Below are 117,716 nucleotides of genomic sequence, written 5' to 3' on the forward strand. Positions count from 1 at the left end.
TTTTAGTATTTTCCAGCCTTCTGTTTGTTTGGTTGTTTCAGATTTTGTAGAATAGTACATCGTTTGAAAGTGAGAGAAAATATTAGTCGCTTAGTCGTGTTGGACTCTTTGCGACCCCACGGACTCTAGCCTGCCAGCCTCCTCTGTCCATGGAATTCTCCAGGCAAGAAAACTGGAATGGGTAGCTATTCCCTTCTCCACGGGATCTTCCTGACTCAGGGATCAAACCCAGGCCTCCTACATGGCAGGTGGATTCTTTACCATCTGAGCACCAGGGAAGCCCAGCACATTGTTTATGAATAAGTTAGTAAAGCAAATGCATCTCTGTAATACTTCATTTACTTATATCCAAGTTAATAACAAACTCTGAGTTATTAACATTGCTATATGACACACAAACTAATTAAAGGAAGCCAAAGATATAAACTATTGCAGAGAGGTACGATTTACATAAGAACAAGTGACGAGGCCTAAATCTGTCTCGAATGCTGACTGTTGGAAGGAGAAATTTCCCTCTACAGTTCTGTCATTTGCTTAGTCTCTATTGCGTGATGTTCAAGAATATGAATTTTGGAGTAAGATAGTTTGAAGTCCTGACTCAGCCACATTAAGTTGCCACTAGGGATAAATTACTCAATTTCTCTGAGACTTTGCTTCCAATCCGGTAAAGCAGGAAAAAAAATTATGACTTTTAAATGAGATAAATATATGTAAAACATAACTTACAGTGTGTCTGAAACATTGTTTTAAGTGCTTAATATCTGTTATGGTAAGGTAAGTGGCTGATTGGCAGCTTTGAAGAAACACAAGGAAATAAAACAGATGGAAATAAAAGGCATTAACTTCTGATAAAATCTTTGGGGACAAACTTCTCCCAATATTTAGGTGCATTTTGGAGACACAGAAGACTACAGTTACACATAGGAAGGGAAGTAATGGAGGGGAGTTCAACAGAGAAAGGATGATAGCAAGGGAGGCTGATGCATCATGGAGTCAGTATCTATTATAAATGCTGGAGCTAGCCCATCTATAAACTCACAAACTGATGTGGGACAAATTGTGATAAATCATGATGGCTGGGGTTCTGGAACTTTATATGCCTTTTGCATGTTAGTTGGGAAGCCCTATTGCTATGGATAACAATAACGGCAGCTAACATTTTTCCAAATGTTTTCTGTGGACGAGGCACAGTATTAGCAAGTTAGTTATAATGGTTTGCATAACCGGGACAGGTGGTTGAGGAAGTGAGTATGGTAACCAGGTGAAGGTTATCTGGCTGGGCCCTAATCACCAGCATTGATTCAGGAGTGAGTCACTTGATTCACCTTGATTTAATTAAGATGAATTCTGTTTTCTATCTTTTTGCCTCCTGAGACTTCATCAGTTCAGTTCAGTTCAGTCGCTCAGTCATGTCCGACTCTGCAACCCCATGAACCCAGCATGCCAGGCCTCCCTGTCCATCACCAACTCCTGGAGTTTACCCAAACTCATGTCCATTGAGTCAGTGATGCCATCTAACCATCTCATCCTCTGTTATCCCTTTCTCCTCCTGCCTTCAATCCTTCCCAACATCAGGGCCTTTTCAAATGAGTTAGCTCTCCGCATCAGGTGGCCAAAGTATTGGAGTTTCAGCTTCAACATCAGTCCTTCCATGAACACCCAGGACTGATTTCCTTTAGGATGGACTGGTTTGATCTCCTTGCAGTCCAAGGGACTCTCAAGAGTCTTCTCCAACACCACAGTTCAAAAGCATCAATTCTTCTGTGCTCAGCTTTCTTTATAGTCCAACTCTCACATCCATACATGACTACTGGAAAAACCATAGCCTTGACTAGACAGACCTTTGTTGACGAAGTAATGGCTCTGCTTTTTAATATGCAGTCTAGGTTGATCATAACTTTCCTTCCAAGGAGTAAGCGTCTTTTAATTTCATGGCTGCAATCACCATCTGCAGTGATTTTGGAACCCCCAAAAATAAAGTCAGCCACTGTTTCCCCATCCATTTGCCATGAAGTGATGAGACCGAATGCCATGATCTTAGTTTTCTGAATGTTGAGCTTTAAGCCAACTTTTTCACTCTCCTCTTTCACTTTCATCAAGAGGCTCTATAGTTGTTCTTCACTTTGTGCCATTAGGGGACAAATAAAGTGACTTTCTAGGGTAGATGAAAATTGTTCAAGAGTATACAAAGATTAGAACTGCTCTTCTGGATCAGCCCAAGAAGACTCACAGATTTCAGTGGTGGTGATGGAGGAGGAGATAATTTCATGCTGCTTGCTGAATGAAATGAGCAATTATATGAAAGGTAAAGGTGTGGGCAGAGTATATTCAGTGACCTGTGAATAGTTTGGGGTAGAGGTGTCTGGTGGGGCTAAGGTGGGAGAGTAAGCTAGGCAGGTAGATTGGGCTACCATGAAAGATCTTGCAATCTGGATTTTACTGTGTTGGTTATGAGAAACCAAATAAGATTTCAAATAGGGGTGTGCCATGACTAGACTTTTCCAACCAGTTGGCTGTTTGTATCAGGTGGCCAAAGTAGTGGAGCTTCAGCATCAGACTTTCCAATGAGTATTCAGGGTTGCTTTCTTTTAAGACCAGTTTGATTTCCTTGCTATCTAAGGGACTCTCAAGAGTCTTCTCCAGCACCACAGTTTGAAAGCTGGAAAGACCCTTGTGCTGGGAAAGATTGAAGGCAAAAGGAGAAGAGGGCAGTAGAGGATGAGATGGTTGGAAAGCAACACCGACTCAATGGACTTGAACTTGAGCAAACTTCGGGAGACAGTGATAGACAGTGAGGCTGTAGTCCATGGGGTCACAAAGAGTTGGATGTGACTTAGTACTGAACAATAACAACAACATGACTAGACCTTAGTTCAGTGAGATAATTTTTTGTAGCTGTGTGAAGGATGCTTCAGAGTCTGGAAGTCATGTATGGAGGCTATTAACAATAGCCCAGAAAGTGACAGAGTTTTAATATATTTTCCTTTTTTTCAAAGTTACATAAACTTTTTGTAGAAAAAATACTATACAGAAAAAACAAGAGGGTATAATAAGCAAATGCCAGAAGTAACAACAACATTTTGATGTTTTTCATTCCAATCTCTTTTGCTCATAGAGCTGACGTTTTACTGTATAATTAACATTCTGATTTCAACATGTATTTTCCTGTATCAATTTTTCAAAAATGCATAATAAACACAGCTTTGATGGCTGCATAAGCTTCCACTATATAGAGTTTTAATAATTAAGCACTCTCCTAATATGAGTGTTTAAAGTTAAACATGAGTTGAGCTAATCAGAATCCTTCTCTGGAATTTTTCAAACAAGCATTAAGAAAATCAAGTCATTCCCTCTCTGAGGGAAACTGGCAATATTTCCTGCTAAATGAAGTACTCTGTAGCAGTAAAATCCCTTTCTTCCTTTAGGGAAAAGAGAATAGGGGGAAATGTGAGGGGAGATGAGGTCCCTGCATGAACCAGTTAGCGGAAAAGCTGCTTCACCTTGTTAGTCTAGCTCCTCATTTTCGCTTCCTCAGTCCCCACATTCCCAAAGCCTTTGGTCCACAGGAATCAGCCCAGAGACTCAGTATTGAGAAGTCCAAATTCCATGACAGCTGGGGGTGGGAGCGGGGTGGGTGAAATGTGTTCTTGGCATCCCAGAACACTTAAAGCCTTTTTCTAGAAAAATATGATTATCCGTGGTGGCTAATTCTTCAGGATTATACTTCAGTACAATTACGGGCTACAAGTATTGTTCCAGGAACCTGACTACCATGTATTTTTTTCTGTGGAAAAAAATGTCCAAATAACCACTAACAAACACTTTTTTCAAGCCAAGATTTGTAAATTTTCTTGTACATTGAGAGTTAAATTCATTTCTAAGCTATGGTGGTATGTGACTTCAAGGACACACACAGACACAAATCTAGAACATTTAAAATAAAATTTTAGACACAGTTCAATCAACTTACCTATAAGGAACTTATTATGAAATCATGGGAGATCATGATTTATACATATTGTATATATGTCAATAAGCACATATATATATATGATAATTACAATTTGTCCAAACAGCTTCTTTTTATATGGATAAAGCAAAGCAACACAGAAGACAAAGCATGAGTGCAGAAGGAGGTAATAACTACCATTTTCACTAGTAGTACACTTCAGCTTTGACAATGAAAACATTAGGTATTTCTTGAAGATTATTCAAAAGATAATGCTTGAAATGGGTTTTGTAAATCATTTATTATGATTGAAAGGGAGGAAAATGATAGGAGACAAATATTACAATTAAACATGTAACATTATTCTCTTGTAACCAATCATAATAACACACTTTGAATTTTTAAATGGCTATATAAAAGTAATTTCCCAGAAAATAAAATTTTCACATCATCAGTTACAGAAAATTGATTTCTTTCCATCAAAATATTTTATCTCTGCTCTATCAAAACTAAATGCCAAGTCTACAGTACTACCATTTAAGCTGAGCCTTCACTATTCATTTAAATTAGAAGATTTTAGGGGGGAGCTTACCACATGATGAACTAACTACTGCCTGAGAATAAAGTCCTCATACATATGTAACAGCTCTGCCAAGCCTCTGGCTCACCGACTAACGATTATTAAATGGTTTTCTGGGAACTCAGAAACTCTACCGTATCCCAGCCAAAAGGTGCCTGAGAGTCATCCCAAACTGGTAACCAGTTTATTCTCAAAAATTAATTTGCTTACACAGTGAGTGGCTGTGGCTCAAAAGATTAGGAGAACTAGTAAATGGCCATGTATTTCTATGGGTGGTTTCGACCTTTGTCATTATCGGTAAAGCGCAATCTTACTTGATCAGTGTATTTCTTGGCTCTGATCTTTCTAAGGATACTAACGTAGGATGGAACGTTTTTAAAAGGCTTAGTGTGAGAACAGTACATTGCCACAGGGAGAAAGCAGCAAAAAAGAAAACAAGAAGGCTCGCCAACAGATTAATTCAGCAGCTAACTTTTTTCCCCCAACTGGTTAAAAAAATACCATACACAAAGTGATAAATATATGTCCAAAATATAAATAAAAAATATTCTACACATAAATAAAATTAAGTATACTCATGATTATTTCAATTAAACATTTTTACAATATAATTTTCATGTCTTATCACAGTTTCATTTTCATCATGAATAATAATAAGTACTTTATTTTGACACAAACGAATGTACTGACCATTTATGTAACCTAGTAAAGCAATAGGTTTCTATACTCAACTAAAATTTATCTCCTTTGAAGAAGAGTTACTTTCTCTTTTCTTTAAAAAAAAATATTTTGGGGAATTTACTTTCAAACTATAATTTAAAAGACTGTGTGAAGCAAAGCTTTAAAATTTCTTTGTTTTCAAAGATATCATTATTTAACAAAGCAAGGTCAAGATGACCCAGCACCAATGGAATGAAATGTGGGCAATATTCCAGTGAACTTGGGTTATGTAGATAGCCAAGGAATGTCAGGAATCAATGTTTCATTTTAAGTTTTACACTCCAGTGATCTGAAAAGGTGACAGGGTATACTTTCTAAAACCACACTGGAGGTTCTGGTTACCTGCTGCTGCTGCTGCTAAGTCGCTTCAGTCGTGTCCGACTCTGTGCAACCCCATAGAGGGCAGCCCACTAGGCTCCGCCGTCCCTGGGATTCAGCGCCTGCTTTTTCACACAGCGATTCACAGAACTAAAAACTTACCCTTCAACACCACCCAGCAGCTGTTTCTTAAATTGGATACTCTACTTCTTTCTAAATACCGTATCATTAATTAAAAGCACATTTAATTATAGTACATAATTTTTTGGCAGTAAGCATGTCCAAATAATCAACTGGTTTGCCAAATGAGAGTTTGGCAAAACTCCCTTGAATCTCCCTTTCTAAAGATTGCTAGAATATTTTTTCTAAGAGAAAAAAAGCCTTGATGTGTCTGATGGGAAAGGTGATGGAAAAAAAAGGCAAATTCTAACCCAATTAAGCTAAAAGGAAATCAGCATGTGGGAAAATTTGTTTAGGTTTTATGTGTGTGTGTGTTTAAGTTTTATTACAAGCATTTATTTGAATATTTATGAATCAAATGGAAGAGAGTAACTCCCATTATTTTTAAAGAATGGACTACTACTGTGTGGGTGTCATGCTGCCAGGATGTAAATGAACTTATTTGGAGCTGATGCAGCCACTGCTTAGAAGACAGGGGGAGATGTTTAGGCCCCTGAGCCTCAGAGCAAAGTGGGGCCTTTGGTTGGTCTGCTGTTTGCCAGAAGGGGCTGGCTTCCCATCACCCTGGCTTGGCAACCCTGGGTCTGAGCTGAGAGCAGCGCTGGAGCAGAGAGGTGGTGAACTGCCTTTTGCTGGTAGAAGTTGTTTATGTAGCTGGCGATCAAAAGCGTGATTTCAAGAATCTAAAACAAGAAAAGTGGAATTGTTATCCTCTTGAGAAGTTCTCATCATTTTCCAAAGAGAGTGAAGGGTTGGCCATGAGTGGCCTCCATCTGCAAGTGCCCAGGCCACCAGAGTTCTCTTTCAACCAGATCAAACAGTGGAGTACAGCTGATCCTTGAACAACACAGGGCTTAGGGACCCTGATACTCTGCCGCCGCTGCTGCTAAGTCACTTCAGTCGTGTCTGACTCTGTGCGACCCCCGAAGTCAGAAATCTGTGTGTAACTCTGCAGCACCCTTCTGTGGCCACAATTCCTCTGTATCCATAGTTCCACATCCATGGATTCAACTAACCACGGATCGTGTAGTAATGTAGTATTTACAACTGAAAAACAATCTATGTATAAGTGGACTTGTGCAGTTCATACCTGTGTTGTTCAAGAGTCAACTGTACTTACATGTTCAGCACCATCTATTTTTCCGTTACTTAAACCAGCAGAAAGTGGTACTTTTTTTTTTTTTTTAGAAAGTGGTACTTAAGAAAAAAAGTCAAATTTAGTGGCAATATTAGAAAATGTGACAACAGTACAATTCTGTCAGTTATCTTAAAGCCACACTTGTGGATACATGAATAAGAAATTCAGTGTAGTATATTAACTTTTTATTTATTTATTTATTTTAGCTTTTACTTCTTTTTTTTTTAACTTTTTATTTAAACTGAAGTGTGCCATGATCTTCTGCACTTACTATCTGCCTTCACTTAAGTATAGATTTAATTAAGAAACATACATGCCATTTTTTAAAGCTTCAGATTCTAAAAAAAGTAGTCTCTTTTAGTTGATAATTTTAAGACAAAGTTTTAGAAAAATTAGTTTCTCATTCTTTTCCCTAAAATTGGAATCACATGTTAGAATGCAGCCCTTTTATTTATTGCTTTTACTTAGAGACATTAAAACTACATAGCTTGTTAAAATTGTAAAGAAACAATGTCTTAATTTTAAAACCTCACTCTTCTCACTAATGAGTCCATTAAGTGAATTATTCCAAGTAAATAAGATAATGCATATAAAATACCTGACGATAACAACGTATGCCAGGACCACTTATTTTGATCTTTCTGTATACCAGGCACTGAGCTAAACATTTTATGTTTTAAAATTAATTAGTTAATTAATTTTTGGCTGTGCTGGATCTTTATTGCTGTGTGGGTTTTGTCTAGCAGGGGCAAGTGAGGGCTAATCTCTGGGTGGGGTTCGTGGGCTTCTCGTTGCCATGGCTTCTCTTTTTGCGGAGCACGGGCTCTAGCTCAGTAGTCATGGAGCACAGGCTGAGCTGCCCCACAGCATGTGGAATCTTCCCAGACCAGGGACTGAACCAATGTCCCCTGCATTGGCAGGCAGACTCCCAACTACTGGACTACCAGGAAAGTCTGGGCTAAACACTTCATGATTGCCTCACTTAATTCTTAATTCAGAAAAAAAAAAAAAGGAACATTATACCATTTTTTAGATGAGGAAACCAAGGCTTAGGGAGAAGATGTAAGACTGGACCTAAGATTGTATGATTATAAGCAGTTTGTTTTCCCATCAAGAACTTAAGTCTTCGCACAATAAATATTTTAGTGTGAGAAAAACTAGCATTAAAAAGTTAGCATAAAGGCTTCTACTTACCTTGGGTTTTGCCATAGCAAAAATCAATTTCTCTGTTGGTTTGTCCTTTGAATGTGCATTGTTAATGACTACCATAAAATCATCTTGATAACCTCCAAAGGTCATTAGACTCTTGTATACATAGCTGACTATTAACCTCTTCAAAGAGAAGAAAAAAGTACATATGTTATACACTATTTTCAAAGAAAGATGAGAGATGACTAATAATATGTATCTCCATTAAGATGCTGATACAGATGGAAAACTGTAGATGGAAAATATCTGTAATTCCATACAGTTTCAAAAAGCAAAACTTGAATTTGCTGTGTACCAGTAACTATTTACGTAGCATTTACACTGTATTTGTCCTTAAAGATTTCTATCTGTCTGTCTATCTACCTGCCTACCTACCTATTTGGTTGAATCATATGAACCTGATACTTTTTTAAGGTAAAAAATGGTCAAATATTGGCAAATCCATATAGTTCACCCTGATAGACAGATCTTGATATATGAAAACATAACCAGTATCAAGCACACTACTTCTTTTTTAACTTTCTGCTTCTTTTAACTTAACAGCATGTTATGAACATCTTTCCATGACACGAACATACTTGCTATTGTATAAAATCATTTTAAATGATTTTATAGACATTTGTTTAGATTTTATAGACACAGACATTATTTAACTAATCTATTGAAGAATATTTAAATTTTTTTGTTACTATCTTATTCCAGTGAATATTTTGGGACATATTTCATAATACACATAGAATAATTACTTCTATGGTTATAAACCTCAACAGGTAAAATTGCTATCTCAAAAAAGTAAACCTTTCGAAACTCAGAAACATTATACCCATTTACATTTCCAGCATTTTGCGGTTTTGATAACACAGGATACCATCATTTGTTTGAAGCTCTGCCAGTCTGATTGGTGACAAGTAGAATCTCACTGTATTAAACAATTTACTTGATGGTGAGATTAACATTTAAAAGTACATTTACTGAATATTAGTATTTCTTCTGTGAACTGCCTTGTCCCATTTGTCTATTGCTGTGTTCATCATTTCTTTACTATCTGGAAAAACAGTTCCTAAAGGATAACAACCCTTTGTCATACATGCAGCAAATACTTTTTCCCAATGTGTTACTAAAACAATTTTTAAAATATAATTCAAAGATGTACAGCCTAAAAGGAAAGGAATCTGTGTATTTAATGATTAGCTTGCAAGACCTGGAGCAGATCATCCCAGTACTGGACACCTCCTCTGCTGCAGGCCAGCAGTGTCAATCTCCTGGTCTGTACATCCATCTCTCAGAATCAACAAACTGGTTTACTTGGCCAAGGGAACTCAATACTGGTGTATAATTTTTGTTGACTTTAAGTCACTGGTTTTATAATCTATCTTCAGATTATTTATTCAAGAACTAAAAGGCATTCAAGAAACATGCCATACCGTGCTAAGTCGCTTCAGTCATGTCCAACTCTTTGTAACCCTATGGACTGTAGCCTACCAGGCTCCTCTATCCGTGGGACCCTCCAGGCAAGAACACTGGAGCAGGTTGCCAATGCCCTCTTCTAGGGGATCTTCTCGACCCAGAGATCGAACAGATGTCTCCTGTGGTTCCTGCACTGTAGGCAAATTCTTTACCGCTGAACCATGGGGAAGCCCACTCAAGAAATATAAATGCCTTCGAAAGAGTTTTCAACAGTTATAAGGAGAAACAGTAACTAAAACACTAAAGGATAGTCTCATTTCCAAGAAATTCTCAGTGATTCTGACTATAGCCACAAGTAGGAGAGCCCACGACATCTACCAGGTGAACTGAGCGATCCCTGTCCACCAGGTTAAAAAAGATTTTTTTTAAAGTAATCTGATATATATAAAATATGATAGAAAATAAAGTGAATTTCAGATAAATGAATAAATAGAAATCACAGTTTGACTTTATAGTTAATCATGTAATAACTATAAAGATACTGTATATGTACAAGTGAATGGGTAAGTGATATTTTGGGAAAGTAAAAAAAATTTTCACAGAAACTTTAGTGAAACTGAACTTAAAATTCTGCTAACTAAAGTTTCTACCTTAATGTTATCTTCAAGAGGTATCTTAATGTTATATCTTAATGTTATACCTTAATGTTATCTTCAAGAGATATGTTATCTTAATGTTATTTTGCACAGGAAGCCACCTTCTGAACTCTATAAATGAGTGATCTTTTTACAAATACAACCGTGACTGCAATTTAGCCATGGTATCTTAATATTTTTCTCATACACAATACATAGCCTGTCTAATCTTGTTTTAAAAAATGAAATTGTAAAAAAAAAAAAAAAAAGAAATTGTAATCATGGTTGTATTCATAAAATGACTTCATGATATAGTATTAGGAAGGATATTTTTCTGTGTATAAGAAAAATAAGATTAAGGTATCATTACCTTCTGTTTATGGAACACTGAGCATGGATGTGAGTCTGAGTGAACCCCGGGAGTTGGTGATGGACAGGGAGGCCTGGCATGCTGCGATTCATGGGGTCGCAAAGAGTCAGACACGACTGAGCGACTGAACTGAACTGAACTGAGCAATGGAAATAGTTGACTCAATGCAAAACTTAAGGATTTAATCTTACCATGGAGTTGTATTCTAAGATGCTTAAACCATCCTCATGTACAGCCAGCCACATGAATGTACTTCCAAGGGACGATGGGGTTATGGGCTATGAAGAGATGAAAATATACTATATAATAGATGCTAAACAAAATTACAGAAATGTTTTAGTCTAAATGCAGTACGACATTTCTAACAACAACAGCAACAACATCTTATTATTAAAAATCTCACTTGAGGAGTAGACAGTGTGGTATAATGGAAAGAATAGTGAATTAGCAGACCCAAATTGGGGTCTTGAATTTGGGTTCGAGACCCAAATCTGTTATTTATTAACGTGTATTTGGATAGGCCACTTAATCTAAGCCCTAGCAGGGTTTGTCTCTCCTTCCTCAATGTCATGTCACTCCTAACCATTAGTGGTTTCCAGACCTATTGCAACACTGGTTGCGAGTTCCTGAAAGTGTGAGAATAACTTATCTGAAACTATGGGCTTCTGTATCCCTAGAGCTCAGCTCTCTTTGTTTGGCAAACAAAATTCATAATTACTAAATAATACAAATGAGTGCAAGAGTAAATGAGTGGATGGATGAAGGAATAAAGGGAAGAAAGCAGAGCTAAGGGGCTGTCTTCAGTCTACTGATTAAGCCTTCTGAGTGTAAGAAATGATTTTGGCAGGGTAAACTGGAGCAGAAGGGAAAAGACAGAGATGCCGATGGCTCTCCTGCTCTCTCCTCAGTGTCCTTTCATGGTTTTCCTTATATTGTTAGAAATTCCCTTATTTTCTTTTAAAAAGCTGAATATACTAAACCTGGGGTTACGGTTATCACTTTATATTCTACTGAACTGGATAGCCTCCCCCTACCATTTCTTACTTTTGCAAGAAACAGCTTGGCACCAAAGAATGGCCACTTCCTGGCTACTGTCAAATAGATTCGCACACAATCAGCAGCACTGTGTCCTCGGAGGGCCATCCACCTGGTTGACAGTCGCTGGCAAAGCTGCCTAAAAAAAAAGAAAAGAACAAAAACACAAACAGTGTATCATCCTCCCAAGATAACGCTCTCCTTGAGCCAATCCTAGACACCACTGGGAGACCTACCCAGGGCAAGCTGTGGTTTGGTGGTGCCCATCTTACCACTGTCCACCCCTTGTCCTTCGTGTAGCATTCCTTTCACCAAATCCCCCTATTTGTTAGTGCTCTCGGTATGACCTGGGTTCCCTGCTCCCCACTCCCTTCAGGTAAAAATTTAAAATCTGATAAGCTAACATCAAACCTTTGCGTAATTAGCCTAGAATCTCATGGGAATTACTTTCACTTTTAAAGAAGTACAAGAATTGGAGACTGAAGAATGAATCCCCAACGGTGGAATTTAGGTGCTACCACTCCTGGCTCGGAGAGATGCTGGGTACAGGGGAAACCTCTTAAATCACGAAGGCAACCACTTATTCTACAGAGACAACAGACTAATCACAAATGTTTCTATTTTAAAAAATGTCATGGTGAATTGGATTTGCCTCTATTTTTGAATCTATGCCTTTTCTTTATAAATAGTTTTCAAAAATCAAAACTCTGAATTAATAGAGTAGAATTAAAAATTTTTATTAAAAAACTTTGTGTAAGAAGATACTTTATTTTTATTCCAATTTGTTTATAATGGAATACCCTAAGAGGTAAAAAAATTTTGGTAAACATTTCATAAAATTAAACCTATTAGCCAATTTTTTCCTTTTATTTATTAGCAACATTAATTTGGAGAAGAATGAATAAGATTAAATAAAAAGATCTTAAGGCAGATTTTTTTCATATTGAAAAAGTTTAAATCTAGCTATTAAAGTTTCCAGACACATCTCAAATAAAAACAATTATAACCTCTTTGTATTCAACAGTATTTTAAAAATCTTGAGCAAATCGTTACATATAATTTTTTTCATCTTTAAAATTTGTACAGAAAAATATCACTGAAAAACTAGTGCACATCTGCCCTGTAAATAGTTCTTTACCTTAGCTGTTCTTCAGAAGAGTCATCTCTATACCTTTTAGGATAAAATTTCTCTATGACTTGTTTTAGAGTTTGATTCGCTTTGCACTGATTAGTAACATGACCTGCTGGAGTGGAAAAAGGTCTTTCAAAATCTCCAATCTCCACCTAATTGGAAACCCAAAAAAGAGAAAATAGAGGATATTTTAAAAGAATTTTTAGAAAGAAAATTAGTTTTATTTTTTTCTAAACACTGTAACATACAACATATAAATCTATTTGTCATGATCGTGTGATTATGGAATTTGTAATCATATAAAAATACAATTATTTAAATCTAAACTTCATTTGAAGTTTAATTATGAAACAAGTCTATAATTTAAGTATTCCATGTGGGCTTCCCTGGTGGCTCAGCTGGTAAAGAATCTGCCTGCAAAGCAGGAAACCCAGGTTTGATTCCTGGGTTGGGAAGACCCCCTGCAGAAGGAAATGACAACTCACTTTAGTATTCTTGCCTGGGAAATCCCTTGAACAGAGGAGCCTGAAGGGCTATAGTCCATACAGTTGCAAAAGAGTTGGGCACGACTGAGTGACTAACATGATACAATATAGTTTCATTTCTACATTAATCATCCTAGGTCAAAATCTGACAGTACCATATTTGCTCAAGGTCACTTAACTCTACTATTGCCTGTAACAACACTAGATAATTTTTCATTTTAAAGGTACAATTTTGGTTGGTGAAAATAAGGCAAAAATAGAAGTTAGAAATAAAAAATAGATATAAAGCTATGAAAAATCTTTTTAAAGTATTACTTGCACTTTTTAAGGGTCTCTACTGAATATAATGGGAGCAAGTACTACATTCTCATCACTTCCTAGATTTTCTCCATAAATGTGGCTGTATGCATGCCCTTAAACTATTGTTCAGTTTTTTTTTGGAAACAAAGCCCTTCATTACCTTTTTTCCCTGAATGAAAGAATGTTCAATCCTTATTTCTATTAACAGACTATACAGATGCCACCCCTCTACCAACCCATCAAACCATCCATCCATCCATCCTTCCCTCTCTCCAACCACTCTCCCACCCATTCATTCATCCAAACCTGTACTGAGTTCTCATTGTATGTCAGGCACTGTGCTAATTTATATGAGAAAGAAAAAGGTTGAGCACAGTTCCTGTCCTCAAAGAGTTTACAGTCTAGTAGAGGAGACTGAAGAATAAATATATACTTGTGATAAACTGTGTTAAGTGCTTTCTTTGTACATGGTACCAAAGAGGGTTCAATGAGCGAGATGGGGTGGGAGACACATACAAAGGACCTCAGATCAGATCAGATCAGACTCTTTGTGACCCCATGAATCACAGCACGCCAGACCTCCCTGTCCATCACCAACTCCCGGAGTTCACTCAGACTCACGTCCATCGAGTCAGTGATGCCATCCAGCCATCTCATCCTCTGTTGTCCCCTTCTCCTCCTGCCCCCAATCCCTCCCAGCATCAGAGTCTTTTCCAATGAGTCAACTCTTTGCATGAGGTGGCCAAAGTACTGGAGTTTCAGCTTTAGCATCATCCCCTCCAAAGAAATCCCAGGGCTGATCTCCTTCAGAATGGACTGGTTGGATCTCCTTGCAGTCCAAGGGACTCTCAAGAGTCTTTGCCAACACCACAGTTCAAAAGCATCAATTCTTCGGCGCTCAGCCTTCTTCACAGTCCAACTCTCACATCCATACATGACCACAGGAAAAACCACAGCCTTGACTAGATGGACTTTGTCGGCAAAGTAATGTCTCTGCTTTTGAATATGCTATCTAGGTTGGTCATAACTTTCCTTCCAAGGAATAAGCGTCTTTTAATTTCATGGCTGCAGTCACCATCTGTAGTGATTTTGGAGCCCAGAAAAATAAAGGCTGACACTGTTTCCACTGTTTCCCCGTCTATTTCCCATGAAGTGATGGGACCAGATGCCATGATCTTCGTTTTCTGAATGTTGAGCTTTAAGCCAACTTTTTCACTCTCCACTTTCACTTTCATCAAGAGGCTTTTGAGTTCCTCTTCACTTTCTGCCATAAGGGTGGTCTCATCTGCATATCTGAGGTTATTGATATTTCTCCCAGCAATCTTGACTCCAGCTTGTGTTTCCTCCTGTCCAGCGTTTCTCATGATGTACTCTGCATGTAAGTTAAATAAGCAGGGTGACAATACACAGCCTTGATGTACTCCTTTTCCTATGTGGAACCAGTCTGTTGTTCCATGTCCAGTTCTAACTGTTGCTTCCTGACCTGCATACAAATTTCTCAAGAGGCAGATCAGGTGGTCTGGTATTCCCATATCTTTCAGAATTTTCCACAGTTTACTGTGATCCACACAGTCAAAGGCTTTGGCATAGTCAATAAAGCAGAAATAGATGCTTTTCTGGAACTCTCTTGCTTTTTCCATGATCCAGCAGATGTTGGCAATTTGATCTCTGGTTCCTCTGCCTTTTCTAAAACCAGCTTGAACATCAGGAAGTTCATGGTTCACATATTGCTGAATCCTGGCTTGGAGAATTTTGAGCATTAGTTTACTAGCATGTGAGATGAGTGCAGTTGTGTGGTACTTCTTTGGCATTGTCTTTCTCTGGGATTGGAATGAAAACTGACCTTTTCCAGACCTGTGGCCACTGCTGAATTTTCCAAATTTGCTGGCATATTGAGTGCAACACTTTCACAGCATCATCTTTCAGGATTTGGAATAGCTCAACTGGAATTCCATCACCTCCACTAGCTTTGTTCGTAGTGATGCTTTCTAAGGCCCACTTGACTTCACATTCCAGGATGTCTGGCTCTAGGTCAGTGATCACACCACCGTGATTATCCGGGTCATGAAGATCTTCTTTGTACAGTTCTTCTATGTATTCTTGCCATCTCTTCTTAATATCTTTTGCTTCTGTTAGGTCCATACCATTTCTGTCCTTTATCGAGCCCATCTTTGCATGAAATGTTCCTTTGGTATCTCTGATTTTCTTGAAGAGATTCCTAGTCTTTCCCATTCTGTTGTTTTCCTCTATTTCTTTGCATTGATCGCTGAAGAAGGCTTTCTTATCTCTTCTTGCTATTCTTTGGAACTCTGCATTCAGATGCTTATATCTTTCCTTTTCTCCTTTGTTTTTCACTTCTCTTCTTTTCACAGCTATTTGTAAGGCCTCCCCAGACAGCCATTTTGCTTTTTTGCATTTCTTTTCCATGGGGATGGTCTTGATCCCTGTCTCCTGTACAATGTCACAAACCTCAGTCCATAGTTCATCAGGCACTCTATCTATCAGATCTAGGCCCTTAAATCTATTTCTCACTTCCACTGTATAATCATAAGGGATTTGATTTAGGTCATACCTGAATGGTCTAGTGGTTTTCCCTACTTTCTTCAATTTCAGTCTGAATTTGGCAATAAGGAGTTCATGGTCTGAGCCACAGTCAGCTCCTGGTCTTGTTTTTGCTGACTGTATAGAGCTTCTCCATCTTTGGCTGCGAAGAATATAATCAATCTGATTTCGGTGTTGACCATCTGGTAATGTCCATGTATAGAGGCTTCTCTTGTCAAATTACAACAGAATCTTCTACAGAGCTCAGATTTCCTTAGTGTATTTCATTTATCTCTGCAAAAACTACTCTGAGGAAGTGATCAGAGGTATTATTTACTTTTCCTTTTATAGATGGAGAAATTATACTTTTTAGTTAGTAAAGCACTCAGAATTTTCTAGATGTATTGTTTTACCTTTCTACTCCTTTTAAAAATTCACCTAAAACATTAGAAGTATGTATCTCCAAAGAATGTGATAATTTTTCCTCGAGATAATTTTTTCTTTCTCCACTAAATTAAAAGTTAAGAAAACAAACTTAAATTTTAGCAAAAATGAGAGTGATTTTAACAGAGCATCTGTGATGTTAGAGAATCAAAGCCTAGATAAGCAGATAATCAAAGCCTAGATAATCAAAGCCCAGCACATGATAAGAAATTACTCTTAATCCTATCACCAAGACAATATGTGACTTAGTTCTTTCCTCAGCTTTTTATCACTGCAAAAAGGGAATACTTAGTGCAGTATGAACACTTTAGAGTCTGAAGATCATAAAGTTACTATGAAAGTAAACTAAATTATCAACTATTCATGCATCCAAGGACATGATGGAGAATGGACTGTGTGTAAAGCACTGTGCTAGACACAAAGATGAATAAGGAGAGCCCTTGCTTTCAGGAAGCCCCCTGGGATCAGAACAGTAATAGATACGTGCAAGGTATTACCGAAGCCTTAAGAGGAACATTTAACCCATCCAGGAAGAATTCAAGAAGGGTTTCTGGTATGAGTGACACCTAAGATAAAAATGAAAGGATCAGCTGAAGTAAACAGGTAAAGGCATGGGAGTAGAGATGTCTAAACAGAGGAGACAAACAAGTAAAGCATAAGAGGAAAGAATAAGTGAATCATATACAACTCAGGACCATAAAGTTCAAGGTAGAGAGTATTAAGAGATCAGGTTGGTGAGGCAAGAAGAGTTCAGATCATGACAGTCCTTCCATATAAACAAGGGAATGACACAGTGATTCACATTTTTTTCTGTATCTCCATTCCAGTTCCAGTTATCAGTGCTGCCTGACAAACCACCATGGCACGGTTTCTAGGCCCAACCTTAGGAAAATGGCAGCTTCCACATACTGTCTCTTCTGGGACATTGCTCTTGTCACCCTGCCACCGTTCTGTGAGGAAGCACAAGCAGACACTTGAAGAGGGGACAAGCAGGTGTTCCAATTGACATAAGTTCCAAATAACCGCCGGCATCAGCCACCAGATGTGCGAGTGAACAAACCTTTCAGATGATTCCAGCCCTAAGCTAGAGAGTCACAACCAGTCTACAAGTTATGCCTACTGATCCCATATGAAGCAGAGACAAGCTGCCGTTACATATGCCTGCCCTAATTGTTATCTAGGGCCAAGTCTTGGAGTCATTTATTATGCAGCAACAGGCAACTGGAACTCTCTCTCTAGATTCTGCTTGGAGAATAAAAGTATGTGGGGGACCAGACCAGAGAAAAATACATTAGTTAGAAGCCTGATGCAGAAGAGTAGGCAGGATATGATGATGGTCTGAACCACAGCAATGGCAGTCAGCATGGAGAGGAGGGGACAGGGTCCCGGAGACTCGGGGGGAGGGAGAGGGAGGGCAGAGGCAGAGGTGATTCCTGGATTTGAAGCTTGCTTGGCAGATTGTGGAAAATTCTTAAAGAGATGGGAATACCAGACCACCTTATCTGCCTCCTGAGAAATCTGTATGTAGGTCAAGAAGCAACAGTTAGAACTGGACATGGAACAACACACTGGTTCCAAATTGGGAAAGGAGTGTGTCAAGGTTGTATATTGTCACCCTGCTTATTTAATGTATATGCAGAGTACATCATGTGAAATGCCAGGCTGGATAAAGCACAAGCTGGAATCAAGACTGCCAGGAGAAATATCAATAACCTCAGATACACAGATGACACCACCCTTATGGCAGAAAGCAAAGAATAACTAAAGAGCCTCTTGATGAAAGTGAAAGAGCAGAGTGAAAAAGTTGGCTTAAAACTCAACATTCAGAAAACTAAGATCATGGCATCCAGTCCCATCACTTCATGGCAAACAGATGGGGAAACAATGGAAACAGTGAGACACTTTATTTTTCTGGGCTCCAAAATCACTGCAGATGGTGACTGCAGTCATGAAATTAAAAGACGCTTGCTCCTTGGAAGAAAAGTTATGACCAAGCTAGACAGCATATCAAAAAGTTGAGACATTACTTTGCGGACAAAAGTCCATTTAGTCAAAGCTATGGTTTTTCCAGTAGTCATGTATGGATGTGAGAGTTGGACTATAAAGAAAGCTGAGCACCAAAGAATTGATGCTTTTGAACTGTGGTGTTGGCAAAGACTCTTGAGAGTCCCTTGGACTGCAAGGAGATCAAACCAGTCCATCCTAAAGGAAATAAGTCCTAAATATTCATTGGAAGGACTGATGCTGAAGCTGAAAACTCCAATACTTTGGCCACCTGATGTGAAGAACTGACTCACTGGAAAAGACCCTGATGCTGGGAAAGACTGAAGGCAGGAGGAGATGCAGGTGACACAGGATGAGATGGTTGGATGGCATCACCAACTTGATGGACATGAGTTTAAGCAAGTTCAGGGAGTCGGTGATGGACAGGGAAGCCTGGTGTGCTGTAGTACATGGGGTTGCAAAGAGCTGGACATGACTGAACTGAACTGAACTGGCAGATTGAACAGAGGCAGTGTCACGGTGAAGATGCGAATGTGAAGAAAGAAAAAGGAAGATGATTAGCTCCTGATATGCTGAACTTAAGGAGCCCATGAAAGCAACATGAGCTGAAGAAAAGATTTGAGAATCACGGGCATAGGTGGTAGATAAAATGAAGAGAATGACTAAGATGTCCTGAGATGGTAGGAGTGAGAAGGCCAAAAACCCTGGGGAATCTAAGCCAACAACACTACATTTTCCCTTAATTAAAATGTGCAGAGACCCAGGTGGAGTAGAGACTGCATACTGCCTTTCATGACCATTCTCTTATCTTTCTGAGTAATATAAGCTTTGAATTTTTTAAGGCTCATTGCTGCCCAGCTGAGACCACATTTTCTAGTCTCTCTTGTAGGTTGGGAAGATCAGGTGACTTAAGTTTGACCAAAGAAACATAAATGGAAACGTTCTATATAACTGCTAGGAAGATTCTCAAAAGCAGGAAGGCATGCCCTTCTTCAGTTCTTCCTCCATTCTGATGCCTGCAACACTGATGTAATGGCTGGGGCTCTGGCAGATCCCCAGGACCATGAAAATGACGGCAGAATGGAGGAGAGGACAAAGCACACGTCCCTCTTGACTGTAGACACACCAGAATGCCTATCTCCCCCTGGGGAGGGGAAGATTTCTCCCCACTACCCATCTAGAGAACTTTAACTTGGTCTAATAATTATACTGACACCGGACAGATTATCAGGAGAAATTAACCAATTGAATGCACAGAGGTCTCATAGATATGCTATATGCATGCTAAGTCGTTTTAGTCGTATCTGACTCTTTGTGACCCTATGGACAGTAGCCGCCTTGGCTCCTCTGTCTATGAGATTCCGTAGGCAAGAATACTGGAGTCGGTTGCTATGTCCTCTTCTAGAATCTTCCCAACACAGGGATCGAACCCATGTCTCTTACATCTCCTGCATTGGCAGGCAGTTTCTTTACCCACTGAGCCACCAGGGAAGCCCGCTTATAGATACAAAACCCCTGAAATGACCAAAGCAAGCTATTTATATATCATTTTTAGACAAAGAAACAATTATTTTCCAAGATCTAACAAAACAAAAAGGCTTGTGTTTGGGGTAGAAGACTAGTGAAGCAGTAACTGTTTATACAGCTTTCTTAGCCTTGAATTCCCTAACTGCTGACAAGGATGCTTTCTATCCTCCTCCTAGAGGAAGGACACCTTCACATGGGAGATTTATTTTCAGCTTTTAGGGCAAAAGAGGGAGGTTAGAGTGTTTTTTAAGTATATATCATTTTTTTCCCACCCAGTTGTTTCTAAAGTAACTTTATTTCAAAATAATCAACATGCCACTGAGGCATATTTGGCGGCAGACTGTCCTGGGCCCCAACACTTTCTATGTGAGGGACAAATAATACGAATATTTCTTTTTTGATTGTCACTATTAATTTGCATGTGCAGTTTATAGTCATCTTAATTTAATCTTAATTGATATAACAGGCAAGTATCAATAGAAGAAAATGTTTTAGCTTTTTAAAAGAATGATCTTACTGGGTTACTGAACATTTTCAGCAAGGCATCCACAACCCCATAGCTCAACACTCAAAATCCTTTATTAAATGCAAAACCTAGTGGGATACTTCCAAGGCAATTAAGAAGCTAGCTTCTCTTTATGGTCCATCATCTCATTCTACATCACTGCAATTGTCAGCAATGGGAGTCAAACTTTAATCATAATGCCTGTGATACTTAAGGTGTTAATCACAGCAAATTGAATTTAAAGAATTATGAAAGGTATATTGTTCTAGTATGTTTAATTCAGTGAAAAGATTAGTATTTTATCTTTACAAAATATTGCTCTACATAGCATGGAAGTTACCTGAGCTAAAAGAGCTGCCATTTCTAATGCCAGGTCCCTGTTCAGAGGAAAAAGTCCATTTACTATTTGGTCATTTGTCTGATACATTAACAGCAACTTTTCTCTATCAGTCTCTCCTCGAACTTGCATTGAGAAATATAATCTGTAAAAAAAGAGGAAAATTTTCATTAAATGATATACTTACAAAAGAAGAAGGTAAAGAGAAATCCAGAGGATTGATACGGGGTTGTTCTAACAATATTCTCTCAGTGATACAAACCTAGATCATTACGATCTGTTGATGACCTCTATTTCTACTCTTTATAACATTTACCAGCAAACTGAGAAAAACTGCTCTGAGGCTGAGCTTGAGGGGTGCTTCTGTGCTATTTTTATGCCCTGAAATACCTTAGCTGCTACTGAGGAAGGACCTGATACCAGTGGGCTGTATAAACCCAATTTTAAGAACACTCATGATCTTTCCTACACACCATGGACATAACAGGGAATAGGAAATGAAGGTTTCAATTAAAAATCAATGTCAGATGAGATCAGGCACGTTCAGGGTGGTATGGCAAAACCAATACAATATTGTAAAGAAAATAAATAAATAAAACTGAAAAAAAAAATCAATATCAAATGGGGGCAGCTCTCCAGGAACCTAAAAGAGAGTCCATCTCTCTAAAAGTAACTGCACATTTAAATGTTTTGACTTTTTTTGGGCCACTCTGATAAACAGCCCTAGGATCTCAAATATAGTTTACAGGCTCTCATTATCACTTGTTGAAATATGATCTGGCTTTTGTTCGCCTAGGTCTTCATCGATTCAGTGACTCTCTGTATTTAATCACTGTACTGTCTCTTTGTTCTTTTCAATTAAATCTATTTATTTGGCTGTGTCGGATCTCCGATGCATCGTGCCGAATCTTCTTTGCACCATGCAGATCTTTCCTTGCGGCACGTGGAGTCTCTCTAGTTGCAAGGGCTCCAGTAGTTGCAGTGCACCAGCTAAGCTACCCTGCGGCATGTGGGATCTTAGTTCCCCAACCAGGGATTGAACCCGTGTCCTCTGCATTGCAAGGAAGATTCTTAACCCCTGGACCACTAGGGAAGTCCTGTGCCACTTCTTTATATGAGGTTTCTAAGGGTCTGACTCTAGGCTACAGAGCAGGCAGAGAGCCCTGTAAACATTGTAAATGCTGCGACAGTGCATGGGTAAGCAGCACAGCGACATACCTTAACACTGTCATGACAACACCATGACAGGAAAAGAGAGATTTAGATCCGACATCTGTCAGGTGTGTGCTCAATTAACTATAAGTGGATTTCCAGCCTTTTTTCCTCCATCCACTTAAGGAGAGACACACTATCATCAGTTAAAAAATTTCTCATGGTAATTATCTCAAACAGCAAGAAATGAGAGGGGAGCAGGTCAGAATCTCAGAGGAAGCATGGGGGGTGTACTTTGAAAAGCACTTCTTCCCCACCGTTCTGGTAATTCTTTCTGTTCATGCCAGCTTAAGAATCACTGGCCTGGGCCATCATTCAGAGTGGTTTCTTGAAAAGAATAATTATCTGTGTCTGCATGATGGCAAACTGTTAACTGGTAGAAGAACATGGCTGGGTAACAGAAATAGACTCTAAATTCAAAATAATGTCAGCAAAGCGATACAGAACAAAAAGAATAAAATTTAAGATGAAAGCCCTCCTTTTCTGGCATGTGAACATTTTTGTACTTATTTATTTCCTTCACTTGAAGTTAAGAACTGTGTCTTACTCATCACTATCATGCACTAGGGTTTATTTAGCTAAGTGTAGCCACTGGAAGCTCTATACAGTCAGCAAAAACAAAACCGGGACCTGACTGTGGCTCAGATTGTGAACTCCTTATTGCCAAATTCAGACTTAAGTTGAAGAAAGTAGGGAAAACCACTAGACCATTCAGGTATGACCTAAATCAAATCCTTTATGATTATACAGTGGAAGTAAGAAATAGATTTCAGGGACTAGATCTGATAGAGTGCCTGATGAACTATGGATGGAGGTTTGTGACATTGTACAGGAGACAGGGATCAAGACCATCCCCATGGAAAAGAAATGCAAAAAAGCAAAATGTCTGTTTGAGGAGGCCTTACAAATAGCTGTGAAGAGAAGCAAAAAGCAAAGGAGAAAATGAAAGATATAAACATCTGAATGCAGAGTTCCAAAGAATAGCAAGGAGAGATAAAAAAGCCTTCCTCAGCAATCAATGCAAAGAAATAGAGGAAAACAACAGAATGGGAAAGACTAGAGATCTCTTTAAGAAAATTAGAGATACCAAGGGAACATGTCATGCAAAGATGGGCTCAATAAAGGACAGAAATGGTATGGACCTAACAGAAGCAGAAGATATTAAGAAGAGGTGGCAAGAATACATAGAAGAACTGTACAAAAAAGATCTTCATGACCAAGATAATCACGATGGTGTGATCACTGACCTAGAGCCAGACATCCTGGAATGTGAAGTCAAGTGGGCCTTAGAAAGCATCATTATGAACAAAGCTAGTGGAGGTGATGGAATTCCAGTTGAGCTATTCCAAATCCTGAAAGATGACGCTATGAAAGTGCTGCACTCAATATGCCAGCAAATTTGGAAAACTCAGCAGTGGCCACAGGACTGGAAAAGGTCAGTTTTCATTCCAATCCCAGAGAAAGACAATGCCAAAGAATGCTCAAACTATCGCACAACTGCACTCATCTCACATGCTAGTAAAGTAATGCTCAAAATTCTCCAAGCCAGGCTTCAGCAATATGTGAACCGTGAACTTCCAGATGTTCAAGCTGGATTTAGACAAGGCAGAGGAACCAGAAATCAAATTGCCAACATCCGCTGGATCATCAAAAAAGCAAGAGAGTTCCAGAAAAACATCTATTTCTGTTTTATAGACTATGCCAAAGCCTTTGACTGTGTGGATCACAATAAACTGTGGAAAATTCTGAAAGAGATGGGAATACCAGACCACCTGACCTGCCTTTTGAGAAACCTATATGCAGGTCAGGAAGCAACAGTTAGAACTGGACATGGAACAACAGACTGGTTCCAAATAGGAAAAGGAATATGTCAAGGCTGTATATTGTCACCCTGCTTATTTAACTTATATGCAGAGTACATCATGAGAAATGCTGGGCTGGAAAAAGCACAAGCTGGAATCAAGATTGCTGGGAGAAATATCAATAACATCAGATATGCAGATGACACCACCCTTATGGCAGAAAGTGAAGAGGAACTAAAAAAGCCTCTTGATGAAAGTGAAAGAAGAGAGTGAAAAAGTTGGCTTAAAGCTCAACATTCAGAAAACTAAGATCATGGTGGCATCTGGTCCCATCACTTCATGGGAAATAGATGGGGAAACAGTGGAAACAGTGTCAGGCTTTATATTGGGGGGCTCCAAAATCACTGCAGATGGTGACTGCAGCCATGAAATTAAAAGATGCTTACTCCTCGGAAGGAAAGTTATGACCAACCTAGATGGTATATTCAAAAGCAGAGACATTACTTTGCCAACAAAGGTCCATCTAGTCAAGGCTATGGTTTTTCCAGTGGTCATGTATGGATGTGAGTTGGACTGTGAAGAAAGCTGAGTGCCGAAGAATTGATGCTTTTGAACTGTGGTGTTGGAAGACTCTTGAGAGTCACTTGGACTGCAAGGAGATCCAACCAATCCATCTTAAAGGAGATTAGTCCTGGGTGTTCATTGGAAGAACTGATGCTGAAGCTGAAACTCCAGTACTCTGGCCACCTCTTGTGAAGAGGTGACTCACTGGAAAAGACCCTGAATATGGGAGGGATTGGGGTCAGGAGGAGAAGGGGACAACAGAGGATGAGATGGTTGGATGGCATCACTGACTCGATGGACATGAGTTTGGGTAAACTCTGGGAGTTGGTGATGGACAGGGAGGCCTAGCGTGCTGAGATTCATGGGGTTGCAAAGAGTCAGACACGACTGAGCCAGTGAACTGAACTGAACTGAACTGAGCCACTGGAAGGTTCTTGGTAAAAGTCTGAATTGGTAATACAATAGGAGGGAGAAAAGAACCAAATGCTCAAATGGCTACAGACAAGAAGAGCTAAAGTGCATCTTCTATCATTTCTGGCATGCCAGTAAGACAGCACCTGGGAAGGGAAGATGAAGCACTATGGGCACAGAAGAGAAAAACAATTCCAGACACACATATAGGAACACAACTTGTAGGAATCATAGGTTCAAGCACCTAATGGAACAGTTTCGGCTCCAACAACTATACAGGGATTTGGAGAGAATGTGGAGAGGAACTAATGAGTCCCCAAAATGATAAATAAGTCAGAAAATCAAATCCACAGATCTTGAGTAGGAAAGGCCTCAGGGACCACGATCTAAGTCTGTCCCAATATGACTAGCTTCCAACTGCTCCCCAACCCTGAGGGGGTCGGAAGCAGAGAAGTGGGGCTTCTGTCACAGCAGGAGGGCACACACTGCCCAGCAGGGGCATTCCCAAATGTCCTCACTTGACATCGAGGAAACAATACCGTGTAATGGGAACCACATCACTGTGTGGACCAGTATAAGCAAACACACAACACTCCAAATGGGGCAGGGCTCTCCCGGTACTGCTCGGTAACCCTTTAGCTAGCCTCCAGCCAGCTCGATTTCAGTCCTCAGAGCATGTATTTCCTATTGCCTTTCTCATCACCACGTAAACCTACTGAGGAAGCAGCCTGCCTTCACTCTCCCTTCACCTTCCTTCATTCCTCTGTCCACCATGGCCTGCTGATAACACTACAAAACCTGCAATTGTGACCGGTCCCGCCTTCCCTGTTCTCCTCCGGCCTCTACGGCCGCTCCTGTGCTCAGAAGTCATCATTCTGCGAAGCCTTCCTCTCTGCTCCCACAACATCTTGCACACAAACATGTTATATTCACAGTAAGAGCAAATATCATTGGGGCATCTACTGTGTAAGCAGGCCCTGATCCAACTGCTTTACATCTGCTAACATTTAGTCCTTCAGGTGACCCTAAGCAGGTACTGTTTTCATCTCCATTTCATGTCTAGGGGACCTGAGGCCCAGAGACGGTGAGTGACTTGCTCATGGCCACAGAGCGAGTGGGGGAGCCAGGATGCCAATCCAGCAGTTTCTCTGCAGAGGCCATGTTCTTCACTGCTCCGCTAGAGTGTGACTGCCATGGCATTAGTCACATTACTAAGAATTCATGTCTTACATGAGCTCTAAGACTCTAGAAGGCAGGAAACATCTATTCACCTTTGAATCGCTAGGGCTTCAATAAGACCTGGTACTGGCAGACACTGGACAGATGTTTATGGCATGAATGGATAAATGAATGGTGGTGAGAATTGAAAAATAAGGAAATTATTTGCCAGAAAAACCTTGAAAAACCCTTCTGTAGCCTTGGGTAAATGGTGTAACTCTCTAAAGCTTCAGTTTCCTCTGAAACATAAGATGGAGAGGATGATAATACTTACTGAGAGGTGCTGTTAGGATTAAATGAGATGGTGCACGTAAAGAGCTCAGCACAGGGCCTGGTATATGGTTAAGTGCTCAATAAATATTGGTGGTCATTATTATTACTACTACTATGATGATGATTCTTCTCTAGAGGTCTTTAGACTCACAAAAGTCTCTTCAAACAGGAAGCTTTTTTTTTTTTTTGGTGTGAACACAGCTGGAAGAAATGGGATAAACTAGATGACCTGTCAAGAGGCTTCTTGGTTTAGGATTCAATATACATGCTCTCACAGTGCACTAAAGGTGGCAGAGATGGGAACCTTAAACTATGCTCCAGAAAATGATAACAACACAGAATTATTGATAATAAACTTTTGTTTCAAAGAGGGGAGAAAGAAGAGCTGTTCTCTTTAGGGAAAGACCCTTGCCAGCTTAGTTTTGTTAAAAACATGCCTTGATTTTAGAATTTCAAATAGACAGTAAGAGACCAAATTAAATAAGTGTTTTATTAATAAATATGAACAGAATTTAAACATTACCAAATAGTTTTATTACCAAAGAGTTTTCCAAATGAGAACAAGTTCAAAACCTATTAATTAGATCTTTAACCTCTAATCTAAATAATTAAAATTCTATAAATTACTAAACATAAATAAAAATTCCATGATAAAGAGAGGTGGTGCTTTAGTTTTGCTTATCACTGTGCTGCTTGACAGATGAGGAATCAAGTCTGTAGCTGTGTGGTAGGTCACAGCCAGTTCCCCTCCTAACTGTGTCACTGGGCATTAGGGCTCATTTCCTAAGCTATTTACACACATATGCAAAGCATGATCACATTTAGAAACAGTACTTACTCATAGCTGTGGCTACCCAGCCATTTCAGATTCCTGTTAAAAATTAAACCTTATAGTTGAGTTGCTTTTCTTCTGATGTCAAAGATATTGTCATGAAATTGTTTTTTTTTTGTTGTTGTTAATAAGGCAATGTGTTATTCATGACTGCTTTTGTCCTTCCTGGTAGAGTTTGCTAGAACTGGCACATTATTCTTATGTCTCTTTCAGACCACTTTTCTCCACTTCATCCATTTCATTTTGGTTCCAACTGTGGCCATCATAGTCAAAATCAGTATGTATTCAGCATTCGTAAGATATGCATTATTAGCAATAGTCTTAGACATGGACTTAATTCCATTTAGTGCCAACAAAAACAAATGAGAATTCCTGAACCTCTTCTAAATACATAAAAAAACCGAGCAGGTCAGGTCCAGGAGCTGGCTTCCTTCCACAAAAGATACAGGCAGCAACATGGACCTCTGGATCAGTGCTTCTCCAAACTTAGCATGAGTAAGAATCACCTGGAGAATTGTTAAAACACAGACTCCAGGGCCTTTTCCCCAGAGATTCTAATTCAATAGGTCTGAAGTGGGACCAAATAATGGGCATTTCGATGTGTTTCCATGTGATACTGAAGCTGCAGATCTGGGACCCACACTTTGAGAATCACTGCTCCCAGCGACCACAGAACTAAAACAACCATCTAGAAGGTCCATAACTTCCAGCTGTTGCTTCGTGCCAGTCACCAAAGGGCCAGAGTGGGAACAGGTTCCTCCAGGACTAGAGCCTGTGCTCTGCAGCAAGAGAAGCCATCACAATGAGAAACCCGTGTATCGCAACTAGAGAGTGGCCCCTGCTTGCTGCAACTAGAGAAAGTCCTTGCAGAGCAACAAAGACCTGGCACAGCCAAAAATAAATAAATAAATACTAAAGTAAGTTTTATTTGTTGAGAGAGTACGTGCTCCAGTCCTACCAGCTCTTTCCCAGTTCCTGAAACACTGCTTAGCCTCCCTCCACAGGCTTTGTACATCCTTTTCCACCCGTTTCAATGCTTTCACTCTCAGCCTCCTTCTGGCCTTGACCTAAGCATCACTTACTCAAAGAGCCTCCCAAAGTCTCCAGTCTAGGACAGGATTCTTGTTAAGTGCTCTCACACAGCCATGCGCTTTTCTTTCAGAGAAAAATTAGCAACCATCTTCCTCACTAGCCTGTAAATTCCCAAAGATCAGGGATTGTGTGTGTGTTTGTATTATCATTTCATTAAAAGCATCCAGCTAAGTGCTTATAGATGAAGCTCAATAAATACAGAGGAAGAGAGAATATGAAAGAACAAGAATGAATGAATATGAACATACCACTTCTAAAAGACTTGGGTAAACAAACGACTCTTATTACAGATCTGCAGTAGGATATTTGAATATTCAGTCTTACGGAAAAAATGTAATATTAGTGTTAAAGGAAATTTTGAAAGTGACAAACTTTATCAACTACCCTAAGAGAGCAACTACTTTTTTCCTTATAGTTTTCTTCTAATCTTTGTCCAAATACATATTTTTATAAAATATAATTATTCATGATATTAAAAGAATACAATTAGAGACAAAATTTTAGGTGACAGTTTCTTCCTACAGAAATAGAGCTACCATTTTAGGAAAACATATAAATAAATATAACTTTTAAGGCTATTAGACAGGAAACTAAATTTTAGGTTCATGATTTGAAAATAAGTGTATACTCTTACTTTGGCACTTGGCGACGGTATTACACACCTGTTTTTATAAGTGAGACGAACAGTTCTCGTACCTTCCCATTTTCCAGGCTGCTGTTCTTTAGAAGCCTGTTCCCATTTGGAGATAATGTCACAAATCTAGAAGAGAAGCAGAAAATGGAGATTCATAATGTTTTTCACATTGGGTATTTTTTGAAGACAAGCATATCTACAGACTGAAAATTTTCAATTAGTGCAATCAAACCAAATGGACTGAAGCTTTCTGTTTTAAGCTTCTGCAGCTCTGAGTTTAGAATTTAATTATAAATCACTCTTTGGTCCTCTTATCCTTTTGGACACACATTAACTTTGGACTATGGCCATGAATTTTTTACTCAAAAAGGAAACTTAATGAAGGACTGCATGGGACTGGAAACAAGAAGATTCCAGGAATTTTTTCATGATTTAGTCACTGAAAAGCAATTTTTCCACCTTCTGAGTTTAAAAAGATTGGAATAACTGAAGTTATACCAAAGAATTCTGAAATATAATGTTAAGGTTCTTGGGGAAATAACAAAAATCCTTCAGGAACAAGATAAATTTTAAAACTTTTGTCATTTACAGAATTATAAATAAAAGTTTTTAAAATTATGGGGTAAGCAAGTATTCACCAAAGCCCCTAATATTTATTTACTCAGCTCAAGTCAACCAAAAATACTAGCTTATCTTCTTGATCAATTATTAAAAGTATTCAAGAAATGTCTGTCTCAAAAATTTACATTTGGAATTGTTGATCTGAACAGGATATACTTGAAACTGCAAAGAAAAAGACATTCATTATCTAGATGCCTCAAAATGCTGCTGAAGAAACAGGTGGGAGTGGGGTGGAAATCCTATCTTCTGACCAGCACTCCTAAGGAACTAAGTATGAGTTTTAACATATCGCATATTTAACCCATGTAGATCCAACAGATCATTCTGCAAATGGAGCTGGGCTTTGGGGATTGAAATGAAAGTACTGATGTTTTATATGCTCTAAACTCATGGGTGCATCCCTTGCCTTGCCCCAAATATTCCATCTCCAAATCAGAGAAGTGCCTTTACTCCATAACAAGGTGCTTATTCCCAAGAGCAATTAGGACCACGTCAAGTAAGAGGATCCAGACCTGGTTCCAGCTATTTGATTTGCCATACATTATTTTTCATTCTAGGCCTCAGTTTCCTCATTTGCGAAATAAGTGGGTTATTTCTCTAAGGTTCCTTATGGTTCTATATCCTGTGCTTTTAATCATTGCCATTGCTAGATGGCAACTTCATTAAAGCTATTTTACTATGACCCAGAAAACATTTTTAAAGAATCTTATGATCCAGCAATCCCACTGCTGGGCATACACACTGAGGAAACCAGAAGGGAAAGAGACACATGTACCCCAATGTTCATCGCAGCACTGTTTATAATAGCCAGGACATGGAAGCAACCTAGATGTCCATCAGCAGATGAATGGATAAGAAAGCTATGGTACATATACACAATGGAGTATTACTTAGCCATTAAAAAGAATTCATTTGAATCAGTTCTAATGAGGTGGATGAAACTGGAGCCTATTATACAGAGTGAAGTAAGCCAGAAGGAAAAACACCAATACAGTATACTAACACATATATATGGAATTTAGAAAGATGATAACAATAACCCTGTGTACGAGACAGCAAAAGAGACACTGATGTATGGAACAGTCTTATGGACTCTGTGGGAGAGGGAGAGGGTGGGAAGATTTGGGAGAATGGCATTGAAACATGTAAAATATCATATATGAAACGAGATGCCAGTCCAGGTTCGATGCACGATACTGGATGCTTGGGGCTGGTGCACTGGGACGACCCAGAGGGATGGTATGGGGAGGGAGGAGGGAGGAGGGTTCAGGATGGGGAGCACATGTATACCTGTGATGGATTCATTTTGATATTTGGCAAAACTAATACAATTATGTAAAGTTTAAAAATAAAATAAAATTAAAAAAAATAAAAAAATAAAATTAAATTAAATTAAAAAAAAAAAAGAATCTTCCAATTCTCTGTCTTTGCTCATGATCTTCCCTATGTCTGGAATTGCTTCTTTATTTCCACAGGTGCACTTTCTTGTGTGTCTTAGTTGCTCAGTCATGTCTGACTCCTTGCAACCCAATGGACTGAAGCCCGCCAGGCTCTTCAGTCCATGGGATTCTCCAGGCAAGAATACTGGAGTGGGTTGCCATTTCCTTCTCCAGGGGATCTCCCCAACCCACGGACTGAACCTGGGTCTCCCACATTGCAGGCAGTTTCTTTACCATCTGAGCCACCAGGGAAGCCTGGTACATTTTCTACCAGTCAAAGTCCAGCTGAGATCTTCCCTAATTTCCACTGAATGTAATCTTTTCCTCTGTAGAATGTTCACCACATTCTTAAACTATTTATCATTTTCAATTTTAAGGTTATCAGTGTATAAAGCTACTCTTCCCTAAGCAGATTAGAAGTTCACTATGCACAGGGAATATTTCTGTTCCTTCTTTATATTCCCCAAAGGGTCTGCTCCAGCTCCTGGGACACAATGTGTGTGCGTGAGTGTGCAGCCGTGTCCACTTTTGGCAACCCTATGGACTGTAGCCTGCCAGGCTCCTTTGTCTGTGGAATTTTCCAGGCAAGAATATTGGAGTGGGTTGTCATTTATTACTCCAGAGGATCTTCCTGACCCAGAGATCAAACCTGCATCTCTTGTGTTCCCTGCATTGACAGGCAGATTCTTCACCACTGTGCTACCCAGGAAGCCCTGGGACACACTATACAGTTAAATGGATACTGCTGAGTGAATGAAAATAATGGAAAACCATTTTATTAGAGTTTCCATACCTCCACTCTTTCTACCTTAATATCTAGGGTATTATTACTATTATTAATCTTCTTCCTCTCTCTAACACGTACGATGTATGTGTGTGAGGGGTTTCCCTGGTGGCTCAGTGGTAAAAAAAATCTGCCTGCCAATCCGGGAGATATGGGTTTGATCTCTGGGTCGGGAATATCCCCTGAAGTAGGAAATGGCAACCCACTCCAGTATTCTTGCCTGGAAAATCCCATGGACAGAAGAACCTGGTGGGCTACAGTCTATGGGGTCACAGAAAGTCGGACATGACTTAGCAGCTAAACAACAACAATGTATGTGTGTACAGATTTTATTCAGAATTCCTTGGCTTCAATAAAGTCCAACAATATTTTTTTATCATGAAGATTAGATTGCTTATATTTTTGGAAAATTCTTGAACTAAAACTTTTTGCAAATAGCAGAATAACTTCTTTGCTGTTTGCTGGGTCTGCCTCCTTAAAAGGAGTTGGTTTTACCTTGATGTTTCCTTGAAGACAATGCTCTAAATCCCGGCCGGAAGGATCATCTGTGAACAATGCAAATCCAGACTGTGCTGGCTTCCTCATCCCTGTATCTTGGTTCAAAGTATTCAAAAACTCTTCCACTGTGGTGGATGCATCAAATCCAACTACCTAAACAGAAACAACAGAGTCCTTCTCTTAAAAGGTACACGCATTTCAAACCTAGATTTCAGGGGGGAAACAGGGCACACCTGATGCATGATTAATGATAACATATATTTATCTGGGTGCTTTAACTTTTTTTCAAAGTTCCACCGGAGAAAATTAATGTCATCTTAGTCATTAGCCTGACATAAGAATTCCTGGCTTCAGCCAACAGACATGAATTCAAAATAGAAAGATCATTTGACAGCTATAAACTTCTTGCCGAGATATTATGCTGGCCCATTATGAACTACAGAACAGTATGTAATCTTCAAACAAAGGGAAAAAAAAACAAAAGAGAAATACACTTAAACATATGAACACTTTTAAGCATTCAATTTTTGTTTCTTTAATATGCAGTTAAGTATATTAACTTCACAGTTAAGTTAAGTGAATTCCATGATAAAAGGCTTAGAGCTACAAAGACTAATTGCCAGCTTTGGAATGTTTGCTTCAGTTAATAGGCAATCACCTAGATGTGAGTTGGAAGGGCCTGGACAGTTTTTCTGGAGAATTCCTAAGATGTGGAGACTTTAAAGGGACTAAGCCTGTACACACCCCATGTCAGTAATCATTTTCTCACCTAGCCGGTACACTGCTGGGGGAAGCCCTCAACTGAAGTACTTTTGCTTTTCTCCATCAGAATTATAATGGTAATGAAAATCCTCCCTTATTTCATTCAATATGGATTTTTTAGCATGCATCCTTTTTTAGCAAAACTGTTTCAAAACTCAACTGTGCTGACAGGAAATCTAATATATTTGCATGTTTATAATTGCCAGCTGCTGACAGAAGTAGGGTGACAGGCCCACCTCTCAGCACCACAGAGGTCATACACAGGATTCTGGGCTAAGCACGTGCTCACTGGGTAGAAAGTCTAATCTACCTGATATATTCCATTCATGAAGTGCACAGGGATACTGAAGGGCAAGGAATGATGATATGGGTTTCGAAGAAGGGTGGAAAGAATCTCCATTCTTGAGGGTCTTGCTTCTCGATCTCCATTCTGTTGTGTTCTTTCTACACATCTCTGGCAGTAAATGGCATATTTTCCAAATTCTGTCCTATAATACAAAACTTAAGATAAAACCTAAGAATAAATTTAATTAAGATATATGAAACCATTAAGGAAACTTCCCTTGGTGTACATTATTACAATGTATCATGCTAATGTTGACAGCATAATATTGTATTATCATTATTGAATGGTAATATTAACTGCTATATTAATATACATTAATATTAGACAATGTTAATTATCATAATCACAATAATATAAAATGTAAAATTAATATTATATAATGTTGATATATATTAATATAATATTATCATCATGGAGTGATAATATTAACTGCTGTCACTTTTCTCAAATTCTAGTGTCTTTACTTTCACCACCGACTAAACCAGACTTCCCACAAAGCAATCTTCATCATTATTGTATTATTATTATAATCACAAAATAAATTTAAAATTACCAGACATTACATGGTCAACATATAGTGATTATATTAACAAATATAAAGAAAATAACTGTATAAAGACTGCTGCTGCTGCTGCTAAGTCGCTTCAGTCGTGTCTGACTCTGTGCGACCCCATAGATTGCAGCCCACCAGGCTCCCCCATCCCTGGGATTCTCCAGGCAAGAACACTGGAGTGGGTTTCCATTTCCTTCTCCAATGCATGAAAGTGAAAAGTGAAAAGTTAAAGTGAAGTCGCTCAGTCGTGTCTGACTCCTAGCGACCCCATGGACTGCAGCCCACCAGGCCCCTCCGTCCATGGGATTTTCCAGGCAAGAGTACTGGAGTGGGTTGCCATTGCCTTCTCCGTATAAAGACTAGAACAGGATAACTTAAGAAGTGCATGATGAAGAGAGTTCTCTTTTGAAGAACACAGAGGTTAATGCCATTTCTGCTGAGCAAGATAAGAAAATATCTTCAAACAAAAATAAAAATGCATTTTCCTTGGGACTTCCCTGGTGGTCCAGTGGCTAAGATCTGCGTTCCCAATGCATGGGGTACTGGTTTGATGTGGTCAGGGGACTAGATCCTACATGCCACAGCTAAGACCTGGCTCAGCCAAATAAATAAATAAATATTCCTTCTTTATAAAACATGTACTTCTTTAAAAACGTTAAGCCTTAAACAAAACCACTGGGGTAACTAAATCCTGTAAAAGCTGGATAGAGATCTTATTTGTCCTTATTTGTTACATATAATTTTCATTTCACTTATAAAACCAGATTGATAATATACCTAAATATATGTGCATTCAAGTGCCTTTTAGGTGGGCTTTAAAATCTCACCTTTGTAGGGGGTGGGTGGTTCTCATTGACTACCATTGTAATCACATGACCTTGATGACAGAGTCTTCAAAAATATATTATGAGCTGGAAGATATTTTCCTACTGCTTCCAAGCTGTTTTTTCGTTTCATCGTTTGTTTGAGTTCCAGAGTCTATTTAAACAACCTAATATGAACCTCTTGGACAAAATGATCCCAATCACCCCTGGCTGGGCACCCTAGGCCCCACTGTAAGAAAGCCATTCTAACAGTGAATTGGAAAAGTCTTTTTCAAAGGAGTATAAATTCTGAGGCAATTCAAATACATACAATTATAAAAGGTGGGAAAACTATCAGAGAAGTCTTCTACATAAAAGAATTAAATGTGAAGAAAATAGTAATAGAAAAAATAAGGAAACAAAATAATTGCTTTTATTGGATGAACACCCACTAAGGATAAGACATTCATACTTGAAATGTACATAGACTTTTAACTTAAAATATTCTTTGTCAGCTTTTCAAGCTTTTAGTGCAACCTTCCATAAGAGATTTAACGTAACAAAGGAAATATCTTCCTAGCTCTGCATAAATGATAACCAAAGGCTTCCTGTATCAACATTTGTTTCACACATTCTTCCACAAATGTACCTGGCAGGTTACTAAATACCTATGATTTATTGCAGACACAGAGGCCACATAAATGGTGCAGTTGGCTAGAACTCTGCATACCTGGAATCTGCATTTCTCTTTAGGTGGAGCCTGAGGAGCCACAGGAAAGGATGATGGGGAAGGAAGAGCCCAACACAGAGCGCCAAGAGTTGCCAGCCCTGGACAAAGAGAAGCATCACAGATCAGACACCATGTGGTCATCAGAGATCTAAGTCAGGGGGAGTGTGACTGAGAGAGCGAAGGGATGACAATAGTCTTTCTTAATCCCAAAATGTTTTTGCTTTTTTCCACATAGACATCATCTCCTTAGAGCATTATAATACGTAAAAGCATAAAAGCTTCATATTGGGTTAGAACCATAACCCATCTAGTTATGTATTCAGTTATCTACAACTGAGGTATCAGAGGATATCATGTGGTAATCCTTTTTCATATTGCATAAGAAGGTTAGGGAAATTGTTCCCTTTTGTTCATTTATGTGTTAACTCCTTCACTGAATAAGTAATGGCCCTAAGAAAGGGCAAATTGAAAAGTAGTAAAAAAATAATTTACACAAAAAGCAAAACCTATCTACCCATACATACATACATACATAGCTAAACAAGGGGCAAGCACAAAAATATTAACAGAGGTATCTCTAGGTAATAGAGTTATATATGACTTTTATTATTCTCTTGCTCTGGTCTGTATTCTATTTTATATCTTAATTTTTTTAATTAAGTAAGTATAACTTCAATATTTTTTTAAATGTCATACAAAAAAGGAGAAGGGGGAAAGGCCCTGCCCTTGAAGAATTTATGATCTAGGAGAAGACATTACATACATATATATATATATATATACACACACATATATATTTAAACAGTAATCTATAATACAGCATCACTAATACACTGTAATAATGCTTTTTAAAGTATAACCAATGGATGGAATGATTACTGATGCAGGAGTCAGGAAAGAATCTATGGGAGGGATGTTGCTTGGGCTGGACTATGAAGTCCACAGGTAGGAAGAATGCAGAGGGATCTGGATTGCCAGGTGAAGGATAATGCAAAGGCAGGGTTGTTCAAAGAATGAGGAGAGTTTATTCATTCACTGTACACTGGAGACAGGATGTATAAAATGAAGTGGAGAAAGAGGAGGCCACTGGAGCCAGATTATGAAGGGCCCCTGATAGACATGAAGCTTAAGTTTCAGAACCCCACTCAAGCACAGGTCCCCTCCAAATCCCTGGGGCAGGCCCTATGAGCTGCCATAGTCATATGACATGCTCATTTGTTCTTTTAAAATTTGTAAAAGTAATAAATTTTGTATTCTTTTTCTTAGTATTCATTGCACAAGTTTCAAGTCCCACAAAACCTAGATCCACTTCCGAGAGTCTAGGGTAAGAAATTTCTATTTTATCCTGTGACTGACAGGGAGTCAGTAAGCAAAGATTAAAAGAACCATTCATTGAAGAGTAAACACAAATGACTAAAAGCCTCCTGAAAATAAATCTGACTGTAATAATTAAGGAAATGTATACAAAATCAATAGTGAAGTACTACTTTTTACCTGAAAAGAAATTAACAGAAGAATTACACTGAATATTGTTGAAGATATGGAAAATTCCAGAAGTGGACACAATGAAATTCACTGGACTTGCACACAAAATTTAGGTTCAAAGATGTCTATTGTAGTGGTATTTATTATAGGAAAGGTAATTGGAAAAACCTAAACATGTAGCAGTTGATATTAATGCAACTAGTATTAATGTTTTGAAGACTGCTGAAGGCTATAGGGGAAATTTATAGTTTTTAAAAAGTATATGCACGCTGTAATGTTAGTAATGTGAAAAACTGTGAGTGTATAAATATACACATATATACATTTATATATAGATTATATAAACTGAAAGGATATGTATTGAAATAGTAATAGTTGTTTTTCCATTTCATACTTTTTGTATTTTCCAAATGTCTATATTGAATATGTATTATACTTACAATCAGGAAAACAACATCATTCAAAATTGCGTGTTTATGTTTCAACACATACCTGCAGTGGTCCTGGCTGATTCTGTGGCTGTCTCCATCTTGTCTGTTTAATGAGCTGACAGCAAATTTCATTCTGTAGCTCAGGATGTGTCAGACAAATTTGCAAAGCACTCTGGGCTAGAGATATGTGGTAATCAATAGCGGGAGAGTCGACTGCTGCATTTATAAAAAGTTGGCAGGTCTGAATTAAATGAAAAAAACAGATATACTCAGGGTGAGAAAGGATAAGATTTATTCTGCATGAATTATATTGATTCTCTTACTAGCAAAAGTTTTTGTTTAAAAGGATGGAAAAGATATATTGTGATAACATTAATCAAAAGAAATGGGGAGTGGTGACATTAATATCAGACAAAGTAGATTTCCGGGCAAGGAATTCTGCCAGAGATAAAGAGCATCATTTTATAATGATAAAGGGGTCAGCTCATCTAGAAGGGTAACAATTCTAAATGTTTTAATAATATAGCTTCAAAATACATGACGCAACAAGTTATAGGACTGTAAAGAGAAATAGAAAAAATTCACAATTAAAGTGAGAGACTGCAATACCCCCTGTCAACATCTGAGAGAACAAGCAGGTAGAAAAATCAGTATGGATTTAAAAAACCTAAACAATACTATCAATCAACCTGACCTAATTTGTAGAATAGTCCACCTCTGAGCAGAATATGCATTCTTTTTAAGGGCATATAGAACATTAATAGCCCCTAGAGTCTACTGGAATACAAACTTCATAAAGACAAGATATTCTCTTGTTTATGTTTATACTCTCTACACAGAACAGAGTTCAATCTCTTCCCATCTTTATTTTTTTCTAGTAATATCAATTGGCATCTTTAAGAACTAGTTTACTGAGGAAAGTATTTTGGCAAATAGTAGCCTAAATAACTTAAAGTTAATGTAAATACATACTGTTTTTCCTCCAAAGAGATTAAATTTTAGAGTAGGTTACTAGGAAGAGGTTATAGCATAATCTTTCCTAAACATTTTCCAAAGTAGGATATTAATACTTATCATTCTTCATTTTAACAGTTCATTGTAATAAAACTGTGAAATTTCATTTTGATCTTGACTAGAGAACTCTTGCTTGAGGAAGTTTGGGATGGATTGCCTAAAGGCATGGGAAGCAGCTTCAATACTCATAAAATGTTCTATGAATTCTAAAAAATGTACGCATGCTAATTTAACAACCCCAAATTACTGTTACAAATGTATCAAATAACTTCAGTTACGGTGTTTTACATGTCTATTTGTTTCAATGAATTAAATACATTGGGCTTATTAGTGACATTGAAATCTGAGAGTAAAATGAAGTGCTGGGAGTGAAATCTTTTGTGAGGGCTATTTAAAAATCTTAGTCTTTTTTTTCTTATAAGAAATGTCAGGAAACAAAAAAAGTACTGCTTGTGACAGGATATAGTTGGATCCTGCTTTTTTATACATTCTGACCACCTCTACCTTGAAGTTGGAATGTTTAGATCATTTAAATTGAATATTAATTATTAGTATGTTGTTGTTGTTGCTTAGTCTCTAGGTCACGTCCAACTCTTTTGTGATCCCATAGACTGTAGCCTGCCAGGCTCCTTTCTCCATGGGATTTCCCAGGCAAGAATACTGGAGTAGGGTTGCCATTTCCTTCTTCAGGGGATCTTACCGACCCAGGGATCAAACCCGTGTCTACTGCTTGGCAGGCGAATTCTTTACCACTGACCCACCTGGGAAGCCAATTATTAGTACGGTCAGGAATAAATCTCTCTTAGTCATGATTAGCATTCTTTTTTTAAAGTTATTTTTAATTGAAGGATAATTGCTTTACAATATTGTGTTGATTTCTGCCATACATCAACAGGGATCAGTGATAAGCATACATATGTCCGAGGATTAGTATTCCTTTAACATGATGTTGGAGTCTGTTGACTAATATTTGATTAGTTTTTGTATGAAATGCTCTGTTTTCTATAATATTTTCTGGGGTTTGGTATAAAAATAATACTTACTTCACAAAGAGAATCTAGTGACATGATGACTGAGAATTGCTTCAAAATAACCTAGTCTTGGGGAGCAATAGGGATAGGAAGAATAAAACAGAACTGGTCATAGGTTGACAACTGTGGAGCTGGACGGTGAGCATCTTATACTTTATAATATTCTCTTTACTCCTACATATTTTGATATGTACATAAGCTTTGAGCTTTACCGAAAACAAAGTAAAAGAAAAAAATTTTACAAAATTTCTTTCTTTCCTATACTTTGGGACACCTTGAACAGCACTGAGATTATCTACATTTACAAAGTTTGGTAAATTCCCCTGTTTAAATTTTTATTCACCTGTGTAATTGGTTTTGGCCATTTATATTTTGTTATATAGTTGATCACTTCATCCAGATTTTCAAATATATTTGTATAAAGTCCATCTTACTTTGGGTATTTGTGTATTCTATAGGTGGATTTTTAAAAACACTCCATGGTGGTATTTTTAAAACATGAACAAAAGTAGAGAGGATAGTATAATGTACCCATTACCTAGTGTCAACAGCTGTCACAAGCATTTTGCCATACTTGTTTCATTCAATCTCTGTACTCACTTTTGTCTGTAGTATTTTAATGTATATCATGTTATTTTACTAATACTTCAGTAGGGCTCTTCAGCTGACAAAGATTTTTCCACACAAGCATCATGTCAACATCATCCACTTCCCAAACTAACAATTCCCTAGTATTATCTAGTAAACAAATAATTTTTTGAGATGGGAGGAATATAGGCAAGAAAAAGAGAAAGAAGAGATAAAAACTGAAGCCTCTAAGAGACTAAGGGAAAATGAAGTACCAAGGTGCCAGCACAGAGTCAAGACAAGAATCCATAGAAGATACATTATGTTCTGAGGCTGAAGTAATGGAGGAAGAAACAGATGAAACAATGTCTCTTGGGATGAGAGATTCGAGGCGATCGTTTCTGATGCCCTCTAATTTTTCCAATGAAGTTAAATTTGTTCTGAGGAGCATTACTGAGTAGGGAGTTTGAGGGGATGTGACCAAAGACAAGCAAAGAGAGACAGTTGGCCCTGAGGAGGGAAGACCATAGAGTTACACAGATATTTGATGCTCTCTAGCATGACACATGCAATTAATACAGAAGCAGGCAAGACCACAGCAGTGAGGGTATGAGTTTGGCTGAAGAACGCATGGGACCATAGATCCCAAGGAACTATAGTGCTCTTTCTTGATCTCAAAGAAAATAAATTGCTCAAAAAAAGGTCTTAGTGAGGATGAGAAATGGGAGAGTAAGAAAGCAAGAGAGCTCATGGGCTAAGAGATTACGGTTAAAGACAGATATATTACGATTTAAGAGTTTAGAAGTGGTGTACTTATGAGGCATGTTGGGGTCAAGGTACGGACATGGAGAATGGAAAGGTGAAGCAGGGTAGACAGCAAGCTTACTGACATTGAGAAGGTCAGGAATCTTAAGGCCATGGCATTGGTGAGCAAAGTGATAGCAAAGTCATTTAGTGTAATGGCAAAGTTTAAGGCAGAGAGAAAGAATGTGAGTTAGGAGCCAAAATCCTTAAGGAAATTTGAGGAGTTACCAGAAGGTGACTGATAACAGAGATAATGGAAAGTGAAAGTGAAAATGTTACGAAAGTGAAAGTTTTAGTCACTCAGTCATGTCGGATTCTTTGTGACCCCATGGACTGTAGCCTATCAGGCTCCACTGTCCATGGGATTCTCCAGGCAAGAATACTGGAGTGGGTTGCCATGCCCTTCTTCAGGGGACAGTGGGGCAGGGTTAAAGAATGATATAACTGGCAAGTTTCAAGTGATCAGGGACTTAATAGAGGTTGAGTAATAAGAATTTGAGCATATTAGTATTGGAGAAGAGGAACAGTGTTGACTCCTCTCCCAATAGTGAGGTATGGTGATGTCAGAAATCTCTCCATCTGAGAAGCTGAAGAGAAAATGACTCTGATATTAAGTCTTTCACATGGTCCAAACTATAGTTTATCATAGAAATTTCAAATCCTCACACAGAAAGCATAATAAATTTGTCTAACTTTATTTCAGTATATTTTCTTTGTCATTGTCATATTTTGAATTTTCTTGTATAACCTATATTTTTATTTTTTCCTATTAAAATGCTTAATGATATATGTGCTATGCTAAGTCACTTCAGTCATGTCTGACTCTTTGCGACCCCACGGACTGTAGCCCGCCAGGCTCCTCTGTCCATGGGATTCTCCAGGCAAGAATACTGGAGTGGGCTGCCATGCCCTTCTTCAGGGGTTCTTCCCAACCCAGGGATCGAACCCATGTCTCTTGCATCTCCTGCATTGGCAGGCAGCTTCTTTACCACTAGCACCATTTGGGAAGCCCTGGCAAAGGTTAACTTCAAGTTTGTTGATAATGCCACATAAAATTTTACCTTAAATAATTTAATTGCTTCTGTCTGTAGAGCTTCTGAAGGTAGTGTCGTCAGAGGGGAAATGATTCCTTCTTTGCTGTGACACAAAGTAGGGTGTCTCCATATCTGAGAGGCTAAGTACAAAATGAAATGTAAATAAGAAACAGAAAGAATTACTTACTTGGGCCTCACATTAAATTAGCCCTTTAGAAATTAGTTCATTCAGGCCTGGCTCACAATTTAAGTCATAAAAGTCATGAAAAAACCTCTGATAACATTTTATTTCAGTTTCTAGGCCATTGGGGATTCTCATATTTCTCTTTAGGATAAATTAAAGTTAGACGAGGTTGGTACAAATATTCTAGGCCAGAACAAGTCTATCAGGACATTGGTTATGTTGCTTAAATGTGCTAAAGATTGGTGACCTAGGTAGGGAGATGACTGTACATGAAAGGGAGCTGGGGGCAAGTTGCAGAGAAGAAACTAGAGCAGGAGAAGATAGAAAGATAAAGAAGAACTTGAAGTCATTCCTAAAATCAACATTTATTGAATTCCTATGCCAGATCACAAATAAAATGTGATCTCTGTTAAGTAGAGCAGAGTTTAGAATCTAGACTATCAATGGGGAAACTTCAGCCATTTAAAAAAAAAATTCAGTGCAAAGCAACAAATGCTATGCAAGGGTTAAATGGTAAAGTGCATTGGGACATAATTTTAATATTTATTAGGCACCTTTCATGAGCCATTTGCTGAGTTGGGGTGGGCTGGATGGGGGACCTCCTAAAGTAGATAGGATTTCATTAGGTTGGTGGGGAATGTGAAGGAGGGAGGGCAGTCCAGGCAGAGGGAGTAACGTGAGCAAAGGCAGAGAGGTGAGACAGGATATGGCATGTTGATGAATGATGGTGCCCCTGTAGCTGAAGAACCACAGTGAGAATCCTAGCCCATGACAAGCAAAGCCAGAATAGGAATCCACAAAAGGAAAACTCTACTAGGCAAAGGGGGTTAGGGCCCATTTCATAAACTATAAAGACTTATACATTATAAACTTACAAGGTTCCCCTTCGATATTTAGCAACTTGCAAACAAGTTGTTCAAATTCAGATCCAACATTCACATTGTTACTTCCAGCTGCGACAGTCAGGTGATAAAGCCAAGTGTCCTTAAAAATTAAAACATATTAATAGAGATGTTACCAAGATACAGTTTTTGATGACTTAAGGGAAAAACAACTTGAATAGACAGTAGAAAACTTTGACACTGGAAAAAAGAACTCTTAATTTTTAGATAAAACTAAAAGCCACTTAGGCTCATTTGAATTGTGCTCATAGTGCCTTTTTCCCATTGTTCACATTTTTATTATTTTCTTAGAAAAGCATAAGAAAACTAAGAAAGTAATATGACATTAAGAGGCTAGAATAAATATAACTAACAGTCTTTTAAGGAATACAACAAATTCTATCAAATTTAAAATCTGATTCCTCATACATACAAATAACACATAAAAAATACTTAAGAAGTCCAGAAAATTTAAAGAAGGAAACAAAACCCAGAAGGAACATACCTCAACACAATAAAGGTCATCTAAGAAAAATTAATAGCTAGTATCATACTCAATGATGAAAAACTGAAAGCCTGTCCTGTAAGATCTGTAACAAGGCAAGGATGCTCATTCTTGCCACTTTTATTTACCATACTGCTGGAAGCCCTAGCCACAGCAATAGAGCAAGAAAAAGAAATAAAAGGCATCCAAATTGAAAAGGCAGAAGTAAAATTATCTCTGTTTGCAGATGACACTATCTTACTTGTTGAAAATCCTAAAGACTCCATAAAAACACTGTTAGAACTAATAAATTCAGCAAAGTTGCAGGACACAAAATCAATATACAAAAATTAATTGTGTTCATATACACTAACAATGAATTATCTGAAAAGAAAATTAAGAAAACAATCCCAAAATAATAGCCAAAATAAAAAAAAAGAATAAAATACTTAGAAATAAACTTAACCAAGAAGGCAAAAGCTTCATACAACAAAAACAATAAAATACTAATGAAAGAAACTAAAGTTGACACAAGTAAATGGAAAGACATCCAGTCATGGGCTGGAAGAATTAATATTAAAAATGTCCATGCTACTGAAAGCAACCAATAAAGGTTCAAAGTAATCTCTATCAAAATCCCAATTCTAAAAAACAGAAACAGAAAAAACAATCTTAAAATTCATCTGAAACCACAACAAATCCCAAATAGCCAAATCAATTTTGAGCAAGAAGAACAAAGCTGAGGAGATCATACTTCCTAATTCAAAATATATAACCAAGCTACAATAATAAAAATAGTATGGTGCTGCAATAAAAACAGACAGTAAGTTCATTAATGGGCCTAATGACTGTCCTATTAGGCTAATGGGACAGAATAGAGTCTAGAAATAAATTCATGCATATATGGTCAACAGATTTTTGATAAGGTTGCCAGAATACAGTGGGCAAAGGATAGTCTCTTCAATTAATGGTACTGGGAAAACTGGGTATCCATATGCAAAACAAAGAAATTGGACCCTGATCTCACACAACACACAATATCAACTCCAAAAGGAATAAAAAATACTAGACCTGAAATCATAAAACACCTGGAAGAAAACACTGAGAAAAAACTTCTGGACATAAGATTAGTCTTTCTTATGACATCAAAAGTACAAGCAACAAAAGCAAAAATAGCTATGCAGAATTATATCAAATTAGTAAACTTCTGCACAACAAAGGAAATCATCAATAAAATGAAAAATTAACTTACTGAATGGGAGAAAATATTTGCAAATCATATTTCTTATAAGGGGTTAATATTGAAAATATACAAAAAGCACATACAACTCAATGGCAAAAAGACAAACAATCCAATTAAAAAATGGGAAGAGGATCATTTGTTCAAAGAAGACATATAGACGGCCAACAGGTACACAAAAAGGAGCTCAACATCACTGATCATCAGGGAAATGCAACTGAAAATCACAATGAATTATCATCTTACAAAAAAAAGAAAAAAGCCAAGAAATAACAAACGTTGGTGAGGATAGAGAGAAAAGGGAGCCCTGTATACTGCTGGTGGGAATGTAAATTGGTGCAGCCACTATGGAAAAACAGTATGGAGGTTTCTCAAAATTTAAAAATAGATCTATTATATGATTCAGCAATTCTACTTCTGGATATTTATCTGAAGGAAGCTTTGCAATATAAATTTATATAAAACAGTAACTTAGAAAGATATACGCACCCCCATGATCATCACAGCATTATTTACAGTAGCTAAGACATGGAAGCAACCTGTGTCCATCAATGGATGAATGGGTAAAGAAAATATGGTATACACATACAATGGAATGTAATGGAGCCCTAAAAAGGAGGAAATCCTGCCATTTGCGACAACACAGAAGAATCTGGAGGACATTATGCTAAGTGAAACAAGCCAGACACAGAAAGACAATTATCATATAATACCACTTACATGATGGATCTAAAATCATCAAACTCACAGGAGTGGAGAGTGCCATGGTGGTTGCCAAGGGTTAGAGGGAAGGGGAAACAGAGTGATATTCATCAAAGGGTACAAAGTTATAGTTGTACAAAATGAGTAAGTCCTAGAGATCTATTGTTCAGCATCATGGTTTATGGTTAACAATACTGTATTACATACTTAAAACTTGCTAAGAGGGTAGATCTTATGTTAAATAGTTGTTATCACACACACAAAAATAATAATTAAAAAAGAGGTCAAGAGGAAAAGTGATGGATAGGTTTATGGCACAGATTATGGTGACGGTTTCATGAGTACATAATTATTCCAAAACATCAAATTGTATACATTAATTTTGTATAACTTTTTAAATGCAGGAAACAAAGAAAAAAAACCCATTTTCTGCTCTCCAAATACAGTGGCTTTTATCTTTCTATTAAAATATATATGTATATTTTCACATAGCTGAGATTATATTAAGATTATATTAATATGCTCCTTATAATATATTAGTAAAAGTCAGAAATTATAATGATTTATTTTTAATATAAAAAATATAAAGCTTGCAGGATATTTTATCATACACATACATTGAATTAATCAATTTTTTATCATTGGCCATTTAGACGGTTACTAAATTCACACTGATAAAAAAATACCATAAAATCTGGGACTTTCCTGGTGGTCCAGTGGTCCTGCCTTCCAATGCAGGGGACTTGGTATTGGATCCCTGGTTGAGGAACTAAGATCCCGCACGTCAAGAGGCCACTGAGCTTGCATGCTACAACTAGAGAGAAGCCTGTATGCCACAATGAAAGATCCTACGTGCGGAAACTAAGACCTAACACGGCCAAAAATAATAAATAAATATTTTTTTAAAAATACCATGAAATCTAACATCTGTTCAGTAAAAAAGGGTGTATATTTTCTGAGTTTGAAATATATTAGAATAAAATTATTTTTAAAAGAATACTATGTCTAACAAATGTATATGTCTTTGATTGTACTTGCTGTGCTGTGCTACGTCGCTTCAGTTGTGTCCAATTCTGTGTGAACATACAGACTGCAGCCCTCCAGGTTCCCCTGTCCATGGGATCCTCCAGACAAGAATACTGGAGTTGGTTGCCATGGTCTCCTTCAGGGAATCTTCCCGACCCAGAGAACGAACCTGTGTCTCTTATGTCTAACCTGCATTGGAAGGAAGGCTCTTTATCACCAGAGCCACTTGGGAAGCCCTTGATTATACCTACTTATGCTCATTTGAAAATCATTACCAATACTTAATCATATTAGTCTAAGTCATTCTAAATCAACCAGTTAGTCCTTACATACCTTTTCATGCTTGGATCCAATTAGGAGGTAAGTCGGACCTTGGTCTTTGGGGTGGATCACAATAGTGTAATGTGTGGATAACAGACTTCGCCCACTGGCTTCATAATCTTCATCTGAATCACAGGATCTGTCAACCTCTTCAACTTTAGCCTCCCAGAGTTTGATCTGACCTAAAGGAAACTAAAGTAAATATTAGTAATTATAAGGAAGGAACTTCCTGAATCTTTTCCTGCTAAAATTTTTCATAGTCCTTTTCATTCTTGGCTTTATAAACCATATCTGTTTTTAAATGAATGCCTAAAGGTAACTGGATTATCTACAGTGTTACAAAGGTGGGGTAGCCACAGTTAACACGCCAACTGTGGTATAAAAGAACAATCTGAATACTAGACATTTGGTCTTTGTGGAAAAAGCAAGAAGCCACTTCTGCACAGTGGTTCAAATTATTCAATTTGACCAAAATGATCCACTACCTAGTCAAGCAATTAGGTTTTTCAGTCAAAATATTCATTTGACTTTTAACCCTCCAACAAAATTGATTTGATTAACCTATTGGATTAAAAGGATAAGTGTAGACATAGTCCCAATACTATCGATAAAAAAGTTAAAAAGTCAGACAGCTAGTGTGAAGAAGTATGATTAACTATCACTGTACATCCCAATAAGTGAAAAATGTTTTGAAGCTATTTTTATACATGAAGAGTGAAAACGTGAAAGTCACTCAGTCGTGTCCTACTGTTTATAACTCCATGGACTATACAGTCCATGGAATTCTCTAGGCAAGAATACAGGAGTGGGTAGCCATTCCCTTCTCCAGGGCATCTTCCCAACCCAGGATCGAAGCAGGGTCTCCTGCACTGCGGATAGATTCTTTACCAGCTGAGCTACCAGGGAAGCCCTCATATATATATGTTGTTTAGTCACTAAGTCATGTCTGATTCTTTTGTGACCCCATGGACTGTAGCCCACCTGTCCATGGGAATATTCCTCTGTCCATGGGAATATCCCAGGCAAGAATACTGAAGTGGGTTGCCATTTCCTTCTCTAGGGATCATTTCCCAACCCAGGGATCAAACCTGTGTTTCCTGCCTTGGCATGCGAATTTTTTACACTGAGCCACCAGGGATATATGTACATGTATATATAAAATAAATCACAAAAAAATGCCACGATTTCTTCCATTTTAATTTAAGGGTAAGAAAAAAATCTTAAAAATAATTTACATTAAATTTTACCTACTTTTTTACTTACAAAAACAATTATTTGCTATGTTTTAAAACTTTTGCTTTAATTAAGTACACTTATTCCAGGAACATAAACACTCTGCTTGAGATTTGTAGCTTTTAAACTATCTTACCTAGATATCTTATCTAAAATGCAATATTATCTGCCTAATACTTGATTAATAGAAAAAATTAGTTAACTTAATTACATGTGTTCTATTTTATAAGAAAAACTTCTTTTCCCATTAAATTCATAACAATTATATTCTGAGTAGTTACTATGTGCAAAGTACTATTTTGGGTACTGAATGAAGAAAATTTCCTTCTGAAGGAAAAATGTAAAATTATCTATATTTTCATAAAAAGAAAGGTAGTAAAACAAAAATAATGGGGCAGAAAAGTCACATTAATAAATAAAAAGCAAACTTAAAGAAAACTAATTCTATTATGATAATACATGACAATACTATCCTAATTGTGTCCTCTAGGCATATCTAATCATATGACAATCAAGGTTCCACCCACCACAATATTTAAGGATGGTTTATTCCTTAGCGTGGGCGGCTGCGACCGGCGCACTTAGCGCGGCCAAGAGGAGCCACCCCACGTCCGAGGTCAGGGGCAGAAGCTGGGAGGACCCCATGCCCGAGGGGAGGCAGCCAAGAGGAGCTACCCCACGTCCGAGGTCAGGGGCGGCGGCCGGGAGGACTTACCCCACGCCCGAGGCCAGGGGCCGGAGCCGGGAGGAGCAACCCCACCTCCAAGGAGTGGTGGCTTCGAGGGTGCAAGAGGGCCTAGAGGAGCTACTCCATGTTCAAGGTCAGGAGGGGCAGCTGTGAGGAGATACCCCTCATCCAGGGTAAGAGAAACCCAAGTAAGACAGTAGGTGTTGCAAGAGGGCATCAGAGGGCAGACACACTGAAACCACACTCACAGAAAAACAGTCAATCTAATCACACTAGGACCACAGCCTTGTCTAACTCAATGAAACTAAGGCATGCCCATGGGGCCACCCAAGATGGGCAGGTCACGGTGGAGAGGTCTGACAGAATGTGGTCCACTGGAGAAGGGAATGGCAAACCACTTCAGTATTCTTGCCTTGAGAACCCCATGAACAGTATGAAAAGGCAAAATGATAGGATACTGAAAGAGGAACTCCCCAGGTCAGTAGGTGCCCAATATGCTACTGGAGATCAGTGGAGAAATAACTCCAGAAAGAATAAAGGGATGGAGCCAAAGCAAAAACAATACCTAGCTGTGGATGTGACTGGTGATAGAAGCAAGGTCCGATGCTGTAAAGAGCAATATTGCATAGGAACCTGGAATGTCAGGTCCATGAATCAAGGCAAATTGGAAGTGGTCAAACAAGAGATGGCAAGAGTGAACGTCGACATTCTAGGAATCTGTGAACTCAAATGTTTGGAATGGGTGAATTTAACTCAAATGACCATTATATCTACTACTGCGGGCAGGAATCCCTCAGAAGAAATGGAGTAGCCATCATGGTCAACAAAAGAGTTCGAAATGCAGTACTTGGATGCAATCTCATAAACAACAGAATGATCTCTGTTCATTTCCAAGGCAAACCATACAATATCACAGTAATCCAAGTCTATGCCCCAACCATTAATGCTGAAGAAGCTGAAGTTGAACGGTTCTATGAAGACGTCCAAGACCTTTTAGAACACCCAAAAAAGATGTCCTTTTCATTATAGGGGACTGGAATGCAAAACTAGGAAGTCAAGAACACCTGGAATAACAGGCAAATTTGGCCTTGGAATATGGAATGAAGCAGGGCAAAGACTAATAGAGTTTTGCCAAGAAAATGCACTGGTCATAGCAAACACCCTCTTCCAACAACACAAGAGAAGACTCTACACATGGACATCACCAGATGGTCAACACCGAAATCAGATTGATTATATTCTTTGCAGCCAAACATGGAGAAGCTCTATACAGTCAGCAAAAACAAGACCGGGACCTGACTGTGGCTCAGACCATGAACTCCTTATTGCCAAATTCAGACTGAAATTGAAGAAAGTAGGGGAAACCACTAGACCATTCAGGTATGACCTAAATCAAATCCCTTATGATTATACAGTGGAAGTGAGAAATAGATTTAAGGGTCTAGATCTGATAGATAGAGTGCCTCATGAACGAACTATGGACTGAGGTTCGTGACATTAGGAGACAGGGATCAAGACCATCCCCATGGAAAAGAAATGCAAAAAAGCAAAATGGCTGTCTGGGGAGGCCTTACAAATAGCTGTGAAAAGAACAGAAGTGAAAAGCAAAGGAGAAAAGGAAAGAGTTCCAAAGAATAGCAAGGAGAGATAAGAAAGCCTTCTTCAGCGATCAATGCAAAGAAATAGAAGAAAACAACAGAATGGGAAAGACTAGAGATCTCTTTAAGAAAATTAGAGATACCAAGGGAACATTTCATGCAAAGATGGGCTCAATAAAGGACAGAAATGGTATGGACCTAAAAGAAGCAGAAGATATTAAGAAGAGATGGCAAGAATACACAGAAGAACTGTACAAAAAAGATCTTCACAACCCAGATAATCACGATGGTGTGGTCACTCACCTAGAGCCAGATATCCTGGAATGTGAAGTCAAATGGGCCTTAGAAAGCATCACTACAAACAAAGCTAGTGGAGGTGATGGAATTCCAGTTGATCTATTTCAAATCCTGAAAGATGATGCTGTGAAAGTGCTACACTCAATATGCCAGCAAATTTGGAAAACTCAGCAGGGGCCACAGGACTGGAAAAGGTCAGTTTTCATTCCAATCCCAAAGAAAGGCAATGCCAAAGAATGCTCAAACTACCTCACAATTGCACTCATCTCACATGCTAGTAAAGTAATGCTCAAAATTCTCCAAGCCAGGCTTCAGCAATACATGAACCGTGAACTTCCTGATGTTCAAGCTGGTTTTAGAAAAGGCAGAGGAACCAGAAATCAAATTGCCAACATCTGCTGGATCATGGAAAAAGCAAGAGAGTTCCAGAAAAACATCTATTTCTGCTTTATTGACTATGCCAAAGCCTTTAACTGTGTGGATCACAATAAACTGTGGAAAATTCTGAAAGAGATGGGAATACGAGACCACCTGACCTGCCTCTTGAGAAACCTGTATGCAGGTCAGGAAGCAACAGTTAGAACTGGACATGGAACAACAGACTGGTTCCAAATAGGAAAAGGAGTACCTCAAGGCTGTATATTGTCACCCTGTGTATTTAACTTATATACAGAGTACATCATGAGAAACACTGGGCTGGAAGAAGCACAAGCTGGAATCAAGATTGCCAGGAGAAATATCAATAACCTCAGATATGCAGATGACACCACCCTTATGGTAGAAAGTGAAGAGGAACTAAAAAGCCTCGATGAAGGTGAAAGAGGAGAGTGAAAAAATTGGTTTAAAACTCAACATTCAGAAAACGAAGATCACGGCATCTGGTCCCATCACTTCATGGCCTATAGATGGGGAAACAGTGGAAACAGTGTCAGAGTTTATTTTTTGGGGCTCCAAAATCACTGCAGATGGTGACTGCAGCCAGGAAATTAAAAGACGCTTACTCCTTGGTGAAAAGTTATGACCAACCTAGAGAGCATATTGAAAACCAGAGACATTACTTTGCCAACAAAGGTCCATCTAGTCAAGGCTACGGTTTGTCCTGTGGTCATGTATGGATGTGAGAGTTGGACTGTGAAGAAAGCTGTGAGCCAAAGAACTGATGCTTTTGAACTGTGGTGTTGGAGAAGACTCTTGAGAGTCCCTTGGACTGCAAGGAGATCCAACCAGTCCATTCTAAAGGAGATCAGTCCTGGGTGTTCTTTGGAAGGACTGATGGTGAAGCTCCAATACTTTGGCCTGATGAGAACCTGATGGGAAGAGTTGACTCATGGAAAAGACTCTGATGCTGGAGAGATTGGGGGCAGGAGGAGAAGGGGACAACAGAGGATGAGATGGCTGGATGGCATCACTGACTGGATGGACATGAGTTTGGGTGAACTCCGGGAGCTGGTGATGGACAGGGAGGCCTGGCGTGCTGCAATTCATGGGGTCACAAAGAGTTGGTCACGACTGAGCGACTGAACTGAACTGAACTGACTGATTCCTTTTGAGAGTCCCTTGGACTGCAAGGAGATCAAACAAGTCAATCCTAAAGGAAATCAACCCTGAATATTCATTGGAAAGACTGATGCTGAAACAGAAGCTCCAATCCTTTGGCCACATTATGCAAAGAGCCAACTCACTGGAAAAGACCCTGATGCTGGGAAAGATTGAAGGCAAAAGGAGAAGGGGGTGGCAGAGGATGAGATAGTTAGATAGTGTTACCAACTCAGTGGACATGAATTTGATCTAATTTCAAAGGAGAAAGTGGAGGACAGAGGAGTCTGGCATGCTGCAGTCCATGGAGTCACAAAGAATCAGACTTGACTCAGTGAATAAACAACAACAACATTCCTTTCACCAAAGGATGACTGTGGCTCCATAAACGGTGAATAGATCTGGTGTTTTTAAATATTTTGACTGATGTTTTAAAAAGACACTGATCGAGATAAAGACAAATTGTTTCTGAAACACGTATAGCACAAAATGAAGTTAGCCTATGCTGATTCACAAACATTCTAATACTTTTCCACTAATTATAATGGATTTCTGCTCATCTATTTACATTCTTCTGACTTGTTCCTTCTATGTTCAATGTTATCCATTTTTATTAAATAATAAAAATTACTAGTAGTGATAGTAAGAACATTTAAATTTTACTCTTGGTAAATTTTAAATTACTTTTCTATTTATAAAACACACACTTATTATAGAAACTTGGTAAAAACTGAAAGGTACCCAAAGAAGGAGGGGCTTTCCTGGTGGCTCAGATGGTAATCTGCGTGCAATGCAGGAGTCCCGGGTTCAACCCCTGGGTTGGGAACATCCCCTGGAGAAGGAAACGGCAGCCCACTCCAGTATTCTTGCCTGGAGAATCCCTGGCAGGCTACAGTTCATGGAGTGGCAAAGAGTAGCACACAACTGAGGGACTGACACTTTCACTTTTCACCCCAAAAGGAAAAAAAAAGGTCATCCATAATTCTACCACCACTCAACATTTCGGTACAGTTCTTTCTGACTTTTCTGCTATGTGTGTTTTAACAGAGATGTGTTAGACTGAGGATTATAAACTCAGCATCCCAATCAAGTCTCCCTGTAACTGCAGAAAAGAAGCTGGGCACTATATTCGTCAGAATCCCTTTCCCTGCATAGTTCCAAATTAGAGCTTGCCTGAGAGAATTTGCATGTCATGTGGAAGGTGAGGGTGTCAGAGGAGTAATTGTTCTTCTGCAGTCAGATGCCTGGGCCGCTGGGAGCGTCACAGAGGCTTCTCAGTCAACTGCTGAGGACCAGCTGCCTCTGTGCTTTGGGCTCAGACTGCTGGTCCTGCCTTCTTGGACCTTCAGTGGCAGCTTCTTCCCCAACCTCTACCACCCTGACTTTCTAAAAGTTATGTATGTCCCTAATTCTACGTTAAAATTGTTATAAATGGAATATACAGAGTAGCTGCTGTTTTCCTGATTGATAACTGAGTTAGGGTTATATTGGGATATACAATTTTGTCATGTACTTATTCCTGTCTTATTTTAATGAACATGTTCCCACACTACTTCAGAGATAACACTCTCAAAGCTTCACTGTGTTAATTTCCATCCCATGAGCAATACCTTTTAAATATGGCTCGTCAGGGACTTCCCTGGCAGTCCAGTGGTTAAGACTGTGTACTCCTAATGCAGATGATGTGGGTTCCATCCCTGGTCAGGGGACTAAGATCCCACATGCTGCATGAAGTGACCAATAAATAAATAAATACGGCTAGCCAGAACCAAGAGTGAAGGCTGCAAAAATAGAACAGAGAAATACTAACTGACCTATGTGGTCAGTGGACTAAGAAGTCTGGTCTCATTAATACAGTAATCACTCAGAGGCTGCTATTCTGTGAAGCAGGCATCACTGTTTTATGCAAATACTCTTGATCCAATGAAAATCAGGCATACATTTCACCTTTGGAAGATATCTTTTTCCTCTGAAAATGAAGGTAACTCAAGTTCTTTGGGGAAGAGATTAATTAAAAATGAACCAATGGGACATAAATAGGTAGATGGATGGATAGATAAGTGGTGTCTAGGAATTCAAGGGCCTGGGACAGGACTGGATTCTTTTTTCTCTTCAGCTTCTTTCCTAGCTTGATGCTCCCATCATTCAAACTTATCTATTCTGTCAGGCCTGAAAAATATGAGAAACTGATGGCTGAGAGTGGGGTAGAGGAAGATTTTTCTAGGTCTTAGAAGAAGCATTAATTAAAAGTTGCTAAGGCTTATAATTAAGAATCAAGATCCCTGTAGGCCTATGATTACCTTAGTAATAAATTTTATGCAAAATTTCAACATCAAAAATTCTAAAATTTGGGCTAGCAATAGAACAGTGAAAGGAAAAACTTGAAGCCATAATCAACAAAAAATTCCTCTAATCAGCATATTAAAAACATATACATACCTTATCTTCTTGACTACGAAAATAATATAATGTTTTTCCTATAAGTTTACACCAGACTCTCTTGGAGTAACCATGTTTTACCTGAAATCATATTTCAAAAAAGTATAAATGTAGCACAGAACTCTGACACCTTAAAGTATGGCATATACACTCTATTTGAAGCTATTTGAACAGCTATCCAGTTTGCTCAAGTTATTGCTCAAGTTACAGGTGACATTTCAACCAGACTATCTGAATGCTATTTGCAATTTACCTGTTACACTAGTAGCATGGCATGTTTGCTCTCATGCTCACCACTCAACATTTAATGAGTGTTTACTAGATGTCAAACATTACACCTAAGACTAAGGATTAAAAAATGCCAATTTCACAAGTAAGTATTTTTCACAGTTTCCATATTACATAGATTTCCAATAATCCTGTGGCTCTCCAGGTTAACACATAATGTTAGAAACAAGAAGACTGAAACCTAAGAATTCTAGTGATTTCCAAAATACAAAAGTTTCATTCATTCAAAACACTTCATGCCTTCTCCAGAAACATACACACAAAATAATAAAAACAACATTAAAAGCTACTATTATATATTGAGTACTTCTATATGTCAGGAACTATCTTTCGTGACTGGGATGGAACCTGAATTCTCGTTCTTGATTCTAGTCAGGGACTGGTCTAGGTACTGGGGGGGCGGATATGAGCAAGACAGTTTCCTTCCTTAAGGAGCTCACTGCCTCACGAGGCAGACAGACAACCAAACCAGCAGTGTGCTACGTATCTTCATTAGGAATACAAAGTTTGCACACTTAGATGTGTTTTGTGTGTGTGGGTAATTTACACACACATTCTACACATTTACACATAAATTCATACTGAATATTACAGGTTTTTCACTGTTCAGTGGCTTTAGTAAGATCCTCACTATTGGGTTTCGCAGGTGGTGCTATGGTAAAGAACCTGTCTGGCAATGCAAGATCCTCACTGAGTTCCTCCTGCCCCAGTCCTGTCCAGGTTCAGGCACTGAAGATCTCTGTCAGACAGTCCCAGCTATACCCTCAAGTTTAGAAAAACACCAAGAACCCCATTCCCTCCAGTGGATAAGATCTGTAATGGGTTCTGTTGCTCCAGACCTAGAATGTGGCGTGCCTGGTTGAGCTTGCCCGATACTTCCATTATCCAGGCAGCCCTGCCAATCTTTGCCTTGAGGCTTGACCCTCTCTCCTTCGATAGTTAGAGTAGACTTCAACCTGAAGAGACCCACCACCGGGAAACCAAGACACTGGCTGGTAAAACCAAAGCCCAACATTCTGTTGCCATGCTTGCCCATGGTGATAAATATGAAGAAGAAAAATAAAGCAGGAAAAGAGAAAGAAGTGCTTGGAGAAGCAGGGGATGTGTTTTACAATTTAAAATACGGTAGTCAGGAAGGCGTCACCAACACCCAAGAGTCAAGCCCCAGAGGAGGGAGGTGAGCTATGCAGTCACCTGAGAGAACACTCTGGGCAAGGACACAGCAAGCCCCTAGGTCCTGAGACGGTGTGTGCCCACGTATCCGAGACTGAGCGAGTAAGGGGAGACGTCACTGGGGGAGGGGCAGCATGTGGCGCTGGGAAGCACACGTGTTTTGCGGGCACCTTGTAATGACAACATATAAACAGAGAAGAATGGATTTTGCAGTGGGCAAGTCACAACAGCAGAAAGGGCCTGGGTTCTGAGGTCAAATGGACCAAGGTTTAGATCCCAGTTCTGCCAGATACTGGATAGATGATGCCCTCAGGCAACTGACTTGACCTCCCAACTTCTTTCCTTAATGTGGGATGACTGTACACCTCAGCGGGCTGTTGTATGACCAAAGGAGAAAATGTAAATAAAGGATACTAGTAGTTACTCAATAAACACTTCCTTCCTTGCTATGCATAAGGAAAAGTAAAACACATGTTTCATTTAAACCCACGAATGCAGCCAGTCTTTGGGCTTTCCAAAGCATGGTTTAAGCAAACAAATAACTCCACCATCTAACAGTCTGATGGATTTAGAATGTTGCTTGAGGAGAAACAACAACAACAAAAAATGTTTCATTTGGCAAGAAATGCTTCGGTTTAATTAAATTTAGAAACATGTACTTACAGAAAAATATACTGGAAGTTTTAAATAGTTTGTGTTATACAGTTTACTTTTTTCTTCTTTTAAACAAACTCCAGAAAGGAGTCTCACTAAAATTGAAGCATAATGCATCTGGCTATAAAGAGTATACTTCGGGAATGATTTATCTTTAAATAGAGCAATGTGTGCCTTTGAGGAACTACAAATTAACGAGGACCTCTGCCAAGTCACTGTAAAAGCTGTGTTTTAAAAACACAGTCTATCTTTTTAGGTAAAACTGATTATGTTAAGATTTCTCCCAACTTTGACTTATTCTGAAAAAAAAAATCATAATAAATTACACTAGAAGAATTTGCACAAAGATTTAAAGACAATTTCAAACTTCAAGGCTTTGGTGAACCAAAAAGCTGAAAGAATAACGTTTTTTTTTTTACCTTGCATCCATAACAAAGGTATTTGTATCGGTTCTCTCTGAAACTTTGATGACAAATAGTGTATTGTATCCTGATTGGCCTTTGTCATCACACAAAACACAAGCTCCCATGGTCTTCTCTCCTCTACTATATTTTCATGCCTGTAACCTTCTCCCCTACAAATCTGTTACCTGTCTCGCTGACTTCATCATCCAGGGGAAACTCTTATGATAATAGCTAACATTTTGGGTGTCTTTATGATGTGCCAGGCACTGTTCTAAAGCACTTTACACACTTAAATAATTTAATCTTCCCAGTACCCTGTGAGATTGGCACTAATATCATTCCCACTTTACAGAAAAGGACACTAAGGCACAGAGGTGCTAAGTAATCTATTCAAGGTCCCACAACGCAGCAAGTTTCAGAGCCAGGATGTGCACTGGTGTGCAGTCTGGCTCCTGAACCCTTGCCCGAGGCTCTATGCCGCACTACCTCCCTACAATCTTAACTCACAGGACTTTGTTCTTTTCCTTTCGAAAAACCTTTGCTGTCCCTCCATTTTTTGCTACTCATCCCCTTGGCCACACCTTGGTCCTTTTTCCTTCATTGGGAATGGCTCCCCTTCTGAAATTTACATTCTACTTCCTGACCTCAACCAGGCTCCCTCTCTCCTTACTCATGCCACTCTTTCCTTTGACCTCAGTGCCTCTCCTGACACCATGTTCCCTCCCAGCTCCATTCTTTCTCATGTGCCAGGAAGCAGGGACAGTCCTCCAAATTCAGCACTGCTCTTACTCATCTCCCCACTACCCCTGAACACACCACAGTGCACTTTCTGCATCTGACACTGCAGATCACTCCCTCCCTGTTGAACACTCCACTCCTGGCCTCCATGACTTACTTTGCAGGGTCTCTTCATATATCTCCTTTACGTGTTCTCAAATTTGGGAAACCTAGTGTCCTATTAACAATCCCCTGCTCTTCTCACTCTACACATTTTCCTGGATGATTTCTTTCACTGTACTGGAGTCAACCATCACATCCACAATGATAATTCCCCAAATCCTTCCTTCCAACCAAGCCTTCTCCTCTGATGGAGATTGTGTTGCCACGGCCTGCTGGACTTCTTAATTTAGGTGTCTTCACAAGCTGTAAAACTGATAAGTCCCAAAAGAAGCTTTTGATCATCCTAAACAGCTCCTCTTTTCTGAGGTCTCTATCATCTGGCACCATCTTTCACCCAGCTATCCTTATCTCTCCCACTTCCTAGTTGCTGGCTTCAGTCTGAAGAGTTTTACCTCCTAACATTATTTAGATTCACCCTCCGGTCTCTCTCCCAATGACCAGTTCAGAGTCTCATCCTCTTCAGGAAAACCACCTCCACTTACTGTTCTTAGAAACTCCAGCCTGCTTCCCACAAATTCATCTTCCTCTCAGCAGAGCAATCTGTTAACAACTTGAATATAGCCATGCCCCTGTTACAAACCCTGAGGGATTCCACATCACCTTTAGGATGAAGACCGAAGTCCTTAACAAGACCAAAAAAGTCCTCCACGATCGGGACCTCCAACTCTTTCTTCAGAGGACTTGCTCTTTCCTTAGGTGACCACGCTTTGAGACACTGTCTTTTGTCCACACTGTCTTCCAGCCCGGAATACCTTCCTTTGCCCATTTCCAAAATTAAATCCTACTTCTCCTTGGAGACTCATTGCAGGCAAACCTTCTGTGGGAAGTTGTTCCTGACCCCACAGTCTAAATTATTCGGCTTTTCTGTGCACCTTATGATGCATGTCAATAATAGCACTTTATGTATTAATATATAATTATAAATATGCATATGTTCTTTTCTTTCCCACTAGATATGAGGCTCTCTGGGGATGGGGCAGCAGTCTACTCATCTAAATACCTCAGCTCCTTGCTTGACATGGGGTAACTGTTCAATACATGTTTTTAAAATAAGGGAACTTCTATATAGGAAATGTTCTTCCAAAGCATTAAAAGTTGCAAGACTGACTATCCAGAATCAAATTAGTCAAGTTCTTAATATCTGCCTACATATTTCTGTACTTAATAATAACAGTGTGACAACTTGAAAATGTCTCCTCCCCTCCAAAATATTCAAACACTGCTCTGCTGTATCTGGGATTGTAGCCTGAATGTGAGCTCAGAACAAGTCACTCGGAAAGAGTTTTTCTCATATAAGGCTTTGCAGGTGAAAATATGGGGGTGGACAACCCTTCACAAATGGTAGGAAGGAAATCTAATGAGCATCCTGTCTATAAATCCTAGTGGTTTAGTCATCTGATAATCACAGCAACTTGCACTCACTTAAAATGCAGTTGTAAAATGGGAAGCAGGGAACAGTAGAAATGTAACAGGAGTGAAAATTGACAAGGCATGCCGATAATTAAAAATAAGCAAAAAAAATCAAAAACACTGAATGTGAAAGAAATTATAAACCCTTAGCCATGAGATCATATTAAAGCCTAAGGATTTGATATACACAGTCCTTGAAACAGTAGGACAATTAGTTATTATGAACTGGAATAAGAATGTGATTTAAAGTGGCACTGGGTTCATTGGAAAACATATATTAGCACAATACCAGGGAGTTCTCAAGCCCATGAGTAAAAGAAAAAACATTTTCATGGTGATAGAATGATCCGGAAAAACACACAGTGCATCTCTTTGTTGAATGCATTGGTGAAATTTTTCTCTTACTTTTAGAATGGTTGGTCGGTCTTCGTAAATATTACTGAAGAGCACCCACCCATATTCCCACATTAATATTAAGTATAAATTACAGGGTGGTATAGCTCACCATAGTTAAATTTCTAACCTTTTACATAAATAAAGCACATGGAGTAATGCATGATGATGCAAAGATTACTTTCGTGTGCAGTATTTTATGTGTAAATATTTTATTGTATTGTTAAATTTTTTTAAATAATATTTATCTTAGCATAAATCAATATTTACTCATTCTAAAAAAGTTAGAAAATAATTCACCTATGTATGTTTGAGGTTGACAGACTTGTAAAACCTTTTAAAAAAGAAAGCCAGACTTTATATTATAAAGTTAGAAAACAGAAATAAGCAAAAATGAAGTAAAAACCACACAGAGATATCCAGTATACCTTAATATATTTCCTAGTCAGACATTTTTCTACAAATGTTTACCAAAAGTGGGATAACTATGTAATACTCTACACTTATTTTATCACCTAACAACACATCATAATCTATTTCTAAAACATTAAACATTCTTTTGCACATTGAAAATGACTGCACAGTAAAGCGTTACCTGATTATATAAATATTTAAAACTATTCCCTACTCTATATCTAAGATGATCTCAGTTTTTCTGTATTATAAACCATGGAGTACAAGTAATATTTCTGCAGCAATGGAAAGTTCTATATCTTGAAAGAGTGACAGTAAATATCTACCAAAACTGATCCAATCTTGTACTTAAAACCTGCATTTCAATGCATGTTAATTATTACCTCTCTCTTTTTTTTAATCAGAAAGAGGATGCTGTGATGGACATTTTCATACTTAAATGTTTTGCAAATTAAGATAATTTCCTAAGCATAAATTTCTTAGACTGAAACTGCTGGATCAAAGTCTAAATATATATCTTCTTAAAACATGTAATATTTATTCATTTATTTGTTCATTCAAAAATATTTACTGAGTAAAACACTTTGGCCAAGACATTGCCAAACTGCCTTCTAAGCAAACTCAGTAGCAAATTTCTTAATTTGTGTCAATACTGTATTTCATACTTTTAAAAAAGGTCTTCCCATGATCAGATTTTTAAAAAGATTCATTACTTCTTGCTTTTTAAGAAAAGTATTAATGACAGTAGAACATTTTCTTATATGTGGATTGATCATGTGTATTTCTATCTCTACCTCTCTCTCACTGTGTCCTTTGTTCCTTCCCCTCACTGGTATTTACCCTTTACTTCCTGATTAGAAAAAGCTTGTATTTAAGTTTCAAATACATTTTCAAAGCTTCTCATTGGTCTTTTAAAAATTCTGCTTAGAAAAGTTCTGATAGTAAGAACATTTACATTTTTATGCAAAATAGTCAAATTTGTCATGTTTCATCTTTATGGCTTTTGTCTTTGATATCATACTTAAAACACTTTTTCCCACTGCATAACAACATAAATTATATTTATATATATATATATACACACACACATATATTCTGTGATGCCCACTTTTCATGATTGCAGGGCTAATTCTGTCACTGCCTGGGACACTGCTACTGTATATAGAGTTCCCACCTTGGTGAGCAATCCCTTCACCGTTGGTTTGCCCTCAGGTTGCAGGAAAAGGGGGTTGGCAGCTTGTACTCGAAGAACGTTTTGTAACACTTTAATCCATTCCTCCAATATATTGGGGGAATCTGCGGTCAGATAGTATGTGTGTTTTTCAGTGGTCAACTAGAACGGGATGAGAAAGAGATAGAAAAGGAAACTGCAGATTTTAGAATAATTATCATTTCCTTGTCCATTCTTCAAATATCACTACCTAATATGGAAACAAATATGCTGCAACTTGAATCCTAGGTTCCAAATAAATGAGTCTATAAATCATGTAGCATATTTTAACCACTTTGTGAGAGGGACAATTAACTTTTTGTGGTAATAATTTTTTCACTTCCATTTACTTTAAAACTCTTTAGAGTATTATGCTTTGGGGTCATGATTTTTTAATCTTGTTTTCTCATTAGATTTTCCTTTTCTCCCCTAAATGTGCTACGGGTTCCTAGTTGTTGAAATGAGGAACAGAATAATTGCAGAGTTTCAGAAGCCTACAAATGATTCTTTTTTAAAATAGATGTTTATTTTTTTAATTTATTTTTTAATTGGAGGAAAACTGCTTCAATGTTGTGCTGGTTTCTGCCGTACAACAATGCAAATCAGCCATAAACATACTGATTCTCCTTTGTACATTTTGGGGCAGTCCTCAGGTATTAGCCACTGAAAACAATGAAAACGTATTTTTCTAATAAAATGTTGTATTTCACCCTCCAAAAGAGGAAGATAAGAAAATAACAATTATGGAAGGCATTTCCGATATAAGTCATTTGAATTTTAAGTCACCTATCCAAACTATTTCAATAGCTTGTTTTGTTTTTAAAACTCGGCAGAGGTTTCCAGCAAGACTGGCATTATGTGTGTGTGAAATGGTCAGCAGCCCCCTCTGTGGTGTGACTTCGTGGGAACTAGGACAGCCCCTCTGCTCCCTAATATCCTTCCCACTTAGGCATTAGAGCATCTGAAGTTCACAGAACTGACATTTTCTGGTTCTGTATTAAATTGCAAACACTTCTGAATTCAATAGTACACTAAAATCTGGGTATCTTATTGGGAAATCATTTATCAAATAACCTTCCGCTAAAATAGCTTGACAGCTTGAGAACTGAGAATGGCTGGGAGGGTTAGGAGTGGGGAACAAACAGTGTAAGGGATCAAGGGCAAAGGAAATACAGTGGAGACTTACTTAATATAAACTTAGGTTATAACATAGTTTTAACTAAGAAGTCCCAGGGTTTCACAAATTTTAGGGGCATCAAACTGATCACCAAATGGAATAAAAAAATACTGAAAACCCAGTCTTCATTCTATTAGCTTACATAATTGACAACTGAGTTTTACATGATATAAAAAAGAAAAAAAAATACCTGAACTGTTTGCTTGTTATCCCCTCTTAAAATGCTACAGGATGCACTAAGTTCAATATGGCCTTGTGGTTTTCTGATTACATCGCTCTGTATGAAGGGAAGAAAACCAATGCAAAGTGATTATCTGTAATAGTCATAATAAGAAATGATTTGTCTCATTAATTGCATTACATGGAAGAAAATCAGCCAGGTGTCTGATTTATAGATTGAGGAATTCAGTTCTAAATAACAAGCAATTTCCACTCACCGGAGATTTGTAGTAAAGTAATTCACCACCTTTAAGAACAAACCATCTCCGCTTCCAAGTCTTGACTTTACCACTCATTTTTAATAAGTAGCCAGATTTTTCCAGTGGTTCCTAATTAAAGAGATTTAAAAAAATATTTAAGTTCCCTTTGGAGACTCTAACAGATTCATTAATTAAAAAAAAACACAAAAACCCTGATTCAGTGTTTACATTTTTCCCATTATCACTGGAAGATGAGCAAGTTTTCAGAAGCTTCTGCTCTGGCTGTGAGTACTCCAAGTCTGTGGAGTAAGCATCTGGGGGAATAGCATAATCGCTTTCAGAAGCCACAGAAGACAGAGACACACCTAGGTGAAAAGAAATAAATCAAGTCAATATTTAGTAATTGGATGGTCCAAATGCTGGTTGTCAGTTTTCCTAAGAAATACATCCATATCCCAAATCATCACCCTTCCTAGACTAGATGTATTCCATGCCTTTGACCATGAAGTACCTTTAAGGCAGAAAACAGAACTAAAACGTTAAGACTATCATGCAAATCTCCAAGGAAGTCAAAGAAACTAAATAATATTTTGGTACGATTGTAAGTATAGCTATTTTCACATATATAAAATGTATGTAATAGTCTAGTAATATTTATTAAGAATTAAAAAGATGTGTATTTACATATTGACACGTAGGCAAATCACTGAGTTGGGAAGATCCTCTGGAGGAGGAAATGGCAACCCACTCCAGTATTCTTGCCTGAAAAATCCCATGGACAGAGGAGCCTGGCGGGCTACAGTCCATGGGATCGCAGAGTCGGACGTGACTGAGGCACCTGAGCACGCAGAGCACATGCATATGTAGACAAACAAATGTTGAACCTTAATTTTTCAAGATTTGCATGATCATACTTTAATACACTTAATTTTTGTAATCATTTTAAAGTAACATCACATTAAAAGAACACAGGAGTCCAATACTACTAGTGTATAGATTTCGAAAATCTTCCATAAAAGAGAAGCAATAAAAAAGATATAAACAGACTATTTCATTTGACAGCAGCTATAATGCAAAATTCAAAGGAACATTTTTCGCAATCATTCACTTGCCATCTTAGAAAACAACTTGCAAGTTGCAAGTCACACTGGAAAGTCACTACAATTGGAGATTTTGAAAATATTAAATAAAATCAAGAACTTAAGTCATTATTCATTATAGTATCTGGCAATTTTTAAAGTGTCTATTAACATTTAAGGGCCATGTTAGGATAATTTCACTATATTATTCTTCTAATTTATTTGACTAAGCCAAGTAATGGATGTGATAATAGTAGTATCTTTATTTTTCAAAGAATAACAGAAATTTCAATCTACCAAGGACCTCAGAGATCATTCTGATTCAGGCCCTCATTCTCTAAGGAGACTAAGGTCCACAGATTAAAGGATTTGTCCAAAGTCAAACAGCCAGGCAGAGGCAATGTTGGAGTGCAAATCTCAGGCTCTTAGCCTCAAGATAGGGACAGAGCAGAGAACAAAGCAAACAAATTTCTGTCCTCACGGAACACAGATTCTAGTTAGGGGAGACAGACAAAAAACAGAGAGCAAATGCTATGGAAAAATAAACCACGGAGCCAACTAAGGGAAATAAAAAGTGCTAGAAGTTGGAGAAGAGTAAAGGACTGTATTGGAATAGCGTGGTCAGGGTAGAGATCATGGAGAAGGCACTGTCTGAGTCAAGCACTGAAGGAGAAAAGGAACCAGCCGTAATGACATCTGGGGGAAGAATACCAGGTAGAGCAAACACTCAGTGCATAGGTCCTGAAACCAAAGCATACCTGGTATGTTCCAGGAATAGCAAAAGGGTCTGGGTGGCCAGAGCTGAGTAAGAGAGGAGAAAGGAGGAGATGAGGTCAAAGACGTCAAAGAATCATGTAATACCTTATAGTCAGTATAAGGAATCTCTGCAGTGTTTTGAGCAAAAGTGTGCTATAACCTGATTCCAGCTGTCAAGGGGGCAAGGTAGTAGCAAAGAGACCAGTGGAAGCCAACATATTAAATCTATGAGAGATGAACAGCTCCTGTTGAAGCTGAGGGGCTTGGGAGTACATAGGGGTTCCATGGAACAGTTTGAAAACCAACATGCTATGCCACATTAAAGGCTTTTGTAAAATACAGATATCATTTAATATGACTGACTCTCTATAGAACCTGTATCTATGCCAAACATTTCTTCAAAATCCACAAAAATTGTAGACCTGCCCAAAGTAAGTTTTCTTAATATCAGGTTTTTTAGGTGTATTCTCCACATTTTTTGGCTCAGAGGTTAAAGCATCTGCCTGCAATGCAGGAGATCTGGGTTCAATGCCTGGGTTGGGAAGATCCCCTGGAGATGGAAATGGCAACCCACTCCAGTATTCTTGCCTGGAAAATCTCATGGACAGAGGAGCCTGGTGGGCTACAGTTCACGGGATTGCAAAGAGTCGGACATGACTGAGCGACTTCACTTTCCATATTTTTAGGTGTATTCTCTGCCATTAAGCAGTGTAATGAATTTAGATAAAATAAGTCCATCCGTACTATAAATTATTCAAAATCAAAAAGTAACTATAAAAGAGAAACCTCATTTAAGCCAAGTATTTCACTTTATTCCTATAACGAAGTGATCTCTCTTTTACAGATAAGCTTTAAAAAAAATAGATTATCTTGTCTGCAATCACAAAGAAAATTCAGAAGAGGATTAGGACTAAAATATGTGTCTTAGTCCTCGGTGAATATTCTTTTCACTATGAGGCTTCCTGGTGGTGCTAGTGGTGAAAAAAAAAAAAACCTACCTGCCAATTGCAAGAGGTGTTAGAGATGCAGGTTCCACCCCTGGGTCGGGAAGATCCCATGGAGGAGGGCATGGCAACCCACTCCAGTATTCTTGCCTGGAGAATCCCAGGAACAGAGGAGCCTGGCAGGCTACAGTCCATAGGGTTGTAAACAGTCGGACATGACTGAAGTGACTTAGCATGTATGAGTGGAAAGCAGTACTTTGAGATTTTTTTTTAAGTCCTATTGTAGAGATAAAATTCCCACTAAACATCCTGAACTATTTGGAGCGGTCTTATGTGTGTGCAACCTTCCCTTACCTCGCTTCAGGGCTCTGGGGCTGCCTGGCCCACTCCGACTGCGAGAGTCTGACTCCGAGGTCCGGGAGCTGGATCTTGAACTGTCTTCTTCTTCTGACCCAGAGGAGTCATCCAGGAACGGGCTACTGCTTATCTGGGTCGCCTTCTAAAGAGAAACAAAATAGCCTCCCTGTGTGTCCATCTCTAAAGTTATCTCTCTCTTTAGGTACAGAATTTTACCAGAAGTTAAGGAATAAGCTTTTTTTAAGAAATAGAAGAAAGCATCTTGCTATTATCAAAGTCATTTGTTAAATTCCAAATTCCAATCAGCAAGGCATTTGTAAATGATAAAAGATTCCTAAGACCATACGGCTGTTCATATCTGATGCATTTTCTTCTGATGATACTTATTTTAATCAGGCACTTCACGCAAGGGAGGGGAACCCCAGCAGTGATTTGAAGAGCTTTCTAAATTGGTTGTTTTCTTTACACCATTAACACTATTTCCTTTAAACAACAGTTATGGATGGGGTAGAGGCTCACATGCAGCGTAACAAAAACGGAGCATGTCAGACCTCTATTACTCTGATTGAAATAAATATCTTCTCGAGATTTTTCCATTTCTTCTCTTTTAATAATGTGTTAGTGTGAACTTCTAAAACACCCTATAAAGGGAGTTTATGTAAAATGTCAAGAATGGAATTTGGAGCTTGAATAAACAGTTTTTTTGATCCAGCACGAAGAGACCCACGTGTTTAACAATAATGAGTTACCCCCTTCAAAGTTGTATACACTGGGGTTGTCATGTTCTTGTATATCAGAGATGTATAAAGTCCTGATGTGGTGTAGGAAAGCACTGCAACAGAATCTGAAACAGAAAACAATATGATTTTTTAAAAAAACAGATCTAACTAGCACTTAGGTCTATTTCTTATGAATGTGAATTAACAAAATTTCTAATTAAAGAGACACTGGATGAACACATGATATTCATTATACAGTCTACTTTAAGAACGATGGCATCCACAGTTTAAATTATACACTCTCTTACATGGTTCATTACATACCCAAGTGTGCTAGCTCCCCAACTAGCCGATAACCTCTTTGAAAGTGAGGATCTTAGCTTTTGTTTCTTTGGTATCTCCATTCAGCTCAGGCTAGGCGGAAAGGAGTACAGATACCTATTGACTGATTCAGTGAGCAGTACCCGTGAAGATATTCTCTGATTATTCAGAGCCCTATTGGTGACCCAGTGTTAAAATATCATCACTTTTAATCCTTTAGCAGGTGAACCTCAAATTGAAAGGTTAGAATATATTTCCTGGGTGGCAAAAACCGATGATAGATAGCCGAAAAGGAATAGAACATTAATGGTTACCTCTAAGATACAGATTACAGATAGGAAAGGAGGGGGCCAGTAGAAGGAACTACAGAAAAATGTCTCTTTTTATTTCAGACAGTTCTTTGTGGTTTGGTTTTATTTTTCATAATGAGCATGTATTTCTTCTATAATAAATTTTTGAAGAAAGAAAGAAAGGAGGAATGTGTTTTAAACTCTGGAAAAAGAAGACATAGAGATCAATATTTTTACAATTTAAACAGCTGAAATTCCAGTGTCCAGGCTTTAGCTTCTTTGGGGTAAAATCATGAGATACTCGCTACATGAGAGTTGAACATCAATGTGCCCCTATACTAACATGAATTTCAATTTTAAAATATATATCAGCAACTTCAGAAAGCATTTTCTGAAAGTTGGCAGAACTGTATTTATTCAAATGACTTTAGACATTTAGGAAATTCTTGGCTAGTGAAATGGCAATATAAAATCACTTATTCTTTAAAAAAATGTTTTTATTACAGTAAAAAACACATAAGATAATATTTACCATCTTAACCACCTTTGAGTTCAGTTAGTGTTAAGCATATTCACACTGTTGTCAATCAGATCTCCAAAACATTTGTATCTTGAAAATCTGAAACTCTATACCCATTAAGCAACTGCTCCCCTTCCCCAATACTTCGTAACCCCTAGGAACCACAACTCTGCTTTCTGATTCTATGAATTTGACTACTTTGGATACCTCACATAAGTGGACTCATACAGTGTGTGTCTTTTGTGACTGCTTATTTCAATTAGCACAAAGTGCTCAAGGTTCATTCATGATGCAGCATACAAAAACACTTACTTTTATGAACATTCTCCATATTGAAGGCCTCAGACATTCGAATGCCTGATTTGGCTACAGCATAAATTCTGCTTTCCTAATGTAAAAGAGAGATTTAAGCTGGATATTTGAAGCAAAGAAGCAATTACTTTCAATACATATGTTTTTCATTTGTTCTTCATTTAACAGTCACCAGAGTGCAGCATTATTATAAAGTTGTCACCAGTGCCAACTAAAATATGCCACTGTGAACAGCACTGCAGAATTTTTTTCCATCCATTAGTCACTCCATTATCTTTGTTCCCAAATTTTTGCTTAGTATTTTAAATTATTTTGAAGAGACAGGAAAAAAGTAAAAGGAAGCTTGTTCACAACCCCCGACTATTCATAAACACCACCATTAATATGCCATCATTTCAGAACATGGTTCAAGAAAAAGAAGAAAACCTTGAATGGCCGTAACATAAAGCCAGAAACCATTTATTATCTTTCAATACACACAAATATTATCTTTAACAATATACCATTCTAGAATACGGTTAAAGAAAAAGAGAAAGCCAAAACTTGAAGTCAGAAAGCACATACAAAGTAGCATTAAGTTCTATCACCTTCATATTACAATGAAGTTGAAGAAACACCTGAAGTCAAATAATAAGTGAATTTGAGAACTGCTATAGAATTTATACAATCTTGTTCCAAAAGTAGGTTGTTATTTTCTCTTCTTCTCTGAGATTTCTCAAATGGGTACTGGAAGGCTGTTAGCCCTGTCCCTAAGAGAAAAGGGACTCCAGGTTGTTCCTCACGCATAGGTCACCATGTCCTGAACTTTGTACCACACCTAACCTGCACAATTGTCTGGGTCAGGACACAGTAGGCAACTCAGGCAGTCCTCTTTAGGACTATGCTAGCCAGGGGCTTTGAAGCAATGTGCATGAAATCTCTAATCATCTGAGACACTTTAGATTGAAGAGTCACTGACGGAATGAATCAGAGGCAGCTTCTCTGACAGCGTGATGGTGAGATACACACAGAGACAAATAGTAGAGCAGACAGAACAAAAAGACACATAAAAATAAGACAGTAAGTGAGGTACTTAGAAGCCATGAGAGAGGCAAAGGTGACAGTCAGCAGACGTGAGAGAAGCAGATAGTCACTGCAGACAGGAGAGGGCAAGCTGAGCCATGGGACCAGGGACAATGGGTGTCACCTGTTTCTAAGATGCTGACCATCAGAGGTGCTGCTGAATCATCACATGACCTGCTAGAGTGACTGTTGTATTTTTGAATGATATTCCAGTTCAATAAGGGTGGGCTATGCCTTAAAACTGCCTTAAAATAAACCCCTAAAATTCCTTAAAGTAAACTTTCATAAATTGAGGTGATTAGAATATACCTCTTTAACGTGAAACTTGAAAATACCCAACAAACAGAAATAAAGCCTCAAACTTGGCCAATGTGCTGGAAGGCTTCTGCAAAACAATACTACTTTTTCAGAAATGGATAGCTTCAGAAAATAAAGTGAAGAGAGAAAGGCAAAAGACCAGTAAAAATGGTTTGCCAAGTAAAATGAATGTGAAACCCTAGCCTAAATCGCCAACATAATCTCAACATAATAAAAGAAGCAAAATTTCAACTCCTAACTGCCTAAAGGGCAACATAATTGGAATTCCAGAGATTCACGTGCCAATAATGTCCATTTTTTATGTTATTTAGAATTTAGTAATAAACTGCAGGTGGTTTCAAGTGGACTTTGCAATGAAATGTTCTTTTAAAAGTAAATAAGAGAGATACATCTCAAGGTCTGAATTTATAGTAGGAAAACATAATTGCCTTATTTGCTTAAAACTGCATCGGTCACTAAATAAAAAATAATAACAGAACATGACTCTGAAAACCTCAAAATCCTGCAACCCAGATGGATTCTCTTGAGGCTAAAGGTTAAACTATGTCAGTATGTGAAGGAAAACTTCAATCTACAAAACAGATAATTTCACTTTGTTTCAAATATAGGAAGAATTTTTAAAATTATTTTCATGAATTTATCTGGGGGGCTGTGCTGGGTCTTTGTGTGGCACATGGGCTCTCCAGGTGCACCTCGTGGACTTAGTTGCCTGGAGCATGTGGGGTCTCAGTTCCCCAAATAAGGATTGAACTCCCATCCCTTGCATTGGAAGGTGGACTCCGAAACACTGGCTCATCAGGGAGGTCTCAGGAAGAATTTTCTTAATCTAGTGATTCCCAAGAAAGTCAAAGTGTTAGTCACTTCGGTCGTGTCTGACTCCTTGTGACCCCATGGATCGTAGCCTACCAGGCTTCTCTGTCCATGGGATTCCCCAGGCAAGAATACTGAAGTGGGGTGCCATTTCCTTCTCCAGGAGATCTTCCTGACACACTGATCAAACCCAAGTCTCCTGTATTGCAGGATGGTTCTTTACTGTCTGAGCCATCAGGAAGCCCAAGAATCACACAATTGATAGGTTAATTACTACATTAATGGTCAATGTTCCAATGGAAGAAATTTCAAACTATTCTAGATACAGGAAGATGCTTTTGGTCAAAGCAATGGATTGATAAGCTCATGACGAATAAAATCAAATTTCTCTTAAAGTCAATCAAGTGAATAATTAAGTTCAAAACTTGATGACCAGTAGGTATCCTGGCCCAGAATTTACCCACCATTAGAGAGAACCCTTTTTCCTCACCCTGGTATTTCCATGTGGTATGCATGCGTGCTAGGTCATTTCAGTCGTGCCTGACTCTGCAACACTATGGGCTGTAGCCCGCCAGGCTCTCCCATCCATGGAATTTTCCAGGCAAGAATACTGGAGTGGGTAGCCATGCCCTCCTCCAGGGGATCTTCCCAACCTAGGGATCAAACCCACATCTCTTACATCTTCTTCATTGGCAGACGGATTCTTTACCACTAAAGCCACCTGAGAAGCCCCCTTCCATGCAGAAGCCACTCCAAAAATTGAACATTCCTGATCTCTAGCCAACCATTCACTTTCTCCTCTCTAAGAAAAAGGAGTGGCTTAATGTGACTGGAATGCCCAGAAGGAGAAACTGGACATGCAGAGACCAGACCTTCGCCTTTCCTTTCTCTTGAGAAGCAGCTGTTGCACAAAGACAACCATGTGTTCTTTCTCTAGCCCATGAGCTTTAGAGAAGCCGGGCCTCACTGCAGGGAGTCTGCGGCCGTTGGTCCAACACTGCCTGAGCCTGGGTGGCAAAACCCAGCAACTTCCTGGGTGCAGTACTGGCTCCTGCGCCCACTAGGTCTCTAAAATCTGTTTCATCAGTAATAAAGGTAACATCTAGATCTCCCGTCTGTCTTACTCTTGTGTCTTATTTCTCAACTGATTCAGGGGAAAAGAGAAGGGAAAACTGAATTCTAAAAACTGGGAATTGTCAGAACAAAGCTGGACTGGAAAAGAAACAGGAAAAGAAGTAAAGTAAAACCAGAAAATGAGTGTTGAGAAAAAACAAACGTGTGTGCACTGCGCACAGCAACATAATTTACCCAAGAGGGAAACCGGTGCAGAGGTGGAGTTGGAGGTTTGCCACAGGCTGCTTTCTTTGCTGAGTCGCAGGCTTCCTGGTCCTCTGAACATGGGGATTCCAAGCAGTCGTAGGAAAATAATCCATCATCGCAATTAGTGTCCATAGTCTCTAAAATTTCTGTATTGTCGCCATCAACGAGATCAAGATCTGTTTCCTGAGGTCTCAGTGGCCGTATCATGCTTATAGCATTTCTGTTTGTGCCAAACATCCTGTCGGAACTTAACTGTGGCTGGCTTAGGTGCCTTTTGGCTAGTGCGATGCTTAAGCTGAAAATATTAGGGATCCTTAATTTGGGGGGTGGCAGAGTGGAGGAAGGTCCTAGTTCTGTGCCTTTTCCAAGGAGTGGGTTAGGATGCTTTGGACTCAAAGCTGGGGTCAGAATAGGGCTTGGGGTGTTAGCTTCACTCGAGGAAGACGAATAATCCAACCTCTGAGACTGAAATTTTTTATTGAGTTCGTCTGAGGAACTATCACGCTCCTTTTTCCTTGATTCAGAATTTCCCTTTCCGAGAGGACAATTCTGAGCCTTCCACTGTGCCTCCTGCTGCCAAGAATACAGCTTCTTGTGTTCCAGTCTCTTTATGCCAAAGGTCTCTTCTTCAAATATTGAGCTGCTGTCGTCAGAGGCCGTGAGATATGTCTCACTGCCCATTCTGCTACTTTGGACCCCCTCCTCTGATGTGTGGCTGGAAAGGGTAGACGTGTACCTGGACTTGGATCTTCCTTTGCTCCCATCTTCCTCATCGGAACTCCAGTCACTCCCGGGAGCCCCAGAATTCTGGGATGTGCCACCATCCATCACAAAGCTTGTCCTTGTTTTACGATTCTGCTCTGACATGCAAGGGCCTTGATGCAGTGTTCTCTGACCTCGGTTGTTTTCTTGAATTTGGTTATCAACAGATTTTTCTGGAATTTCCATCTCTAGAAAAGCATACAGTATATTGGCACGCTGTCTTTAATCATACAATCTTTCTGTATATTTAGCTTTATGTATCTACACTGTACAGATTGGAATTTTCATTTGAATCAAGTTGATTTACATTACCCTTTTTTAGTTCAATGTCTTTTTTAAACCCAAGTTTGAAAACTGTAAGCTTCCTATAGACTACAACGCCCTTACACTCAACAGAATAGTATCAAAATGAAACTACTTTTTACAAAGAAACATGGAGGAAAAAACTGACAATAGACCAAGGAGAGATAATACAAGAAGCAAAATGAAAAACAGGGCCACACTGACTATCAAAGATAGCAGCCACTAGAAAAATTCTATTTTAGAAGCAAAAAAAAATGACAACCCTCTTTCTACTAAATTTCAAAATCATAAGTAAATTTAAACATAATAAATATAAAGCTATTGTTTAAAAAAACCTTTATTCCCAAGCTTCAATACATGAAATCTGCAAAACCATAAAGAAAACGTACACAGAGAAAAACTTTACTCACTCTACTTTTGGTTTAATCATAACTACAAAATGTATCTTTATAATAAAAATAACAGTCTTTAAAAATGTCTTTAGACATGGCTTATTTTTGTTTATAACATAACTAATAGAATGAACCATTGACTTCATAAACAATAAACTTAAAATTTAGTTTGAAGAGTACAAAAGAAAAACTTTGAAAACATGAAAACACAGACAGGATCTTCGTAATTAAGGCTATACAGGTTTTACAGATTGGTATCAGGCGGGTTGTTAAATCTGCAGATGAGCAAGAGCTACAGTCCAGGCAACCTCAGCTGAACTGAGCTGTACTGAACTGAAAGTGAGAAAGTTAGAAAGTGGGGAAAAAATGAAAATAACTTCTCAAAAAAAAAAAAAAATCCACATAATGGCATAAAAGCAAGTACCAAAGGAACCCTCTGAACGGAAAAACATTATGTAGTTTTCAGAAGTTCATAACCAAGCATAGAGACAGCTCTTAGGGCTATAATTTTTCTCCTTTGGAGGAAGGAAGCAGAAGCTGAAAATAGAAAAGATGCAAGTTCAAGTCTCTCTAAAATATTTGGGAAAAGTCACACTGGTGTTGACAAAGCCAGAAGCCAAATAAAGAAAAATTTAGAAGGGCTTTAAGACTAAAAGAAGGGTACAAATCTGCACACAGGTCCAGAGTTTGAACATGTGGCAAATATTTTCTTCTTTGAGGCAATAAAGGGAAATCAAAGCAGTTAACTAAATTTTCATCTGGTGTTCTTTTTCCTTATGAGTTTGCTACATCATATTTAATTTCATATTGAATATTAGATAATTTTTTATATTTTAAATAAATAATGAATAGGAAGGTTACACTCCTAATCTGAAACTCGCATTAATCTTAACAAATGATTTTTCCTTTTAAAAAAATGTTAAATTCCTCTAGTCCATAAATACCTTCTATGTCTTTTCCTTCCGTGAACTCAGGTTCTTTAGATGATATCTTGCTTGTTTCCTCAGATTTTACAACTTGAGGAGGACTCCTTGCTCGGGACAAAAAGCACCCAAAGGTCAGACTGCTCAGACGCTGGCCTTCTGAAAGCTTTGGTGTGGAAGCAACTGACTTCTTTCCTTGAACTTCTGCAAGACCATTAATCGAAATCAAGATCCGAATTTTTCATAACAGTTTGTTAAACAGAGAACCAAAACATAAGTAAAAACGTGGACAAATCACTCCTTAAACCAGAAAAAAGCCTAAAGTTCATCTTTATTTCTGTATAATAACTTGGAACCCTCAATGTTGAGCACCATACACCAATGTTTAATATCTGCTTATGTATTTTGATGGTACAAAATATTTTTTAACTGCAAAGAGAAAACTTTCTAATCCTTTTAAAAGTAGTCAGCTCTCAAACAAGCCACAAACAAAAATCCAGATATAAACAACTAGAGAGTTACAGCTTCTTGCAGGATCAAGTATTCGTAAATACCAATCAAGTATGTACTGATAAAATTTGATTGTTGGGTAATGCTACTAATAGTGAGAAAATGGGAATGAGATCTTGGTTGTCAAGACAAACCAGGAAAATTTAGATGATCACTGGGGCAAATATCACATGATCACTGGAATAACTTTTGCTTACCATAGCTTTCAGTGTGCTTCTGATCAGAGAGCAAATAAAGGGGCTTAGTCTATGACCATGATATGGAGAACCTTAATCACTTAGAGGAAAAAAAGGGGAGGGGGAAGTTTCTAGACAGAGAATTCAGATAGCTAGGTGAGTGATTACTCAAGCACCTAGTGAAACTGAAAGTCGCTCAGCTGTGTCCAACTCTTTGTGATCCCATGGACTCTCCAGGTCAGAATACTGGAGTGGGTAGCCTTTCCCTTCTCTGGGGTATCTTCCCGACCCAGGGATCGAACCCAGGTCTCCTGCATTGCAGGCAGATTATTTACCAGCTGAGCCACAAGGCAAGCCCAAGAATACTGGAGTGGGTAGCCTATCCCTGCTCCAGGGGATCTTCCTGACCCAGGAATCAAACCAGGGTCTCCTGCATTGCAGGCGGATTCTTTACCAACTGAGCTATCAGGGAAGCCTGATAGAAAGCATCTAATCATGGGTTTAATTCATCTTCTGGGACTTGTAGCACTGCTGCTTATACGATTAAAAACATGGAGTTTTCAGTGATAGTAAGAAAAGTTTCCAAGAAATTAAATTCTCAACTCTGAAAGAGCACCAAAGGGTAAAGTTAAATAGTAACTGATAATTGAGTAAAGATACAAAAATATCTTTAAACAGTGTCCTCCTTCAGATATATCTTTTAATATTCTCATATTGACCATACAACTCACAGAACTAATTCATATTTTAATAATCACATATACACATAGATATTTTGAAAGTATTATATCATATCTATATCAGATCAGATCAGATCAGATCAGTCGCTCAGTCGTGTCCGACTCTTTGCGACCCCATGAATCACAGCACGCCAGGCCTCCCTGTCCATCACCAACTCCCGGAGTTCACTCAGACTCACGTCCATCAAGTCAGTGATGCCATCCAGCCATCTCATCCTCTGTTGTCCTCTTCTTCTCCTGCCCCCAATCCCTCCCAGCATCAGAGTCTTTTCCAATGAGTCAACTCTTCACATGAGGTGGCCAAAGTACTGGAGTTTCAGCTTTAGCATCATTCCTTCCAAAGAAATCCCAGGGCTGATCTCCTTCAGAATGGACTGGTTGGATCTCCTTGCAGTCCAAGGGACTCTCAAGAGTCTTCTCCAATACCACAGTTCAAAAGCATCAACTCTTCGGCGCTCAGACTTCTTCACAGTCCAACTCTCACATCCATACATGACCACAGGAAAAACCATAGCCTTGACTAGACGGACCTTTGTTGGCAAAGTAATGTCTCTGCTTTTGAATATGCTATCTAGGTTGGTCATAACTTTCCTTCCAAGCAGTAAGCGTCTTTTAATTTCATGGCTGCAGTCACCACCTGCAGTGATTTTGGAGCCCAGAAAAATAAAGTCTGACACTGTTTCCACATCTATTTCCCATGAAGTGATGGGACCAGATGCCATGATCTTAGTTTTCTGAATGTTGAGCTTTAAGCCAACTTTTTCACTCTCCACTTTCACCTTCATCAAGAGGCTTTTTAGCTCCTCTTCACTTTCTGCCATAATGGTGGTGTCATCTGCATATCTGAGGTTATTGATATTTCTCCCGGCCATCTTGATTCCAGCTTGTGTTTCTTCCAGTCCAGCGTTTCTCATGATATACTCTGCATATAAGTTAAATAAGCAGGGTGACAATATACAGCCTTGACGTACTCCTTTTCCTATTTGGAACCAGTCTGTTGTTCCATGTCCAGTTCTAACTGTTGCTTCCTGACCTGCATAAAAATTTCTCAAGAGGCAGGTCCAGCAATGCCTAGGTTCCAAGGATCAATAATCCTTAGCCTCCAAAACTAAGAGGCTACCAGTGAGGACTAGAATTGCAAGCCAAAAGTATCAGGGAAATAGCATTTTGTGATTAGGCGTAGTACATACGATCTATTTCAAAGAGGGTGAACAACATGAAGACCTAAAGCTTTACTTATAAATGTGGAATTCCAGAGGAACACCAATTTTTTTCATTATATAGGTAGAGGAAATGTGTTACATAAGAAATATATTTTGGTCTTCATCCATGGTTCCTGGCACACAGCTCCTAAAACCCTTGGAATTTCCTAAGAGTGATAAAAGTGTATTTTGTTTTCATAACAAGCCCTTTCAAACACTTCTGAATATATATTAATGAGGTGATTTCTGGAAAGCCCTGAGATGGCTTCAGGATGGGGTTGCCAGGGGAACCAACCAAATCATGAGAGGGTTAGAAATTTCAGCCTCACCCTCCACCCCCTACCTCTGACCTCAGGGGAGGAAGAAAGGGGCTGAAGGTTGAATTGATCACCAGTGGCCAATGATTTCATCAATCATGCATCCCTACATAGTGAAACCTCTGTAAAATCTCAAAAGGATAGGGTTCGGGATGCTCCGAGTTGGTGAACACATGGAGGTGTGGGAGGGTGTCTTATCTGCTAAGAACCTGGAAGTTCTGTGCCCCTCCTCCCGTATCTTGCCCTATGCATCTCTTCTATCTGGGTCTCCCTGAATTACATCCTTTGTAATAAACCAGTAATCTAGGCAGTAAACTGAGTTCTGTGACCCTTTTTAGCAAATTATTGAACCCAAGAAAGGGATCTTGGGAAGCTTGGATTTACAGTCTGTTGGACAGAAGCAAGAATATCCCTCTGTATTTGTGTGTGTGTTTGGTGCCTGATCAGGGTGGAGGTGGGTAGTGTTGTGGGGCTGAGGGATCTGGTACTATCCAAGTAGATAATGTCAAAGTGAGTTAAATTTGTAGGACACGCAGATGGTGTCTGTTGAGAACTGGATAATTGCTTAGTGTAGGAAAAACTTGCACACATCTCATATCAGAAATATTAAGAGAGAGAAAATAGGAGTCTTTTCCCTTTACAGAATGACAGCAGTAGATACTAACATGCAGTAGACAAAATGCTTCCACACATCCTATAATCAACACCCCCCATGAAACTAAGTGAAGTCGCTCAGTCGTGTCCAACTCTTTGCGACCCCATGGACTGTAGCCTACCAGGCTCCTCTGTACATGGGATTTTCCAGGCAATAGTACTGGAGTGGACTGCCATTTCCTTCTCCAGGGGATCTTCCCAACCCAGGGATTGAACCCAGGTCTCCCACATTGTAGACAGACACTTTACTGTCTGAGTTAGACACTATTAAAATCACCATTTTACTGATGTAGGAAGAAAATTGGAGATACAACACAGCTATTAAATTGTGGGGCATTAAAGTTTATTTCAAAGCCCAAGTTCTTTCTACCACACCAGTATTCCTCCAATGCATTCTACAAAACTCCAGGGCTTTGTGGAAATGTTGCAGAGAAACAAGAAGAGGCAAGAAATGCAAGAAGAGGCCTGGGTGAGACCAGGTCTGCAGAACTCTGGACCCATAACCCAATACAATTTTTACCAATTATATCCCTTAAGATTCTACAGGAAAAAAATGTTTTAAAAAGGGTTCTTCTAAGACTTCCCCAGCAGTCCAGACTCTGCCTTCCAATGCAGAGGGTGTGGGTTCAATCCCTAGTCAGGGAACTAATATCCCACATGCCTCAAGGTACAACCAAAAATCTAAAAAATAAACTTGTTTTTTTAAAAGTCGCTCATTAAAAAAAGAAAGGGGTCTGCTGCTAAACAAAAGTTTGAAAAGCACTATCCTAGGCCATTGGTCTAAGAAGCACAAGCTAAATACCCTGGTGACCTACCTTCACATCAGCTATATGTGTACCTGCACAGCTATCACACCAATAGCATATTAATAAATAAATCTCTATCGTTAACTCTACCATCCATTCTTTGGCTTTGGAGTTAAAAGAAAACAGGCCTAAGCATTGGAAAATGCAAAGAGTTTATTCACATAAAACTTTGCACAAAATATTCAGGTTGTAAGAATTTCAATCACCAATGAGCACAATGGTCAAAGTGAAAATAGAAAACAAGACTGATTAAGTAAACATACCCCAAAATTAAATGCTCAAATTACCCTCTTTGGGTTATTCACTACTGTATAGCTGTGCTCATATGGACATGTGGCTATTTAAACTTAAACCAATTCAAATTAAGTAAAATGTAAAGTTCAGTTCCTTAAGTTGCACAAGTCATATTTCAAGTGCTCAACAGTAAAATTCTACATAGGCAAATTAATCAAATTAGGCTACCTTAGTCAAGTGCTCATACCTTGTAGTTTTGACTGTATTGTTTTTATCTCTTCAGTTTGGTTTTGGTTGATCAAACGAAGATTCTGATTCTCCAATTCCAACTAAAAGAAAATAATCGTTTTCTTGTAAACAGGGATAAGTATTTCTAAAATGTACCAGTAAATTATAACATTGAGAGCATGTTAATACCTAATTAAACATAAACAAAATATGAAAGAAATAACTAAATATCAGATGAATTTATCGGCACAGATTATCAACCTAGATAATTATGACTTTAATATTTATTCTTTCCAGAGCTAAGTTTTCAATGTTTTTCACCCCTATGCCTTTACCACTGTAAAATTATTTTAAACCAAATTATTTCAGCATTTAGTCTGACATATAAACTAAATAATGTGTACCACTCAGATAATATTGAATACATTAATTTTATGAGAAATTAATATTCTCACTTATCATTCTCTAACTACTTACAGTTAACTATTTAGAACTAAAGTCAACTAATTAGAATGAGGCTACTTAAGACTGATTATCATGATTCTATCAATCCTTTTTTAACTTTAGAATTATATAAGCCATTAAAGTGAAAGCTACCTATCTCATATTAATTAAAAGCCAGCAGCACCACCAACTGATCAAAATTTTGTCTCAGATATTCTGATGACTGATCTATTTGAAAGAAAGAAAAGGTTAAGAAAAGATAAATATGGCAATAAATACCTCATTCAACTTAACTGTTACCCATTCTTTGATCTTAGCTGCTTTCTCTTCTATTATTTTAGCTTCTTGAATCCTTATTTGTTTCTGAAATAACATTAGTAGTTTGTTTAGTTCAAATATAAGCTCACTGGCCTGGAAATATTACAGTTACAGATATGAAAGGCAAGTCTACTTAAAACTTGTTTCTAAGTTAAGATGTCTACCTTTAAATTACTAAAAAGAGGATAAAATGAGAATGGCTCTCCAACAGACAGAATAATAAAAGCATACATATTTATTTCTAGTTTTAACGTCTGCTAGTCTTTCTCTGAAAGGTCATATGCCAAAATCAATCCACTGAATTTATCAATAAAATAAACCATTTCGGGAAACACTATGATTTAGAACAATGGAATTCAACCAGCTTGGTGAGAGGAGAATTAGAATCTCTTCTGGGGTATGGCTTGCTTTCCCCTCAAAGTTTTAAAAGGTTCAGAAAAAATAAAGATTGAGAAACTCTAGCTCACATCTTGGAAAAGGAAATGGGAAACCTCTTCAGTATTCTTGCCTGGAAAATTCCATGGACAGAGGAGCCTGGTGGTCTATAGTCCATGGGGTTGCAAAGAGTAGGACACGACTTAGCAACTGAGCATGGCTCACATCTGCCAACCTTTAAATCTGGCTATGGTCACAAAACTACTGAGAATGTGAGGATCATATAAATACCAGTTGGTGGGGGCTGAAAACCACAGATCTAAAACAACAGTGACATCCAGAGAAATGAAAAAAATAATGCTAAAAATAAATGATTAATCATTGAATAATTTTATAGTGGTTATATCTAATTGATGCTAAATGACTTTGTAGGTTCATGACCTTAATGCAATTTTTTTCTTTAAAATTTTTAAAAAAATAAATACTATAAATTTGATCTCAATAAAGTGATTTAAAAACAGTGGACACATTTCTAAGCAGGAGGTTTAGTGTCAAACAATGTTTAAAATTTCACCTTCCATAAACATTTCTAACACCCTAACAATTTAAAGCAAAGATTTATTGGAAACGTTTTACAGGCATAAATGCCTGCTGATAACCAAGTGTTTCCAACACAAAGATTCACATCCAGAAAGTGGTAGATACTGCCTTGGAATTATTCTGGACTTAAAGATATGTATCTAACTTGCACTTTTCACCAGTAAATGTGATGTAATCTTAGGGGTTACCAAGTGAGATTTCTGACCAAAATTTAGAAATTTAGGCTTTCTTTTTTTAATCTTTGCAATTATGCGTAAATGAATGCACATATTTAGGACTCTTTGAGGTCAGATGCTTCCTAACCTGCTCTTCAAGTTGCAGTTCCAAGTTTTGAATGATGTCTTCTTTTTCCTGTATTAGAGTTTCCAGATCTTGACACTTTTTATACAACCTTGTCTCTGATTCACTGGTTTGAATATTAGCTGCTTTTAACTTCTCTTCCATAACTTGTACCTAAATTCAGAGGAGAAAATATTAAAACTATGCATGTACTTAATTTATCATAGTATTAAGTTCAGATTTTACTTTAACATTAAATAGATTCCTAAAAGATATCATAAAAGGAAAATGGTGAACAGTTTTTATGCATTTAATGTCTATAAAGTTTAAAGACTAGACTATTTTCCCAAGTGATGTTAATTCTGACGTGTATGAGGATACATAAAAGATTCTCAGGATGGGATGGGGAGGGAGGTGGGAGGGGTGTTCAAGATGGGGAACACATGTACACCCCTGGCTAATTCATGCCAATGTATGGCAAAAACCACTACAATATTGTAAAGTAATTAGCCTCCAATTAAAATAAATGAATTAATTTAAAAAAAAGATTCTCAGAATATTGCTGTCATGTAAGGAAATGTACATGTTAATCAGATCTACGACAATATGCAAACTATCATATAAGCAGGGAGTCGGAAAGTTTCCAGCCCTCATTTTTTCATATTAAAAAAAAGTCAGAATATCAATTAAAAAAGTTGAATGGTGAGATAACACTCAGATTGGAGGACCTAGTATAATAACACACCCTAGGAAAAAAAGCTGAACTTCAAGTGAAAAAGATACATATTTTCGATGGAAAACAAAAGAACCTCAAAACCCCAATGATGAAGTCATAGAAAGTAAAAAAGCAAGACAGTCTAGATAGAGGTAGGAGAGTACATTCTGTGAGGATTTACTGATTCAACACTTTAACAAATATTCAATGAACACTCGCCAAGAGCCAGGCCTAGTCCAGGTCCTAAGAAGACATCAGTTTTAATAAAGCAGACCCCGCCCCCCAATCTCTACCTGCATAGAAATTACCTTCTAGTAGGTAAGAGAGATCACAAATACAATAAAGACTAAAAATGACACAGTATGTTACAGATGGCAATAAAGCTAATGGGCAAAATAAAGCAAGACAGAAGAGATCGCTATACGACCAGGGGCTGCCATGCTTCACTTTAATATCTAATGTACATACTGGCTCTGCTTGGATATTCTGCAAAACACATCTGGGTACATAAAATCTTTGAAGAGATATGTGTGATGTTAATATTAGTAAGAAAGAAAATAAAGTACTGGGCACCATACACAATATTAAGACTTTTATTCTATATACTCCCAGTAGGTAAGAATGTAATTTTAGTCATGTTTCAGATTATAGGGGACAAAAAGAAAAACATATAAGGGCATTTTAGAAATTAAAGATGATAGCTAAGATGAAAAATCTTAAGCTATTAAAATATTTCTGAAAAATCACAATGGACTTACTTAAAGCTCAAAAATACTTGATTAATGAGGACTCCTAGAAGGAGGTGTTAAGGCTAGTTCAGTTTTGTTTTTTTAACCACGAGTACAAAGTTTCACTTGTGAGTTCACTGTATAAATGTAAATTCAACTCAAATGCCAAAACTGTCCTATTTAAATACCACTCACATGGCTGGAAACTATGAAAATAAAAGTAGATCCAAAAAAATAGGAGAAAAAATGTATTCTACAATCCAAATGACAATTTTAAGTAACTTTAAGATTTAGATTTTTTTTAACATAATATAGCAGGCTTTTTGCAGGAACTTCAGAACAAGAGGTCAAGGACAAAGGCCTACTTCAGAGATGTCCTGAAAAAAGCCAGAGCCAGACAGAGAGCTGGACAGTAAATACCAAAGGTCAGTCTTAGGATCGTATAGTCAGTTTCACACCGGGTATTCTGAAGCTTTGGGAGCAAGGAAAGAAATCAGAGGCCAAGCGCAAAATGGTAGTTCTCCAAGGAGGAAGTAATAGAGCATAAAACTCCAGAAAAACAAAATTAACTAAATACAAATAAAAGTAAATATTATCAGACCTACATCTACAGTCTCCTTTTATTAAGCTGGAGAAGTCACCCTATGGACATTGGGCTGCCGCATAAAACTGTCCTACTATTACTTAGAAAAGATCTACAGTTCTGGAAAACTATGACTTGGGAGAACTCTTCTTCCCTGAAAAACACATCCAACTTGAAAGGTGTTCTCATTTTATGAATGAATGCTACAGTCAGAGCTCCTTTGCTGCATCTTTGCCTTGTACAACTGTTTCATTAGACTATGACTTTTAGATAAACAACTTTCCTGGGCAAGAAAAATACTGACAGAAGTGGCAAAATCTCCTTGGGCGAGAAATCACAAAGTTGTTACAGACAACCTTCCTACCAAAGGGTCCTGTTGAAACCAAGTTCCATAAGATTCACCAGCTTTCCTTGGCAATTAATGTGAATAAGAAGGTCTACAGAAAAGCTTAGAAGCTTACACATAAAGCAGCCTTTAAAGTATCTTACTACAAGTACACAGAAAATAGGCCAGATCTTCTTCCATTCACTTAACTTGAACCATATAAAAATGATTCCCTGGTGGCTCAGTGGTAAAGAATCGCCTGCCAAGGCAGAAGACACAGGAGATGTGGTTTTATCCCTTGGGCAGGAAGATCCACTAGAGGAGGAAATGGCATCCCACTCCAGTATTCTCGCCGGAAATCCCATGGACGGAGGAGCCTGGCGGGCTACACTGCACGGAGTTGCAAAGAGTCATACACGACTGAGCACACAAGTACATAGAAAAATTTTAACTACTCAGAGACTGGTCAATAATAAACACTAAAAGAATTTAAATTAGTTATTATATAAACCCTTGCAATTATCAATACATGGATTCCAGTGAGGAATGCTTTGTATTTTCAGGCTACTTTTCTCTTTTACTTCAGGAGAGCCTCTAGTTACATCAACCCCCTCAGCACACTCCTCAGCCATTTCCACAAAGTCTTGTTGATGGTGAGCTTTTGTGCAGTCAAGGGCTAATGTAGCAGACTTGGAGTACTCAAACCCTGTACCTTCCAAAAGAAAGAACTTGCCCTTGACTATCTTCTGGGAAAGAACCTCTGAGCCCCTGGAATATTCTTCCTGATAAGATTTTCTTTATATACCTGATATATTGTGTCACACCAGTTAGTTCACACTCACAGTGTGATTTATAGTGAATGCCTTTTTTGTTTATGTGGGTCATGGGCCATGCTGTATCAGTTTGATCTCTAGAGGGGTTGGAGGTTGAGTAGCTAAAGTGGGTACGCATTCCATGCCTATAAGACTGACCAGGAGAGGGGGTCTTGAAGGCATGGAATAAAAACTATGGATGCCTAGGCTTGGATGACTAATCCTGGCTGGCCATGTGTCATATGTGCTGCCTACATCATTGATGGAAGAGTCAAGAACGTTCCTGCGCAACTCCACTGTGCGAGGACTACTGGAAGCACATACCTGGTGTCTCCTGGACTCCGTCCTGTGTGCACTTTTCCTCTGCTGAAGTTACTCTGTACTTTTACTGTAATAAACTGAAACCACTAGTATAACAGCGTTTCAGGATTCTGTGACTTTCTGTGAATCACCAAGCCCGAGGCTGGTGCTGGGGACCCTGACACAGCTCCCAATGATAGTTTCCATTTTCTTGCCTACACTGGAGAAAGCAGAAGCTGCAAATATTGCTCCCATTGTAACTATCCATATCAATATTTCCCTTTTCCCACCTCTAACCTCATCCCTCCCTCTCCCACTACAGGTAATCGACATGTGACTATATTTTTGAGTGGGGAGTGAAAGTTTCTATTCCTATATAAGTACTGCAATTATGTGACAAAGATACTTAATCATTCCAAAATACAACAAAAAATGGTTAAGGTTAGTTTGAATCCCATACTATTTTCCAGTTATACAAAATTATTGCAAATTAATCATTCTAATCCTATTTTAAACAGTTTTTTCAGCAGAGTGCTCCATAATTTATGTAGTAAGCCCAGACCCATTCTCACTGAAAGTGAAAAGGAACACCGTTAAATAGTTTTCCATATAACAAAGCCAATCATTCCACGGTCCTAAATATTAGGATGATGGAGTAGTTATTTATTAAGCACCAGAAATGACTTGGATGCTAAGAACCAACTGTAAGAAAAGTAGATTAGCCCACATATTAGAAGGAAATTTAAATCTAACTCCTACCAAAACTGAATCAAACACAAGCAAGGGACTGGGTCCTAAAGACATAACTGAAAAGACAAAGCTTCTACAGGAGAAATTTTCCACTCCTCTTTGGTTAGCATAAATTAGAGCATTAGATTGTACCAGGCGGCCCTCGGGGTAAAGAACCCGCCTGCCAGTGTAGGAGACAAGAGACGGGTTTGATCCCTGAGTCATGAAGATCCCCTGGAGGAGGGCACAGCAACCCACTCCAGTATTCTTGCCTGGAGAATCTCATGGACAGGGGAGCCTGGCGGGCTACAGTCCATAGAGTCGCAAAGGTCAGGCACAACTGAAGGGACTTAGCATACATGCGTGCATGCATACAACTGCCTGATCAGAGAGTTGAGAAGGAATGCTGTATATCAGTGTCTCCCATATGTGCTATTTGCTTCTTTTCTGCCTCACTAGATTTCTCATAAACAGTACTGGGTTGATATGCACATAACTGCTTTCAAAATTTATGAACAACAACAATAAAGATGTACTACAACATTGCCAGGATTTCTCTGGAAGAATGTGCGATTCTTCTTTCTATCAGCAATTTACTTGATGGTTATGCAGGTGAAGCCCACACATTTAATACATGAGGAAAAAAAATGTACAAAGTTAAAATGTAGAGTTGAGCTGGTTACAGCTGACAACTGCTTTTCGTGGGGAAACATTCTTTCTAGGTTAATATAAATACAGTTTAAGTTTTAGGATATGGCTCAATGACAAAGGATAAGCTGGATTTAAGCAACATAAACAGCAGATAGGCTATAATCCCATGGAAACTGTTAAAGAGAGCAAAAGACTCAGTTACTCTAAATTAATAATATTTACTTAGTCTTAACAAAGGCAAAAAAAAAAAAAGGTAATATAATCAGTGCCTTAGAATTAACTTGCTCTCTGTTTATATTTCCTGTTAACTTTCAGATTCATTATGAAATATTTAAGCCAAAAATTCTTCTGAAGAATAACAAAATAGCTACTCTATAAATTTAAAGTGTTATGACAAAAAGCAATATCTACTGATTATATGGAAACTCTGGGAGATAACTATTGACCTTTTTACCTGGGTGGGGGTAGGGGCGGGGGGCATTAGTAATGTTGCTTTAAGGCAGTATATCTAAAATAACCAATAATTTTCCCTAAAATGTTATAATTTTATAAAATTGTATAATTTTCCCTAAAAATGTGGCACATAGAATGAAATAATTTTATACTTGATATCCTCAAAGTGAAAGTCACTCAGTAGTGTCCGATTCTTTGCAACCCCATGGACTATACAGTCCATGGAATTTTCCAGGCCAGAATACTGGAGTGGGTAGCCATTCCCTTCTCCAGGGTATCTTCCCAACCCAGGGATAGAACCCATTGCATGTGGATTCTTTACCAGTTGAGCCACCAGGGAAACCCAATATACTCAAAGGACAACTTCAAATAAGAAATTCTTCTTGTTAACTTCTTAAGACCAGGAGGAGTTAGGCACTGATGGCTAGAAATTGTCATGGTTTCCTTTCTTTAAATTGGGAATAAGGATTCCTTTTTTCTTTCAAGATCTTTCAAGATCCAGTGAACCAAACGGGGAAAATGAAAACCACAAATTTAAAAAAAAAAGATATTTAATTTACTTTAATTTTCAGAACTAAATAAATTTGCTGCATATATCAATTTAGAAACTTAACTCAGGAAAAGGCAAAACAAAACCATCTTTAATGTTAAAGGGGGAAAAGGGAAGGGAAGGGAAGAAAAGGGAGAGGAGGAGAAAGAAAAAGCAGCAGAACAGACAGAGATGCATGGAGATAGCCTTGAGTGCAGCAATCAAGAGGGATGTCACCAGAAAACCAAAGTCAGAAAGGGAAAGACAGTGAAGGAGACATGGAAGTCAAGGAGGCTGACAGAATGACAAATACGCGCTGCCAGGTTTCAGGCTGAACTGCGACACACTTCAAGGGCCCACTACAGAAAAAGACATTTGGTATAGAGTGACAGGGGCTTCCCAGGTGGTACTAGTGGTGAAGAAGCCAATTGCCAATGCGGGAAACGTAAGAGAAATGGGATCGATCCCTGGGTCAGGAAGAGCCCCCTAGAGGAGGGCACAGCAACCCACTCCAGTGTTCTTGCCTGGAGAATTCCATGGACAGAGGAGCCTGGCAGGCTACAGTCCATAGGGTTACAGAGACAGACACTACTGAAGCGACTTAGCACACATGCATAGAGTGACAGAGAATGACATAAACACAACAATTTTTCTTGTAGAATATAAGTGGCCTTTAATGGCTTTACTGTTGATTATTGGCTTTTTATAGATATAAGTAATTACTACTTGGTCCCATCAGCTAAGGAATATAAAATACAAAAAACCAAGCACAGCTTACATCCTTATCATGACTGCTAGTACTTATATCAATATCTACATTTGAAGTATTAAAGAATTATTGCTAACTTTTTGATGAGGTGATGGTACCTGTAGTTATGACTCTTAAGTCTTTATTTTTAGATGGGATGCTGAAACACACTTGGGTAGAATCATATGTTATCTGGGATTTGTTTCAAAATAACCTTGTATAGGGATAGGGAGGCAAAAAAGTGGGTGGGGGTAGACTAGCTGTGAGTCAACTAATTGCTGAAGTTGATGATGGGGGTTCGTTATCTATTTTCTCTACTCTTATAGTGGTTGAATTTTGCATAATAAAGTTTAAAGATCTTATCTTCAAGTATAATTAATTTAAGAAAATTAAGGGGGCTTCCCTGGTGGCTCAGTGGTAAAAAATCTACATGCCAATGCAGGAGACAAGGGTTTGAGCTCTGATTTAGGAAGATTCCACAGGCTGCAGAGCAACTAAACCCACGCACCACAACTAGTGAGCCTGTGCTCTGCAGCCTGGGAGCCACAAATACTGGAGCCACAAATACGCTTGTTGCTCTGCAACAAGAGAAGCCACCACAGTGAGAAACACGGGCGCCACGACTAGAGAGCAGCCACTGCTCACCGCAGCTAGGGAAAAGCCTGTGCAGCGACAGAAGACTCAGCACAGCCAAAAATAAAATTAATTAATAAAATTATTTTTTAAAAAAAGAAAACTAAGGACTAGGTTAAATTGGGTTAAGTTAGTCAGACCACTGAAACAATTTTCTGTGTAAAATTAAACCTTTAGGTGAAAATAAGATTTGGTAGTATTCAAGTTGAAGAAACAAATGTAAAAGACCTAGAGCAAGTATAAGAAATTTAATATACACTTCTGAGAAGAAACAATTTTGTATTTAAGACTTCTGAAATTCTTGACTTGACTGAATCTGACAGAGATCTTTTCATAAAATGTGAATTTATCAATGTATGCTCCTTAGGCAAATTTTAAGGCTGGTAGGCTCATCTAAACCACTCATTTTACTGTGGGCAAGGCCTAAGAAGGGCTAAGTGACTTATCAAAACTCCATTTTTTCAGAGTAAAAGTAGTACCAGAACCAAAAACTAGAAAGTATGAGGATATACAAGAAGAAACCAATCATCTATAATTCCATCTATAATTATAACAGTTAGAACTGGACATGGAACAACAGACTGGTTCCAAATAGGAAAAGGAGTACGTCAAGGCTGTATATTGTCACCCTGTTTATTTAACTTATATGCAGAGTACATCATGAGGAACGCTGGACTGGAAGAAACACAAGCTGGAATCAAGATTGACAGGAGAAATATCAATAACCTTAGCTATGCAGATGACACCACCCTTATGGCAGAAAGTGAAGAGGAACTAAGAAGCCTCTTGATGAAGGTGAAAGTGGAGAGTGAAAAAGTTGGCTAAAAACTCAACATTCAGAAAACGATGATCATGGCATCTGGTCCCATCACTTCATGGGAAATAGATGGGGAAACATTGGAAACAGTGTCAGACTTTATTTTTCTGGGCTCCAAAATCACTGCAGATGGTGACTGCAGCCATGAAATTAAAAGACACTTACTCCTTGGAAGGAAAGTTATGACCAACCTAGATAACATATTCAAAAGCACAGACATTACTTTGCCAACAAAGGTCCATCTAGTCAAGGCTATGGTTTTTCCTGTGGTCATGTATGGATGTGAGAGTTGGACTGTGAAGAAGGCTGAGCGCCGAAGAACTGATGCTTTTGAACTGTGGTGTTGGAGAAGACTCTTGAGAGTCCCTTGGACTGCAAGGAGATCCAACCAGTCCATTCTGAAGGAGATCAGCCCTGGGATTTCTTTGGAAGGAATGATGCTAAAGCTGAAACTCCAGTACTTTGGCCACCTCATGCGAAGAGCTGACTCATTGGAAAAGACTCTGATGCTGGGAGGATTGGGGGCAGGAGGTGAAGGGGACGACAGAGGATGAGATGGCTGGATGGCATCACTGACTCGATGGACGTGTGTCTGAGTGAACTCCGGGAGTTGGTGATGGACAGGGAGGCCTGACATGCTGCGATTCATGGGGTCGCAAAGAGTTGGACATGACTGAGGGACTGATCTGATCTGATAATTATAACTCCTGTTAAATTTCAGTGTTTCCTAACAGCTTTTTTTTAATTCTTAGGTTTGACTCATCCTGCCCCCATATCTATTAACATGTTAGATACAAAAATCTGTATATATTTTTCCCGATATAACTTTAAACATCTTTTCACATTGGCTCAGTCAGTAAAGAATCTGTCTGCAATGCAGGAGACCCGGGTTTGATTCCTGGGTCATGAAGATCCCCTGGTGAAGGAAATGGCAACCCACTCCAGTATTCTTGCCTGGAAAATCCCATGGACAGAGAAGCCTGGCGGGCTATAGTCCATGGGGTCGCAAGAGTTGGACACGACTTAGGGACTTAGCCACCACCACCAACAGTTACTTTTAATGGTTGTTTAATATTTCATGGAATAAATACAGTTCACTAATTCATTCTCCTATAATATTGCAGTCATATTATTTCCAACTCTTTATTACTATAACTAGAGCTGCCATGAACATCTTTATACATAAAATGTCATTATGGCTAGGCATAACCATAAAATTCATATTTGAGTTTTTTTAATAAGTAAAACTTCCTAATAGAAGCATTTGTGACCTTTTGAAAATTTCTTAAGGGGCAAAACAAAGTTAGATTCTACATTTTCTCTATGGAGCTAGCTCATAAACAGTAAAAACGACAAAGTGAAGAGGACAGCTGAAAACTATTTTCAAGATTATTTTGGGCAAAACAATGCTTAAATTGGTAGAGGCAAAAAAAAATTTTTTAACCAAAACTATACCCTACCTGTTGAAAAGCTTTTTCTGCTTGACGCTCAGCATCAATAACTTGTCTCTCAAGCTGCTGCATCTGAAATGTGAGAAAAGACATAAAAAATAGAAAAATTCGTGTTTCCCTTTTGGAATTATTTAAGAACACTTAAAGTACTTCAATAGATATTAATTACATAGAATTTAGCACATTAAAGGTTCTTTCAGGGCATATGTAAAAACTGATCAAAATACCAAAATTTTGATACTATTTGCAATATGTACTACATGAGTATTAATCAGTAGAATTTTCTTCATTGGACTGTATGTTAGAAATTACTGGTCAGCATATTTTAAGAACAGTAAATTAAATCTAAGATAATAGTAAGACCTCAAATGTCATATTGCTTTGCTGATCAAAAAGATCCAATGATGGGGGGAGGAATAAATTAGGAATTTGAGCTGGTGGCTCAGACAGTAAAGAAACTGCCTGCCATACTAGAGACCCAGGTTCGATCCCTGGGTTGGGAAAGTCATCTGGAGAAAGAACCCACGCCAGTATTTTTGCCTAGAGAATTCCATGGACAAAGGAGCCTGGCAGGCTACAGTCCATGAGGTCGCAAAGAGTTGGAAATGAGTGAGCAATTAACATATATACATTCCTATACATAAAACAGATAACCAACAAAGACATACTGTATAGTACTGGGACTATACTCAATATTTTGTAATAACCTATATAGGAAAAGAGTCTGAAAAAGAATATACATGTCCATACATATATATATAAACTGATGGGCTGTCCCTGGTGGTCCAGTGGCTAAGACTCTGCACTCCCAAGTGAAAGGAGTTCAGGTTCAATCTAGAACTAGATACCACATGCTGCAGCTAAGACCCAGTGCAGCCAAATAAACATTTTTAAAAAACCTGAATCACTTGGCTGTACACCTGAAACTAATAACACTGTAAATCAACTATACTTCAACAAAAAATAAATAATAAAAAGAATTTAAAAAGAAAAAAGATAAACTGAATCAGGCTTACTATAAGGGAAAGAAGTCCCAGTGATATCAGCAAGTGGTGCATTTTCATAAGCTTCACAGGTGGTATGTGTAAGTCACAACTGAGTAGTTTTAATTCTTAAAGATTGTGATAGAGTATAGAAGATACTCTGATAAAATATACGTATGTTCACAAAAGCATATGGCACAGAGGTTGAACAAATATCTGGGTATTTTTTGAAAGTTCTGTGGATAATAAAATGTTTGAAGATTTCAGAGGGTGGGAAATTAAAAAAAAAAAAAAAACTTTGGATATTTTAAGTAAAATACTAAACTGAATATTATAAGTAAAAAAGCAAAAGTCTTAAAAAGGATCTAATACAAATTAACATAATACACAACCATGATGTAAAACTAAATTTGAATTATTCTTTTCTGACTGTTGAAGTCTGGTCAACACTGGAGCCATCTGTGGCTCAACCTACGCTCACTGTCACTTTTACTGTTGGCTGACATTCTCAGATGCCCAGAACTTCCAGAGCATCTCAAACTCACAGCACCCTGGGTGTGATACAACAGCACCCATGGCTGATACAACAGATCCCCCTTCTCAAAACCATGGAGGAGTGGCCTCCTACAGCAGGAAGCAAGGCTGCCAGCTCTGGACCACATGAGTGACAGGATCCCAACTGAGGCATGTGTTATTCTCAATGCCTGAAAGATAGTTTCTGTTATGAATACGTAATTTTTTAAAGCTGTACTGGTTTGGAGCATTTGCTGCATTTTGATATCTATGTTTGGTATCTATGTTACCAGTAGACACAGGTAAAACTCAAGACCATGACGAGCACTATCACTTCACCCACCTAACACAAAAAACCTCTTAAACATTTCAGAAGTGCAGCACATGGAGCTTAGTAAAAGTATCTGTATATACTGTATCATCCATGAAAACCCGATGGTGTTACTGGGTACTCAAAGAATCGTATACCAAACACTGTGACAAAGCAGAGCACCATAGGACTAAAAATGAAAAATGATGGTCTAAGATAAAAAATGACATGTGGACACAGATGAGGAAAATGGACAAATATGTCTCTGGAAAGCACAGCAACAGCCGCAACTGGTTCTTCCTCGCACATCCCACTACACTTGCTGTCACTGAAAACTCGAGTATATTCCGTTTACTAAGGATGTATCTCAGCCCTTCTGTCTGGGCCACACTGTAACATCCGGCAACCTTGATTTCACGACAGTAGGAGGAGGAATTGCTTTAACTATGGAGGCTATGAAAAGAATTAACAGACTTCTGAATAAGTCTCCGTGCATATGTGCTTAGTCGCTCAGAGTGTCTGACTCTGTAACCCCGTGGACTGTAGCCCACCAGGCTCCTCTGTCCAGGGGATTCTCCAGGCGAGAATACTGGAGTGAGATGCCATTTCCTTCTCCAGGGGAATAAGTCCGAAAAGTATGCAAATCCATGTGTGATTTGGAACTTATCAGAAGATAATGCAGCTTAGCAGTCTGCCTGAAAAATGCAGGAGTTCCTGCAGAAAGTAAAGAGGATTCCAAAGGAAGAATTCTATTTAACATAAAACCAACTGCACATCTTATTGAGGAGACAATGTCTCATAACCCTGAGCAAGTATTAGAAGGCTGCTGTTCAGATATAGCTATTACTTTTAATGGACTGACTCCCGAAAATATGATAGTAATGACATATGGTGTGTACCAGTCCAGAGCATTTGGACATTATTTTAGCAACACACTGATTTTCTTGTCTCCAGATGGTTCAGAAAATCACAGAGGACTGGGGAATAATAGAACTGACCTGTCCAAGAGCACTTGAAATGTGGCTAGTCCAAATTGAAATGTGGTAGAACTGTAAAATACACACTTCATTCAATAACATAGTATTTGAAAACCTATTACAAAAAGAATAACAATCTCAGTAATTGTTCATATTGACTTACACTGAAATGATATTTTTAATGTCACATTAAATAAAAGATAATATTAAAATTAATTTCATCTACTGTTTCTTTTTCATTTTATTAATGTTGTTAGAAATTTTAAAATTACATATGTTTCTCACTTTATATTTCTATTGGATAATAAAAGTGTAAAACATTCCATTGTCACCATATATGGCAATTTAACTGCCTGTCCACATGGCAATATTTTTTTAAGGTAGTTTATTGCAAGGATCTAGATTCTGGAAGAATTTTAAAATATTTGGATACATAAATAGGCATTTCCCAAGTGCATTCTCTGGACCTAATATCACCTTTAATTTTTGTGAAGATATTTCCAGGTGGCACTAATGGTAAAGAATCCACGTGCCAGTACAGAAGACACAAGAAGCGCAGGTTTGATCCCTGGGTTGGGAAGATTCCCTGGAGAAGGAAATGGCCACCCACTCCAGTATTCATGCCTAGAAAATCTCATGGACAGAAAAGCCTGGTGGGCTACAGTCTATGGGATCGCAAACAGCTGGACACGACTGAGCACATCACCACATTTCATGTTTAATAAACAAGTACTGTTGTCTAAAAGCATTTTATTGATTCTGTTATAGACTATCACATTACATAAAGAAGTTGGACAAGCAATGTATCTCCTGTCTAGGATAGTCCTTTTTTTTTTTAAATTTTTTTTTTAAATTTTATTTTAAACTTTACAATATTGTATTAGTTTTGCCAAATATCGAAATGAATCCACCACAGGTATACCTGTGTTCCCCATCCTGAACCCTCCTCCCTCCTCCCTCCCCATTAGGATAGTCCTTAAACAAAAAAATTGACATGCGCACACCAACATCACATTCTTTCACTACGGGACAATACGCTGACAACTGTCGTTTCTACAATGTAACGTCGTTTCTACAATGCAACCACATTGTGTTTTCAGAGGAATTTCTACACTTGTGCAGCCTTATTCTCAATTTTGAATATTTTTGAGATTTCCAGAGAAAACAGGAAAACCCACAAATGGGTTGCTGCTTTGTATACCTTGGCTAGTGAAAATAAATGACATACCTATGAGAATGGCCAAAATCCAGAACACCGGCAATACCAAATGCTAGCAAGAATGTGGAGGAACAGCAACTCTCATCCACTGCATGCTTTCTTATAAAATTACACATACTCCTATCATACTATCCAGCAAGTGTGCTCCTCGGTATTTACCCAAAGGAGTTGAAAACTTATGTTCACATAAAAACTTTCACACAGATATTTACAGCAGTTTTATTCACAATTGCCAAAACTTGGAAGCCATCAAGATTTCCTTCAATAGATGACTGGATAAACTGTGGTATAATCAGACAATGAAATATTATTTACTGCTAAAAGGAATTGCGCTATCAAGCTATAAAAACACATGAAGGAAACTTAAAACATATTATTAAGTGAAAGAAGCCAAACTGAAAAGGCCACATAAAGTATGATTCTAACTACATAACATTCTGGAAAACTATGGAGACAATAAAAGGAGCAGTGGTTGTGAGGGTGGGGTTGGGGAAGAGCGTGGAGAGGGATGAATAAGCAGAGCACACAAGCTTTTTAGGACAGGGAAAGTACTCTGTTGGAGAGGGAAATGGCCACCCACCCCACTATTCTTGCCTGCAGAATTTCATGGACAGCAGCTACAGGCCATGGGGTCGCAAAAAGTCAGACATGACTGAGTGAGTAACACCACTACACTAAATCCTCTGTATGATACCATATGATACACACATGTCACTATACATTGTACAAACCCATGGAATGTACAACACCAAGAGTGAAACTATGAACTCTGGGTGATAATAATGTGTCAATGTAGGTTGAACAATTTGTAACATGTACCACTCTGGAGAGGGATGTTAATAATGGGGATGGCTAACGCAACGGCACCCCACTCCTGTACTCTTGCCTGGAAAATCCCATGGATGGAGGAGCCTGGTGGGCTGCAGTCCATGGGGTCGTGAAGAGTTGAACACAACTGAGCGACTTCACTTTCACTTTTCACTTTCATGCACTAGAGAAGGAAATGGCAATCCACTCCAGTGTTCTTGCCTGGAGAATCCCAGGGATGGGGGAGCCTTGTGGGCTGCCATCTACGGGGTCACACAGAGTCGGACACGACTGAAGTGACTTAGCAGCCACTATGGAGAACAGTGTAGCGACTCCTTTAAAAACTGGAAGTAGAACTGCCATACGACCCAGCAATCCCACTGCTGGGCATACACACCAAGGAAACCAGAACTGAAAGAGACGTGCACCCCCATGTTCACTGCAGCACTGTTTACAATAGCCAGGACACGGAAGCAACCTAGATGTCCATCAGCAGACGAACGGGTAAGAAAGCTGTGGTCCATATACACAATGGAATATTACTCAGCTATTAAAAAGAATGCAATTGAGTCAGTTCTAATGAGGTGGATGAAACTGGAGCCTATTATACAGAGTGAAGTAAGTCAGAAAGAAAAACACCAATATAGTATATTAATGCACATACATGGAATTTAGAAAGATGGTAACGACGACCCTACATGCAAGACAGCAAAAGAGACACAGATGTAAAGAACAGACTTTTCAACTCTGTAGGAAAAGGCAAGGGTGGGATAATTTGAGAGAACAGCATTGAAACATGTATATTACCATATGTGAAATAGATGACCAGTCCAACTTTGATGCATGAAGCAGGGCACTCAAAGCCGGTGCACTGGGACAACCCAGAAGGATGGGACAGGGAGGTTGGTAGGAGGGGGGTTCAGGATAGGCGGTACACATGTACTCCCATGGTTGATTCATGTCAATGTATGGCAAAAACCATCACAACACTGTAAAGTAATTAGCCTCCAATTAAAATAAATAAATTTTAAAAAAGAAAAATAATAATGAGGATAGCTATACATGTGTGGGGGAAGAGAATATATGAAAAATGTCTATCTTCCACCCAATTTTTCTGTGAATCCTAAGCTGCTCTAAAAAAGACAAAGTCTTAATAATAGTCATTTTTTTTTAAAGACTGAATAATTTCTCAAAGGGGACCACTTTGAATGTTTGCCCCTCACTCTGGCAAATTCACATCTTGGAATCCTAATGCCCAATGAGATGGTGATTAAACCTTGAGGATAGGCCCCTCATGAATTGCATTAGTGCTTTTATAATAGAGTTTCTAAAGAGCTCCCAGCCCCTTCTGCCAGGTAGCAGTGCAGGAAGTCAGTGACCCAGACGAGGGCCCTAACCCGACTATGCGGGAATCCTGGTATCAGACGTCCAGCCTCCCAAACTGTGAGAAATAAGATTTCTATTGTTCGTAAGCTACACAGGCTCTTATTTTGTTACAGCAATCCCCACAGACTAAGACATAGAATTGGTGCTGCTTAACAAATATCTAAAAATGTGGAAGCAATTTTGGAACTGGGTAATAGATAGAGACTGGAAGAATTTTAAGGTACATGGTAGAAAAAACCTACATGACCACGAACAGACCATTAAAGCAATTCTGGTGAGAGGTCAGAAGAACAGGAAGCTATAGAGAAAGCCTCAATCTTCCTGGAGTGCACAGCTAAGGATTGTGAGCAGATTGTTGATAGAAATGATGGCTGGTAAAGGCTCTTCTGATGAGATGTCAGGTGGACATGAGGAACATATTACTGGAAACCAGAGGAAACATATTACTGGACCACAGCCTACAATAAGCATTGGAGCATCCTGAACTTCTCTCCTAGTGCTGAATGCCCTGTACAACCCTGCAAAGACCTACAGGGGAAGTGAGTGTGGGGCAGGGAATAGTGGGTATTAATAGAAAACATGTGGCCCTTAGAGCCCACTAGTTCTCTGAAACCTTCTCATTTATCCCCATGTGCCGAATGTGCAGCAGCTAAGCGTTTACTTCCTGTTAAAAGACTGAATGTTCTTTTCCTATAAAGTTGAATAAATTACTTGGAGGGCTCTAGTCCAACAACTGTGGCATTTATGGGCTCATGGTGTAATAAGCAGTCTCAGACCCACTCATTCTAAAGCAAATATTGATAGTCAACCAGCAGTGATTTTATACGCAACTGTTGGTCAACTTTTCAGATATCCCATCCTTAAATATAAACAGACCACCAAAGATCACCAGACATTTGAGAAAAGCTTGCAACCTGAAAAAGAAAAATCAAACATAAAAGTGGAAAATAATCTCAGAGGAAAGAAAGATAATTCAAGGAAGAGAACATAAAAAGAATTAAAATTAGAGTTCCGGAATCAGGAATTTTCAAATACATTATTGCATAGCCATGTCATAGACAGAAATTGTTATTCCAATTAGAAATATTAGGAAATTGGTGTTTCGAATGCCCCCAGCCAGTGACATGGATGGGATGTGAGCCTACATGCACAGAATCCCTAGTGCTCTTTTAGTTGAACCACAGCTGCTTAGGTATTTATAAACTCCACCCACAGTGTATAGTTATACAGAACCAAATGAAAATCAGTCCCAAATACATGAAACCACAAAATCCTTGTCTGGGAAGCATCTGTATTTTTGTCCCTTGTATTCTATTCTTTTGGCCTAGGAATCTTTTATTAGTAACTTAAAATCATTAACATTCATAATAGGAACAATTTTAAGCTGTATGGTCTCAAGAAACCTACTGTAGAAGGAAACACACCATTTTCGAAAAATTGTTATCAAAAATAATACCCTCAGGATTTCCCTGGTGGTCCAGGGGCTAAGACTCTGCAACTCCCAATGCAGGTGCCCAGGCGGGTGCCCAGGTTTGATCCCTGGTCAGGGAACTAGATCCCACATGGCACAACTAAAGGTTCTGCATGCTGCAACTAAGACCTGGTGCAGCCAAATACATAAATAAAATGTAAAATAGTGAAAATAGCCTCAATCAATAGCCCCAAAATAAAGTTATTTAAAATAACTTTAAATCAGCCTGAAAATCTCATTATTATTATTATACATACAATTTTCATTGTGTGTTAGTTGCTCAGTCGTGTCCAACTCTTTGCGACCCCATGGACTGTAGCTCACCAGGCTCCTCTGTCCATGGGATTTTCCAGGCAAGAATACTGGAGGGGGTTACCGTTTCCTTCTCCAGGGAATCTTCCTGACCCCGGACTGAACCTGGGTCTTCCAAATTGCAGGCAGATTCTTTACTAACTGAGCCACCAGGGAATGTGCTATGAAATATCAGGTGGGGCAAAAGAATAACAGGACATGTGTGACTTAAATAGGATAACCGTGGTGTTGACTGGACTGTTATATGAAAGCAAACACAATGCTGTCCAGGGACTCCTTATTCCTAGACGAGAATCCTAGACCACCTCACGGAAATCACACTGACAAGAGGAAGGTCAAGTGGCAGGAACTGCCAGACAGCAATGATATCAGATAAAGGCAGCATTAGGCTATGTGAGCCATGCTGATGCCTAAAGGGAAAACTCTTCATTTGTTTCACCTTTTTCCTTTCACTGAAAATCTAACTAATAGGAAACAACATTCACTTCAACTGAAAAATAAACTTTCCCTTTCCCTCCCTGACTCTGAAAATGAACCAGTAATACTGTAAAGCAGAAAACTACTTAAATCTCAGCTTCCCTGAAGAGTTTATGTTTGGCATACTAGAGATATTTCCAACACCATTCCTTAAATTCCTCCAAAGACCTCTCCCACTTACAGCAGGATTTGCCCAAGATTTCAATAAGGACTTTTTCTTCACAAGCTTCAATATTCAAAGTTACTTGGAAATTGTAATGGAAAAATAAATGGGTGAAAAAAATAGTTTAAAAAGATCCCATGTATTTTTCTAATCCTAATCTCCAAAATATACAAGGTATATAAAATTGAAATCCATCTTTAATTATAGGAAGAGATCCTCTCACACATTTTTGCTAAAAAATTCAGAAAGATGTCTATCAATCTATAATTATACTATTTTAGTTTAAAATAATAAAAGTTATTTTTATTATTATTTAAAATAATAAAATAAAACAGTCTAAATAATAAAAAATCATTTTAATTTTTAGGTCATCTCCTTGTATGCTTAACCAGTGTGTCCAGTCAGAAAGATACAGGAAAATAATAATGAGTTACTTCTATATGCCAGGCACTCTTTTAGCTGCATCACAAAAAAAGTGTGAAAGATCTAAGGTTTTAAGCCAACTCTGCTCTTTGTTACCTGTATGATATTGGGCCTCCTGCTCAAATACTCTCAGTCTTAATGTCAACAACTTTAGATTGTGGATAATAATAGTTACCTCATAGAGTTACTGTGGGGTTTAAGCTAGCTAATGGTTGTAGTCAAGGCTTAGGATCTATAGTTGGCACCTAGTGTTAGCTGTCTATAATCAGTGCCAAGAAGACAGAACCAAGAACCAGAACTGTAGCAGAAAAGAAAAGTTGGACAGAATTTCTGGCAAAGAGCTGAGGAATCAAATTAGTATTCTCTCAAGAATCTTCACCTTTAGGCCTGCATCCATCTGGGGGGGGAGGCACAGAGAACTATTAGGAAGAATCCTCGGGGCAACCTGGTTCTAACACAAAACCAAAGATCACAGCTGGGAACAGACCAGCCTCTGGAACGCGGTATTTGACTCAAGTTGGGTTGGCATGCAGAAGCAACGCAACAGGGTTTGCTTTGAGAAATACGTAACATTATGTAAACTGTTATTACTACATACGTACATACATCCTAACTTACACAGACATATGCTGTCAAGCAGAGAAGGATTTATATGTTGTGTGACCGAAAAGACAACAGATGAGTAGGTAAGAATATCAGAGAAAGCAAGGAACGTGGTAATAAAACTAGGTTAGAGATGTCATATAGGGTGATGGCTAAGCATTCAGGCTCTGAAAACAAAATGCTGCACTTCGTTGCTCAGTCGTGTCCGACTGTTGCCACCCCATTGACTGTAGCCAGCCAGGCTCCTCTGTCCATGGGGATTCTTACGCAAGAATACCAGAGGGGTTGCCATGCCTTCCTCCAGGGGATCTTCCCAACCCAGGATTTGAACCGGGGTCTCCGGCACTGCAGGCTTTACCAGGTGAGCTATGAGGGAAGCCCCCAAAACAAAATGCCTATTTACAAATATTGGCCAAATATTGGCTTCATCATTTACATTTCAGCATGAACTCAGTTAAGGTAAATACCTTTTATGTGCCTTAGCTTCCTCTTGTGTAAATATGAATAATATTAATATCTACCTCATAGGCTGTTATAAGGATTAAAAACATAATAAAGTACTTAGAAGATTGCCTGGCACATGGTAAGCATGAGTTTCCTAACCTGTGAAATGGGAACAATAAAACTTATTACTTCATAGGTTGTTATAGTAACTAAATAAATCATATCTGTACAGTGCTTAGTACATAATAAATCAATATTTGGTATTTTTATTTTAATACCAGTACTTGGTATTTTTATGGGTGGGTACCAAAAATAAATTTTAATCCAGAGAAAAAAATAGCGAAAAATACAGAAAATATCATGAAAAAGTGTTATTCCTATTTTGGTGTTGAATATATTTACTGGGAAGCCATGAGTAACTTGGCAGGTTTATCCTCTTTCCACTGTATAAAACACATATGAATCATTCCATCTCTGAGATCTGTCAAAGGATTTAAGACAAATAAAATTACAGAAGACCCCAAAAAAAGGAAGAAGAAGAAAAAGAAACCACATCTAAAACAGCAATTCTGAAATAATATTCCTCTCAATCTTTATTCACTGACAAAGAAAAAAGAAAATTTGGCAACTAAATTAATGACCAAAAACTATTTACAATCTTACTTACAGAGAAAATTACACTTTTAAAATTTACAAAATGGACACTCACAAAGAAATTTCTTATGACAAGCCTACTGAAGAACAAAACAAATACTGGCATTAAGAATTTAAAGGTCAATTAACTGGAACCCAAATAAGCATAACTTTTTATAACTTCTTATAAAGAAAGTCCATAAAGAAACCAAGAGAGTACAACAGCCAAGGGAACCAAGAAAATTTTGAGTAGGAGGCTGTGGTCAACAGCGGGCCAACTGCTGAAGGGCTGAGGTACTGGGACACTTGGAAGTGTCCAGTGAGGCTGGGCAGCAAGGTTATAATTAGTGATATTGCTAAAATCATTACATGGGGGACAATCATAGTACAACCTGGGAAATGATTTTTACAGAGAAAGGAGCAAAAGGTAAAGCATGAGTCACTGACTCTGAGTTAGGATAAGCTTTCCCAACTTGGAGATAATCAAACTGGGATTTTTTTTTCCAAGTTATAATTTTTATTTTAATAGTGATAAATAAAGTAAATTGATAGTGGGGATGCATTCCACAAAACCTATGACCGGGTCACCCTCTAGCCCAAAGAGAATACAGTAACTTTAGTCTTTCCATCTAAAAGCTGCTTGTGCACAAAAATGTAAGAGGATAAATATGAAAGGTTAAACGGAACGGTGTTTCACTGGATTTTATTACAATTCTTCTGTGCTAAGAGATTCTTGGTTGGAAGTAAGATTTAACATGATTTTTAGAGATGTGATATGTGTACCGGTCTCCACTGTAAAAGGATTATGCAGGCTAGAGTTTATGAAACCACCTGTAAGTTCTCCTGGTCAGTTCTGAACGATCATTAATACCATTTATATAGCCATCCAGACAGCAGTGCCAATACAAATATAATGTGAGTTACATATACAATTTCAAAACTTCTAGTACCCATATTACAGTTAAAAACAGGTAAATAATTTTACTATTTTCTATTTAATCTACTGTCCAAAATATTATCATTTCAACATGTAATCAATATAAAACTATTGCACAGGTATTTCATATTCTTTTTTCAAACTAAATCTTTGAAATCCAGTGTGTAGTTTACATCTCCAACACATCTCAGTTTGAACTAGTCTCATCTACAGTGTTCACTAACCACTTGTGGCTGTGCCTGCCACACTGGACACTGCAGGGCTGGAACCCAAACTCCCTGGAAATAGCAACACGCATTGTCTTATTCACAGATTTGCAACTGTAGCATTAAGAACAGTGTCTGGCACAAACACACTGCAACGAATATTTGTTGAATGAATAAACAAATAAATTAATCTATTGGTTTTATACACATACATTAAAAAATCCTATAACATTAAAATGAAATTTTATTTTATTACATAGTCCACCAGTATTTGCAAAGAAGTGTTTTCTATCTTAATGTCCAATCCATTCTAAAACTAGCAAAAGAATATGCCCAGTAGAGCATCAGGTCCCTGACAAAAAATTAAATAATATTCATTATTTTTTAAATGTTTACCTCCTAAAGTACTGAGATTACTTAATATAAATGAAATGGGCCCCAAAGAACTGATGTTTTACTAACAAAGGTGAGGGAGAAAAGCTTACCTTCTCTGCCAAGAGCTCGCGTATCTTGCTTGCTTGAACTCTAAATTTCATGAGCTGGGACTCCAGGGCTACACAGCGTTCTTTCCAATCTACTGGCCCTTCTGTCTCAGAAAGCTCTGCCATAATTATTCTAGGAAAGAAAGCATTCAAACAGCATACTAGCAATTAGCATTCAGGATAATTCTTTAAATCATCCAATGCACACATTCTAGCCACCATCTAATGATATCTAAATGCAAGTTTTGAATCCTAAGATAAATTCCAGAACCTGGTGAATACTCATGGAAAGAACTTAGGAGAGAAACTTTCTGTGTAACTTAACCTTTCCATGTCTCAGCAATCTAGAAAAAAAGGGGGAATTCAGCAATAACGAACCATTCTTCTCACACATAGGTAAGGAACAAATTAAATATTGCTCTTAACATCACTTTGGACACCATAATAGTATCACACAGAGTACTGTCATTATTTTAGCTCTGCTCAACAGGTAAGATTTTTAAAAATCTGTCAGTTTATGATTTTACCACATTAAATTTACAAAATTATTAGTTTTGCTTCCATTGGTAGCATCGTATGTGTGTGTGCTAAGTCACTTCAGTTGTGCCTGACTCTTTGTGACCCCGTGGACTATAGCCTGGCAGGCTGCTCTGTCCATGGGATTCTCCAGGCAAGAATACTGGAGTGGGTTGCCATTCTCTTCTCCAGGGGATCTTCCCGACCCAAGGATCGAACCAGCATCTCTTACGTCTCCTGCATAAAAATAAGCTAAAGAAACTTCATATCAGTGTTTTAATTATGACTTAGATTTGTATTATAATTATTACTTACCACCGCCATAAAGTTGTCCAGGTCCAGGTTATCTTTCAAAACAAAAACACTTTGGCATATTTAACTGGGCAAAGTATTATGACCCTGCCCAAGTTTAAATAATTTTTATTTGGTGTAAGAAGAGAAAACATATAAATATGAAATTTGGAACCACCTACATTAAATAAATCTGGAATCAGGGTATTCCATGATAGTAACCTTTTTTTGGAGGAGGTTAATCCCAGGGAGAATCACAGTAAGGGGGAAGCCAAGAAGCAGGAGCACAGATTTTGAAATTCTAAAGTGCAAAAAACTATTGCTCAATTTTGGAAACACAATTATTTCTAGTTCTGGGTGTTGAAAATGTAGTTTTAAATGTTACTATTTCATCAAGTCATTTTTGTAAATGGCTTTATAATGTGTTTCTGAATTGCCCTTGTTACGAACTGACAAAATGTGCATTAGGAATGGCTCTTCTGGAGACGCCAAGCCCTAGTCTTGGACTATGTGTGTGTGTTAAGTCGCTTCAGTCATGGACTATACATGACAGCAAAACTCAGAATCCCAGGACAGAACTGCAGTTGAAGCATATTATTCTGTTCTTTTGTTTTTCAAAAACATGTCTGCTTCACAAATTGACCAAGTTAATTTTCCCAATATTTCGTGCAATATAACCCCTTCTTAAACCTAGAATAGTTTTTAAAACCTGCAAATGATTGTTTTCCTAGCATAAATATTGTTTTGTGCTTAGATTAGCTTTCATATTAATACTTATATTACCACTCAATAATTTAGAAGTAAATATAAGCAAAGTTGTTCTAAAAAGGCTACAACTTCATTAAGAGTCCCCTGGTCATCTCAAAGCCTTCAGATGCTACTAAATTCTAGCCATAATGTAAAGGGAATCTTCCTGTAGAGCAAGTAATCGTTCTCCTCATTTCTTCATTTTTTCTAAAAGCCCATCCCATTGTTTTAGAATTTTCCCTAAGGATATTAACCATATTAATGATCTTTTTCATTATTCACAATAGCATTTACTATCAATGCACACAAACTCTTTCTCAATTCTACTGCTACTTCATTTCTTTCCTCTTTAGCTTTAGACTAGACAAAGAAGAAAATACAGATGAAATCTTAAAAATAGAAAGCAGACTTGAAATGCTTAAGTCTTGAACCATTCTTATCATTGCACAGAAATATAGGGAAGCTTCTATGTCTTAAGTAACAAGAAGAGTATTTCATACTGGTTAATTTTTGCTCTACATTTAAAATAACCTGTTTAGTTCCACTATAAAATTTCTACAGCTTTAAAAATAACAAGCATTTTTCAACAAGTAGAAATCAGTGTAATGAACTATACGAATTGAATAAAAGACAAAAACCATATGATTATTTCAACAGACACAGAGAAAAGCACTTGACAGAATCCAACATTATTTTATGATTAAAAACATTCAACAAACTATTAATAGCAATAGAAGTTAATGTCCTCAACCTGATATAGAAGTATCTACGAAAGCCCACAGCTAACACCACACTTAATTCTAAATGACTGATCGCGTAAGGTCAGAAACAACATAAGGCTGTTTGCTTTCGCCACTTCTAATGTGTCACACTGGAGGGTCTGGCCAGTACAAGAAAATAAAATAGGAAAACACATAGATTGGAAAGGAAAAACTAAAACTATCTCTATTTTAAGATGTCATGGTCTTATACACAGAAACTTACAAGGAATCCATAAAAAAAAAGAAAAAAGCTATTAGAACTGTTTGATATCAGAAAAGTTTCAGGAAACCATATCACTATATGAAAATTAATTGTTTTTCTATACACTTGCAAGGAAAACTCCAGAAATGAAATCAAGACTACATTCCACTTACACCAGCATCAGAAATAATTAAATATTTAGGAATAAATTTAACAAAAGAAGTACAAGATTTATACTCTGAAAACTAAAAAACATCATTGAAAGAAATTAAAGAAGACCTAAAGAAATGGAAGACTTCGTATGGATGGCAATACCTGCAAATGGATATGCACATTCAATGCAATCTCTATCAAAATTTTAACTACATTTTTTGCAGAAACTGACAAGCTGATCCTGTAATGCATACAGAAATTCAGAATACTCAAAACGATCTTAAAGATTCACACAATTTCAAAAATTACTGTGAAGTTATAGTAATTAAGACTGTATGGTACTAGCATAAAGATAGATACATAGATAGATGGATAGACAGATCAACAGAATAAAATTACGAGTACAGAAATGAAGAAATAAGGACGGGGGCAAGAACAGGTGAAGGGGCTCAAGTGGCACAAACCTCTTACATTAGCTATATAACAAGGAAGGGCTTCCTTGGCAGCTTAGCTGGTAAAGAATCCTCCTGCAATGCGGGAGACCCTGGTTTGATTCCTGGGTTGGGAAGATCCGCTGGAGAAGGGAGAGGCTACCCACCCCAGTGGGTGCAGATGACACCACCCTTATGGCAGAAAATGAAAAACTAAAGAGCCTCTTGATGAAAGTGAAAGAGGAGAGTGAAAAAACTGGCTTAAAGTTCAACATTGAGAAAACTAAGATCATGTCATCTGGTCCCACTGCTTCATGGCAAATAGATGGGGAAACAGTGGAAAGAGTGGCAGACTTTATTTTGGGGGGCTCAAAAATCACTGCAGATGGTGACTGCAGCCATGAAATTAAAAGACGCTTACTCCTTGGAAGGAAAGTTATGACCAACCTGCTGCTGCTGCTGCTAAGTCTAAACAGCACATTAAAAAGCAGAGACATTACTTTGCCAACAAAGGTCCATCTAGTCAAGCCTATGGTTTTTCCAATAGTCATGTATGGATATGAGAGTTGGACTATAAAAAAAAGCTGAGTGCCAAAGAATTGATGCTTTTGAACTGTGGTGTTGGAAAAGACTCTTGAGAGTCCCTTAGACAGCAAGGAGATCCAACCATTCCATCCTAAAGGATATCAGTCCTGAGTGTTCATTGGAAGGAGTGATGTTGAAGCTGAAACTCCAATACTTTGGCCACCTGACGCGGAGAGCTGACTCATTTGAAAAGACCCTGATGCTGGGAAAGATTGAAGGCGGGAAAAGAAGGGGACGACAGAGGATGAGATGGTTGGATGGCACCATCGACTCAATGGACATGAGTTTGGGTAAACTCTGGGAGTTGGTGAGGTGATGGACAGGAGGCCTGGCATGCTGCAATCCATGGGGTCGCAAAGAGTCGGACATGACTGAGCAACTGAGCTGAACTGACTGAACCCACCCCAGTATTCTTGGGCTTCCCTGGTGGCTCAGCTAGTAAAGAATGTGGCAGGCCTGTGTTTGATCTCTGGGTTGGGAAGATCCCCTGGAGAAGGGAACAGCTACCCACTCCAGTATTTGGGCCTGGAGAATTCCATGGACTATATAGTCCATGGAGACACGACTGAGCAACTTTCACTTTACCAAGTAAGTCACAGGGATGTAATACACAGCATAAGGAATATGGTTAATGTACTAACTTTGTATGGGAATAGATGGTTGCTAGACTTATGAGGATCATTTCATAATGTATGCAAACAAGAAATCATTATGTAGTATACTGAAATTAACATAATAGTGTACAGCAACTCTATTTTATTTATAAAATATATCTATAACAACCATACTTCCAAATAAGATCACATTCTGAGATACTGTGGGTTAGGACTGCAACATTTCTTTTTTGAGGGGAAGGGAGCAATTCAATCCATTTTTTAAAATACACAAATTAAAAAACCCTCACATGCAGAGTGAACTGATTTTTGACAAGGTGGAATGAAAAGTTCTTTTTAAATAAATGGTACTGGGCAATTGGATATCCACATGTGAAAGAATAAATTTGGTTTCCCACCTCATACCATACACAAAAATTAACCCCAAATGGATCAAAGACCTAGATGTAAGACCTTAGGCTCTAAACTTGTAGTAGAAAAAATAGTCATAAGTCATTGTGATCTTGAATAGACAGTTTCCTAATAGAACATTTAAAGCATAAGTAATCAAAAAAATAGATAAATTTAACTTAAAATTAAATATTTTTGTACTTCAAAAGACACCATCAAGAAAGTGAGGGCTTCCCTAGTGGTCCAGTGGTTAAGAATCCACTGTGCAATGCAGGGGACACGGGTTTCATCCCTGGTGGCATCCTGGTCATGCCACAAGGCAACTAAGCCCATGAGCCGCAACTAGTGAGCTCAAGCCTGGAGCCTGGGTCTGCAACAAGAAACCATGGCAATGAGAAGCCCCTGCAACTAGATTGTAGCCCCCACTTGCTGCAATTAGAGAAAGACTGCATGCAGCAATGAAGACCCAGAGCAGCCAAAAATAAATAAAAACATAATATTAAAAAAAAAGAAGGTGAAAAGATAACCCACATAATGGGAAGAAATATTTACTAATTACATTATCTATAAAGGACTTGTATCCAGAAAATAAAAAGGACTCTTACAACTCAACAATAAAAAGCACAATTAAAAAGTAGCAAAGTATCTAAAGAGATATTTTTTAAAGAATATATTCAAATGGACAAAAGCACATAAAAAGATATTCAACATCATAAATATTAATATAAGGGAAAATGCAAATCAAAATCACAGTGACATCCCACTGTATACCAAACAGAACTGTTGTAATAAAAAAGACATGTAATAACATGTGTCAGTAAGGATGCAGAGAAACTGGAACTCCTATATACTGCTGTTGAGAATGTAAAAATAGTACAACTGCTTTGGAAAATAACAGTTCCTCAAAAGTTTTAACATAAAGTTACTATATGACTCAGTAACTCCAATGTTAAGTATATACTCAAGAGAACTGAATACAGAAGTCCACATCAAAACTTGTACACAAATGTTAATAGCAACATTACTCAAACAGTCAGAAAGTAGAAACAAACCAAGTATCCATCATCAGATGAAAGGACAAACAAAATGTGGTATATCCACACAGCGGAATCTTACTCAGCCACAGAAGAAGGAATAAAGCACTAATACATGTTACAACAATGGATGAACTTTGAAAACATTACCTCAAGTGCCAAGTGAAAGAAGCCAGACACAAAAAATGACATATTGTATGATTCTATTCATATAATAGGCAAATCTCAAGACACAGTATGTTAGCTTAGTGGTCGTCAAGGGCTATGAAAAGAGGGCGATGGTGATCAACTAGTAATGGGTTGGGAGCTTCTTTGTGGAGTGATGAAAATATTCTAGAATTACACAGTGCTGTTGATTGCACAACCTTGTGAATACACCAAAAACCACTGCACTGTACACTTTAAAAAGTAACTTTTATGGTTTCTGAATTACACCTCAATTATAGAGAGTATATATTTACAAATGAATAAACAAAAAGTAACAGTTTAAGTGGATGTATATTAATAATCTATTGTTTGTGGTTATCCCTGCCAAGAATTCCACCATTAACTCAATCTAGAGTTAATTGTTAATCTCAAATATGACAAGTAGCAGACATATATTTCACCAAGAGTACTGTGCTATGAAAATGACACATCAAATAAATTCTGTTAAACACATCTATTCGTTTCTTTAGTTATGTAATTACATACTTTCACAGTGAAGTAGCAAAATGTTAGGAATATTATTGGTATTTAATATCTGCATTCCTTATTAATAGGGTCATTATTTTAAAAATTCAAAACTATAGATTGGTTGGCTAATGGCCTATGGTTGGCTAACGGTTGCCTAATGGTCCTGAGATCTAGACACCTGATTTCCTCATTTCATCCTGTAATTTCAGTTAATATAAAGTAACTGCTATGTTAATGCACCAGCTTTCTAAAGATTCTAATTTTGAACAACGGTCACCATCTTTTCCCATTACTACTGATTTTACAGAGTCTAACAATATACATAGCTTTGAGAGCCATAGAAAGAAAGAAAAAAGAAAGTGAAGTCACTCAGTCGTGTCCAGCTCTTTGCAACCCCATGGACTGTAGCCCACCAGGCTCCTCTATCCATGGCATTTTCTAGGCAAGAGTACTGAAGTGGATTGCATTTCCTTCGCCAGGGGATCTTCCCAACCCAGGGATCGAACCCGGGTCTCCCGCATTGCGGGCAGACGCTTTACATTCTGAGCCACCAGGAAATCCCCTTGAGAGCTATGACTACCTGCTAAATAAATAACATTTTTAGATTTCGAATTTAAAATTAATCTATCTTCACAGCAGCGGACAGGAAAAAGTCTTTGTTTTCCAAATACCCCCAATGACTTTTGGAAACATTTACTGACACAAAATGAACTGTTTACAGTTGTGGAATGAATGCTCTTTTCTCTGAATCTTTGACTTCCTGTTTCTCTTACAAATCCCTAGAGGGAAAGAAAAAGAAAATAAAGAATTCATCTATTTAGGCTTACCCTGATGAAGCTCAGGGTACCCACTCATATCCTTTAATTCTCCCCTCTTAAGGGACAGATTAACTTGGCCAGGTAAGTGTGGGTGTCTGTATGCACTGGTAGTACTGCGGGAGGGGTGGGGGAAGGGGGCGGCGCGGGGGCGGTGGGGGGGGGGGGTAGCCATTCCTAAAGCAGAAAAGATGTCTTTCTTGACCGCATCGAGGCTTGCCTTGTTTAAGGAACCTCCCGACCACCAGCCAGCCAGCACCACTTGGGCAAAGCCGGCCCTTTGGTAGCACTGCTTAGAACCCGTGCTCGTCACTCCATAGCTTCTTGGGGATACACACAGCTGTGTGGTCTAGGCTTGCAACTGGCATTTTAACAAAGAAAGCAGTGACCTGCAGGTAGCATAGCACTAAGGCTTTTCCAGCGTAAATGTTTCAACTTCTCTTTCCACGGCGTTTTGCACGTCAAAATCTATGGCTCAAACGTCCCATCTTTTAAAAAGTTGGGGAAAAACTTTAGAGACAGTGCAGTCTCACGGCAGGTTACCTAAGGGCACTCTGACATTTTGGCAACTCAAGGTTTAGAAAAAGGTTCTTTAAAGTTTTGAGAAGTTTCACCCCCGAGGTTGCAGTGGGGCTCCCAAGAAGCCGAGGCCGAGTCGCAGCATCTCAAACTGCGTGGGCTACTCGGCAGCGGACGCGCCACAGCTCCGTCCGCCCCCTGGCCAACCGCGCGGCGCCACAAACGTGGGCCCCACGTTTTCAAACAAAATGTCAAGGGAGACCAGGGGGCGAGGAGCTGCCGACCACCGCTCCCACACGAGAGCCCAGTTCTGGGGGCAGCAGTGGAAGCAACGCGGAGTGCGGGGGACTGCGGCGGGGAGCGCGGAGTTGAGTACGGTACCAGCTTGCTCGAGCCTCTGGGTCCCGGCCCGCCGGATCCGCCCGCCGCCCCCATCCTCCGTGCGACGTGCCCACCCGGGACTGCTTGCTGTAAAGAGGGCGGGGACCCCCGGGCATCCGCGGGCACCGGAATCTCTGGGGTAGCCTTTCGGCTCCGGGCCTGTCTCATGTGCCTACCTCCGCGCGGATCCCGGCAACACCGCCCGTAGTCCCGGCCACGTCTGGTGCGGGGTTCCTGGGGTTCTTAGCGTACACCCTCCTAATACCAAACTCCGAGCAGGCGGGAGAGAGGGGCGGGATGCCGCCTCCTCCAGGGACGGGCGGCCGTGGAAGCCAATCAGATGCCTCAGGCGGCCTTGTGACGTCACCAGGAGGTGTGGCCAGGACTTTGACCCCTCCCGGTCCCTAATCCCAGGAGAGAGTTCTGTCCAGGAGTTTCTATCTCTGGCCTTTGACACACTCAGAGCTCAGAGTCTGTTGTAGGGCTCACCTCTTTTCCATTCGCTCTGCCCTGACTCAGCTCCTTCTTGCTTGGTCTACCTGCCTGAAGCGAGTCCTCATACCAATCAATCCTTCACCCTCTCGTCAGGTTAACTGTCCTGTTTTGATGTACACTCTGAAAAAGACCTTCCTTTTGCTTAAGTTATCAAAAACAGATCCTTTAGTGTTCATGGCCTCCATCCTGCTTTTGTCAGGTTTATTCTTCACAGCTGCCCTTCATCTACCTAAGACTGACGTTATGCACTTCCCTACCCCAAGGAAGTCCACTTGCAACATTTACCTACTATTTCCTATGTCCACATTTAAATGGTCCATCTATCCTCTAAGACCCAGCTCAAACAATCTGCATGTAAGCATGCTTGTCGCCCCACCTAGCAATAATCTCTTGTTTCTTCTCCCTGAGCATTTAGGTTTTTACTCTTCTTGCTACTTAGCTCATTCTGCCTCGTGTACAGTTCCTTGCATGTGTGTGTACATGCTCAGTCGCGTCTGACTCTTTGCAACCCTGTGGACTGTAGCCCGACAGGCTCATTTCCATAGAATTTTTCAGACAAGAATACTGGAGTGGTTGCCATTTCCTACTCCAGAGGATCTTTCTGACCCAGGGATCAAACCCACATTTCCTGCACTGGCAGGAGTATTCTTTATCACTGCAGCACCTGGGAAGCCCAATCCTGATCTCTCCATTAGGCTGTGAGCTCTTTGAAACCAGGGATTTGTTTTCTTTTTGTATCCTCCTTGGCATCTAGCATGGAGCCTGAGTGACTGATCATTTTAATGTAATTGGATTTTACATCCCAAGATGGGGTCTGGAAAGGCCAATCTCAGGGTTAACAACAACAACAACAAAATGGGAATTCTGAATATTGCGGGTAATCCTTCTTCAGGTTACAAAGCTAGGTCAGACACATAACTCTGATTGGTTCACAGTTGGCCAATAGGAAGTGCAAGGAAGCTTTTTTCCACTACAATCTTTTTTTCTTTTCCTTCCTTCAACTTATCTCACCTTATATAGAAAAAGCACAAAACAGATAAAGATTTACAAAGCTGTATTGAGGGGAGGCAATAAAGGAGTAAGACTAAAAGGCCAGCAAGTGAGCATCAGGCTTCCATATTTCTTCCAGATGAGCACTAATTTTGGACTGGGTCCCAGGCTACCCCCACACACTAAATTCCTTTTGCCTTCTGTGGGAGCTGATGAAGCACATCATATGAAAAAAATTGTCTCCAAACAGCTTTGGCAAACAAGCAGGCTGGACTGGGCTTATTTTATAGAGCACACAGGAGTTAAATAAACAAAGTTTAAGTAACTTGCAAAATTTAACACAGCAAGTCAGTAGAGACCAAAGAGCTAAGATCAGGAGAAGAAAGAATGCCAAAATAGAATCATTTCCGCTTGTGAGTCAGAATACTAAATAGACTAAGAGAGCTGAGTGAATAAAGTCACTCATGAAAAGAAGCTTTCTAAACACGGCTGCCACCCTTGGAAGGCTCAGCCAACATTTACTTACCGTCACTTTCTTCTAGAAACACGACAAACTGAATTTGTTTGGCTGTAGAGAACACAGCATCTTGTTTCTGGTGTGCTAAGAAAAATACATGGAATGATGGAATATTATTTAGCAATAAAAAGAAAAGAAGTACCTTTAAATGCTGCTGCTGCTGCTGCTAAATTGCGTCAGTCGTGTCCAACTCTGTGCAACCCCATAGACGGCAGCTCACCAGGCTCCCCCGTCCCTGGGACTCTCCAGGCAAGAACACTGGAGTGGGTTGCCATTTCCTTCTCCAATGCATGAAAGTGAAAAGTCAAAGTGAAGTCGCTCAGTTGTGTTCGACTCTTAGCGACCCCATGGACTGCGGCCCACCAGGGTCCCCAGTCCATGGGATTTTCCAGGCAAGAGTACTGGAGTGGGGTGCCATTGCCTTCTCCAACCTTTAAATGCTACAATATGGATAAACCTTGAAAACATTACGCCAAGTGAAAGAAGCCAGTCACAAAAAAAAAACATGTTTTGTGTGATCTCATTTACATGAAATGTGCAGAATAGGCAAATTTTTATAGAGATAGAATGTAGATTAGTGGTTATGAGGGGCTGAGAGGGATGGGAGTGAAGGCCAAGGAGAGAGGGGTTTCTTTTCGGATAATGAAAACATTCTAAAACTTGTGGTAATGATTGTGCAACTCTGTGAATATACTAGAGACCATTGATGGGTACAGTTTAAATGAGTGAATTGTATGTTATGTGAATTTTATCTCAGTAGAGCTGTTCTTTAAAAAATACATGCTGAATTTTACGTTTTAATTTAGTAGCAGCAGTTGGAGAATATCTCTGATCAGTCCTTATGAATGTTCATGGTACTACATACCTTTGTCTCATAGTATTTACCTTAGTTGTAATATTATGTTTATTTGTGATTAGTTGATTTTCTGTTTCCCCCCTGCTAGACTGCATGGAGAAGGAAATGGCAACCCACTCCAGTATTCTTGCCTAGAGAATCCCGTGGACAGAGGTGCCTGATGGGCTGCTGTCCATAGGGTCACACAGAGTCGGAAAGGACTGAAGTGACTTAGCATGCATGCACGAGTTGGAGAAGGAAATAGCAACCCGTTCCAGTATTCTTGCCTGGAGAATCCCAGAGACGGAGGAGCCTGGTGGGCTGCTGTCTATGGGGTCACACAGGGTCAGACACAACTGAGGGCTGCTGTCTATGGGGTTGCACAGGGTCAGACACAACTGAAGTGATGTAGCAGCAGCAGCAGCAGACTGCAAGTGCCATGAGAGTAGAAACTATCTGGATTCGCTCTTAAACATATACCCAGCATCTAGCATGTATGCACCAGATACACAAGAAATATTCATTAAATGAATGAATAAAGATTGCAGAAATATATATTTTATTAAGTATTTGTAATGTTCCAGATTACCAGGAGCAAAACAAGAATGTTTTCTATCTTCATGGAATTGTGTTCTAAGGGGAGAAACACATATTCATTAGGTATTCACATAAATAAATATATAATTACAAACTGCATTAAGCATGTTGAAGAAATAGCACAAGGTGCTATGCAACTGAAGAACTAGAGGATCTGGAAGTCAGGAAGTCCTGCTTTGAGAAATAAAAGTTGAGTTGAGGTCTGAAGCCAGGCAAAAAACAAAGAGATCATGAGAAGAGCACCCTAACTTGTGGGAGCTATAGGTGCCAGGCCCTGGGGTCTGAGAGGAGGAAACTGAGATACAGGAAGGACTGAATGAAGACCAGTGAGGCAGGGGGACAATGGGGCACAGGGAGCAAGGGGATGCGTAGAGCAGGAGGAGGCTGCAGAAAGAAAGAGGGCTAGACTGTGGCCTTGGAATAAACAGGGCTTCTCCAAATTCAATGGGGATCTTTTTAAAGTCCGTGTTCAGACTAGTAAGCCTGGGCTTGGGACCAAGACTGTGCATTTCTAATAAGCTCCAGGGACATGCTTTGAGTAGTAAGGCTATGACATTATTCCAAGAGCCCTGAGAATCCACTCAAGTTTTTAAAGCAAGGATGTGATAAGATCAGATGTGGCATGTTACAGAGCAGATTAGAAAAGAGTGAGAGTGAGGACTTCCCTGGATGTCCAGTGGTTAGCACTTCTTCTAATGCAGAAGGTGCAGGTTTGCTCCCTGGTTGGGGAGCTAAGATCCCACATGCTTCGGGGCCAAAAGACCAAAATATAAAACAGAAACAATATCGTAGCAAATTTAATAAAGGCTTTAAAAATGGTTCACATCAAAAAAATCCAAAACAAGAAGAAAAGAGCAAGAGTGGGTCCAATGTATTTCCATTATCCTGGTGAGAAGTGGTGACAACTGGGGAGTGCTGATGATGGATAAAAGCAGTAGGTGACCAAAGTTGTACTTTAGGAACTCTATCTAGTGTGCTAGAGAGAATAGCCAGAGGGAGAAATAATTCAGAAGCTGAGAGAATAGTTCAATGAAGATCTGAAATAGGATGCTCACGGTGGGAGAATGAAATGGAGGCCATGGCGGGAATTAAAAATTTGGGGGGTGCAGAATAGGGGCTTCCCTGTTGGCTCAGTGGTAAAAAATCCTCCTGCAGTGCAGGAGACATGGGTTCGATTCCTGGTCAGGAAGATCCCTGGGAGGAGGGCATGGCAACTCATTCCAGTATTCTTGTCGGGAAAATCCCAAGGACAGGGGAGCCTGGTGGGCTATGGTCCATGGGGTCACAAAGAGTCCAAATGCAACTGAAGCGACTGAGCATGCAGGCAGCACCATGGGTGGAACAGATAAAAATCAGTAAACAAATATGTAGCAAAGAGTCAGACACGACTGAGCAACTGCACTGAACTGAACAATGCATAGGGCGCTATTCCAAGTGCTTTAGTGTATATAGTCTCATGACAATCCTGTAGCATAGGTACAGTTGTTATTCCCATCTGAGAGATGGGTCTGTTGAGGCACAGTTTAGGTAACTGTCCCAAGGTTGTACAGATATTAAGTAGAGGCACCGGGAATTCTGGCTTCACAGTCATCTCTGCTGCTGCTGCTGCTGCTAAGTCGCTTCCGTCGTGTCCGTCTCTGTGCGACCCCATAGACGGCAGCCCACCAGGCTCCCCCGTCCCTGGGATTCTCCAGGCAAGAACACTGGAGTGGGTTGCCATTTCCTTCTCCAATGCATGAAAGTGAAAAGTCAAAGTGAAGTCGCTCAGTCCTGTCCGACTCTTGGCGACCCCATGGACTGCAGCCCACCAGGCTCCTCCATCCATGGGTTTCTCCAGGCAAGAGTACAGGAGTGGGGTGCCATTGCTACTGCATCTCAATTTCTTTCAAGAAATTGAATCTTCAAGTTCTGAAAACTGATTAGGGCTTACGGATGTGAGGCTCTGGGAGGCTATGAGTAACTGGGAAATGATGGTCCAGAAGCAAGGAGAAGAAAGAATTAGTTTAGGGGAAGAAGAATGAGATCTGGCTTGGATGAGCCAAGGGCAACCTGAGCTGCCCTTGAAATAGCCAGGAGAGAGCCAGGAGAAAATTAGGCTGAGTTGAGGACAAAGGCTTGGGTTTAGGTTTACATTTCAAGGTAATTTGCACAGAGGGGAGATTTTTGTAAATTGCAGAAGGATTGCTGACCATAAAGCCACTTGGCATAGTAGGAGTAAGAGCAGAGAGGTTGAAGGAAGCAGGGATAAGGAAACTGGGTAAATACTAGGGAAGAAGAGTCTGGCTCTTTAATCTAACTGCACATAAAATCGAAAAGATACAAGGGGAAAGGAGATACTGATGCCACTAGAATGAGCAGATGGCTTCTGGAACAGAGATACTGGAAACTCCGTTTCAGAAAGTAGAATTCCCAGCACTTGGGGAAATATACAAAAGACAAGGAGAAGCTTGAAGGAAAAAAATAGGGCTTGTAGGATCAAGCTTATTGGCTGACTAGGATACAATGTTGAGTGCACCCCATGTTGTTTACCTGCAATTCAAGAAATCAGCAAACTCTGTGCCTCAAAGTGTCCCTAGAACCAGGGAGACAGCAGGAAGATGGCCTGCCAGGGTGTGTTTGCAGTGCCCAGGCATAATGGCCTGTTCAGTCCTCTGGATCTGAATGAAGGCAGGATCTCTTTAATCTCACCTCACTGGGTGAGCGGGCCTCCTCTATCATAGACAGGTGTGAGCAGCAGCTTGTAGGTGAGGCCAGGCCAAGGCCAAGATTTGTGGAAGTGAGAGTTTAATGGGCACTGGTAAGGCCACAGAGAGGACAAGCGTGCACAGAGGGAAAAGAGAAGAGCTAAGGCAGAGCTTTGCGTGTGTGCAAGCTAAGTCACTTCAGTTGTCTTGGACTGGGGCCCTCCAGGATACTTTGTCCATGGGATTCTCCAGGCAAGAATACTGGAATGGGTTTCCATGCCTTCATCCAGGGGATCTTCCCAACCCAGGGATAGAACCCACATCTCTTAGGTCTCTCGCATTGGCAGGTGGGTTCTTTTGTGGGTCACTTATTTTAAGGGTTTCCCTGGTACCTCAATTGGTAAAGAATCTGCCTGCAATGCAGGAAACCCTGGTTTGATTCCTGGATCAGGAAGATTCTCTGGAGAAGGGATAGGCTACCCACACCAGTATTCTTGGGCTTCCCTGGTGGTTCAGCTAGTAAAGAATCCACCTGCAATGCGGGAGACCCGGTTTTGATCCCTGGGTTGGAAAGATCCCCTGGAGAAGGGAACAGCTACCCACTCCAGTATTCTGGTCTGGAGAATTCCATGGACTGTATAGTCACAAAGAGTTGGACATGACTGAGCGAATTTCACTTTCAGTATATTAAGGCAAGTGAAAAGAAGTGCAGACCGTGGGAGCAGATTGAGGGGTAGTCAGCAATGACTTGGTCAGGACCCATGAA

At 38.8% G+C, this 117,716-nt stretch overlaps 2 protein-coding genes across 9 annotated transcripts; one reads left to right on the plus strand and one right to left on the minus strand.

The window, feature by feature from the left end:
* Positions 1-4,231: 4,231 nt before the first annotated feature.
* PLEKHH2 (pleckstrin homology, MyTH4 and FERM domain containing H2) lies at positions 4,232-111,189 on the minus strand. Of its 8 annotated transcripts, XM_086327201.1 has the most exons (31): positions 111,009-111,166; positions 102,722-102,851; positions 93,177-93,270; positions 90,382-90,444; positions 80,923-81,072; positions 79,606-79,689; positions 78,902-78,983; positions 74,037-74,219; positions 71,624-72,585; positions 68,126-68,201; positions 66,713-66,807; positions 65,961-66,105; positions 63,056-63,192; positions 62,846-62,956; positions 62,599-62,685; positions 61,196-61,354; positions 54,386-54,466; positions 46,607-46,786; positions 42,816-42,924; positions 41,784-41,896; positions 37,368-37,547; positions 35,391-35,488; positions 33,269-33,446; positions 32,194-32,349; positions 28,883-28,980; positions 20,820-20,961; positions 12,680-12,825; positions 11,551-11,680; positions 10,698-10,784; positions 8,080-8,217; positions 4,232-6,430 (listed from the first exon to the last, which is right to left on the minus strand). In XM_086327201.1, the coding sequence occupies exons 3-31, from the start codon at positions 93,255-93,257 to the stop codon at positions 6,248-6,250; spliced, it is 4,434 nt and encodes a 1,477-aa protein (XP_086183327.1). In that variant the 5' UTR covers positions 93,258-93,270; positions 102,722-102,851; positions 111,009-111,166; the 3' UTR covers positions 4,232-6,247. The 8 variants fall into 8 exon arrangements, 5 of the variants coding, with proteins under 5 accessions (XP_086183327.1, XP_086183331.1, XP_086183329.1 ...); XR_015137045.1 differs by lacking the exon at positions 93,177-93,270 and having other exon boundaries at positions 46,607-46,776; positions 111,009-111,188; XR_015137044.1 differs by lacking the exon at positions 93,177-93,270 and having other exon boundaries at positions 28,917-28,980; positions 111,009-111,188.
* Positions 91,453-92,905, plus strand: C1GALT1C1L (C1GALT1 specific chaperone 1 like). Its single transcript, XM_086323892.1, is given in 5 exon segments — positions 91,453-91,456; positions 92,194-92,290; positions 92,292-92,512; positions 92,515-92,705; positions 92,849-92,905. Coding segments are annotated over 5 exon segments (570 nt in total).
* Positions 111,190-117,716: the final 6,527 nt, after the last annotated feature.

Source organism: Bos grunniens, chromosome 11 (genome assembly GCF_055505025.1).
Source record: "Bos grunniens cultivar Pamir isolate PY7600 chromosome 11, Bosgru_T2T1.0, whole genome shotgun sequence".
NCBI classification, from domain to species: Eukaryota; Metazoa; Chordata; class Mammalia; order Artiodactyla; family Bovidae; genus Bos; species Bos grunniens.

Bases quoted from the DNA above. Each gene is read 5' to 3' on its own strand.
- PLEKHH2 (XM_086327205.1), bottom strand. From the start codon at position 102,844: ATGGCAGAGCTTTCTGAGACAGAAGGGCCAGTAGATTGGAAAGAACGC. The intron at 74,220-78,901 runs GTATGAGCACTT...ATGGTCTTGCAG, and splicing joins AATACAGTCAAAACTACAAG to AAGTTCAAGGAAAGAAGTCA. The intron at 20,962-28,882 runs GTGTGTAATACC...CTTTTTTTACAG, and splicing joins CGTCTCACTTATAAAAACAG to ATTATATTTCTCAATGCAAG.